The sequence below is a fragment of the Microtus pennsylvanicus genome, chromosome 9, assembly GCF_037038515.1.
Source record: "Microtus pennsylvanicus isolate mMicPen1 chromosome 9, mMicPen1.hap1, whole genome shotgun sequence".
NCBI classification, from domain to species: Eukaryota; Metazoa; Chordata; class Mammalia; order Rodentia; family Cricetidae; genus Microtus; species Microtus pennsylvanicus.
In genome coordinates, this window is record NC_134587.1 from 57,726,364 (window position 1) to 57,846,609 (window position 120,246).

General features: G+C 44.6%; 3 protein-coding genes, 1 long non-coding RNA gene and 1 pseudogene across 8 annotated transcripts; 2 read left to right on the forward strand and 3 right to left on the reverse strand.

Moving 5' to 3' along the window:
• Positions 1 to 26,997: 26,997 nt before the first annotated feature.
• LOC142857602 (uncharacterized) lies at positions 26,998 to 28,871 on the reverse strand. The gene is made up of 3 exons (XR_012911838.1): positions 28,635 to 28,871; positions 27,514 to 27,644; positions 26,998 to 27,108 (listed from the first exon to the last, which is right to left on the reverse strand). It is a non-coding gene; the product is annotated as an uncharacterized LOC142857602 (long non-coding RNA).
• Positions 28,872 to 30,215: 1,344 nt separating this feature from the next.
• Positions 30,216 to 37,706, reverse strand: Lig4 (DNA ligase 4). Of its 3 annotated transcripts, none has more exons than XR_012911840.1 (3): positions 37,625 to 37,706; positions 32,340 to 35,159; positions 30,230 to 32,249 (listed from the first exon to the last, which is right to left on the reverse strand). XR_012911840.1 is itself a non-coding variant. In XM_075986128.1 (2 exons), the coding sequence occupies exon 2, from the start codon at positions 35,128 to 35,130 to the stop codon at positions 32,395 to 32,397; it is 2,736 nt and encodes a 911-aa protein (XP_075842243.1). In that variant the 5' UTR covers positions 35,131 to 35,159; positions 37,625 to 37,706; the 3' UTR covers positions 30,216 to 32,394. The 3 variants fall into 3 exon arrangements, 1 of the variants encoding a protein (XP_075842243.1); XR_012911839.1 differs by having other exon boundaries at positions 30,230 to 32,294; XM_075986128.1 differs by having other exon boundaries at positions 30,216 to 35,159.
• Positions 37,707 to 39,092: 1,386 nt separating this feature from the next.
• Abhd13 (abhydrolase domain containing 13) lies at positions 39,093 to 55,002 on the forward strand. 2 transcript variants are annotated; one of them, XM_075986129.1, is made up of 2 exons: positions 39,093 to 39,334; positions 49,767 to 55,002. In XM_075986129.1, the coding sequence occupies exon 2, from the start codon at positions 49,787 to 49,789 to the stop codon at positions 50,798 to 50,800; it is 1,014 nt and encodes a 337-aa protein (XP_075842244.1). In that variant the 5' UTR covers positions 39,093 to 39,334; positions 49,767 to 49,786; the 3' UTR covers positions 50,801 to 55,002. The 2 variants fall into 2 exon arrangements, with proteins under 2 accessions (XP_075842244.1, XP_075842245.1); XM_075986130.1 differs by lacking the exon at positions 39,093 to 39,334 and adding an exon at positions 46,188 to 48,898.
• LOC142858082 (U6 spliceosomal RNA) lies at positions 44,378 to 44,476 on the reverse strand (annotated as a pseudogene).
• A 10,625-nt stretch (positions 55,003 to 65,627) lies between the features above and the next one.
• Tnfsf13b (TNF superfamily member 13b) lies at positions 65,628 to 92,407 on the forward strand. Of its 2 annotated transcripts, XM_075986131.1 has the most exons (6): positions 65,628 to 66,117; positions 66,213 to 66,297; positions 77,597 to 77,653; positions 86,534 to 86,646; positions 86,731 to 86,881; positions 90,750 to 92,407. In XM_075986131.1, the coding sequence occupies exons 1-6, from the start codon at positions 65,806 to 65,808 to the stop codon at positions 90,860 to 90,862; spliced, it is 831 nt and encodes a 276-aa protein (XP_075842246.1). In that variant the 5' UTR covers positions 65,628 to 65,805; the 3' UTR covers positions 90,863 to 92,407. The 2 variants fall into 2 exon arrangements, with proteins under 2 accessions (XP_075842246.1, XP_075842247.1); XM_075986132.1 differs by lacking the exon at positions 77,597 to 77,653.
• Positions 92,408 to 120,246: the final 27,839 nt, after the last annotated feature.

A 120,246-nucleotide genomic window follows, 5' to 3' on the forward strand; every position in this document is an offset into this window, starting at 1 on the left:
ATTACAGCGCTGTCCTTGTCACCCACATTCTGACTCCCGGAGCCCTGGACAATGGAGGAACAGTGAAGTGTCAACAGAGAGAATGAGTTGGTACACGATACTACGGATATCAGTTTTCTGTGCCAAAGGGAAGGGAGCCATTAAGAAGGAAATAAAATCCATGTAACAGCTGAAATGACACGTTTAGAAAGACTGTCTTGTTCTCAAAGCACAACCGTTCTGTGAAGTTTGCCGGAGCATTTAAAAACGTTAAGGGGAGGGTGTACATGACAGCTGCCCGGAACCTTGGAACAAGACTCTATCCTAAATAAAGGACTCTAGAGGCACACTTGAAGGAAAGTTCTAGCAATGACTTCAGTCTTACTCTCATAAAGATAGTAAACGAGAGATCCCAGGCGAAGGCTCTACGAGTAAGGTGTCCCTGCAGCCACCGGCAGGGACAAGGGACTCTGCCCTGGAGCGAGGCGTCCCTGCAACACACAGAGCTCATGTGACTGAAGTCACTACTGCCTGGGGACCTTTATCAGAGCAGACCTGGAAAGGGAAGGGACGTCCTTAGGCAGAAGATCCGTCTTGAGTGGGACAGCCCAGGGAACCTGTAAAGTCACCCCTGCCAACAGCAGATGTTTGTAGGAAGCCTGACTAAGATTTACCAGATGCATAATCGTGCAATTCCTTTCTATGGATGGAAAATCTTAAGGCACAAAAACAGATAGAATGCACAGATATTTAAACGTGGCTGACTAAAAAAAACAAATCATCACTTCCATGGTCACCTGGCTTCTCGTTTATGACTGAAGTGAGCAATATAGACTCAAGCTGCTGCATAAATGTGGCAAGGAGGGGAAATAGAATGTGTGAAATGTATCATGTGCTTGTTATATGATGGTTAATGATATTAATTTTAAATTAACTATGCACGTTAAAATGCCCATGATAAGAATCTAAAATATAACAGAGAAAACATAACTTCCCTGAAAACATGAATTGTAAGGGAAAAAAGCAAATAATAAAAGTTCAGATAATTCAAAAGATAAAATGAGGTAAGGGGACGGGGGACAAAAAGCACAGGATGTGAAATGAAGTATTTGAAGGCTTCACACAAACCATTCTTTTGCAGTGGCGTGATGCACACTTTTAATCCCAGCACTCGGGAGGCAGAGGCAAGAGGATCTCTGTGAGTGCAAGGCCAGCTTGGTCTACAAGAGCTAGTTCCAGGACAGTCAGAGCTGTTTCACAGAGAAACCCTGTCTCAGAAAAACAAACAAACAAACAAAAAAACCATCTAATGTGGTCATTTCAGCAGACAGAACAGGAAATGGAAGCTGCTCATTCAGAGTTCAATGTTTTGAGTTGTCCTGGAGCCAGAAGGACACTCAGAGGTCGGCTGCCCGGGGACTGCCAGATGGTTCCTGCCCAGGTCGGGTGCCCACCTCACATTGCAGGAGATCTCCTACTGCACTAGTTTAATTACCACCCCCAACTAGCCCCAGATGCTAATTACAGTGTAAGTGCTTCTAAGTCGTATTCTTCTGAGAAATAAAAGACTCATCTAAGCTATGTAAAGACAATGTTTCCAGGGGACATAATCAAACTTTAGGTTCTGTGTGCATGAAAACAAAGCATAAACTTAAAAAATAATCCTTAGACTTCAGTTTACAGTAAACAAAAGTTTCTCATACAGCACTCACCTTTCTTGCATAAAAAGGACTGGGCATCTGAATGCATTGACAGCTTCAGAGAAGAGAGTTCCCTTTCTAAAGATTGGAGACGGTTACCTGAGGGATCCATTTGCAAATTGTCTCCACTTACTTTCCAAATTTCTCTGTGGATTCTCTCGGCTATTCCTGCATATCTGTGGGGACTGAGGCCCACCTATGACCTTGGGTAGGGGCAAAGCAAAGCTCCAGTAGAAGAATCCATGGCCCTAGGCTGCACTGCTCAAGCACAAACAAAGGAAGCAAATGTTACCCTGTCAACTGCAGCCACATGAGAGGTAAGTGTGATTCGGGGGAAAATGAAATTTTAAATTAAAATGTCAGCAGTAGAGAAACTTTTATGTGGTTTACAGTAAATGAGAAGATTCTGTTGGCAAGTAACTCTGGGGAAGAGGACAAATACAGATAGGAGGCTGAGAGATGGAAAGAGAACAAAATGGAAACGGAGAGATGGATAGATAGATGATAGGTAGATTATAGATAGATAGATAGATAGATAGATAGATAGATAGATAGATAGATGATAATAGATGGATAAACAGACAGATAATAGGGAGGTAGAGAGATAATGATAGTGATAGATATTTAGATAGATGACATAGATATATAGATGGATGGATGGATGGATGGGTAGATGATAGATAGATAGATAGATAGATAGATAGATAGATATTTAGATAGATGACATAGATATGTAGATGGATGGATGGGTAGATGATAGATAGATAGATAGATAGATAGATAGATAGATAGATAGATAGATAGATAGATAGATATTTAGATAGATGACATAGATATGTAGATGGATGGATGGATGGATGGATGGATGGATGGATGGATGGATGGATGAGTAGATGGATAGGTAGGTAGATGATAGGTAGATAGATAGATAGATAGATAGATAGATAGATAGATAGATAGATAGATCATATATGCTTCCAAGTATGTTTGGATGACCATAATTACCTACATATCCTTCTTTCTACTATTGAGTATCCTTTAAATGTATCTTTAGAGGTCAGGTTATCTTAACAGGGAAATTAGCTTACAATGCTGATGCATTGTACATATTCAAGAAAATATTTCTTAAGCCTGAGTTACCTTAAAGCAAGCAGCACTAAGGTGAGCTTTGTTGTAACGTAATTCTAGGGTCAAGAGAGACTGAAATCTGATTCTGTTTGGATACAGGAGGTGAGGCAAAGAGGAAGGCGATTTAGATGGAGGAGTCATGAGCAGCATCTCAAGGAGAATCTTCCTTCAATGCTGCGTTTCATGGCCTGAAGTAAGGATGAGAAGCCTTGAGGGGCAGGACAGTTGGCAGCTTTCATGACAAATGCAAATGTATCATATTGCAGATTATAGGTAACACTCACTACCCATTTTCATATCTAATATAGAGAATTTAATAAAGCATGTAACTGGTAATTCAGGGTCCTAGGTACTTGAACCTTATATAAAAATATCACTTACAAGTATGTATAGGCTCACAAGAAAAAGATAGGCCATAAAGTCCAACAAACATGACCAACAGCACAAGGGAAAGTCCAAGAGGCAACAGTCCTATACAAAGACCTACAGGGAGCCAAGCAAAGCTGGGAGCAGGAGAGCGGCCCTCCCCAGGGAGCAGTAGAGGCTGTCCTCCCCAGGGAGCAGGAGAGGCTGTCCTCCCCAGGGAGCAGGAGAGGTGGTCCTCCCCAGAGAGTAGCGTACCCATTAGTTGTCCAGTGATTTGCCAACTTTTACAAATGAAATTTAGTTGAGAGTCAATCGTCTCTCAGACATAGCATGAACTTTTTCAAGTCTGGATTTCCTCTTGACTTAATTAGAGCAAACTTTCAACAGCTACTAACTTGCTCCCTGCACAGTTTAACATCCGTGGTGGCTGGATGTGTCCCACCACAGGCTCACCCCAGGTTAACTGACAGTGCATCCTTACATAAGGGGCTTAAACAACACGGTATAAATTTTAAATAAAGTCATCTTAGTTTCCATGACAGGGATGCTGTCAAGGTCCTTTGCTTCCATGACTTCACATAGTTTATAAAGAAATAATAAAAACATAAGTAAGTATTCAGATTTTATTTCTTCTACTTAGAACTATAAAATTGGGAATATCGGCAGAAGAAACTAAGTATGTAATTGAAATTTAAAACTCTTTCCGGTATGTTCTGATCTTCTAAGAAACCATAACCTGTAAAAATAAATAATAAAGCTAATATTCAGCTATCAAGTCTACACGGATGCAGGTGAAAAGCAGAAAAGCTAAAAACGCTGTCTGCTTCTCCAGACCCTTGTTTCAGCTGTTCGTTTGTCCAGTCTGCTGCCTGGATGCTGGCAGAAGAAAACGCCCTTGCCCTGTTGCCCTCCTGCCTGGGCAGCCCCCGTGCTAATGAGCAGATTCAAAGGGAATGCAAGACGGAGCCACAGAAACAGAAAGGCAGAAAGCGAACTACCTCGGTAGCTTGCCTCCTGGCAGAGCAACCCAGCTGTCCTTCTAAAATAACAAGGTAGAATATATTAATCATTGTACATTTATGCTATTTCCCAAAAGATCAATGTTTGTCAGCATGATGCTCATTCTGTGTAAGAAGAAAATGGTAGGGACAGCATCCTTTCAATTAAAAGCAAGTAAAAATGCTAATGGTCCATGCCTAGAGCCCCACTGGTGGGCCAGGGCCAGAACAGCATGCCTGTGTTCCTTCTGACCGTGGAAAATCTCTTTTGGACCCTAGGAAAAATTTTTAATTGCATGCAAAGATTGTAGACCAGTCACTGTATCATGTAGGGAGGGAAAAAAAGAGTCTATCTTTTTAAGAACACCGGGTTACCTGCGTTAAAATGTGGGGTTAGCACTGGCTTACAAAGGCATGAGTTGGGATCCAACCACAGATTGCTGAGTTTTGAAGGAAACTGACTCACGGACTAGTACCATCTACCCATCCTAACACTGAGCCTGACTGTGAGAACACAGCTCCGTCCATAAGGGTGGGGATTTCCTAATAGATTCAGCGCAGGCTAGGGTGCTAGCTCTGCGTTTAGACGTAAGTGGGATGGATGTAGGGGCAGATGTACTCATGCACAATCAATGGGTGAAGTGTCTATCAAGAGGTGTGCTGTTGTGAATCCTATCATTTTTCTCAAGATGAAGATGTAAGAGAGTCCCATGCATCCTTGGAGAACCTTCCAATGCATACAGTCACCAGCATGGCTCGTCTGACACCATGCCCAGCACCCTTCACCATATGTATAGAAGGTGAAGAGGCTCCACCTCTGCCATGTGTATACAGGGTAAAGAGAGGCTCCACCTCCACCATGTTTATATGAGGGGAAGAGTGGTTCCACCTCTGCCATGTTTATACAAGGTGAAGAGAGGTTCCACCTCTGCCATGTTTATACAAGGGGAAGAGAGGTTCCACCTCTGCCATGTTTATACAAGGGGAAGAGAGGCTCCACCTCTGCCATGTTTATACAAGGGGAAGAGAGGCTCCACCTTCGCCATATTTATACAAGGTGAAGAGGCTCCACCTCTGCCATGTTTATACAAGGGGAAGAGAGGTTCCACCTCTGCCATGTTTATACAAGGGGAAGAGAGGCTCCACCTTCGCCATATTTATACAAGGTGAAGAGGCTCCACTTCAGGCGGGATCCAGTAAGGGACAGAGCCGAGAGTGTGGCTTTGCTATTCTGTAACAAAAATTACCATAAATGATTCTATAAGTCAAGGGGACAGGTACTGGGTGAGAGCCAGATTTTGAGACGTGAGCCATAGGTAAAGAATGCATCCAATTCCATCCAAACCTGGGCACAGCCTACTGCCTAAATTCTTGTAAAATATCTGAACAAAAGGAAATGATCTAGAACCTTCATTTTAAAAGTGGGGAAGATGTGGTGTGATAAAATCTCAGCACACGCAGGAAGAGGCTTATGACAGCTAATAGCTCAAGGGAATGGTGTATTAGGACAGAGAAGTCGTGGCAGACACTGCATTTTGAGTCAGGAGGCAGAGAGCTGTGAATGCTGATCCTCAGCTTGGTTTCAGTCCAAGACCCTCGCCCTGGGAAAGGCAATATCTATAGTTAATGTAGGGCTTCGCTTCTCAATTAACCCAACCTGTACCGTCCATCACAGGTCACCAGATTGGCAGAGGGCTGCCCTCCTGGGTGGGTCTCTATCCTGCTGAGCTGACGACTATCAAGCTTGGCACTGGAGAACTAAGGAGACAAGAGTGCTTCCTCCTCCTAGTCTGTGCCCAGCTCACTGCAGAGCCATTGTTCTTTGACTATAACCTCAGCCGCTGGATTTGTCTGCACATCCCACTGCTCAGTGAGATCTAGAGAATGTATGTTTCTGTGCCAGAAAGTGGGAGAGAAGTACAGGTACAGCCTTTAAGAAATCATCCCATCCTCAGTGAGGTTTGACTCCTCCTCGATCCTTAAATTAGACAGAAAATCCATACCAGTTCTGCTCCTGGGGTTCTGACTCTTCTTGTCTTCTGTGAGAAGAGGTTTGGGGTCACCACTCATGATCAGATTTGGGGACAACTGAGGTTCTCCCACACAGATTGACTCCAGCCTCTCAACCATTTAAGTGATGTTTATGATTCCATTAGCCACAGACAGAGAGAGAAGAGTAAAATTGAGTCTGGGGAAGGGGGCGTGGATATTCTTTCATTCATTAATAAAATATGGAATGACCCCTCGTTTCATGGTCATGAGGAAGGTCTTTCTGATACTAGAGCGATGAGAGTTCTATATTCAAATCCTACTGACACGCCATTACATAGTAAATACGAAACACAGAAAACATACTCTGATGTTGTCTAGAAGGGTCTTCTGAGATTAAAAATAAAAAGGTCCAACCCAATTTCTCCTCCCATAGTCCCACAGTGAGTTTTTAAGCAAATTTCCAGTTGCTGCCATTACTCTTTAGAATGTGCTGACTGCAGAGATGTCTAGCGTATACACATGTTACTCAGTGACCTCCCAAGCAAATTTAGGCTTTTATTTTAAAATCCTTTAAATAGGCCAGACATGGTCTTGTTCAACTCTAATTTCAGCCCTGGGGAGGCAGATGGATCTCTGAGTTTGAGGCCAGCCTGTTCTACAGAGCAAGGACCAGGATAGCCAAGGCTACACAGAGAAACCCTATCTTGAAAAACCAAAAATAAATAAAGGAATAAATAAATAAAAATACAATAAAAATCCCTTCAATCTGTCTATCCTATAAAAGTGAAATATTTAAAATTTTCCAAATTAATCTTAACATTTACTATTTACTTTTTCAAATGTAAATTTTGCAATGTCTTTATTTGTTTATATGGACTCTCTTCCCAGCTGATAAGGGCTCTGTGAGAAAATATCTCTCTCTCTCTCTCTCTCTCTCTCTCTCTCTCTCTCTCTCTCTCTCTCTCTGTTTGTGTGTGTGTGTATGTGTCTGTCTCTGTTTCTCTGTATGTGTCTGTCTCTCTCTCTGTATGTCTGTCCTCTGTCTCTCTGTCTCTGTGTGTGTCTGTCTGTCTCTGTTTCTCTCTCTCTCTCTCCTCTGTCTCTGTGTGTGTCTGTCTCTGTTTCTCTGTGTGTGTCTCTCTCTGTGTCTGTCCTCTGTCTCTCTGTGTGTCTGTCTGTCTGTCTGCCCATCTGTCTCTGTCTCTCTCACTCTCACTTGCTCGCTCACCTGCTCTCTCCCTTCCACACCCCACCATTCAGCCACGGCTCTTCCTTCTCCGGGCACAGGCTCTCTCCATAGCAGTGTCTTTGCATGCACCGCTGGCATCTGTCACAAATGCGCCTTCATTTTCTGTGATACCAGGACAGTCCCTATTCACTGTTTAATACCTTCCCCACCGATCTGTTCTGTCCCCAAATGGCTGCAACGGCTGTCTACTAAAGCCCTGACCCATGTACAGTGATAGACATTGTCCCCCGTTGTCTGTCTAACCTAACTAGGCCATGAGGCTTCAAAGCCAAGGTGAATTCTTCGTTTTTGTATTCACAGTGACTTAGGTTGAGCCAAGTGGATGGAAAACCGTCAGGGATTTTCTGAACTTCAGAGAACCGTTGTAGGTATCTCCCAGCAGCAGGAGACATTAAAGCAGGAAGTGACTCAAAAATCCATCAGAAGTTTTCGTAATAAAATTGTACAGTCATTCTAACCTGACCTTGAAAAAATACCTAGTGGGAGAAGTTTATGCAATAGTACAAACTGTTCTCTCATGAGTTTAGATGAGAACATGCATGGAAGATGGAAGAATAACAAAAACAGAGACAGGAGAGGACCCCAGAGTAAGGTGACTCATTGCGGGACACCAAACTGTTCACATCGTCTCTCTGTGAGGAAGCAGGACAGGAAGTGACACCATCTTGTCCACCATGGCATCCGTCACTACCCAAGGAAGAGCACTGAATGGAGCATCAGTCAGATAACAAGAGCAACCGCTTTTCATGGCTGTTGGTGGTCTTCAGTAGAGGTTGAGCTCCAGCTGGCATGGAGAAAGAGGTCAATAAAAGATAGTAACACTGTTGATAGCCAAGTGGCTGATGGGTTCTAGAGTACACTGGCCACCATCTGGGATCACCAAGGAAGGGAGTGTGAAGGAGTGCTTGCCCCAGTCAGGTGACCCTGGGCATGTCTATGAGGGGTCATCATGATTGCCTTGATTGGTCAGAAGGGCTCATCCTCAGTATGAGCAGCAGCATTTCATAGGCTAGGCCCTCAACTTTGCAAGTGGAGTAATCTAGTTGAGCAGCAGGCCAACGAGCAAGAACACACTCATCCTCTCTGCCTTCTCCAGAACGATAGAGTGTAACCTGAAATTGGCATCCAAACAAACCCTCTCCTCCCCTGAGCTCTTCTGAACAGGACGTTTGACCACAACATCCATGAAACCGGCACATAAAGCCCCAGCAAAACGGAAGTGGGAACCCTTCTCTAGCCTGGCATGAAAATGTAGCCAGAGTCCGGGGAGCTCAGTTAATAACCTGAAGCTTGCTGAGGGAGGCAGTGAGGACAGGCAGTCATGAGCCGGCTGTAGATACATAGAAGTGGAAGACAAGAGGAGAAGTCACCACTGAAACTAGAAGACAAGCAGGCTTGACTCTGTCACTAAGGGCTTAGAGGAAGCTAGGACATGATCAGAAGAGGTCACCATCATGTCAGCATGGCTACTATGTTGTCATTGACCCTAATCATCATCAGCGAGAGAAACGAGTGCCAGTGTATCATCTGAAACAAAATACGGATGGGGAACTTTCACAAGGCCCCCACCCAGGTGAAGAGCTGCAAACAGTCAACAGCCATGAGGGAAGGAGAAGCGGTTTTCTCCAGGGACGACACCCTTTCCCCAACAGGTTAGCCCATTCCAGTGGTCAGCCCTCAACACATGCACATATGAGCAACACTAAATGGACTCAGCAGGGTGTGTGCATGTGCGCCTATGTGTGTGTGTGTGTGCATGCGTGTGCGTGTGTGTGTGCATGCATGTGTGTGTGCGTGTGTGTGTGTGTGTGTGTGTGAGCAGGCGCATGTGTGAGTGTAAAGCAATATAAATTAAAGAAGAGGTCATGAATCTGAGAAGGGGGTCAGGGAGGGAGACACAGGAAGTATTAGAGGAAAGGGTAGAAGTGAACTTCTCAAAAAATTAAAACTTTTAATTAAAAAAACATACATTTTTAAAAATGTTTAAATCATCTGGTCTGTGCCCTGAGGGGGAAAAGTCTCAACCTGCTTAATATCATCAATTCTTTAGTTATCTGCAGCTCAGTCTTGCTCAATTTGCACTGACTTCTGCTTCCTGAAACTCAGCCCATGGCTGAGAAGCAGAGAACTGGGAGGTAGCTGGAATCCGGAAGCCGCCTTGTCTGCTGGCTTACCCTGCTGAGAGACTTCTGTGCCCTCTGCCCCAGGCTCTTCCAGCTTTTCTTTCACGGGCTTTCTCATCTTGCATCCCAGGGTCCACAGTGACATTATTTCCTCTCTCTCTTGTTCTCTAACGAGGACGAGGGCTATTACAGTTTTCTGTTCCTTCTATCTGGTATCAGCAGGCTGATGACTAAGGACCAACAATGACTGGGCTAAAAATAACTCTCTTCCTCCAAACCACCTTTACCATAGAATTCCCCGAGAACACAACTGAACTCTGCCATCCTCTCATCTAGGTCACAGATATCACCAGATATTCTTAACAGCTGAAACACTTGTACTTCCAAACAATCCCAAGTCATTCTGAGATGAGCGTGAAAACATTAGAGCCCCGGAAACAGGAAATCAGTCAAAACTTGCTCCTTACGGTCTTTGCCCATAGAGTTCTAGCCACATCTCTTCAGCAAGGCAGAGACACAGACACAAGGACCCCTGGACTTGAGGAAACTCCAACCAAGGCTGGAAACAGATGCTAAAATGAAAGCCTTAATTGGTAATTACGGAATCGGCTACTGTTACTAGTGTGACATGCACTGCTCGGTGAATTTTAAGAATAAAATGTATAGCTCTTTGGAAGAGGAGGAAAAATCATGCTTTATGTTCATATAACCCATAATTCTTATCTATGCTTAGCCACGTGGCATGGTAACTTTTCTAAGGGCAGCATTCTCGGTATCTGTTTTGCAGCTATGTCTCTGTCTTTCCTCTTCCCAGAATTGTCCTAGTCTGGTCACCCTGCCTATATGTCTTGCCTGGATACTGGCTAATCAATATTTTATTAAACCAATATGAGTGACAAATCTTTACGTGTACCCAATCATTATCCCACAGCATGATTGTGGGGGTTGTGGACCCCCAGACCCTGAATTTCCTGTAAACAACTTGTTATGTTTGCAGCTGCTCTGAGCAAAACAATTTGTTTTCCTGTGTTTGCAGCTGCTCTGAGCACGAGACCCTCAGGAGTTCCTGATGGCAGGGGAGTGGTTTCCGGTGGGTTTGACTGGGGCGTGATGTCAGTTAAGGATCCCTATATAAGCTGCCCTGAAACACAATAAAGGGGGCATTCTTGGAGAATTCAAGGATGACCCATGTCCCCCATGTCTCTGTCTCTGTGTGTGTCATCTCCAGGCCCTTGTCTGAGACTCACGAACTGTCACGTAGTACAGGTGTGTACCGTACAGTAGCGTGTAGCCAAGAGCATGAAGAGCAGACGTGGTATTGTGCTTTACACATGAGCGTATGGAAGACACTTCATACCCAAATCATAACATTTACTAAATATGAAAATAACAAAACTACTAGATAACATGGTAATCAGAAAAATCTGTCACAGTGCCAATTAGGGTTGCAACAAACATGATGGCCTTTTACTGACATCTGTGCATTGGGCCATGATCATCACCACCTCTGCTCACCATGACCTGTGACAGAGTCAGGTTGTGAGAAATCAGAATTTATGAACTGTGGGTAGGCTGTGCATTTTGTCCTTTGATTTTAATTTTGTGTTGGACAGCATCTTGCCTGGTTCCAGTGGACAGTGGACACTTAATATATTAACAGACCTGACATGAGTAATGAGCTGTGTTATAATAGGGTGAAACTATATGAATGATTAAAGCTTCAGCCAAAGTCTATAATAGAGAACAAGGCTTAATTCAACTTAGAAAGGGCACAGAGTCCTTGCTAACGACAAGCTTGAAGGCTTGCTAATACTCTAGGAAAAAGTGTGGTCATGAACACTTGTCTACTTTGCCTCCCAGTATAGGGCTGTGTCCCCTGGGCCTTAACATGTTGGTTTGTGAAATTCAAATCTCTTATTTTGTGTTTGTTTATCAGATGCTCATTAGTACTCATAGCCACAAACTCCTAGTTTAGGATACGCAACAGTAGGGGGCAGCATTCCGTCTCTAAGGCCATAGAATCTCAGGGAGAATGAGCATGTCTGAAACAGATGATGTCCGCACAGGAAGGATGATGGCCGAGGTGAGGACCGACACTTGAGCTCCATTAGAGAGCAGTTATCTAATGGTTGGGGAGAATGTCTCCTAAAAATAAATGTCTAACACAATGATCATTACGAGAGAGGTCCTAAGACCATAAAACGTCATCCATGTGGGAAATGGGTTTGAGTAAGGTCACTGAAGCAGAGCCCTGCGTGTCAACACATTATCCTTGTGCTATCTGCAACTTGACACAAAAGGATGATCTCCACTCCTATGAGTGAATAAAATATGATTTATAGACCTTAAAATCCACTTATAGAAACTCTATGAGGATGGAGTTCCATCCAGATCACAGAGACAGATTCTTGACAGCCCAGGGGATGTCTTCCCCTCTGACCTCTCAGGGCACAATTTCTTCCCATCGTCTTCTCCGAGGACATGCTTCTCTTAGAGCTGACAAGAAGAAGCCCCTCACTCAAACCCACCCATCAGTCAGATCTCAGGGCACACTGCTCATGTCAAAGGAAAACCAGAGGCTTAAGAATATAATATCCCCACCCACCCTGGGACATCGATCCTGGGACAGGTGGAGGGGCTGGCCCTAAGGTCATGGAGGCAGGAAGACTGTCCATGTCCCTCATCAGCTGCAGTGCTCAGGAAAGTGGCTCCCACACCTCACCTGGGAAACACAGTAGAGTTAGCCCTGATGGTTGGAACTGGAGACTGTTTTTTTTTATTTTTTTTTTTTATTTTTTTTTTTTTTTGGTTTTTCGAGACAGGGTTTCTCTGTGGCTTTGGAGCCTGTCCTGGAACTAGCTCTTGTAGACCAGGCTGGTCTCGAACTCACAGAGATCCGCCTGCCTCTGCCTCCCTAGTGCTGGGATTAAAGGCGTGCGCCACCACCGCCCGGCTGTTTTTTGTGTTTTATGGCTGCCCTGACCCAAATAATTACACAGACACTATATTAATCCCTACATTGTTTAGCTGATGGCTTAGGTGTATTTCTAGCTAGCTCTTACATCTTAAATTACTAACCCATTTTTATTAATCTATGTATCACCATGAGACCATGGCCTACTGGTAAGGTTCCAGCATCTATCTCTTTTGGCAACTACATGGCGTCTCCCTGATTCCACCTACTTTCTCTATATATCTCTACTTGGATTCACCTCTTGGATGCACTCTGCTAAGCCATTGGCCAAAACAGCTCTATTCATCAACCAATAAAAGCGACACATATACAGAAGGACATCCCACATCAGATGGTGTGGGTGGGGGGAGAGTTGACACTGAAGGCATCAAAGCAGGAGAACTGGCCCTGCCCCTCGCTCGTCGCTGCAAGGGATGAATCAGCTGGTGCGGTGCTGAGAGCCTACCTTGGTGGTGCGCAGGCAGGCTGACCAACCCTGCAGGTGCCCAGGTTCAGAACCATGGTTATGACTTGGCCCTCCCCAACATCTGTGATCTGCTGAAGCACATGAACGACCTGACCCGCAGACCCAAAGCCGCAGGATCTCCATGACGCAGGGAAACCACGAGATATCCAGAATGAATCCTGATGAAAACCCAGCATCAATAGTGTAATAGAAACCAGAGGCCTCAAACCAGACCAGTGACTCTTTGCAATGAACACTTGTAAGAAAAGACACGTGGACAAAAGGGTTTAGTGTGTGACTCACTGTGTCACACTGCAGCTTCCATGGTGAGACTTTTAATTATTTCCCTTTCTTTTGTTCCCTTAAGTTTTGTTTTATTTGGGTGCATTGCAAGGGTCAGAAGGTAGATATGAAGGGACAGAGAGATGAATGGGTCGAGATGCATGATGTGAAAGACACACAATAAATAAAGAGTAAAAAAGAAAGGAATTTGTCTTAAACTGTAATCACTTTGATTTCCCATGAACAGGGAGGTCTCCTGCGTGTCCTGTCCTCAGGCATCATCTTACTAGAAACTCTGTGCTTTCAGGAGAATCTCTTATGGGACAATAGCCTTATAGACGTTCATAACACAATTAGGGCCTAATTTCTACTTTGAAATAGCAGACATTCTCAAATATCTGGAGTTTAGGGATATTTGCTTAGGATAGTGCGTTGTTTTGAAGTATTATGACAATTTATCATGATTTTCTCTGACTTGTCTGTATGTGGCCTTGAGCTAGGTGCCCTGTATCTGAGCCCATTGCCTGAGTTCTCTAACAGCCCCACAGTCAGGACCCTGGTTAAAAAGTATCAACATAAAAGAATCTGAATGTATCTAGTTGAGACAGAACTCATTGAGGACACACAGAACCAACACACACATAAATAAACTGACCTAACCAAACCATTAGAATTTAAACTGACATTTTATGTAATCCTCCAGGATAAATAGTGGAACTAAATGTTTCTGAGAATAAACAACTTGGGGGTAACAGAAAAGACAGACATCTCAAGAACTACTCCTCCTCTCTTACTTCAGCGTTTGAGAAAGCCAACCCCATAAACACATATTCCCAAAGGAATGATGGTGGCAAAGTCCACAAGACAGAACTTCACTCTCTTTTTAGATAGCCTACGATCAAATTATTCTGATTCAAATGAAACTTCGCTAGATGTGATTATAGTTTATGAAGGTTTAACTTTCAAATAGAAGGGTTACCTTAGAGAGAGGCAATGAAGAGAATCCTGTGGAATCCAAAGACCTTGATGAGTATACATACCTACAGTGCTGCTGTGTGGGTCTGGGGTGCAGGGGAGAGGAAGAGGGGGAGGCGTGTGTGTGTTTGTTTCCTCTGGGGGTGGCCGTATGTTCAGGAGAGGAATCTCTCAGAAGTGTGATGTTGTTCTTACTGTCCTTATCACAGGACCCTCCTATCAACACAGGTTATGACTCTTTATTACGCGGCAATATTTTCTGAAACCCATCGCGGCCAAATGGTATATCAACAGAGAGATGGGCTCTCAGTAACGAAAGGCTCACAGAAGAACCATCAGAAGGGCTCACAGTAATAAAAAAGTGAGAAGCATAGGCCTGGGCCTCTGTGATGCGCTGTCTCCCCAATAGAAAGCTATTTCCCCCCTTTAATAGACATGCCTGCTATCGTCATGCGAAAGATGGAGGGAGGGCCGCTCACTCACATCGGAGAGTAACCAGCTGTCTGTTGGTGTGGGGGGGGGGGGGGTCTGAAATTCTTGCCTTTGTGGGATTTCGTGCTGCCCCCTGGTGGAGAGAGACAGCCATGCGTGTCTGCTGCCGGAGATGATAAGCATTAAAACCTTCTCACAAAATAAAGCAAGCCGCTGTGTCGGTGGCAGAACTGGGCTCACAGAATGGGCGCCGCTGGGTGTCTTTATTAATAACTACATAAAACATGAAATCCTTGCTGTAGCTGCAACCTAGTGATTGCAGTCTGTGGTTCTTCCCACGGTTTTGGCGACCCGCAGTGAACCACAATCTAAGAATTTGTTAAATGTCAGGTATATAAGGACATTCCGAGTACCGTGATGAAATGCTGTACTCCTATACTGGGCTCCTGACTCAGCTCGCGGGCCATCGCACACTCGGGCACTGTATCCAGGCTGTGTGTTGCCGTCTTCCCATCCGTCGTTCGCTCAGCAGCCATCTTGAGAATCAGAGCAACCGTCACAGGTTGCACTGTGTTTGCGTCCCAAGCATCTTTATTCTACTCAACAGCGGTCTCAAAGTACAGGGAGCAGGACCCCAGAGATTTCCCAGTGCATCACGACAGCGTCCATTTTTGCTATATTATTTTGTGTAGGCTTTACTGATCTAAACATGGCTGTGCCTGCCATCAGGAAACGGAGGGGGGGCAAGCGCTGGTGTCGCTTCAGTTCATTACCTATAGTCCGCAAGAGCGGTAGAACGAAACGTAATATAGATGCACGTGACATTGGGAAACAGAATTTTCCTTTATATTAGAAAAAAGTTAAATGGTTGATATCGTGAAATAGCTTAAAACTTTAAACGTATGAAATAGCAAAACAAAGATTGAAAAGCCAGTAATCTCCTCCCAGAACACTAAGGGAAAATACCAACTATATTTTTAGATTTTTATCAGCTTTTTTTGTCAGAATATTGGATTCTATAGTGAGAACTATATTTTTTTGATATATTCTATTTCTGAGTTTAGATCCCAAGCCAAGGACAAATTTATATGAAATCCCAGAATATGATATGGCATAATTTCATAAATAAAGTTTAGAAAAAAATAACACTTCAGGATTACAAATTACTCACCCCAAATAGAACCTGAGCACACATGGGATCCATGAAGACAGGAGATCTAAGGACACGAGATCGAGGTGCCCGTTTTCAGGGGTGACAGAAGCCCTGCAGTGGGAGCTGCTGAGAGATACATAGTGGTGACAAGCCCACGTCCTAGAATAACCCCTGGATCCGTGACCACTCTGTCTAGACGGAACATCAATGAGGGCCAAGATGCCCAGGGAAGAAAATGGTTCCCTGCCTAGTTTACTGTGGAAGAGCACATTTCTGCCTCCCAACATCCTTCACAACCCTGCGCTGTGATCACTGGACACCACGCTGGCCGTGGGCTGGGTGCTGAGGGGCAAACTGACAATGAGATGCCTTGACTTTCCTAGACCCAGTCTTCATGAATATCTTCCCCAAATTCTGACGAACACACACACTCTCACACAGAAACACGGAGGGACACACACACAGAGGAACACACACACAGACACACACCCATATACACAGACAAATACACACACACACAGAGACACACACACACAGAGACACACACACACAGAGAGAGACACACACACAGAGGAACACACACACAGAGACACACACACACAGAGACACACACACAGAGAGACACACACACACAGAGGAACACACACAGACACACACCCATATACACAGACAAATACACACACACAGAGAGACACACACACAGAGAGACACACACACAGAGAGGCAGGCATGTACAAACATGCCAAGCCCTTCTGGATCCCTTTATTGGGCCTCTAAGGATAAATTATCTGTACCCTTTTCACAACCAAGAAAACTGTAATACTAAACTCCAGGTGGTAAATATTGAACGAATTATTGAAAATCTTTAGTCTGTTCAAAGAGACCCATGTCACCACTGACATGCACTGCCTGGTAGTCATAAAATCTATCCATTTGGTGGAAGGGTTGAGGATGAAATATTCAAGAACAATGTTCAGATTTATGTTTTATATATTGCTGGACAGTCTAGCCAGTCCAGGTCTAATCGAGAAGTTTCTTTGTAGACTATAATCATTGCAGAATACTACTTTGACAGCACCTGGTTTGTAAAGGAACCCCTCAGATTTACAGACATGATACCACATTTGTTTCCAGACTTAAGAAGATAGTTAATCAGTCAAAATTAACATAGCTATCTGACAAGTCTTAAATCCAAACAGAAATATTTCAGCTTCATCTTAGGACGTGAGGCGAGTAGATGGGTTGCTACCATAATGAGTGGAAAAAAAGGAGAAGATTACAGTGAATTTTCCAGGGAGTGTCTTGCAGAACTGCTAAGAGCCTATGAAGTCTGGCCATGAGTCTGAGACAGGCCGCCATGGCGGCTGTGGGAACAAAGCATATGAAAGAGCAATAGAGCATGGCCCCATGTAACAGCAGGGAACACGGAACATAAGGGGCCCACCAGTCCCTGCACTAAGGGGCTGGAAGTCTGACAGCTCACACCAGTGGCCTATGCTTCTCCCAGCGGTGGGCAACCTCCTGTGGGACAGAGTCACAACAGGAGCAAGCTTCCTCTTTGTCAGTGCTTTTAAGCATAGCCAGTTGGAATGAATGCTCAGAGCGTGGGAGGTGAAAGTGTCACCTGTAGGTGTTAGTGCCATCAAGTTGACAGGATCTGGAATCACCAGGAAACAACACCCTGTGCATGCCTGTGAAGGAACGTCTCCACGAGGCTGACTGGGGTGGGAAGAACCACTCTAAGTGCTGTGGTACCGTTCCCCGGGCTCAGCTGATCTCAGCACTGGCTGCATCCCTGTCTGCCTCCAGCTGGCAGGTGCCATGTGTCTGACCATGACAGGCAGAAGCTCAATGGGGAACCAGAGTAAACTTCCCTTGTTTACATTGATCTTACCAGTACCTTTGTCATGGGAACAGGAAAAGCAATCAATACAGAATGTGTGCATAAAATAATAGAGATCTGGGTGTGACTTCGCTTTTGGAACTCACTGATCTCCGTCCATGTTTCTGCTGTGCCACTCACGATAGCCAAGATATGGAACCTGCCTAGACATCCCTCCTCACATGGCTGGAGAAGCAAATTCTCGAATATAGATAGATACTATGGAATTTTATTCAACATACAGAAAGTGAAATCAAGACAAGTACAAGAAAATGAATGGTAAGAAAGACTATTACATCCAGCAAATATGTCAGGTTCAGAAAGACAAATATTGCATCTTTCTCTTGTAAGCAAAATATGAATTGGGGTATATGTTCATGTGAGATATATATGTGTGTGTGTGTTGGTATACATATATATGTGGAATATATATATATATATATATATATATATATATATATATATACACACACACACACATAAAAGCAGAAATGAGAACATTGGAGGGAAAGATAGGGATCAGCAATTAATGGGAGAGCTGTGGACAACATATAAATATGAAAAATATAATGACATGCAGGTGGGAAAACTTCCCAAAGAAACCCATTTCTCTGTAAGTTGCACACAAAGAATGGTAGAGGAGACACCCACGCTCAGTAGCACTCCTTTCTTCTAGACCCTCATGGTGCTTTCTCAGACACAGAACACTGCTATTCTCATAGTCCTGGGTTTCTGTGGAGCCTTCTCACCCTCTCTGTTCTCACCATTCTACAAAACTGCAGGTCAACAGAACGGAAGCAGAGCTCAGCCACTCGACACCCCGCATCCCCCACCGAGGAGTATGGCTGATGAGTAAGAGTCTAGGCTTCAAGTCCAGTCAGCGTGAGTTGCTTACCTAGAACTTGTGACCCTCAGTCTCCTTAGCCATGAGCATTGTTAGAAGGTGTGCAGACATGAAGACTCCACACATGTGGCTCTGCCTGACTCTACCTCCAGAGATTCAGATTTCCTGATTGCTGAGTTCACTTCCTAGAGGAAGAGGAAGCAGAGTATGGTGCTGGGGCTTCACAGCTCACAGAGAGGAAGAGATTGCATAACGCCAAAAGAGACAGCCAGAACGGGATTGAAGGAAGGGAGCCGACTCAAAGAAGTTAAGGATCCTTCCCACCTACACCATGTGTCTCCTGAACCCCAGGACTATCGGAGTGAGGGGAGCCTTGAACAAAAAGAGAAAACTAAAGACAAGTGACCCACAATGTGTCTCCTGAACCCCAGGACTATCAGAGTGAGGGAAGCCTTGAACAAAAAGAGAAGACTAAGGACAAGTGACCCACAATGCCTTTCATTATGATTCCAGTCACCTCTACTAGACATAAATTCTAACAGTTACAGAAACTCACATTTTCCCAATTAGAATGGGGATGGATGTAAGACCTGGCAGAACATTCTTCTTCTAGATCACAGGAGAAAGAAGGAGTCCAGTGTTCTGGGGGTTAAAAGGAAAGAGAGACAGACAAGCAATCTTACCCTCCATTGTGTGGCTTCTGCTGTGGGATAACGCTCTTGTACACTGTCAAAAATGTCATGTGCATTTTTCACTTATATTGGTTTAATAAAGCACTGACTGGCAGTAGCCAGGCAGATAGTACAGGTGGGGGTAACCAGACTAGGAGAATTCTGGGAAGAGGAAAGGCAGAGAGTCAGTTGCCACCCAGACACAGAGGAAGCAAGATGAAAATGCCTTACTGAGAAAAGGTACTAAGCCACATGTCTAAACATAGATAAGAATTATGGGTCAATTTAAGTTGTAAGAGGTAGCTAGTAATAAGCCTGAACAATAGACCAAACAGTTATAATTAATATAAGCCTCTGTGGGTTTGTTTGGGACTGAATGGCTGCAGGACCAGGCAGGGCAGAAGTTTTTATCTACAGGCTTTTCTTTGGGAGATCTGAACAAATGTCTCCTGACCCCAGATAAGGTATTAAAACACAGCAAGGAAACAATCCCATCCAAACTGAGCCTGGACAACCAATAAACTTATTGGGTTACTTACAGCATTGGGAGTGAATTGTGTCCACATGGCCCATCCCCACCTGGCACAAAGCAATGACTCGTGATCCACAGTTTCTTAGCCACCCTGTGGACAGCCCCACCAGTCTCTTCTTGCTCTGGGAAGAGTTCATTCATGAGTCTTGTAATTTTTTCTTGAGTTTTATGAGCCTCCTCTCTTTCCCTCCATGGGAAAATGTTTCATTCTGGTGAAAATGGCTCTATTATGCCCACCCCTTTTTCACAGAGGGTGATGTATAACAGCTGGTACTCATACAAAGACATCTTCTTATACCTTAGGAAGCCCAGGACTCTACTTGGAATTTCCATGCAAATGGTAGCACAGGTTTGCCCAAAATGGGTCCTCCTGGCTCTGGAGTTTGCTTTCACCTACGCCATCGAGCAGTGGTTTCTGCTCATTTTCAGAATGGCAGCCTGATTCACCCCTAATGTCCTCTCAGCAATCTGTTGTGAACATAAACACCACTGACAGTTTACCAGCCCCTACTGGGTCATTTGGGGACAGCAAAGGTGACGCCTAGGTCTCAGGGTCCACTGTATAAAAGCCTGTTTGCCTGTATCTGGCCCCATCCAAATCCGGAGTCATGCCTGCTCAGGTACAGTTACTTACCATGAAGACAGGAGTGGGAGGCGGCAGGCAGACAGGGCCTGAAGCTCCCGGCAATGAACACAGCAGTTCACAGAAGCATAGGGAAGCATAGCACGACTAAATTCAATGTTTTCAGCATAACGAAATCACCTTTAATATATCAAATGCATGAACAAAACTACATAGACATAAAACCTTAAGATCCGACCGTGACCCTCCTAAGACGGTACAGTAAGTGAACAGAGCAAGACTCTGCATTGAATATCAGTCTCAGTATGAGGGCACTTACAGGGCTGACAGACCAGTGATCCTGGGGTATCTGGAACAGACAGTACCCCAAATTACAGCTGAAACACTGAAGGCAGGTGAAGCTCCCCGCCTCACTCAATGTGCGTGTATTTAGTGCCACGGAACAACAGAACCTAATGTTATAAGCCAAACGATCGCATTCATCAGGAAAAAGACACAAATACCAAACAGGATTTCTTACAATAAACTTGATTTGTTTCTGTCAGACGCTGTGTCCTTGTACTTGCTTTTCTATTTTTACAACGTAATTTGGGAAGACATCTAAGAAAATGCCAAATGTCTCTTCGTTCTGGCTCGCTAATAGTGGTAATCAGTGTTCTCAAAAGCGCAGATTCATCGCCATGGCTGCTTCCAGGTTGAAAACTGCTGAGTCACGTTGTGGGGGGTGGCTCCTGATAGTGCCTGTCTGGAGAGACTCCTGCCTGACCTTCCTCCCAGTGCCCCGGGCTGCTCCTGCCACAGAAGCAGAGGGCCAAAGAGGGCCGTGCACCTGGGCCCCAGTCTTGCTGCACCACAGCTATGGGTGCATTTTGTTCTAATGAAATGGAACTTCATGCATCTGCCTTCCCTGCCTTAAAGGCAAAATGGGGGTCAAATCTCTCCGAGGAAAACAACTTTAAAATTCAAAGCAAGGAAGCATATGCCAGCACACTTGGCATGGAGTTCTCTCGAGGCCTCCCTGTCTTTATGGTCCGACAAACGGCACATTTCTGATCATAAAGGTCTTTTGTTGTAATGCCTGACTGTGGCCTGTGTGGCCCTGAGATAGGGGTAGAGGGTGCTGCTGAGCTGTCTCTCAGGGCGCCAGGGGCTTGTGATCTTTATAACACCGTGATGTCTGAGCTCCCAAGGGATGTGGAACCCAGCCTTTTGCAAGCAGACTGTAGACAAGAAATGCTTTTTGTGTGACCCCATCAAGTTTGTGTCTTCATAAAGGAATAGAGAGTAAGCCTAATAAATAATAACATAGAAATAGGCCAATATACAGAATACCTTCCACTATAATAGTGCAATATTAGAGTGAAATGCAATGTTCTATTAACTTCTATATGAAAATTAGAGACATGAATCAAAGAAAAATAGCATTGCCTGTGGTCAAGTTCTAACCATGATGTTAACAGTCATAAAGCTGGAAAAAAATATTTTTGAAATTCAATTTTTATATAAACATGTTGTTTTCTTTGCTGCACTTTCCTCCCCTTTTAACCCCTAAAATCTCTAAATGTTTCCATTTCAAACTCTCTCTAGGATCACACCCAGAGCTGACATTACAAACACTGCCTTACACGCAGCTGACTCCACAATTCTTTCTGACCTCTTTTTAGGATCTCACTAAGCATCTGTGCCTTAATATACGTGAGGCAAAATGTCAGACCTGGTGAAATGTGCTGGATGTGAATGTTGTATGTCTGACAATGTTAAGAAATTACATTAAACTTCTTAGTGAAGATGACAGTGTTTGGGTCATCGCAAAAAGGATTTTTTTTAACAATAGAAAAAAACAGAAATATGAGCTCTGAGATATGGGATTTGCATCACTAACCTGGTGGTGCCACTGTGGAGCTGGACAGGGAGGGTCAGAATGAAGAAGATGTGAGGACAGAGGCCGCCGTGAGCTGATAGATACGGCCACTGGCTGTTGCCTGTGGAGTTCCTAACTCTCACTGAGGACACTTCATGAAGAAGCCCTCCACTTCCCACCTGGAAGCAGGCCATGCCCTGGTGCTGCACAGCTCTCTGATGACCTGTGCCCTGCAACTCCTATATCTCGCTTGTCTGCTGGACCTCTGGCTGGAGTGACCCAGGCATGCCAGTGAGTCAGTACCAGGACTGGGGCGCTGGGCCTTGGGAAACTGCCAGGAGCAGGATTGGGGAAGAGACCCAGCAGCTCTGGGAGACCCACGGGGCAATTGTTATTGGTTGTTTTTCACTCTTTGAGCTCTTTACACATTTGGGGGCCCCCACCCAGCTCCCAAATAAATCCACATGAAGTCTTATTATTACTTATAAATGTCTGGTCTTTGCTTGGCTTGTTTCTAGCCAGCTTTTCTTAACTTAAATTACCCCACCTCCCCTTTGACGCTGGGCTCTTTCCCTTTCTTACGCCTGTAGTCTTCCTTTCACTCTTACTCCATGGCTGACTGTGTAGCTGGGTGGCTGGCCCCTTCTCTTCTTGTTCCTTGATCTCTCCTGCTTCTTTCTCTTTTTATGATCTGTCTGCCAGACCTGCCTATCCTTTCTTCTGCCTTGCTATTGGCCGGTCAACTCTTTATTAGACCAATCAATAAGGTGTTTTAAGCAGGCAACGTAACACAGCTTCACAGAGTTAAACAGATGCAACATAAAAGAATGCAGCACATCTTTGCATCATTAAACAAATGTTCCACAGCATAAGCAGATGTAACGCACCTTCAATTAATAGTAATAGTCTAGAGCAGCCAATCGGCATTTGCCTCTTGCTTTCCATCTTGCTCTGATTAGAACGAGAAACTGATCAGCTCTACGTTTTACAAAACAAACCCCACAATACGGTGTGTGAGCAGCAGTCAGGGGCCAAGGGTGGGACAGGTGTTGTTAAATAATTAAATATCTGGGGTCCCCCCGCCCGGCAGCAAATTCCGGCGGGTCCCGGCGGTGGCGGCGGTGGCGGTGGCGGTGGCGGCAGGTCAGACATATAAACACAGGAAATAGCTATATAAGAATTTATTAACAAGGAGAGAAAGAAATAAAGGGAAAGAGAGAGAGAGAGAGGGAGAGAGAGAGAGAGAGAGAGAGAGAGAAGGGGGAGAGAGAGAGAGAGAGGAGAGAGAGAGGCAAAAGCCCCGTGTGAGAGGAAAAGCAGAAAGAGAGCGATGTCAGGGCGGGGTCAGGAGTTAAAAGGAGTGGGCGTGGCTAGGGCAGGGACCAAAGGAACAACATTCCCACATCTTGCTTTTAATAAAAAGCAAATTAGACACTCCAGTTTGAAGGAATTGGGGCGGCGAATTGGGGCAGCTTCCGGCTGATTGTGGGCGTCGTCTTTGGGGGGGCGCGAGAGAAGGCTGGGTGCTGGGAACATCCTGGCATAGCTGGTCTCTTTGCTTTTGACCGATGTCTGTGGCATGGAACTGGTATCTCTTATCCTGTTTAAGGTATTGGCAGAACAAAGTTAAATTAAGGGGAAAAAATTTTTAGGACCAGGGGATTGAGGGGGTATCTGACCTGTTTAAGATGGATTCTTTAATTCGGCTCCCTGGAACTCACGAGAACTCCTTGGATTTGTGAAAACAGAAGTTTTAGACACATAATGACTGTAGCATAAGAGATAAATTTGGTTTGAAATTTGTTTGGTGAGGTCACTTTGCAAAACCTCTCAGCTGTCAAACTGTCAGAGATCTTTGAGAAGGATAAGATTTTACTTGAGTTACTGATTAGAAAATAACAGAGAACTTACTTGGTTGGCACCCAGAGCTACTCTTTTTGGGTCCTCCATGGTCGCTGAAGGTTGCACTTGAACTTTGTTGTTTAGCACAGGGCCTGCCAGGCTCCAGAATATCCTGTGGGCTAAGAAATCTGTAGGAAGACAGGCCTACCTTGACCTGAGCAGCTAGGCTGTCGATTCCAGTGATTCCGTCCACGTCTAGAGGTCTTTACTTCAGATGAAAGGCAGGTTTGCCCAATGGTCAGCGCTCTGCAGTTGAAGGATGTTGTTCTGCGCATGTCTGTCTTTTGTCTTCTTTGGAGGGAGCAGAGAGCTGCTGCTAGGAGCCAACCTGTCTCTTTTTTATTGTTGTGAAAAGTTTTTTAAAAATTAAATACTTAAATATTACATCCCCCAGATCTCTGAGCAGTTGAGGGCTGTTTATCAGGTATAACTATAGTATAGAATTCGTTTGGAAAGTTGGGTCTGAGCTTGACCGCACTGGCTCTCAACAGGTAAGATTTACATTTGTAAAAAGGCAGATAGAGGGAAAAAACTGCTTGTAATTAGTGGCAGAACTGACAATGGTAGAGAACAGCTTAAGAGACTTAAAGGTACATAGTAGTTTAAAATATATGTATTATTATGTATAGAAAGAGTGTACGGGAATTGGGCAAGTGGACAACTCTGATGGGCCCTATCAGAGACATGCCATTGCTCAAAACACATGTAACAGAGTTAACAGGAGGATTTTAGTGAAAACCGGGTGAGAAGGCAGGGTAAGACTGGCACCAATTGTTGTTAAATAATTAAATATCTGGGGTTTCCCGCCCGGCAGCAAATTCCGGCGGGTCCCGGCGGTGGCGGCGGTGGCGGTGGCGGTGGCGGTGGCAGCAGGTCAGACATATAAACACAGGAAATAGCTATATAAGAATTTATTAACAAGGAGAGAAAGAAATAAAGGGAAAGAGAGAGAGAGAGAGGGAGGAGAGAGAGAGAGAGAGAGAGAGAGAGAGAGAGAGAGAGAGAGAGGAGAGAGGGAGGCAAAAGCCCCGTGTGAGAGGAAAAGCAGAAAGAGAGCGATGTCAGGGCGGGGTCAGGAGTTAAAAGGAGTGGGCGTGGCTAGGGCAGGGACCAAAGGAACAACAACAGGGACACCAGGGAAAGAGTTCCTCGATAGTTCAGTATCTTTACTGTAGTGCGCCACCACCTCAGCTATCAGTGCACAGAGCCTGCTCACACAGACGACAGCCGTTCGGTGACCACAGTTGTACCAATGACACAGTTTTCGGTGACATCACTAAACTAAGTAATCTAGTTAGCTCGTTCTCCTTAAGATGCCATCACGCTGACAATCCTCTAAAATACGGGCGGTGTGGCACATACCCCTGCTGAACAGCCTGGTGGGGTACAACAGGAATGTGGCCTTCTACAAAATACCTGGGCTTCTCCAAAGCACTGTCTCTGCTGCCATTCTCCTGCTGGGTGAAACCGGCTTCCCCTGAGCCCATCAGTACACTCACTGTACTGACAGTACACAAGGCTGAGGAGCCAAGTGAGAGTTCATGGGGAGGTGCCATTTAAGCGCTTCTTAGGAGTAGGTTAGAAATCCTAGGTCCCTGTGGTCTGAGCCATCTCATCTAGGCCAGGGTTACTCGTTACTGTCAGCCTCGGCTGAGACCCCAGGTGATGTCAGTGAGCATGGCTGGCCCAGCACACAGGGAGGAACAGGGTGGAGCTTGCTCAGGAGAGCAGACCCTGTTTCTCTTTGGTTGTAAAATAATGGCTTCCGGGTTAGTAAAGCCTTGCAGTGCCTTGGGAAGGGGGCTAAGAGGTCACCTGCTGAGATTCCTACTCTCTACAAAGAGAAAGGAAGAGAGCCACGTTAGCAAAAGTTCCACCCATACAGCGGGTTCTTATTTCTTCACAGCCAATCTTTTAAGGTAAACCCAAGATGAAGCAGAGGCCAAGCACAAACTGTCTGTTCTGCCTCTAGCACTGACTTCTCATTCCCAGCACCCCTCCTAGGCCTCCACTCTCTCCCTACTACAAGCTCACTGAGTTGGCTGAGACCATGGACTAACGGAACTGGGCAGGTCAGTGTGTGCATCTCAGTACCCCCAGGCTTTTCCAGACGCGAATTCCCCAAGGCCTCAGATTTCCTCGCTGAGACACAGTGGTGGCATCTATTTCAAAATTCTGTCAATAACAGCACAGCAGAGCTTGGTGTCTCCCCACAGCGGTGCTCTGCAGGTGTGAGATGTGTTTCCACTGAAGACCAGAGAAGAGCTACATTCCACATTCAACTATAAGCGAGGCTGTAAGGGAACGTGACGCCAGAAGGAAAGAGGCATGTGGATTAAAAGGCAGCTTAGATGGTATGCCTAGGCTTCGGTCCCCAAAACGAATCACAAGGAGACAGCAAAGCTGCTGTCTGGAACCTGAGGTAGCAGGGAGAACACTGTTCTCATCAAGACAGCCAGAGTGGGGAGGTTTGCCCCGCCCCGTTGGGGTTCACATCTGTTACATAGCATCCTGAGATGGTCTGTGCATCCCCTTCTCACGGGCAGTGTTTGGTGCCTGCTCCCCTCTCATAGTTTTGGCAGAGACCCGCCTGCCCACAGTAAACTGCCCTCACCAGAGTCTGTGCAAGAGACTGCACCATTTCCAGAACTATCCAAGAGGATGCCCACCACTGCTGAAGTGTTGGGAAAGAAAAGTGAAACCAGCACAGGCACGAGGAGACAGCTAATCCTTCACCACAAAGGGGAAGCAGCGGCCCACTGTGAGGAGAGCCACCCTTGGAGGCTGGGCGCTTGGGGAAGCAGCCGCCCACTGTGAGGAGAGCCACCCTTGGAGGCTGGGCGCTTGGGGAAGCAGCGGCCCACTGCGAGGAGAGCCACCCTTGGAGGCTGGGCGCTTGGGGAAGCAGCGGCCCACTGTGAGGAGAGCCACCCTTGGAGGCTGGGCGCTTGGGGAAGCAGCTCACTGCCTTGCCTGAGGAGTTTCTCTTTGGCGTGGATAAATCCCATTTCACTGGTCTCCATGTCATCATTCAGCACTGAAACAAAACCGGTTTAATAATTGTCATAAGCAATATTTGCATTGAATCTTTATTCTATTTACCCCAATTTTAAAAGGTATGTTTCCAAAGAACCAGTAAAATTGATTTATAGATTTTACTTGTCTAATTAGCCTGTGATTTCAGCGCATGCATGGCACATATCCAAGATGGAACGCACACTTTCCTCTTGTGGTATATTTGTGGTTCAAAACAGTCTGTCTATGCAACAACTAAAGTTATTCCAACAAAGTTTATTAATCCTGGACAAGGAAGAGGGGGCTGAGTGCTGACAATGCTCTCTCAAGATTTAACCACAGACCATATAGTGCCGAAGAAAAAGAGACAGACAGCTATAATGTGAAGACTGCCTGCCCACATTTACCGTGCAAAACCCACACCTACCTTGTCCCTCCAATGCGTCCTGCTCTGGCGAGCCACCAGGGCCTGGTTATACCATGGCGGCTGCATGTATCCTCCTTTCTACCCAGCTCCTAGGGTGCTGAGACTCGGCCACACAGGTCATGATGCCCACTCTAGAACATTAAAGACGAAGATAACCTGTGCCTTTGAGTTACTAGGGTCGGTGGTCACTGATTTAATCTTAAAGGTACAGTAAGTTACTATTCGTTTAAAAAAAAAAGCATCATTTTCAGAAACCCATTCTACACCTCTTCCTAAGAATAGTTTTTTGACAGCCTACAGAATGGAAAAAGACCTTCACCAACCTCACATCCGACAGAGGTCTGATCTCCAAAATACACAAAGAACTCAAGAAATTGGTCATCAAAAGAACAAATAACCCAATTTAAAAAATGGAGTACAGACCTAAATAGAGAACTCTCAACAGAAGAATCTAAAATGGCTGAAAGACACTTAAGGAAATGCTTCTTTCTGTTTACAGGGAATTTCCTTTCGAAGAGCGGCGCTGCCTGGGGAGATCATGAACACCGCAACATCCCATTCTCACAGCATTTGGGAAGGTGAATTTGATTAAAATCTACGTGTCGTCTCCACCTCTCCCGTCAGGCATTTGATGGTAAGTGAAACTAGCAATTGCCCATGCTGTGATCTCATTTGTACTGATTGACAGAGTCAGGTAAGACTGAAACACATTGTCCGGTCCAGGGAATCTTGAGTCTGGCAGCTGTCAGGACCAAGGCCGGCATCCGTGCTTGGCTCTGAATGCATTGTCTGCAAAGGTGTTTGGCTGATTCCCTCTGATGAACGATACAATAGAGGTCATGCCGCTAAATTTCTCTGGTGACAAGAACTTAAACTGACTTCACATCAGGGTTTCCCACATTGAAGTGACTTCTTGAATGAATAAATTCATGTAAGTGGAGACAAGGACACCATAGGTAACATCTGTCTTAGGCCCTGTGGAGTAGAGGTATCCTATGTACCTATGTGTTCTGGCTACACGGGGCAGAGAACAGGGACACTGAGGACACAACAGTGCTCTGTAGTGCCCCATCTCACTGTTCATGCAGACCAACGCCTGTGTTAGACACAGCAGAACTCACCTTTTAATTTATATTGAGAGCTGGAGGCGGATAGTGGGGTATTCAGTCCTGTTTGGTGTCCCTACAGCGATACAAAGGAGAAAGCTTGTGCAGGCGGTGTCTTGGGAGCTAGGGCTGCTTTCGTATCACCTGGAGTCCTGCCATATGCAAGGCTGCCTTTGGCGGCTGCTGAAACAAGGCAGTGGAGGTTTGTTAACTTTTAGATATTTATCTTTTCTTTTAAAAGGAACAGTAAGTTTGAAGAGTCTATCAGCCAGTAACTTCTAGAGCAGCAGAACTGAAGGACGAACACGGTAAAGGGGATTTATGGGGTTGACTTATCTGGTATGGTCTGGGGAGCCCAACAATGGTTCTTTATTCTCCAAGACTGAATACCAGGTAGCTGCTGTCGAGACGTGGGGTCTCCGAGGCCTCAGGATGGCACAGGAGGCCGGGAGTGCTCACAGAGCCACTGGTCCTCAGGCTGCCTTGGAGGGATGAGGAAGCAGGTTCTGGTGTCAGGAAAGATGGAGGAGGTGGTGATGGTGGTGGTGGTGATGGTGGTGGTGGTGGTGGTGGTGGTGGTGATGGTGGTGATGGTGGTGGTGGTGGTGATGGTGGTGGTGGTGATGGTGGTGGTGATGGTGGTGGTGGTGGTGGTGGTGGTGGTGGTGGTGGTGATGGTGGTGGTGATGGTGGTGATGGTGGTGGTGATGGTGGTGGTGGTGATGGTGGTGGTGGTGGTGGTGGTGGTGGTGGTGATGGTGGTGGTGGTGATGGTGGTGGTGGTGATGGTGGTGGTGGTGATGGTGATGGTGGTGGTGGTGATGGTGGTGGTGATGGTGGTGGTGGAGGTGGTGATGGTGGTGGTGATGGTGATGGTGGTGGTGATGGTGGTGGTGGTGGTGGTGATGGTGGTGGTGGTGGTGATGGTGGTGGTGGTGGTGGTGATGGTGGTGGTGGTGATGGTGGGCAGCAGCCATCAAGTACTTCACAAAGAAGCGAAGGAAAGAAGGCACAGAGCAAGCACTTTCCCCTCAGAGCCCCTCATAGCAGGGGTTGCCATATCCAGGATGGATCTTCTGACTTCTAATTAACGAATCAAGGAGATCTCTCACAGGCATGCCCAGAAGCTAGGCTAATCTACACAGCCCCTGTCAGGGTTTCCTAGAAGTGTGCCTCAAGATGATTCTAGATCCTGCCAAGTTGGCTATCTATGAGCCATCACAGGAGGCCTGTCAGACTTCACACTGAGGGGTTGTATGACAAACTGGAGCTGTTGTGATACTTAAAGTCAGGGTACAGAGTACCCCAAGTCAATAAAATCAGAGTAGGCCTGGCTGGGAGCAACCAAGCAGCAAACACTGAGACTTGGTCAAGAGGAACCAAAGAAAGCATTTCACTAAGGGTTTTTCAACACTCTGCAAGTCAACTGACAAAAAAAAGTGTGACTAGAGCCAGTTCTAGGACTCAGGGGACCAGTTAGTGTGACAGGGAGCTAGCTCTAGGACTCAGGGCAGTTAGAGTGACGCAGACCCAGCTCTACGACTCAGGGCACCAGTTAGGATTCTCCAAGGAACAGAACAGACAAGAAAACACCATGTATTGAAAAGAGATTTACTGGACATTTTTCAGGTGGGCAAACGATGGCCACCTCGTATAGGAGGCTGCGAATCTAGAAGTCACTTGATCCGTGAAGCTGGATGTCTCGGCAGTCCCTGTTTGGCCCTGGGGACCTGGAGGATTCCTGAATGCTGGTCTTCAGCCTCCGTGAGGATCCTGAAGAAGCAGGTTCCAACACAGGCAAGGACCAGATGAGCTTATCAGCCACAGTGAGGGAAGAGCTGTCTCCACCTTCCATGTCCTTTCATCTGACTGCCACTAGGTGTCACCCACACTCAGGGGGAGTCTTCCTGTTTTGAAAACCCTTCACACCCCTCACAGGAGTGCCCAGCAGCCTGTGTTTTAGTTGCTTCCTGAGGTAGTCAAACTGACAACCAAGCTTAGAGCTATCACACAAGCACGCCAACCTCGTAACAGATCCACTGCACCGCTTGACGGGAAAAGGAAAGGTGGATGGAATATGAGGAGCTAACTCAACGCTGGCTCAGGTTAAGAAGGTCCATGCGATGTGTCCAGGGCAGTGCTAGCCTGCAGTGAGGCGGTGAGGCAACTTTTATGGCCTGTAAATATTCTCACAACTTACTGAGGAAATAATAAGCGTAGTAAGTTTCAGCATTGCTACCTGAACAGTGGCTTCATGGCTCCCTTACCATGGACACCATAAACAAACGTTACCTTTGGTAGGAAAATTATAAACTTTTAACTATACTTGCCCTTTGGAATATGCCTCTATAAACACGAAGAAGTACACTATTAAATTGTCAAAGTTCATTTGGTATGTGAAACCCAATGATTCCAGAAGGAACACGACGAAGCTAGTCTGAAAGTATACAGACAGAGCAATGGCTCATGTCTGTAATTTCAATACTTGGGAGCTTACAGTCACATGACTGTAAGTGCAAGGTCACCTAACACCCATCTCACACAAAGACACAAAGTATAATAGAACTATAAAATCTGAATAAAAGAACTATGACGAATTACTTTAAAATAAATGAACATTAATTATTTTGGTATTACATTAAATATTTAATAATTTTATTTAAATTACAAAAGCCACAAACTTTTATTCAATTGCTTCAAAAAGAAGTCTAATTGCTTCAGATAACTGATACCCATTGCCTCAGGTCCCACACTTCTCCATTTCAGGGCTGCCATGGAGGTACATTTCTGAGTACAGATATAATGCACAAGATTGTGACTTCAATTAACTATAAAAGCCACCTCTAAAAGTCAAAGCTTTCTCTACTGACGTCACAGCTTGCTCTGTGTATGGGCAGCTCGTCAGAGGGTCACCAACAGGAGACAAGCTCTGTGAACTCTGTTAATGCTGGAGGGTACATTCATGAAAAGCCTTTCTCTATGAAACATGTCCCACTTCAGAAAGATTAAACCTAAGATAAAACTGCAAAGGTTTTTATTTTGTAATCAAGTCAATTAACTTTCATGTCCGGTGTTTAGGTGATTCTTTTAATTTCTCCCACATTATCAAAAAATCTTATTAATTCATTTGACCATAACCATAAAAAACTGTTTATTAAAATAGTTCATGATTCCAGGAGGCATTTGAGCTCTTGAATAAAAAGACTTACTTTTATAAGTCTAACTGTAGTAACTCTGATTTTTTGAATAGTTCTTTTACTAGCTAAAAACAATTGCAATTTTTAACTCGGGAAAATTCTGTTTAGAAAGCCAAAAGCTGTGATGGTTCTAAAAGCTCCCAAATATACTTTACTGATACTGAATCAGAATTCTAGTCTCTGCAAGGATGCTGCACAAGCGCCTCTTGAAACTGTCGTTGTGCGTCATGGTTATCAGCCAAGTTAGAAACTTTGTTTTTAGCGTTGGCTCTTTTCTTTCGTCGTTTCTACCTAAAAATTACTGTCTCTAGAGCAAATATGAATGCAACCAATGTTCTCCCTGGAGAGCTAGCTCTAGAGCAACTAATGATACAGCCCATGGGGAGAGCTAGCTCTAGAGCAAATACAGACGCAGCCAATGTTCTCCCTGGAGCTAGCTCTAGAGCAAATACAGACGCAGCCAATGTTCTCCCTGGAGCTAGCTCTAGAGCAAATGCTGATGCAGCCCATGCTCTCCCTGGACAGCTAGCTCTAGAGCAAATGCTGATGCAGCCCATGCTCTCCCTGGAGAGCTAGCTCTAGAGCAAATACCGACTTTCATCCTGAAGCTCACACTTGCCTACTGAATCGGTCACCCAATGTTCTTGCAGGATTTTAAACTTTTTCTTAAGAGTCCTCCTGAAAGCTTTGAAGTCTGCAACTCGGCTCGGATCTTCCCCAACGATCACATGAGACACCCCCTCAGATAAGCAGGACACTACCCTGGCTCCATGAAACCGCAGCTCGAGCGCTGTCACACCTAATCTCGTTGCTTCGATTTTGGAGCTCAAGTCGTTGACAACAGCATACAAGTCCAGATACACGGTGCAATGCCGAAACATACTGAGAGGAGAGTGATCCCAGGAATAGCGGTATTCTAGGTCGGCGATCACGGGGGCCATTTCTTCAGGAGTCTGCCGCTCCCTGGGTTTAATTCCTGAAAACACTTCTTTCAGTTGATCCAAATCTGTATCAACAAAATAGCTATCGCCATAGCAATCATATTCGCAGGCAAAGTGCTGCTTTGTTGACGGGCACATGTGAACCATGAAGCGAGGTTGCCACGGCACACACGTTTTTGTTTTAAAACACTCCAGCAGCCACTCGGGCTTGACAACATCGTGTTCGTCAGAGGAGATAATGTTCCTCACTCTGATGTTCCTGCACCCTGCGATCACACAGTATGTTTCTGGGCCTGGATTCTGCACAACGCAGCCACCAAGTTCTGCAATTCTGTTCTCCAGCTCAGGCTTGGGATAACCCTCCACCCCAGTCATAACGCAAAACTCAACGTCCTCAAATACGTTAGAAACCTTACTTACGTTAGAGAGGTTAGGTGCTTTCAAGTGTTCGATAATTCCGATGGTTTTCTTCATTTTGGAGACGGGTTTCCGCCTCTTTTCTCTAGGTTCGTCATCGTCGCCGACAAGAAGGTGCTTTGTGGCAAGCTTCCCGGATGCTCTCCCCCTCAGTTCTTCCAGGTCACCCAGGGTCATACACTCATGCCACTCCTTGTCATCTCTGATCTTCTCGATGCGTGGGAAGCGCAGTGTGGTCCCAGTCTTGTACATGTCACTGGGGACGATCTCTGCCGCCTTGATCTGGACAATCACGGAGTGATGGGGCTCGATGTACACTTCCGGCTTCTCGGTGCCGCATAAAATGCTACTCGGTGGAGATTTCTTATGGTAAGGCTTCCAATGTTTGGCCAATTTCAGGCCAAGGTCATAGAGCTCCTTCATGGTGTATCCTGACCCAACACGGCACAGAGTATGGAACACAGATGGCCTCTCACCGTGAGGCGGCGCCTCTGCCACCGCACACAAAAAGTGAGACATCATGCCGCCTCGAGAACCTTTACCCCAGTAGCCCCCCACAATTAAGAGATCTAATTCATCCATTAATCCAGTGACATACTCTGGTTTAATTTTTAGCCACCCTTCACCTCTTTTGTCTGGCTTGTAAATTGACAGAGGGTGTTTAACCATGATGCCCTCCTCTCTGTTATCAATGGCTTCATTTAAGGCATCCACCACCTCATTCTTCGTGTGAGCTAGCTTTTTCTGCACGATCTCTATTCGACCCTGGATGGGTGTCAAAGTATTGCTAAGGATCTCATATCTCTTCCTCAGGGTCTCACGCCCTAGCTTCTTATTATTAACCATCAACACGTCGAAGACACAGTAACATGTCTGCAGGTCGGAATCCTCCACCATCCTTTTGATGTCAAACTTGACCCCCTTCTGCATGAACGTCTGTGTGGTTGGGTTGTAGGCCATCATCTCGCCGTCGAGGATGCACTCTTGCACATCTGTCCGGAAGGCATTGTGGATGAAGGGGGTGAGGGAGCCTTCCTGGGGGGATGCGCCAAACTGATCGGTGTAGTTATAGCCGTTTCTGGAGAAGTACTGATACACTTCCCCATCTTTGTGCATCTGCATGCGTTCGCCGTCCAGCTTGGTCTCAATGTAGAAACTCTGCTGCTTCATGTCCTTTTCCACGCGCTCCACATCGGCTACGGCGGCTAGCATCGGCTTAAAGGCAGAAAAGAGGCTGATAGAGATATCACTGAGCCCTATGGAGGGGTCATGGAGTTGCTGGCAGACCTTCTGCAGATCCGTAGTGACGTTGTGCAACTCAACTGCGTCGTTATGAAAAACGTTAAGTATCGTTTGCTGACTGACACCAAGCTTTAAGTCTTTAATGATCATGCGGATCAGCCACTTTTGCTCCAGGGCTGAACTCTGTGATATCAACTGGAGAAGGCTCTTCTTTACTAGGTCTTTTCTTTTGCCAGAATTGTTGCTGGCGACTAAGTCCAAGAGTTCATTCACCTGCTGTATGGTTAAGCTTCCTTTCTGTAAGCACCGCGGCTTCAACACGAAGTACGCAATCATCGCAAAGTCCCCAGCATCCGTGCGAGCGCCACTCGGTGTTCGATAATTGAGGAGCTTCAGGGCGTCCTTGCCTTCCCTTGGTAAGTTCAGTAACTCGATGTAAAGCTTGGCAAGCATGGTTTCTTTGATACCATAAGCCATCCTCTCTCTCTCTAACTGAGGAAGAATAAGTCTCATGGCTGGGTAAAAGGAGTCCAGAACGTCCTTCTTGTTCTTATGAAGGGCATCGTGAAATTTCCTCCAAGAATCTAAAAATTCCTTGAAGTGCCTGATCTTCTCTGCACGGTCTTTACTTTTATGTATCCGCTCCAATGTGGAACATAAATCTGCAAAGGGGACATGAGCTGCGACGGTTTGTGAAGACTGTGAAGTAGCCATAGAAGGGGCAGCAAGTCCTTTGATTTGAACTGATAAAGCAAAGAGAGAGTAACTTTAAGTGGCAGTTGCAATCTATAACTATTTAAAACATTGAGCTTAGAGGGGCGATTTGGATCCCAATACCTATTCATAGTTGTCAAGGAAAGCAGGTCAATGCAGTAAATGACGAACCCACACGCAGCGGCGTTTCCTGCTGCCCTGACCGGCATTTCCCATCCGGTCTCAACAGCTTCAAAGTCCTGTAACTGAGCCCCATTTATCTTACATGTTAACATCACTGGCATTCTATCGCCTAAGTATTTAGCACAGAACACAAGAATACTCTTTCTAATAATGAAAAGTCGAGTGAGATGAGGTAAACTTTATTTCCCAGTCTCTGAGGAAAGTCTGTTATGCTTCGTTTTTCTTGGACAATCATACAGCACTCAAAACAAACGACATGCTGCCAGTGCCTTTAAGGAATCACTTGCTTGTTGAACAGGAACCTGATTTCTCAGGCATTCTGAAATCCAAATCATTGCTGACAAGACAAACCAACGTCTGCATCCATCTTCATTCCTTCACTGACGGCTAAGACAGCTCCTCTGCCACTCAAAACCAGCTGGAGTCCTGTCGCCATAACAGCCTCATTTTCACCTGTTTCTATCACAGTTACACAAATATCAATTCATTATTATAGCTCTTTTTGATTCTATCTTTGCGCTTGCTATTTCCCAAATGTTTGGTGATTACATACAAGCCAGACATTATGCTATGGCCAATATAATTCTGCTTTGCGGTAGCATATGTTCTATACGGAATAAAGAGTACAATAAGAGAAAGCTGTTAACACATTAAATGCTTAACAAAAAGAAAATTAAAACCCTAACAATCACCGCCCTTTCACCAAAGACATCTAAAATCAAGGAAGTAACTGAGTAGGGTCTAGAATGATTCCTAATATGGTTATACACATATGGAATTTGTCTGACATTTTAAATATCCCTGAAAGTTCTCTAGGGATCTATGTCAGTCACTTTAACATACTTTTTTAGTTTTAGCTTTGGGGCCTGTCCTGGAACTCACTCTTGTAGACCAGGCTGGCCTCAAACTCACAAAGATCCGCCTGCCTCTGCCTCCCGAGTGCTGGGATTAAAGGAGAGAGCCACCACTGCCCGGCTTTAACACGGTTTATATTGCATAACAGTCTAGCAAGTTTTCTAAAAGTGATTTCAAGCAAAAGGTAAGTTCCAGGTATCAAATCATGCCTCATCACGTGACTTCAGACAACAGCATCTGGGTGGGCAATGGTGATTATGAAAGATCCCACCCTCCACTTCTCCGCCCCACAAAGAAAAGCCTTGCACCAAGTGCTAATTTGTGCTATCCATGAGTATATTGCAGATTTGCTTGCTGAACTAATTACTAAATGCTTACAAGCGATTTGTGGGAAAGCACAAAGGACGGGGGCTGGGCTGGTTAAACACCAACACCAGCACAACTGGCTGCGGTTCTGCCCGCACCGGCAATAAGTCACAGCCAGTACTTGTGGCCCATGGGGGACAGCAACAAACCTCCCTTCTCGGTCTTATTTTTCACAGAGAAAACCCAGTTACCCGGTCGGTGAGATCAAGAGAAGCCCACCTGGGGCTGTAGCTCCTGACGTTTCTAACTGCATTTTCGTTGACTGCATCCCCTGCTGCAGCTGGCTCGCATAACTGACTGCACCACCTGCTTCTGTCAAAGGAGAACACGATGGTGCACAATCCCAGACGCCATTCTAACTCTAACTTCTACCCAACTCACATAAAACGAAGCATATTAAGAAATTCGTTCTGAATGCTCAAGTATAGGCACATTGTCTATAGGTCTATCTGCAGAATGCATGTGGTCTCTAACGTTTCCTCAACAAACCGGAGCAAGCGATTCAGGTGAGTTTATACTCACGGTGTGCTGCAGGAAACGGTGAATACACGCGCATCTTAAAATAACTATACTCACAGATAACAGGTTGCAAATTGCTCTAAGAACACACAACTTTTGCTCAATACAACTGCAAGGGAAGTTATATATCTGAATCTCTGCTTTTACCCCATCTCCAATTTTATTTTACTCTTTTTTTTTTTGCATTCTGAGGTTTGAGATAATGCTTTCCATTTGCAATAAGAAAAAAATTATGATCGTTGTAGATAGGCTTCAGGCGCTTAAGTTCAAACGCACTCTTACACTTTCTAACACTCGATAAAATCGACTACCACAAGCTCTCGAAGGCGCTCAAGCCGGTGCCGGAAAAATCAGAAAGACTGACACTTGTTACTTCAACGTCTGCTAACCTAAGCAACATGAGCGGCTGGGGTGGGAAGGGGGAGCTGTGTGCAGAGGATCACCGCCACTGTCAGAAGGGATGTAAGCAATTGGAACGAACATGATGCCATCCCTCGGTGGCTGCCAAGTGCAGGAAGGATGCCAGCCTCACCAGGACCTCGCCCGCCCACCCTCTCCCAGCCAGCCATACCTCCAGCCTCGCAGTACGCCAAGCTTCGCTCCGACCGGAAGCGGCTCTCACAGCAAGCCGGTTCTGCGTTTCCGCCAGCTGCTTGCCGCGCAGACGCAGTGGGGGCAGAGCGCCTGTCACTGCTTAAGGCCCAGGGTGAGTGGGATGCGCAGGCGCCTTGATGAGCAGGCCGGCGGGCGCGGCGACTCAGAGCGCCTGCGCACAAGGCCTCCCCGGTCTCGGGCAGTAACCGAGCAAGTTCCTTTCCACGCCGCTGAGTGTCGACGTTGAGCCGAACTTGAGCAAGGGGGTTGCTGCCCGGACGTGCTCGGTTTGCAGCCTTCTAGGGGACGAGCGCATCCTCCCTCCCAAAGTGTCCAGGGCTGCGGAAAACGACTTTTGCAAAATTATCTCAGGTTCTGTTTGTAGCGTTTTCACTTTACAGAAACGACGACATACAACTGATATTCATAATTCATGGCACAGAAATATACCTTCACGGACCACAGGCTTCCCAAATGTGGTCGGTGACTGGAAATAAAGTTAACCGATAGTTTTGTTGAACTCCCACTTCACTCAATAACTACTAGATTCTCAAAATAGACGGGAATATAGACTCAGTGCCCTACATCCAAGGAACTCTGGCCTTCCACTGGAAATGTGGCTGTGACCTGCCCTATTCCTCCAATCAGAATTCAGAAATTACGGGCAAAAGGTGAGAACGTCTGGGATCATTGCCTTTGAAAGTTGAAGCTTTGCTGCACGGGTGAGACGCTAGAGGATTTAGGGGCTTTAGGGGTGGTCTAAGTGCAGAAACTGAATTAGACACCAACAACAGTTCAGGGCTAGTCCTGAGGTTCCTTGTGGTCAGTTATTTTCTGCTTAGTTCGCCCTCATGTCCCGCCTGTTCCCGATGATGTAAAGCCACAGGTAGGAGGCCCCACTTGCTGGTCCGGGGAGACAGCTCTTGTGCCTGATTCAACCGCTCCTGGGCTCCGACGTCAGACACAGGCAGAACTTGGCACGAGAAAAACTGGAAATCGACTCAAAGCCCTGGCAGTGATGTACTGTTTTAGCCACACGGTTCATGGAGAAAATCAAATTTGTTTTCTTTTGTTTTCACTCATAGAATAAAAAAAAAGAAATAAAAAAAAGGACAGGAGCGCTCCTGGGTATGGTGGAAAAGTAAGTGTATTGCAGATAAAAGGGAGGGCAAAACCAGAGGCAGAGATGTCTGGGAGAGTTCGGAGAGACTGTAAGAGTAAGACGTCATCTGTCTTGACAGGTCCGCTTCAGTGACGGTAAAAAAATAAATAAAATAGAATAAACAAAAAAACAGGGCAGAGTTTGGCCTCGGGAATTCGAGTCCTGGCTTCCTGCAGTGGGTGCAGACGGCGCGAACTGCAAACTCCTAGCAGTTATCTTGCCCCCGGCGGGCCACCGTAGCGCGAGGGCGGAGCCTGGCGCCCTGCGCATGCCCAGAAGGGAAGCCCGGCTTCCGACTCCGGGGAGGAAGCCGGAGAGCAGGTTATGTGGGGGCCGGCGGGGGCATTTGCCAGCGACACCGCGCGCGAGCCGGAAGTGCGGGAGCCCCGGGCTAGACGGTGGCGACGACGGCCCCTCGGCGGGAGGAGGACGATGAGGAGCGGCGGGGGAGGCGCGGGGCCTCGCTGCTGCGCGGAGCCGGGTTCCGAGCCCGCGGCCGACTGCGCAGTCCGCCCGCGAGCCTGAGTGAGTGCGGCGGGGACGGGCGGGCGGGCGGAATGTCGGGCGGCCTCCCCGACCTTCGCACCCCGGCGCCTCGGAGCCCGAGTCCTTGTCGCCCTCGGTCCCCTCCCCTCCTCCCGGAGCAGTGGGTCCCCAAAGCCCCGGCTTGGGATTCTCTGTAACAGGTGCAGACCTGCGAACCCCGCGGCTGCAAGCCACGGGGCCTTCAGATCAAGAGTTTCCGTACGCTTGAAGTCACTTGGCCAAGGCTACCGTCTATGTGAAGCCAGAAGGCGTCAGGGAGTGTGCTTGGCTGAGCTGTCAACCTTAAATTGACCCCCTTCATCTGTTTTGCACTTTTTACTAGGCAGAGTGGCCCACTGGCTTTAAGTTTGACGTTTGGTTTTGTGGGGGTTTTGTTTGTTTGTCGATCCACCTTGTCTTCTGACTTGAGTTAGTACGTACGTGTGTGTGTGTGTGTGTGTGTGTGTTTAGGCGTGTTCTTTTCTAAAGCACTGTTCTATCTTTCTGAGAATTAGTGACGGTCCCTGTAGAGTTAATGCCGTAACTGTACTGCCTGCGACATCACCCAGCTGAGCTGTGATTGAGTTGGACTTACTCATTGCACACCTTGGGTCTTGCTGTGCATTGAAAGTGTACAGTGGAGTAGCATAAGGTCACTGCCATCCAGGAACTCGCAGCCTGGGTCAGCAGGCCCGTCACCACATAGGTAAATACCGGCACCTAAGTTGGCACGAACTACAGCGTGGAACTGGTGGCAGGAGAGGAAGGTCCAAGGGAAGGGTTCCGGAGGCTCTGTAGTCTGAGCTGGGTTCCCACAGAAAAATGAAGCCTTACCCCAATAACTTTTCCACATGCAAATGTCGTTAACTACCCGTGAGTCATTGCTGTGATTTAGCTGGGATTCGACCTTCTTGCTGAGACTTCCTTGGCTGTGGCGTGTAATAAAACGCTGGAGGGGCAGCGCTTATCGCCGCATCTTAGTCATGTTTCGAGTAAATGCTTCACCCGGCCCTTGTATATTAAGAAATAGTCAAAAAGACCAAGCAAGTTGATGACAGGCTGCGCCTACATGTAGTGCTTGGCTTGCTGCCTTTCCCCAGAGCACTGGTGGCAGCTTATCTTCTGAATGGTTTCCTGTCAGACTCTGCTGGACCAACTGCGGTACATAGTGCAGAACCCAGGCGCTTCTGGGCTGTCGGGCTCTGCTACCTCCGGAGAATTGTTTATGTTCTCTGGGTGGCTCATCTGTGAGCTCCTGATACCTTTCTAATGGCTGTTGCTCTGCCTCAGGAAAACCTCAGGTCCTTAAACACCCACTTTCAAATAGAATAGAACTAGGCCAAGCCCTGGTTCTTGTAATTACGATGTTTGGTGAGTGGCAGAGCTTCCAAACACCTTATTACATTTTATGCCACTGAGTCTCATAAGTCTTAGATCCCAAAGCAGTGCATCCTGCTAAGTTTGCTTGCCAGGGGTGCAGGTTTTCCACAGTTTGGAGTGACCCTGGGAGCCTAGAGCCTAGGTACTCTTATGAAGTCTGCTTCATATAAGAAAATAAATGTCAGCTTAATACCTAAAATTTGGCCTGTTTACAATAGCTTACCATTCAACAGTGTAGCGTCAGTGTTTACATTTTAGACTTGAGAGTTTCTTTTTGTCGTTTACCATTTTCTTACTTGCAGATAAAATCTCAGAACAAATTGTTACTGGCTTTCATCGTGACAGTAATGTATCATCCAAGTTTTTTCTATGATTGCTTTTGCTCATCCTTGGGGTTTTTGAGGGGAGAAGCACAGAGATGGTCCTAAATTCCTAGCTGGTGTGATTTGGAGGCGTCTGCTTCAGGTTTGAATGCTCCCGGTACCCGACAGTCCCTCCAGTGTCTCTGAAGGCAGATCTGCTCATCTGTCCCCTAGGACTGTTAGAACACACTTTCTCATTATTGATGGCATGTGGGCAACCATCAGGGCCACAGCTAGCTCGTGCCACGGTGTCTTCAGCACACTGACAGTAGTGATTTGTGTTTGCGCGTCAGCTGTGAGGCTGGCACAGTGTCAGAACTTCCTGGCACTCACCAGCAGACGAGAAATGTTGATACGAGAATGGAGTTCTGTGTTCCTTGAAAGGTGGCTGGGATCTGTGAATTCCCCCGGAGTACTAATGAACATCTTGAGGTTTTTCGCTGGTGACACAGTTATCAGCAGGGACCTATGCTCACCGCTCTTGACGGTTTACAGCCAGCTAAACATTGTGATTCACAGAGGTTTTCAAAGATCTCTTGATGTCGGTAGCATCAGTTAACAAATACAAACTACGCTCTTTTCTACTTAAAAATAATTAAAGTGGAGAAACATTGTATCTGTGAGGCAGTTTTGACCTTTATTATAAAATATACTTGTCTATGGTAAAGAAATAGATTTGACCAGTTTACTGTCTAATTTATTACCATACCTACAACTAAAACACTTCTATTCCTATAGCTGCATTTCAATTACTCTTACACTTGTTACTCTTTAGGTGTGATGTTACTGGGTAAAGAACTATTGCTTGAAGGATTTAAATAGTATGCTGCTCTTAGTTCCAGGACTCATGGGGAGGCCATAGAGTTACTTGTCTTAAAGAGTGGCACTCAGACCTTGGCTTCAGGACCGTGTTATTTTTTAACACACATGCACTCTCGTGTTTGTATGTGTGTGTACACATTGAGTTTGTACATGTACACCTGAGGCAGTGCCCTCATAGTTCAGAGGAGAGTGTTGGATCTCCTGGAGCTGTGGAGAGGTGTCCAGGTGTCAAGAGCTGAACTCAGGTTCTCTGTAAGAGTAGTGTTTCCTCTTAACCACAGAACCACCTCTCCAACCTTCAGGACCTCTTTATGTTTTGAGTAATTATTGAGGACTCAAGAGAAATTTGGGTTGTATAGTATTTTATTGTGTAAGAAATTAAAAGTGAGAGTTTGTGAATTAATAATAAATCCATGACAAAATAGCAAGCGACATTTCTTGTAAACCTCCTGTACTTACAGAAATAGGGCTATGGTACTGTTTAACATTTTCAGCTTCACTTTAGTCTCTGCTTAGTGAGGCTTCTGCACCCGAGCTCCTGCAGGTACAGCATGCAGAAGTCGACCTGCATCCGAGCTCCTGCAGGTATAGCATGCAGAAGTCGATCTGCATCTGAGCTCCTGCAGATGCAGCATGCAGAAGTCGACCTGCACCCGAGCTCCTGCAGGTACAGCATACAGAAATCGACCTGCACCCGAGCTCCTGCAGGTACAGCATGCAGAAGTCGACCTGCACCCGAGCTCCTGCAGGTACAGCATGCAGAAGTCGACCTGCACCCGAGCTCCTGCAGGTACAGCATGCAGAAGTCGACCTGCACCCGAGCTCCTGCAGGTACAGCATGCAGAAGTCGACCTGCATCCAAGCTCCTGCAGGTACAGCATGCAGAAGTCGACCTGCATCCAAGCTCCTGCAGGTACAGCATGCAGAAGTCGACCTGCACCCGAGCTCCTGCAGGTACAGCATGCAGAAGTCGACCCACACACAGTTGTGGCTGTAGGTGGAGGAACACAGTGTTCGCTGCTGCTGCTGCTGCTGCTGCTGCTGCACATTTAGGGGCAATTTACTTAAAGGTCACTTACACTGTGGTATTGGGAACCTGTGAAGGAAGTCTTGATGCTCAGGCAGTGAGATCCAGGCCCACTGGATCTGTCTTAGGTCTGAAATGAGTGTGTCACGTTACTCTCCTGTCAACCTAAACTCCTGCATAGTGTCTGGCCACTTAGAGTGTGTTCACTGAATTCAGCATTTCCTGCAGATGGTAACACATGTAATCACTTGCCAGAAATCACACTTGCTGGTACCACTACCACGAAGAGTATTAGAAATTTTGTTGTAATAATAGGGGCGGCGGGCCGCTTCCTGCCACCCAGCCGCCCGCACGGCTAGCTTTACCCAAAATAATTACACGAAAACTGTATTCTTTTAAACACTGCCTGGCCCATTAGTTTCAGCCTCTTAACCCATTTCTAATAATCTACGTAGCGCCACGAGGTACACTTACCAGGAAAGATCTTAACCTGCATCTGTCTGGAGCGGGAGAACCATGGCGACTCCCTGACTCAGCTTCTTTCTCCCAGCCTTCTGTTCTGTTTACTCCACCCACCTAAGGGTTGGCCTATCAAATGGGCCTAGGCAGTTTCTTTATTAATTAACCAATGAAAGCAACAGATTAGAAAGATATCACTTCCACATCATTTCCCCTTTTTCTGTTTAAACAAAAAAGAAGGCTTTCATTTTAACATAGTAAAATTACATATAGCAAAACAGTTATCAAGAAAGAATTACAGTTACAATATTTATATCTATTTTATCTTTTATCATAACTAAGGAAAACTATAACTATCCATTCTTCAACTCCATCAAAGACTCCAGAAGGATATAATACTATCTAAGTAAGCAAGAAATAAGAAAACTCTAGAAATGACAGAGACATCTCGCTGCCTGAACAGTCACTCAAAGTTCTTTTGTACCGTTGGGGCATCCATCTTCAGCCTTCAGGCCCATAGTATCCAGAGACATTTTCATCAAGCAGGAAATTTCAAAGATAGTTTAGTCATTTTCTGCTGTGTCCTGCAGAATGTCTCGCAGACTCTTTCATGAGTCAGGAACCCCGAAAGACCATCTCACCTTTAGGCAAGTTCAGCAGTCCTCTCTCTGCGGGTTCTTTGTGTCCAGTTTTTGCATCAGTCCAGGCAAGAGCAGTTTCTTGCCCAAATGACTATCAAACTCCATAACGAGCCTCTTCAATGCCCATCTTCCTCTTGAAGTAGACTGGTGCTGCCAGTAGCAGACGTGTCTCATTGTCATGAAAAGTCCTAAGTTATTAAAACATTTAAAATGCCATATTCTGCAGTCTTTGAAAGATATGAAGAATGACTATCTAACTGAAATATATCTCTATATATCTAGAAAATCTAACTAACATGACTACAAGCTTTACTATCATCGATGATTATCCATTAGCAACCTATATTTCCTAAAAAATATGGAACGCTTCACGAATTTGTGTGTCATCCTTGCGCAGGGGCCATGCTAATCTTCTCTGTATCGTTCCAATTTTAGTATGGTGCATGTGGCGGACTTCTTGACCGGTGACGGAAGAACGACCACCACACCAGGATTCCACTCAGATCACGCTTTACTGGAGTGCCCTTGATTGATGGGGAGCAGGAAAGAAGGGGGCAGGAAAACGAGGGACAGGGAGCGAAGGGGCAGGGAGCACAGGGGAGAGGCAGCAGGAAGCGAAGGGAAGGGGGTGCACTTAGGCAGTCCCTTAAATAGGGAATTGGCACACGGGTCACCCTGTGATTGGCTGCCACCAACAGCTGACACCAGACCGCATCGGGATAGGCTCAAGAATCTACATCCACCGCACATGCGGGGAGCGCAGCTCTCAAAGCCATAGCCAAATATGGAGTTGTTTGTAACAAACAAGACAGGATGTCGGCGCCATCTTGTAATGGCGATCCTGTCCGGCTCACTACAGGTGCAGCCATGGAAATGCAGCCTTTAAAGAGTGAAGAGGGAGGAGATGGCGATGAAAAAGACAAAAAGAAAGCAAATTTGCCAAAAAAAAAGAAAAGTCCGTTTTACAGGGGAAACTTAGGAAACTGGCTGTTGAGATTGGCAAAGCAGGTCTGCTGATGTCTGCCATCACAGTTATCATCCTAGTATTATATTTTGTGATCGATACCTTCTGGGTCCAGAAGAGACCGTGGCTTGCTGAGTGCACACCAATCTACATACAGTACTTTGTGAAGTTCTTCATTATTGGAGTTACCGTTCTAGTAGTTGCTGTGCCCGAAGGCCTTCCACTGGCAGTCACAATCTCACTGGCTTATTCAGTCAAGAAAATGATGAAGGATAATAACCTAGTGAGGCACCTGGATGCTTGTGAAACCATAGGGAACGCGACAATTATTTGTTCAGATAAAACGGGGACGCAGCCCACCGCTCTTATTACAACAAAATTTGAGCTTCATTCATTTTCCCCCAAAAAGGCCTTGTAAACACATATGTCTGCATAAATGTAATACTGACCATGGTTTGTCAGTTGCCTATTAAAGCAAAACTGTCACTGTGAGATGGCAGCTAGTGTAACCTGCACTTCATGTGTGTCCATGCTTAGCACAAGAGCTTCATGTGCACTTCTGATACCATGCATCCCATGCAAGCCTTAAAGGGGTTAGCATACAGACAACAGTTTTTACTGCGGCTTCATTGCTGTCACATGACTCCTGCCTTTCCCCTTCTCCCTGAGCTCACGGTTGGGGATGGGAGGAAAGTCTTGCCTGTTAGCTCTGTACTTGCACAGGCATGAGTCTCAGCCATCATTGCATCCACACAGCAGATGTCAAACACTGGAAAGGTAGGCAGCACCGTGGTGTTGCTATGAAGACGGTGCTGATTTTGTGGGCCCTGCACAGGCTCTGGAGCAGCTCCAGAAGTCGGACATCTTTCCCGAACTTGGGGCATAAAACCATCCCTCTCAGCTGGAGCCTCAGCTTACAGCTCCTAGCTGCTCTAATTTCCTCTCTGCTGTCCTTGCCAAGTATCTATTTAGATTACTTTGAATCCTTTGTGTTTCCATGAATAATTGTGCTAAGTGATTAAAAATAAGTGGCACCGACAGCTGCTTAATGGAAAGGAAAGAATCCTAGCTCTGCAAATGTGCTCCGTCCTGCTCTTAAAAGATGCTCGAGTTTTCCCCTTTGTGATGACAGCCGTGAAGGTTGATGCCTGCTTTAGTCTCTCTGTAACTGCATGAACGTGAGTGAGGCAGGTACAGTCATGAGTGTGTCTGCCACGTGAGCAGCTCAGAGGCTGTTTAAGAGGACTCAGCAGATCACGGGCCACACAACATGAAAACTGGCATATTGATCGTATTCAAAAGTACAGAATTTAAGCAGCAGGGGTCAGAGTGGCATCTTTGTCTGTGACTTGCCCTCGAGCGATAAGTGGTATCGCATAGTGTCCTAACTAGTAGGCCATGATTCCTGCAGCTCCATGTCTTCTGAGGGTTTCTGGGGACAGCCACATCTGGACTGTCGCAGCAGTGAGCAGACATTGGACAGAGCCTGCTGAGGAGTCCATTGGAGAGGAGAGGGTCTGATGGTGATGGGAGTTGTTGGCAGTGGTTGCCACCGTCAGGTGGAGATGGTGGCCAGTGAGCTTTTCCTCATGTCTTTCTAGGAGTTTCCTGGCAGTGGGTGAGCCCAGAGTGATAACATGGTAAGGACAGGATTGAGAATCATGATGTCAGGTATTCTCCTTGACACAGGCTAAAACCACACAGCAATGATGTGGAAGATTGGTGTGGAAGAGGTTAATGCTTAGTGAATCTACGTTCTTTATAAGCTAGTCTGCTTCTTACTGCACAACCCATCTATTGGGAAAAGTATCAGCTTTGAGTAAACCCATTACTTCTGATTGTGATGCTAAGATGTCAGTATAAAATGCATTCTGGCATGCAAAATCATTTGACAAATATTTATTCTTTTCTGGTGATAACTCATAAATATTTTGCCATTGGTACATACTTTGAGGTACAGTTGATTACCTGAGCCATGGTACATGACCAGGTCGTGGAGTGAGCTGGACATTTCAGACTCGGAAGACCTAAGTATTGCACAAGGCACCAGCCAAGCTCTGTACTATTCATGGCGACTTCTCGAGAGCCATGTTGGCATCAAGTATATCTTTCCCGTTGGTAGCTCAGGTACAGTGGGAAGACAGCACAAGAGGGGGAGTAGGTCCCACACAGTGCAGCTGTTCCCTGCTTCTCACAACCCTGTCTTGTTAACAGTCCATGGGCGTAGACTCCAACACCCAGCAGAGGACACGCTGTTCCATATGGCATCCAGCTCAGAGGCGCCCTTGCTGAAACTTGCCTGTAGCCCTTCACTGTTCTCAGCCATGATGGAGCTCGCCAACAGCTCACAGTGCTGCACAGAAGCTCAGCTGTCCAGGGAAATAGGCCTGAAGCCTAAATGCTGGTTACTTTTATATATGCCAAAGGAGGAGCTCTTATGAACCCTTTATCTGATTAGCAGACTAGAACCAGAGCCCTTATCGGTGCTGCCCCTAGCTCTGTGCGGCTGACTCCTTTTCTTTGTCAGAATGTCTGGCCTGCATGTAGTTGATAGTGCATCTCGGTGGATAGCTCAGGGTGAGTGGTTTGCTGACTGTTCGACTGAATTAGCAGACTCAAGGTCCTTGAAATTACGTTCGCATGTTGCCATTCCCCTTAGAGTATCCTTGAGGTGGATGGTGGAATGAGGCAGACGGACTGGGTTATGTGGTTTCATTCTGAACCATAGTCTGTCAGTACGAAGGAAACATACATGTTTATTAATCTATTCTAAAAACTCAGGTTCAATTGGTATTCTTCAAAATGAGCTCATAATTATTCCTGCATTGTCATGGGATCACCCATTGTAAATTATGTTTATCATTGTTGTCAAAATTTTATTATCCTTTAAGGTGACTTTGAGGAGCTTTTTTTTTTTTTGAAACTCCAAAGTATATTACTTATTGCCAATCAGTTACACATTCAGACAAATGGCGTAAGTACCCTCTGCTCAGAATATCCTGTTTTAGCAAGCTGATCATTTTCTTAGACACTTCGGTTCTGAGTGCATAGCTTTGAGGGATACGGTACTTAGACAAGAAAAGGGACTGGGGCTGTAGTAATGAGGACTGTAGCTGTAGAGCAGTCTGGGCAGACCTAAATGTGGGTTTGAATTCAGAATGTGCTTCCTCTGTGTGTGTTGGGCTTTCTAGTTCCCCTTATACTTTCTCTTTTTTCTTTTATTTGAAAACTAAGTTACTTTGTCGCTACTTACCCAATTACAGGCACACTTTCCATAGTCACAGGTTTCTAGCGGGGTTTCAGCTTGCTTTTTCCTGTTTTAGAGTGGAGTTAGATGATAGATTGGGAGCTGTGGAACCGAGGCGTAAGGGCAGTGGGGTTTCCGTGTGATTTTGTCTAGCGAGTCACTAAAATGAGCCTTGAGTTCCTTATTGTTGGCCGCTCATCATTGACAGCTCTGTCAGATAACTAAGTGGGCTATGAAAAGAGCAATAAGGATTTTGACTTGCTTCTTAAATGAAATCTTAAATGTTATCTTACCATATTTTGCAATACTCCAATGTGTATGCAGGCTCAATATGTGTGTATTATTCCAAACCTTTTAAATCTGTTTTTGGGTCATAATTAAAGTCATTGTCATTGTTCCTGTTACTTTGCAGAGCTGGGGATGAAATCCCAGGCTTGACATGTGCTAGCAGATGTTCTCTCATTGACCTATATATGCTGCCTTCACGGCCTTTTGTATTTTATATCAAGTTGGAGCCACTTTCTTTCAGTTTTCCTTAATCCAATTCAAAAATACGTCCAAGCTTTACATGGGAAGCTGCATGCCATGCGCCATCAAGGTCTGTGGCCCCAAGGGATAACGCAGCCCTGTGTGGACTATTGACAGGCGACAGGGAGCATGCGGTAAGCAAGCAGCGACTGCAGTGCTCTGTTGAGTGTGCCTTGACTGCATCCTGTAGTTCTGTTTTAGCCACATTTAATACCTGCAGTGCTTGGGTATTTTTTTCTTTAAGTTGTGTTTTTATTTGACCTTCAGTGTTTCTTTTCCTAAAACAAAGCTTGCTAAATGGATGGCATTGTTTACTTCAGAAATTAAAGATAAAAGGGTTATGCTATTATTTATGTTCAACATGATTGCTTTGAATAAAAATCCAAGCAAGAAGACCGGGGGGGGGGGGGGGGCGGGTATGGTTTCAATTGCCTGTCATGCTGGAGCCCCTGGTTTAGCTTCCAGCACCATATAAAACTGAACATAATGGTGTAATGCTGTAATCCTAACACTGGAGATGCGGAGGCAGGAGCATCAGAAGTTGTTCAAAGTTGTCTGTATATAGAATTGACTGTATATAGACTCTTTAAAGAAAAAAAGCTGAGTGTAGCAACAAAGGAAGCAATAGTAAAAACTCCTTTATGAGTAACAGACTCTCAACCAGTGTATAAGGGTTGACAGAAGTGAGGGAGAGAGGGGCTTTAAGAAGTGTGCTGCCTCATGAGCTATTGTAGAGCGAGAACAGCAGCCACATCCAAGTCTCCATGGGAATGGTCTTAATTTTTTTTTTTAAATTAAATCATTGAAAACACATGACTGGTAGCTGGAAGCAGAGAAGCGCCTTTTCACGGTGTGACTGTGTTCTGTGACTGCGGGTTGGGAAGACGGTATGGAGCTAGGAAGGAATTGTGAGGACGTAGTCCTAGAGTATTGAGTACTTTTCATGAAGTACCTCTGAAGTCAAGATGCTGCTGAGTCACTGGTTCTCTCTGTGTCTCCTAGGATACCTACGTGGAGCTACCATGGAAAAATCCTGGATGCTGTGGAACTTTATTGAAAGATGGCTACTAGCCTTGGCATCCTGGTCTTGGGCTCTCTGCCGCATCTCGCTTTTGCCTTTGATAGTGACTTTTCATCTGTACGGAGGCATTGTCCTACTTGTGCTGATATTCGTGTCCATCGCAGGCATCCTGTATAAATTCCAGGATGTCTTGCTCTACTTTCCAGAACAGCCGTCCTCCTCCCGCCTCTATGTTCCCATGCCCACGGGGATTCCACATGAGAATATTTTCATCAGAACCAAAGATGGAGTGCGCCTGAATCTGATCTTGGTGAGATACACGGGAGACAATTCCCCCTACTCCCCAACTATAATTTATTTTCACGGGAATGCGGGCAACATAGGCCACAGATTACCAAACGCACTGCTTATGCTGGTGAACCTCAAAGTGAATCTCGTGCTGGTCGACTATCGGGGGTATGGGAAGAGCGAAGGAGAAGCCAGCGAAGAAGGACTGTACTTGGATTCTGAAGCTGTGCTAGACTATGTGATGACTAGACCTGACCTCGATAAAACAAAGGTTTTCCTTTTTGGCCGCTCCCTGGGAGGAGCGGTGGCCATTCACTTGGCTTCTGAGAATTCTCACAGGATTTCAGCCATCATGGTGGAGAACACATTCCTGAGCATCCCACACATGGCCAGCACACTATTTTCCTTCTTCCCAATGCGGTATCTTCCTCTATGGTGCTATAAAAATAAGTTTCTGTCCTACAGGAAGATCTCCCAGTGCAGGATGCCTTCTCTCTTCATCTCTGGCCTCTCTGACCAGTTGATTCCACCCGTGATGATGAAGCAGCTGTACGAGCTGTCCCCATCCCGGACTAAGAGACTAGCCATTTTCCCAGACGGGACGCACAATGACACATGGCAGTGCCAAGGCTACTTCACTGCGCTCGAACAGTTCATCAAGGAAGTGATCAAGAGCCACTCTCCCGAGGAGATGACGAAAACATCATCCAACGTCACCATCATCTAATGCCACCTCTCGATGGGTGCCCTGGGTTTCGGCTTGTGTAGAATGACGTCCTCTCTGGGTGTGTGCTCACGGGGTCTGCACAGTGGCTGAGCGTTGACAGGCCTCAGCACTCCGTCCCGATGATCCTATAACTCTCCATATTTTCAGAACTGGTCTTCTTGAGATTCTTACTTAGTCCCACCAGAACTTCTAGCCTGGTTAACACCCTTGTCTTTAGTTTAAGATGCCGGTGTGCTAGAGCTCATCCAAAAGTTTCCTGTTGGTTAAGTGGTAAAATCTATGTTGTAATCAGATGGAGACGCAAACAAGAAACCTTCAGGTGTCATTCCTTTAGTAAATATTGGGACAATCACGGTAAGCAAGCCTAGTGCTACTGCGTTGTCACCTTAAACATTAAGATGAAGTGCATGGTGGTGTTTTATTCTTGACTTATGCAATGCGATATTTTTAATGTAAATAACTCTGGTCACATGCCAATGTATATGGTTTCCTGGGTTATATCTATTTTTATGTAAACTCTATTTTGTTTGTGGTGAGGAATGAGTGTGAGGCCTGTGAGCAGATTCTATGCTCTGCTGCTGAGATCCGGCTTTTTCCTAATAATAAACAGGACCATTTTCCAATGTAGATGTACTGTGTTTCTGTTAGGTACTGTCTGCATCATGGCTCGTGGGCTAGGAAGTTAGCATTTTACTGTAGCTTTCTTTGCACATTGAACTTTGTAACACTCGTGATTTTAGTTAAACAGAATTTTAGCCTCTGCCAGTTTATGAATCTCCAGCTAAAACAGTAACAGCCGCAGCAAGGGCTAGAACTAGCCGATAGTTGAGGTAGACTGTCTCAACCAATGTGTGCTGATGTGCCTGACCTGACAGAGACGAGCATCATTTATTGTACTTTCTGCAAGTCAATTACATCATGAAAGAAAACCACAAAAGCAAATAACCAAGTATGACTTAGTATCTCAGTCTGTGTAACGGGGCTCCATACAAAGTGACAGTCTAGGCAGTCTCAGTTTCCCCAGCTGGGTCTGAAGGGCCCCAAAGCTTTGGCCAGCCTGTCACACAGGTAGTGTTGAGGAGTTGTGGGCAGGAGGTTGTGCTTGACCAAGTAGCAAGCCTCTGAGGACTGCAAACATGCGCTAGCATGCAGCCATGGGGTGGGGCCTGCCGAGTCCTTCCCCACAGTCCTCACCAGATAGACACGCTTGAGCCCTGCACAGTAGGTCAGCTCCTACACGACTGCAGATCACTTAGCTATAGTTATTGACCTTCCACAAGCAGCTAGAGCAGAGTAATAATCAGTCAATAATCTTGACCTTAATTTAAAACTTTCCATGAACATAGGGCTAGAAATACTTTTGCCAAGTAGCATTCTTAGCCTTCATTTTATGCCAATGTTTAGAAAATAATAATGTATAACAAGTATAATTTCTAAAGAATAATGATTTTCTATAAATTATTAATTGTAAAGAGTCTTGTTTTTTAAAGAGTTGGTACTCATCATGGAGGGTGTATTTTGTATGTGTAAATTCACTACACAATTAAAGGCTGCTTTTCATCCTGTCGGTCTTTGCTATGTAGAACGACTGTCCCGAATGCTCATCTACTGGAAGGACCAAAAGAGTAACAGGCAGAATGTAGTTTCTGCAGAAACCAGCTCTCATGCACACTTGGTCACTTCTGACTCTTACAGAGTGCTGCATCTGTAGTCACTTGGTCTGGAGGGGTGAGTGACCAGCCAGCTTGGGTTGTACATGTTCTCCTGATGAAATAGGACAGCAACCCCTTCCGCTTCCCGTTCCCCTTCCCCTTCCCGGCTGTTTTCCCTGCTGCTCCTTCTGTTCAGATTTGCAGGCTGGGACCTGAGGGGTGGAAGATCATTCTACCGCATCTACCGCCTTTGCTCTACTTGAGGAACCGTCTCTTAGGCAGCAAAGACGGCTGTGTTTAGAGTTGTAGGGCATCACCTGTTACCAGCTTTGTGTTTGATGCAGTTCCTTTGATGAGTAGGGATAGAAAACAAACCCATACATTCAGGGGCTGTGACACCCTTGATGCAGTTCCTTTGATGAGTAGGGATAGAAAACAACCCCATACATTCAGGGGCCGTGACACCCTTGATGCAGTTCCTTTGATGAGTAGGGATAGAAAACAAACCCATGCATTCAGGGGCCGTGACACCCTTGATGCAGTTCCTTTGATGAGTAGGGATAGAAAACAAACCCATACATTCAGGGGCTGTGACACCCTTGATGCAGTTCCTTTGATGAGTAGGGATAGAAAACAAACCCATACATTCAGGGGCCGTGACACCCCAGCATCAGTTCTAAAACTTTCTCACTTGGCCTCAGTGAACCATGACTACACCTGAGTCAGTCATCTCTGGGGGGGTGGTCATGGTCTTTCTGTCGATTTCTAGCATTGTTCAATAGCAGTGAGAGAAGTGGATAAAGAATCTTAAATTATTCAGCTACTATGAATTTATAAACACTAAAATTATCCTAAACACGACAAATCGGTTTACTTGGAAAAACTAAAATTCCTTGTTTTAAAGAATAATAGAGAAAACCAGATTTTTTTTTTTAAAAGAGGATCCTACAGAGAATACTGCAGGCTAAGGGAAGAAAGTATTTGTTACAGACAAAAGGGTGTCAGTAGACTAGAAACCACTTGACAGCAGTTGGTGACTCTGCTCTTACACAAAGAGGCAGGGATACTTAATTGCAGAGATGAATAGCAGAGAACTGTAGAATGCCATTTTCAGTCAAAGTCCTAATACAACATGGCCCTGTGCCTGATGAAACTAAGTGTTTCACAACATTTATTTGACCATGGTGACACCCATTAAATGCTGCAATAAAATGGGTTGATCACACAACAGCTTAAATCACAGGTGGGCTGCAGACACTTGAAATGAGACAGGTGAAGGCGTGTGTGTAGCTGAGGGTTCCTGCTGCTTGGCTTGGGTGGGAATAGGTCTGGTAGAGATGATTAAATAGTATGTAAACTATCGTGGAAGCTGCTCTTAGTAGTGGTTTGTGTTAACGTGTCTTCCCTCCTTAGGATCAGGAGTTAGTAAGGTGATCCATTGAAAGAAGTCACCTTTTCATCTAGGCCAGTGGTTCTCAACCATGGGTCACAACCCCTTTGGATCGAATGATGCTTTCACAGGGGTCTCCTAAAACCATCAGAAGACACTGATAATTACATTAGGATTCATAACAGTAGCAAATTACAGTTACGAAGTAACCACGAAAATAATGTTGTGGTTGAGGATCACCACAACATGAGGGACTGTGTTAAAGGGTCACAGCATTAGGAAGGTTGAAAACCACGTATCGAGGCTGTCATTGCCATACTTGAGTCCTTTGGTCATCCCCTGAGCCTTTTTCCCATCGTGTTTGATAATTACATATTTTTTAAAAACTGAAAGGAAAAGAATTGGTCTTAAGTACCTCCTTTGGATAGTTGACGTGAGCTTCGGTATCTTCATGTGACTCAGGTAGAGTTGGAGTTGACAGTTGGAGCACTTGTTCAGCTTGCTGGGTAGGAAATGCAAGGCTCTTGGTGTTCTCACTGCACATGCACCTCCTCTCCCCAATCAGAAGCACTGCTCGCTCGCGTGGCAGAGCCCGTCAGTCATCCTATGCCAGTCAGCGTTGGCCAAGGGCACAGATATACCTCCATTTATATTTTGTATTAAAAAGTATAGATTAAAGACAGGACTGTATAACCCATACTTTTTGACATAAAGTGCAATATATACATATATCACGGGTGTGTGCAGCATAATTTATAACCGTTTCTGTCAGTACAGCATATGCTGAAGTGTCAGCTTCCATAGCGAGGTGCATTCAGTATGAAGTAACTTAGTCCAGTTTCATAATCTGAGCCATAATTTTGTTATTGCCATATTTCCTTTGAAAAAGTAATAAAGTTTTATAGCTCATATTTGAATGTCCTCATACCTCTGCACTAACCATGGCAAGGAAAGTGAGTTTTATTTTTTAATTTGGTTTTGTTTTTTTGTTTTTACATTTAAGGTATACTTTTTATTTTTCTGTACTGACATGCAATAAATTGATACATGAACAATTTGATTAATGTTAGATAGTTTGTATTCAGTCTTTTTAAAAATTCTATTCATGTATTGTAGAACATTAAGGTAACTAATTGTTCAATAAACCTGTTTGACTGAAAGCAATGAATCTTACTCTAATGGTGTGGAAGAACATGCTTGCATTTCCTTCTCCCAAGAACATGACAGTCATCCTGTGTGCATTTAATTTCCGCTGATGTCAGCAATATTTCCTACATATGAACTACTGTGAGTGCCTAAGCCCCAGACATCTCTTCATTTCATGGATGCTGTCAACTGTTTGCCATTGTCTCCTTATCTTCAGATTTCATAAAGCACCTTTCTAAGAAGTCTTCTTGGTTTCTTTTCCCCCATTTGTGTTTACGTATGACCCCAGCTGATTAAAGTGGTCTTATAGTTGGTCTTTATGGGTCTGTAACTTCCTTTCCCTAAAAAGACACTCTGTATTGAGTAGTGCCCACCCAAGGAGGATGATGGAGTTGCGGGGCTTGCCTTAAAGCATCCTGAAGAAGCCTCCCGGCCAGTCACTATTGCAGACTGACTGCTGTGAGAAGATGTGCTGGGAAGCAGGCACTCCGGTGCTGTCCAAGATCCCCAGCCTGGATTCGAACTGGAGACGACTTCAGCTCTTCCTTAACTTCCCGCAACGTTCTAGAAAGTAATGAAGTTTGACCTGATAGAACTGATTTACTGAGGGATGGGCATGGAGGAGGTGGTGTTTGGGTACTTAGAAGCAGGGCCTGGGGGTTAATGGGTTTGTCACACTAAGTCACCAAGTCTCCATCTCAGAATTCTGTAACAGGTGAGTAATGTGGCCGAAAGATGCCCCTCCTCCATCTCTCAGTCTGAGTCTAGAAGACATGTTTTAATTTTACTCAATGAAAGAGCTTGAAAAATCATGTCCATCTTGGAATAGATTAGAATTGCTGCAATTGGAATCCGAAGTAGACTCACTGGGGATCACTCCCAAAGAATTGCCAAGAATTGGAACTTAGAAGTGTATGACAAACTGTATGTACCTGTAAATAGTTACGTGGTTGTGGTCTTGCAGAGGCTCAGCACACTTGCTTAACCGCCTGCTCTCCTAAGCAAGCCTCTCAGCTGGAGGACTGGCTGGGGGTGCTAAGGTAGGTCCTAGTAACTGGAAAGCCACTTGCTGCTCCCTGCTCTTCACAGTGCTGCCGTTCCTGTGCTGAAATCATGACAGTCGACAACATTTATTGAGACCTTATGATCAGTATTTCTCTCCATTTTTGTCATTTATAAAAAGATTTGTCTTTATTTTACATGTTTGGGTATTTTACCTGCAAGTGTCTGTGGGACCTTGTGTGTGTAGTGTCTTCAGAGGCCAGAAGAGGGCATCTGATCCCTTGGAACTAGAGTTACAGATGTTTGTGAGCTTCCATGTGGATGCTGGGAGCCAAATCTGGGTCCTCCAGATGAGCCACAAGTGTCCCTACCCGTGTTTTGTCATTCTTATAACTGAAGGGTCTACCAATCCTATCCTAACCTTGAAGGTTGCCCCCATCCCCCACAGTGGGAGTTGGGTAGCTGCCTATCAGGTTTCTATTGCATACTCCTGTTTTCCTTTCCTCCTGCAACAGCAAGGCCTGACGGAATTGTTTTCTGTTGCATGGCATTTAATGGGGTCCGAGACACCTTGTCCTCATGAGTTACTAAACCTGCCCCCAGGGAAGGAAGCACAGAGAAGCAGTTACTATAAAAATGGGTTTCATAGGGGTTGAACCTAGAACCACAACTAACAGATCTAGAACTTAAATACATGTCTTAAATTAGAAATGCTGGGAATAACTTGTGGTTAAATTTTCAGGAGATCCTGAGATCCAGCACAAGGCTGAGGAGAGGAAAAGACAAAAGTGGAGTGTCAAGGAAAAAGCAGAGTTTGAGGAATGGACACTGGTCAGTGCGTGTCAATAAGGCGAGTGGCAGAATCACAAAGGAGGGTGCACTTGGGAAGATTGTAGAAGGAAAAGCTGGTGGGCTGGACTATAATACTGATCAACAGACCAGAAGTGGCCCACCAGGATAAGATGATAGAAAACTTTTTCTTTTTTGGAGGGATTGGCAGGGGCGAGGTGGTAGTCCCATCTTTGATCCCCCCCCCCCACACACACACACACTGTCTCTTAAAATTATCACCATTAGTCTTAAAACACAAGTAAATGTCACTGGCATTTTCCTGAGGTAATAGCATTAAAAATGAGAAGAACAAGCAGCAGACTACACCAGAAAGTACGGGGACAGGGCTTTGCAATCTCCACAGACAGGACTGTCGCACTCTGCATGTTGGGTTTTCCTGTGTATTGACAACTCAGTTTCCAGAGGGTGCTGTTGGGGAGGGGCTTTAGGAGGTAGTTAGTCATGGAGGAGGGCCACAGCCAGCTTGGCATGCAAGGAAAGAGAACTGGCTAGCCTGCTGTCTGCCTTCTGAAAACTTGAAAAGGGTGGCCAGCTGTCTCCAAGCTCTACAGAGCACCCTTGTAGTAGATGAGCTGCTGATGCCTTGGTCTCGGCTTTCCAGGCTTCCAGAATGGTGAGAAATAGAATGTTCTTTCCTCAGCCTCCAGGTTTGTGGGATTCTACTCCTGCAGCCTGAATGGAGTAAGTAAACAACTGGAATTCCTGAGCTGACCTAGGGATGAGAACTGACTTCCCAGTGAAGTCTCTGTCTGTGTCAACCCTATCATGACTTAACATGTGGATAGCCTGTGACTTAGTCACTAGCATCTTGAGTTACAGACATCAACTGTATATATTTGGTTCAGAAAAACCTATAAAGTTTATGAATTAGAAAACAATTCTCTTTCCTCAAATATGTAACTAGGTTTCCATAAACAATGAATGAAAAGCCCCTCATATGTGGGCAGTGCCCCCACTGCGTGAATCAGCCATAGGAGATGTGAATACGTGTATCTCCCAGTCACATTCTCTCCAGGGGCAAAGTTCTCCAACTCAAAGTGGTCTTTGAGTCACCATCTTGTGTCCAAGCTCATGAATGCTATAGTATGCAGGTCAGAGCTAATCAGGGTATTAGAGTTAAGATGATCATAAAGATCACAGCCTAGTGTAAATGATAATTATTCTCATTAAAGCAGAGTCATTCAAATAAACATGCTTTTAAATAGGAATCACTAGTGCTGGTTTACATAACGATTTTACTAGAATACAAGATGAGCAGTAGCTACTGTGCTCCATACTATGAATGGAAAAGCCTAAATGAGATTCAGACTTCCTAGGCCAACTTACCCATGTGCGTAAATTGCATGTATTATGTGTTTTGTCTTCTAAGGGAAGTAGATAAAGCCATTTCTGTTGTGATAGCATCATTTTTCCCTTCTTAGTATGATTATTATTGTATCTTCAAACTTGAGAAAATAGGTCACTGGGCAACTTAGTGTGTCTTGTCCTGTGACAGAGACTGAAAGGGGAGACTGGAAACCTACCAGGTACTCTTGAGAACCCATCTACCAGGTTCATTAGAAGCCCATGTTAGCAAACAAAGTATGTTCTACTGAAAGGCAAACGAGAGCCAGGAAGTAAGATGTTGAATGTGAGGCTGTCATGTGGAGCTTTGTGGATTTCCCTTCCTGCTTGAGCCTTAGGTCTTCTGGCTGTGTGGGGAGTCCATAGGTCCTGTCTCCTTACACTTCTTATTCTCTACAACACTTATTACTGTGTCCTCCCTCCCTCCCTCCCTCCTTTCCTTTTTCCCTTCCTTCTTTTTTATTGGGGGGTAAAGGGTGGGGGGAAGCATGAACTTAGAGAAAAGCAGCATGTGTTAATTTTTATGTCCTTGACAAAGTGGAGAGAAACCATTTTAGGAGTAAACAGTTTCCTTTGGCTTATGTTTGAGAGGTCTCTGCCCATGGTTACTCACCTTACAGCCCTGGCAAACAGCTTTAAAGTGTTCTGGGACAAGAATGACCCTAAACGCACGTGCCTCTACTAGGTCTTGCCCCCTGATAGCCATTTCACCTCTGAGGTGAGTGAATCACCCATTTGTTAGGTCTTCGCCCTCAGTCTATCACCTCTCAACAGTCCCAACAAGCCTTCCACAGATGGTCCTTCTGCAACACACTGCAAACCACAACAAACAATAAAAGTAACTTCTCCTAAATCATGTCTAAGCTGTGAAGCTAGTGTTCAGTCACCTGTGAGCGGTGCATATCTACCAAACATCCTCTCAATACAGCCTTTTTCCTAAACACTCGATGCAGCCTTGTTCCCTGTCCTGTGGGAAGTCCAAGGAACCCCCACCTCCATCCAGGTCTAGCAAGTTGAGCATCCAAACTGCCTAGGCTCCCACAAAGCCAGTGCGTGCAGTAGGATCAGAAACCCATTGCCATTGTTCTTGAGTTCTCAGTAGATCTCATTGTCCGCTATGTTCAGAGAGTCTGGTTTTATCCCAGGCTTTTGCAGACCCAGGCCAGCTGGCCTTGGTGAGTTCCCAGTAGAACATCCCCATTGTCTCAGTGTGTGGGTGCACCCCTTGCGGTCCTAAGTTCCTTGCTTGTGCTCTCTCTCCTTCTGCTCCTGATTTGGACCTTGAGATTGATGTCTGGTGCTAAATTAAAAAAAGAAAAGAAAAGAAAAGAAATACAAAAATGCATAGTTGCCAATGAATCTCTCCCAAGTCTCCTCTGTTATCTGAGTAATATCTTTTACAGAAGAGGAATTTACAGTACATTTAATTGATGATCCTTGGTTTTTTTTAGTTAGGTGAATAATGACTCTAAAACTAGAAGTTTCCAATCCTGGCAATCCTCACAGTATCTGACTTGTGAGGACAGGTCATGACAGGTGAGATTAAAAAGTGTGACTTGGGAGGATTGTTCTGGGCTGTCTGCATAAACCCTGATTCCGAAGGTGCTCCAAAAGAAGAGAGAGACTTAGCATACCAGCAAAGTAGGATAGTGTCAGGTGGGGATGGAGATGAGAGCTAATGACCAGACCACAAGCCAAGACAGCCAAGTGGCAGCAGCCACTGGAAGCCAGACGCAAGGGGCAGACTCAGCATGGGCTGTGGTCCCACTGATACCTAACCAAGGTCACAGAGATGGAATTCTGTTACTCTCCAGCAGAGAACCTCATTTGGTTCAAGGAAGGAGGGGATTACTCCCTGGAATTCTTACATTTGCAAGTGTAATTGTGGTATTGGACCATAGAGGAAAGTTTAGAGTCCTACTATAGAAAGCTGGGATTTTTTTTGATGAGACTTGGTAGAAACGTCTTCATGAGGGTGCTTCTGATGGAATCAGAAGGAATTGGGTGTCTTCGAGAAAGCCTGCTTCAGATTACCCATATGGAGAGAGCTAGGCCTCTGGTGATCACAGTGACAGTGTGTTGTTGTATGGAGGTCGCTTGTTCGTTTCCTGGCTGCTCAGCCCCAAAATAACCACACAGAAACTGTATCAATTCAGTTAAATCAGTGCTTGGCCTATTAGCTATAGCTTATTATTGGCTATCTCTTACATCTTAATTTAACCTATCTCTATAAATTTGTGTATTGCACATATCTGTGGTCTACCAGCAAAGTTTCGGCATGTCTGTCTCTAGTGGTGGCTCCATGGCTTCTGATTCTGCCTTCTTTCTCCCAGCCTACGTACATTTATCCAATACTGTAACCCATTTAGAGGTCTTTTTTCATCTGAATCTGTCTTTATTGTGTATCTGAAATTATTTCCTGATCAGAAGACCTTCTTAAAATGCTAAGCACTTCTTAAGAACCTAAGCGACAGTATTGCTAGGGCAAACACTTCCCTGCCTACTTGCTCTGCCAAGTCCAACATGGCAGACATGTCCTTTCACTGCCTCTGAGACTGCCAGGTGGGAGCCATCCTCACCACCTCAACTCTGATAACCAGTTGGCCCATGTTGCCACCAAGTAACTTGCAACACACTGCCCACAAACCCCATTTAAAGGCTCAGCCTCCTGAAAGAGCCAGAGTTTGCCCTGTGCTGGTAGCATGGCTCAGAAAGCTGCCATTTCAAAACTGCTGCTTTGTTTCTACTACCACTGAATCAGGAAAATTCTTAAAGGAGCCATGGTGTTAAGCCATGCTTAACTCTGCTTTTTGTTTGTTTGTTTTTATCTTTTTGTGCCTAGAATTCCTTTCCAGACTCTACAGCAGGGGCATGAGGCCGCTGGTCACACTGCAGTGCAGTCAGGAGGCAAAGGGAGGCTACAGCTGGTCACACTGCAGTGCGGTCAGAGGCAGAGGGAGGCTGCAGCTGGTCACACTGCAGTGCGGTCAGAGGCAGAGGGAGGCAGATGCACTACAGCAGGGGCAGGAGGCAGCTGGTCACACTGCAGTGCGGTCAGAGGCAGAGGGAGGCTACAGCTGGTCACACTGCAGTGCAGTCAGAGGCAGAGGGAGGCAGATGCACCACAGCAGGGGCAGGAGGCAGCTGGTCACACTGCAGTGCGGTCAGAGGCAGAGGGAGGCTGCAGCTGGTCACACTGCAGTGCGGTCAGAGGCAGAGGGAGGCAGATGCACTACAGCAGGGGCAGGAGGCAGCTGGTCACACTGCAGTGCGGTCAGAGGCAGAGAGGCCAATACTGATGCTCCTCTAGTCCAGGACCTCAGCCCCTAGGGTGGTGTCCTCTGTCCCCAGCTGCCCCCTCTGGACATCCTCTTATGACACACCATGAAATGGGCCTATTGATTTTAAGCTGACAACTGAATATATTCATAACTGTCAAAAACATAGGCTGTAAAATACAAGAATGATTTCATAAGTACATTTCTTACTCAATCTTTATATTTGTTGCCAAATAAAGGGATGAGCACATAACTTTTTAAGAAAATGTCAATATTTACACTGCTTCGGCTGAAATGTCTAGCATCTGTTTTCAGTATTGCTGAGCAAACCTCCTGTGGATTTGTGCAGAAATCAGATTCTGCAGCCCATAAACACCTACACGGTGAATAACACCATGGATAGTTTCCTGTAAACAAACAAAACCCAGTCTTTTCTCCTCAAATAGAAAACCACAAAAATGGCAGGGATTGGTTAATGAGTCGGATAGAAATTCTAGTGTGGAAATATCTGACATAAACATGCAGCGCAGTCTGAAGCACACGGAGAAGGAGGAACGTGAATTGAGATTCAGAGCTGTTGGCATCTAAGCAGAATGGAAGTGCCCGGGAAAAAAGTGGGAATGAAAATATATCCAAAGAAGAAGCAATGGCTGAAAACTTCAAACAATTGATGACAAATACCAATATCCATATTTAAGATGAAAGAACTCCAGACAGGGTGAACACACAGTGACCAGCACATAGAAACTTTTAGTAGAAACCTTGAAAGGAGAAGTTAGGAGAGCTTCAGAAGAAACCAGCCAGTATGTCAAGGGATCTCCAGTGAGACAGAGAGCACACTGATCATCGGGAACCCTGGAGCACAGGAGGGGAGGGACTGCAGGCTCACATGCTGGAGACAGCTGCCATTGGGGGCGTGTATAATTGGGGAAACTCAGAAATGAAAAGGGAGAGCCAGGAATGTTGCTATTGGACCCACTTCTCAGGAAATACAGGATGTTGTTTGCATTGGAAGTAAGGTACAATGATTCAAATCAGATTGATGCATGCATGAACACAGAGCATTTGTATTGAGAACCGTAGTTAGTAAAATGTATCGGCCATCTCCTGTCTTCACTTAAATCACACAGAAAGGCACTGAAGAGAACATCATAATGGGAGTAGCACACATTTATGCAGAGTAGTAGACAGTCAGACACAGAGAACATGGGTGTGAGCTAACCTGCACTGGAATTATGAGATCACAGAAAATAGTTACTTTGTCCTTGGAAGCAAAACAAGACAACGGATGTGAAATGGTGAGATTAATACTACAAAGCACTTCTTTTCTCACCGTCAGAACACGTCTCTATACGTCGTCTTCTGCCAGGGTCACACCTGTCCAAAGCAAGCTTTTGGGGGACACAGTCAGGTTCCAGTAGATAATGACAGCGTCTGCAGCCTTTCTTTATGTTGTTACAACAGAATTCCAAGGCTATACAGTTTGACAGCTTGTGAAGGAATGAAGTCTACTTTGCCTCAACACAGCAATTAAAAGAGGCATACTGACTCACTGCATTAAAGCAAGACCTAACTATTCAGAGACATGCCTTATATGAGAGACACACAGAAACTGTCTAAGGATAGACGATACCCTGTCGAGCGAACAGATACACTAGCGCTGTGAGTTAGTCAGGACATAAGAATGCCGTACTTATTTAGTAAAGTTCTGACTAAATCATCATCCGACCACTTCCTCTGCAGGAAACAGACCTTTGAGTTACACAGAGAGAACTTTGTCTTGTTCATCTCTTAAGAAATTCATAAATGTAGCAGTCTTTACAGCTGTCTTTGTGTGAACTCTGTGGAGGTGGTACAAACAGTAGGGCCTGCTCTCCAGATGCTCCCTGGTAACCTGTGTTAGAAGAAGCAGCAGCCACTGAAGCAGGGTGGCACCGCTCCATGAGCCAACATTGGGTGCTTATTCTAAAATGACCTGGACTCAGATTGGCCTGGGCTCTGTCTTGAGAGCTTGGCTATGACGTTCTTTGCCCAATAGAGCAGAGAAGGCAAAGGATGTCTTTTAGCCCAGCGAGAGAATCTTCTCTGGATGGTTCTGCAGAAGGACATGGAGAAAGGGGCCTTCTCTGGCTCTCGCACTCCTCCACACCCTTTAATTTCTGTATGCAGTTAGGTAATGCTAGCACATGATTGAGATACGTGCTTGATTTTGAAACAGTGTTTTACTATGAAGCCAAGGCTAATCTTGAACCCACAATCCTCCTGTCTTCCTATCGTGCGATGGGATTACAATCCTATCACTAAGTCTCAAGATTGAATCGTAATCTCTTGCAGTGTGGAGGTCTCTAGAAAAGTCACACTTTATACCGGGGTCATTAGCCATAATGCTTTGCTCAGTGACATAGAACATGGTAACACAAGCATTATTTGATGTCAGAACTGAAAACAGTTCACACCCATACTCAATATTCTACTTCAGCCTGGGAGATTAGAGAAGAGCTCATTTGGGAGTAACAAGGGCAGCAACTGGTGTAAGGTTCTTTAGAACTTGCAGAAGTGAACGGAAGAAAAGAACCCACCCACAATGAGAAAGACCCATAGCATCTCTTGGGAGTGAGACAGGACATGACTACTCAATGGGGAAGTGGGGAAGATGCATCTCTTGGTGGGGAAGCCACCTGCAGATATTATTCCTACAAAAACACCAGTTTCAGAACTGACTATAAATTTTGTAAACAGAGACTGCTCATTCATTTCCCAGCCACCCTGACCCAAATAATCACACAGAAGCTATATTAATTATAGCATGATTAGGCTGATGTCTCAGGCATATTTCTAGCTTGCTCTTATATCTTACATTAACCAACCCATTTCTATTATTTTATATTTTTCCATGAGGCTCATGGTTTGTTACCTCTTGCTTCTTGGGCAGCCACATGGCATCTCTTTGACTCTGCCTACTCTCTCTATCTCTCTATCTATCTATCTATCTATCTATCTATCTATCTATCTATCTATCTATCTATCTCTATCTCTGTTCAGATTTCCTGCCTGGCTATATTCTGCCCTGCCATAGGCTGAAGCAGCTTCATTATTAACCAATGGTAATAAAGCATATTCAGGACATACAGAGGGAAACCCTACATCATCTGTGCTTTAAATGAATGTGATCACTTTCTACCCTCCACCCTTTAGCTGCCCCAGGGATCCACACTGTCCTCACTCTGTCTCATGGGAAGAAGCTGGCCCACACAAAGTTCTGTGACTGACATGGGGAAGGCAGGCCTGGTGCCTGGGAAGCCACCTCTGGAGTGTGCATCTGTGCTTTTCTGTGTTTGGGACTTCCTTCTTAAGGTTCCCAGGAAAGGGAGCATGAGACTCAGTGGTCAGGTTAAGGTGAATGTTGGTGACTGTGTGGTTAAGTAAGTGCCCAGTGGTCTATGCTGCAGGATGAACTGACATTGAGGTATTGGGTCCTCAACCAACCAACCCAGACCAGTGACTGCATGTCACCAAGTCCAGCCGTGGAACCAGGACATTCTGTGTCCACACTTGCAGAACTAGTACCACCAGTGTGGAGATTGCGCATCAGCTCCTAGGCACTGTTTATGGGGGAAACTGAGGCTAGTGGCTCTCAAACACTGAGCCTCAGAAGGCAAAAGGGGGAGCCATGCTTCCCTGTAATCCACCCCGCATTTAAAGAGCCCCCAGTGTGGCCTTAAATAGATCACTCGCAGGCTCTTTATTGCACTGTCAAAATGAGAGCGGAGAAGTTGGAGCGGAGCTCAGAGTGCTCTACGGCACTTCATTTCCTCTCCCACTGGGGAGCTGTTAACTTCGTTGTCCTGCAGCCAAGTGCAGTTTTCTGCTCAAGCACTGAGCTTATCTGACTTGCACATTAATTATTTTTTATTACACCAGTGGGCCTTTGGTGTCCTTTTCCCCTTCCCTAGAACCATGCAGCCCAAGCAGACAGAGTTCTCAAGAATATGCAGAAGGGAAAGCACCTTCAATAGCCTCTTGTTAAAAGTTCTGTCTGGAGTGAGCCAGTCTGAACCCCAAGTTCCCCCCACCCAGCCATGTCAGAGGCCCCACATCACCCGCAGCAGGAGGTGGCATGAAAAATCTTACAAAAACTGAAAGTGAAATCAGGAAGGCCGATTGAGCAATCCATGGAAGGACAGAGCCAGAGAACCTACTTCAGGATAGCAAAAGATGGAGAACAGAGAAAGTCAGGAGAGCGCTCCTAGGGGAGCCTCCACAGACACAGATGACAGGAAATGACCCACCCCTGTGGTCTCTTACTCCAAAGGCACAGACCTTCAACGTGCTCGTCGTGGAATGGATGAGTCTGCAGAGACCCAGCCACCGCGCCCTTCGTTTTGCCCTGAGAAAGGAGAAGAAATGAAAGTAGGGGGTGTTTCCATCACTCCGCAGAAGGAGTGCGCCTGGGTTAGGATCTGCAGGGATGGAAGGCTGCTGACTGCAACTCTCCTGCTGGCCCTGTTGTCCAGCAGCCTCACGGTGATGTCCTTGTACCGGTTTGCTGCCCTGCAAGCTGACCTGATGAGCCTGCGCGCGGAACTGCAGCGCTACCGGGCTGCAGCAGCACCGGCCGCCCCAGGGGCTCCAGGGGCCCCCGCAGGAGCCAAAGTGAGTTCACTCCTCCTCTGCTGGGCAGGGAGCCCCAGGCGCGCTGCTGCTCTCCCCTGCACGTCCAATAACCTGGTGGGTGTCTCTCTTCTTAGCTCCTGGCACCGGCAGCTGCGCGAGCCCACAACTCCAGCTTCGGCCACAGGAACAGACGCGCTTTCGAGAATCCGGAGGAAACAGGTATGGCTGGGGTGTAGCAATTAGGAGCTGGGGCTGCGCACACCTGCAGCCGCTGCATGAAGTGCCTGCCTGGTCCTCCAATGAGCAGGGTGTGAGGAAAGCAGGACGTTTGTGCCCTGTGGGAGATGATGGACAAGGGTGCACTGTTAGATACTGTGCTCAGCAGCAGCGGAAGAGCTCTTCCTGTCCCTGCAGAGTGACGTGTACACCTGCATCCCAGTCAAGAAGCCTTTCCCAAGGGAGTGCACAACACGGAGACAGCAAAGACTCTAGCGCACACCCTTCTGTAGGCAGTATAATTTCCGTGCAATCACTCCCTAGTGACTTCAGTGATTCTCCGGCCACTCCCTAGCATTTCGAGTTGGGAGTTTAATAAAAAGATCTATTCTCATTGCTTCAGGAGGGAAACAGCAGCAATCCGTGTTCGTTAACAGCACACTTTAACACACCCTTGCTGTTAACACCTTTTATTCAGATGAAAACATTTTACCTGATAGCCGGAGTTAAACATTACAAAAGTCATATAAACAACAAAAATTATTGAACTGCTAAGTACTATGCCAAAGAGTATGCGAATATTACATTACATTCGAAAATCTTCCACAAATTTGAATTTTACTGTATGTAGCACGAGCTACCTCATTTTTTGCTGAAACAATCACAACATATATACTGCACTTGTGTATAATAGTAACACATATGCCATGGCAGGTTTAAGTTCAGTACATAGACTACAAGGCATGGAATAAGAGCAGGTAATTACAGAGCATGTGATAGGGTCCCATATATCACGTCTCATATATCATACATGATATTGCATATCATGTGTGCAATAATCTCACATCATCAGCAGTACTTGTACTATGGTGAAGCAGAAGCAGGACGTACACTCTGCTGTATTTTGTTTAATTTAGATGTTCTCACCAATTTTAATTATTACTATGATACTTGATGCATAATTTTTGTGTATCTCTTGTTTCTGTTGAATCATACATCCATCGTTCAGGGTACTCTGAAGTCTTCGGGACGCAGGTTTCCGCACATCGTCATCTTTACACCTTCATCTTGATATTTTTATGGCTTCAAATAGCTTCTCACATTTATTTGGATACAGACCCTGTTTACTAATTACAAATATTTTCCATGTTTTTGTTTTATCTTCTTTATTTTTAGTTTTATATTTGCTAATTTTTATTAATTGGTTATCCTAATTTTTATACAATTTTGGCATTGATGTAAAAATATTTATGGAATCTTATGTTTCCTTCAAATCTGTACAGAAATGTTGCATATATATCAAAAAGATTTTCGTTTCCTCTGGTTTATCAGGTTAAAGTACATTTGCCCAGGCTCCATCAGTAGCCAGTGGTTTTTGTCAGGATTCCAGGTCCTTTGCAGTTAACACATCAATCCTTTGACTTCTGTTGTGTAAATTCCTCTCCTGTTGCTATCACTTCCTCCTCTCTTCATTTCCCCTCCAGACTCTTGTCACAAGCAAACGTTTGTAACCATCCTCATTTTAATGGACGTCAGTGTGTATTCAGGTCAGGATGCCACAGTGGTCTCGCTGCCATCCTTTCTGGCTTCTAAAGACTGGTTTTGAAAACAAACCACAACTTCACTATTCTAAAGAGGACATAGACTCATCTCAAGAGCTTTAAAGGATAAAATAATAGCAGAGAATTGTGATACATGTTTTCAATCCCAACACTTGGGAATAAAGGCAGGCAGATATTTGTGAGTTCAAGACCAGCCTGATCTATTTAGAGAGTTCCAGAGAAACAAGGGATAAAAAGGAAAAAGAGAAAAAGAGAGAGAGAGAGACTAGGGTTCTGTAATGCTGTATTTTTTTAAATCCTCCTGTTTGCACATTTTACAGATGTGTGATTTTATGCATCCAAATATTTCAGATTGATACAATTGGGGGGGAATTAATTAAAATTTGTACAATTGAGAGAATAATATATTGTCAATGTATTTTATAAACACACATGTACATAAATCTATCATATTTTGTTCACATGTATTTTTCTTACATTCATAAATCCAAGGTTGTATATATGAGTCTCAGGAGGGAAATGCCAGTGTTCCCTGACAACAAAAGTATGAACTGTGTTTTGTACTATCCTTTTGAAGAGGGAAACTTGTTTTGTTATCAGTTACCAGATGGTTGCCCACACATACATGAAGGCTATCTGAAACACAAGGGTTTTCAACTGGTATTTAGTAGAGTTCCTGTCTTTTTTTTTTAATTGAGAAAATTGTATGCATTTTTATAAATTTTTGTTACACATTCTTGTTCTGATTTGTTTTCTGTAGGGCTTATTAACCTTGGGGAGCTCCTTTTGCTTTCAGAGTGTCCATCAAGGCTCTTACATGTGAACTGCTGTGCCTGTCTCTGAGCCTCTGGTATCTGCAGCCTGATCTCCCAACAGAGAAGGGAACGACAGTCAGATTGCCAACCCTCCAAGTCCTCCGGGGGCAAATATTACATTGACTTAAACTTAAAATTTAGTGTCTTGGGATGAATTTTGTTTTTAATCAGTTATTTTGAATCTCAATTTACATTTTATTAATCTTAATGTATTTTATAAGGTCATTTTTTATTAAAGTATAACAAACAGAAATGTGGGGAAATCCAGGATTAAAAAATTGCCAAATATTTTATCATAGACGACAGTTCGCTTTTAATCCCTTAAATGTGTTTGGAAAGACTCTGAATTTTAGAAAAAAATCTAAGGCAATATGATTGGAAAACGTTACATAATCCGTTTCCTTACTCATGTTCCACAGTGGTCTGGGCTTTGAGCCCTCACGGTCTTTGATTTCTATCCATTCCACAATCCAAACAAAATCATCTTTAGCTCCTAAGGAAGGTGAATTCTTTCAAACAGCTTGCTGCCAAACAAAACACTTGGTGAGCAGAGCTTGTGCCATGGGGCTGACCTCCTAGCTACTCTGGAGCCAAGGAAAGAGGATCAGAAATTCCAGGCTGTCTTGGGCTGCCCAGTGAGTTCTGTCCCGGCACTCAGCAGCGTAGTGAACCTGAGGGGGTGGCGGTTCCTTGACACAGCACAGCACTCCAGGTTTAATTCCCTGTGGGGAGATTATCTGTTTTAGATTCTAGAAAGACAAAATTCTTTCCAAGTTACTGCGTTGATTATTGTGTGGGTAACACTTATCAAACCTGCTTCAGTGGCAGAGGCAAAGCAGTGGTGGAAACAAGAACATCTCAGAGACATAAGCCAGGGTGCACGCACCTCAAGGCTCGAAAGATCAGGAGTGCAAACACTGCAGCGGCTCAGCATTCACAACCACGTCTCCAAATAATTACTGGGCAACTTGGGCCAATCTGCTTTGTTTTGTTTTCTAATTATTTTTATACGGATTTCTCAGTTTCGAATTGGTTCTGAATTATATAGGTTTATTCAGAGCCTTGGGGATACCTCTAAGCAGCTCCACTATGTGGCACCAGACCCCAAGAAGAAACCCAGGCTAATACTCCTCTGGGAATTCACCAGAAGTGACTTGGGAGTTCAGGGTCCATCCAGCACGCTGCCCTGCATTTGACAACCCTAAAATTTAGAAATTTGAGAACAGCACAAACGTAACACCCAATATTGTAACGTGACAGTTTCCTTGGATAAAGGGTTCATATTAAAAATAAGACATGCTGAAACTCTTTTTGAGTGGCCTTTCTTGATCTCCATAATCCCATCCAGTGAAGGAAAGTTGTACTATCTGCTACATTGGAAATGTCCGGTGTTGGCTGATCTTTTCTGGTGTAGCTGTGACCTGCAGGCTGCACCATGTCTGTGAAGGAATGCAGTGTAGAACCTCCACCAGTTAGGTGAACTTGAGCCTCCTACCCGGCAAGGGCGGGCTCCTTCCTAGAAGAGCTGGCTGCTGCTAGGTGATCTTTGACCCATTCTTCTCTTAATTTTTTTTCTTCCTCTCCTCTGCTTCATGGCTAAGACTCCCCTTACCTCCCTCCCACCCTGTGAGAGGGTGTTGCAAGAGCTGGAATCTGTTCAATTTCCAAAACTCTCTTTAAAATTAAGATTACAGATCTGATAACCAAATCTCTGAACCCTGTTCTGATTGAACCCAAAGTTTTGGGAAATAAGAGCCAAGAAGCCAGGGCAGTCAGCTCAGCCAAATGCAGCATTGCGTGTGTTCTCCAGAGTCATTCATGGTGGTGAAATATACAGAGAAAATGAATGACTCATACATGTAATCTGTTGTTATAATACTGGAAATGGTCAGTATGTTGAAAACTAGATAAGAGAACTTTCTGAGTATCAGATCCATGCAGGAGGCTGGAGGAAGGCTTCCTACCTCCCTTGAACATTCAATATCTCCTCAGGGTTTTAGCTTTTGTAATTTTCAGGTGTGAATAATTGCTTTCAAATTTCAACAGTTGCTTTCATAATTTCAAATGGTATGTTGTTTGTATTAATAACTGTAAGCTGACATGGAGGTTAGTTGTGGCAGTCAGATTGACATGACTGGAGTCACGTGAGGAGAGAGACTTTGAGGAACGGGCCAAGGCGGGCTGGCCTGTGGGATGGCCTCTGTGTGGGACTGTCCTGGGAGGGGGTCTCGTTCGTCCATTTATGTAGGAGATCCAGACTACTCTGAGTGGCACCATAGCTGGCCGGGGGGGGGGCGCTCTGAACTGGGGAGAATGAAGAAAGCTGGCACCACAAGCAGACATGTGTGTTGTGTCGCCCCAGAAAACATTTTGCCATGCAACACTGTGTGGGTTCCTTCCTCTCTCCAAGTAACCCCCCATTTCCTTTTGTGTTCTGTGTGTTTGTGTGACTGTGTGTTATATGTCATATGTGTGTGTTGTACACATCATGCCATATGTGTTATGTGTCATATGTGTTATATACCATGTGTGTTATATGTCATACGTGTTATATGTCGTATGCGTTATATGTCATGTGTGTCATACGCCATGTGTGGCACATATCATGTGTGTCATATATCGTATGTGCTATATGTCATATGTGTCATATGTCATGTGTGTTGTTATATGTCATGTGTGTTATGTGTCGTGTGTGTTGTACACATCATGCCATATGTGTTATATGTCATGTGCGTTATATGTCATGCGTTATATGCCATGTGCGTTATATGTCATGCGTTATATGCCATGTGTTACATGTCATGTGTGCTATATGTCATGTGTGTTATATGTCATATATGTCATATATCATGTGTGTCATATATCATGTGTGTTATGCATCGTGTGTGCTATATGTCGTATCTGTCATATGTCATGTGTGTGATTATTTGTCATGTGTGCCATGTGTCGTGTGTGTTGTGCGCATCATGCCATATGTGTTATATGTCATATGTGTTATGCGTCTATGTGTCATATGTCATGTGTGTTATTATTTGTCATCTGTGCCATGTGTCATGTGTGTTGTGCGCATCATGCCATATGTGCTATATGTCATATGTGTTATGTGTCATGTGTGTCATATGGCATATGTGCCATATGTCATGCGTGTCATGTGTCATGTGTGTCGCGTGTCATGTGTCATGTGTGTTATGTGTGGTATATGTCATGTGTGTTGCGTGTCATGTGCGTTATGTGTCATGTGTGTTACGTGTCATGCGTGTCATATGACATGTGTGTCATGTGTGTCGCATGTCATGTGTGTTGCGTGTCATGCGTGTTGCGTGTCATGTGTGTCGTGTGTTATGTGTTTTATGTGTCATGTGTGTGACATGTCATGTGTGTTACGTGTCGTGTGTGTTACGTGTCGTGTGTGTTGTATGTCATGTGTGTTGTATGTCGTGTGTGTTGTGTGTCATGTGTGTGTGTTGTGCACATCATGCCACATGTAAAAAAGTAGATTCCAAATCTGTGAGCAAACAGGCACACTTGTCGTCCTGATTCTGTCATACTTCATTCATTTTCCTGAAAGTGACACGATTTGCTTTATGCCTGAAGAAAACTTCATTGTATATACTTACCACATCTTTAATGTTCATTTTTGGATGAACAGGAAGGCTGAATTCTACAGCTTAGCTGTGTAATAAACACAAATATGTGCACTTCTGTGCAGTCTGCTGCACTAGATTTCTTTGTGAATATTCCCAGGAGAGATAACACATTTTAGAAGAGTCGAATAAAGCCAAGATCGGCTGGAGGAACTGAACAGTTACCACAAAGTCTAAAATAATAAGTTAGCAATCACATAAGTGAGCTCCTTACATTTACTACAAACCACCTGCAAGTTTCAAAATTATTTGGTTTTGATAACACTACAAGATCAGTGATAGAAGGAGTGTCTGAATTCGCTATCTACTGGTTGTACGTTCAGCTTTTCAGTTATAGAAGCTGTGTGATCTCCACAACTGACAGTGTGCTATGATTCTACCACGTGATGTCTGTCTCCTTGGCAATAACGAAAACAACAAGACCAGTTAGTTATTTGAGGAATCAGTAATTATTTTCAAATACAGACTTTTACTTCATAAGCAGGAATAGACAGCTTCTGCAATTATCCCAACCATGGCCAAGAATAGTTCAGTGGGGATTGAGGATTATATAGGCTTGGAAAATGTACTCAACAGTCTAACTTAAGGGAACTAAGTGAAATAGGATGCAGAAAAATGTCCTGAGTTGTTCGTGATTATAGGCAGGAAGAAGTGCCGAGTTATGTGGGTGTTCATCTGTCACCGTGTTCTTTTTCCCCCTTCAAGTCTGAGTTTCCTCTGTGCTTCCTGTGATTGCCAAAGTATTGTCATGACACACTGGAAAATTTACGTTGCAGGACAAAAGCTCCACGTGTGACATTTTTCACGTGAACCAGCCATAACCATCCACAATGACATTACTTACTTTGCTCATATTAGACTTAGCGTTGTTAAAGTAACCGACAGCCAAGCAGACTCAGCTCCAAGGGGTTTGATTCCGACACAGAAAACAGCAGCAGGCGTTAGTGACTTCCTTCATTTTTCAAATCATGAGTTTCAAATTCTCTCAACTAAAAAGCGTGTAGATGTTATATTGCCAATGGGAGGTTTTATCCATAGAGACAGGCTCTCCCTATGAGGCCTGTTTCAGAGTCCTGACTTGAAGAGTGTCAGCTCTCCTTGCACCGATACTAAGTGGGGGCAGTTGTGTTCATGCTTCGGGAATTTTGTTTGTAAACTATTTTCTTCACTAGTGCGCTTTGTCTTTTAGAAATATAATGAGTAAGTACTCTTGAGATCTAAATTGTAATCTGAGGGTCAGTTATCCTGGTTTTGTATATAGTTATGACATAATTTCCAGAAGTAGACCATGGGAAATATCTTCTTGTGGCTCAGAGAGACTTTACTGAGTAGCACCAGGTTAGCTGAGAAGGAAACCAGGTTAAGCTTCTTATTTAATTTCGGTTGTATGGGAGGAGAAGGTATTTGTTAAATCCAGGAAGTGCTGAGACCATGAAGAACATAGTACAACACTGTGGATGACTTTCACTTGTCACCAGAATCTGTTTCCTTCACTAGACGTGTGTCTTTAAAATGCTGTGGCTCGGTATCTACACTGCTGGGAAACACTACAGTCACCTGAGTTTGGTTCACTGTGCAGCAAAGCTTTTGCTGTCCAACTATAGATATTATAAAATAAGAGCTGTATTGGATGACTCTCATAAAAGAATTGGGAAAGTGTAATGATAGATTTCAAATCTCTTACAAGAAAACAAATGTATTCAAAGGGCCCGAAGACTTTCTCTAGACGAAGCACCGTTGACAAATCCACACGCTTGGGTGGATGCAGCTGAGGAGCTGTTACTGAATTGCTAGCTTGGGAGCCGATTTTCTTCTCCAGGGAGCAGTTCTTGAAATAAATTTTTTACTAAAGGGGTTAGATTTCTCATGCTACCCGATAAAGTTTTTTCAATGTGTAGGCTATAGCTGAGTCGTATCTAGGTTTGGCTAGAATTAAATGATGATCTTTTCCTCCCAGGTTGGTGGTAGGTTTCAACAGATATGCTAGGCAGGACACAAACACTAGAGACAGCCAGGGAAGAGGGATTGCAGTAGGAAGTTGATGCATCCGGCCTTCCTTAGCTTCAGTAATTAGGTCATGCTCTACCAGTGGCTTTCTAGCATGTTCCGGGTTGTCTGAGTGGATTCTGCTAAGATCACAGTGCTCATGCTGCAGACAGTGTTGCTCTGCGGATGCTCTATGCAGGGTAGAAATGTAAAGATTTCATCAGCATTGCTTCGTTCAGGTGTCTTGCGCGCGCACACACACACACACACACACACACACACACACACACACACACTCAGCACTACCACAACAACGGAAAGCTTAGAAATTCGGCAATTTGCCTTTGTTTTTGTTTAACACCCTCCTTTCCAGTGTGAGGCAAGAATGAGAGCCATGTACGCTCCCTTGGCACAAGCGCTGCCCCTGTAACCTGTGGTATCCCCTTATGAACAGCAACCACCTAAGAACAACCTGTGGGAAAATTAACAACAAATTCAAATGTTTTGTGCAACTTGCCTGAATTCTCTGTAGTTCGGGCTCCAGGGCTGTAGACACAGTTCTTCCTTTCTTCCCAGCTGCCCTTATTCATAGCTACTCAGTCTGCTGCCGAGTGTCTCCACGTTTTCAGCTGTGCACTGGAGCCTTCCAGCACAGGCCTGGTTACCTTCATCTCCAGGAGAGGAAAAAGACCGAAACAAACAATTCTCTGCAGCAATTATAGTGTGTGGATGCTACTCCCTAAGCCCCAGTGCCTTCCAGTGGCTTTGCTATCCCTGGGGCAATCAGAGTGGTCCAAGAACAGAAATAGAGGCTAGAGCTGGGAAGTGCTGACCTTTAATCTGCACTAGGAAGCAGAGGCAGGAGGATCTCTGAGTTCGAGGCCAGCCTGGTCTGCAGAGGGAGTTTTAGGACAGCTGGTGCTACACAGAGAAACCCTGTGTTGAAACACACACACACACACGCTTTGTAGTTATAAGGAAATTGTATTTTAATGTTGTATTTTCACTTTTAAATACCAAAGGAAGATTTCTTAATATTCTTTTCTATATGATTGCCCTTTAACAATTTGTGCTTGACGGCCCAAGATTAGTTCATTATTACTTTTATCAAGTTTCAAATGTAAGAACATTTTTGATTCAACACTGAGAGGTGGCAACCATTCCCTAACCATGACCAGTTCCTAACACAACCAGCACATTCATCAAGAAGACGGGGGCATCGAGTACTGTTTCCATCAAACTAAAGCCCTCCTCTACAGCAGAATTCTAAACTACACTTTCCTTATGCTCAGATGTATACAGGGGAGTTTTATTCAGCCACGAAGAGCAAAATAGTGTCATATGCAAGAGGCAGAAATAAAGATCGATCACCGTGCTGAGAAAACCAAGCCAGGCCCCCGCAGAGATGAATGCCATATTTTCTTTTGTGTGTGGAACATACAGTGTTAATGCACACACACACACACACACACACACACACACGCCAGCATATGTGTATAAGCAGAATGGGGGCTAATTGGGAAGAGGAGATGGGCTCACAGGAGGGCATAGGAGAGGGTGACGAGGGCTGAATATTGTCAGAGTACATCATACACTGAATAAACATTACTTTATGGAAGTCAGTGTACAATGTATATATCTGAATAAGAAGTTTTATTATTAGCTTTATTTGAGAGGGTAGGTCTCACTATGCAGCCTGGACATACATGGGATGCATAGAAATCACGCAGCTTCTGTCTCCCAATACTTTTTTTTTAATGCATGCTTAGCTTTAGGACTTGCACTTGCACAGGACTTTATTGTGTCTCACTGTTCTCCTTACACATCAAGAGAAAGGCCCTGCTTCTGTTTTGGGCCATTTCCGTTATTTAGCGGTGTTATTTGCTCCTTGGACATGCGTGGTTGGACCTGATGATTCCAGGGGATCTCACGGACTGTGTGTGCAGCCTTACAAAACTCTTATTTTGTATTTTAAGGTGTTTTTTCCCCTTCTATCCAAAATATTCTGCCAAAAACTTGACTTTGGCTATAGAATTAGACAAACTCTAAACTCTGGTCCCATCCCCGGCATCCCTGAGGCTCTGAACCAGCTGCCAGCACTCTCTAATGCTAGCCTCCCAGTACAACAAGGCTTGGGATGGCATTTACTACTTCAATCACTCAGTAAACTCTGACAGTTATTTCTCTTTCAGTCAGGGCAAAAGTAGTATTTCTGGGAGCAGTTCTCCATTTAATGTTAGAATCTTTAATGAGAATTATCTTAGAAATCCTCATAAATCTAACTTTTCAAGTATACAAAGTGTACGAAAAACAAAGAACCCGAACAGGTCTGCACTAGGTCCTCAGCGTCACAGCACCCAGGTTGGTGTTTTAGGGATTTCTGAGTGTGCGAGCAAGGGGGTCTGTGATTCTTATGCCTTTTCTTGGCCTCTTTTCCTTTTGTTGTTTTGTCTTGTCTAACTTAAATTAGATAGCTTTTGTTTTATCATATTATATTTTATTTTGTTATACTTTTTAAAAAAGAATGAATGAATGAATGAATGAATACATAGCCACAAAGGCAAAAAAAAATAACAATGAACTGTCACTTATCCCTGCTGGGTGAGGGAAGATCTGTTTTCTTCAACCAAGTGACACGGGATTTATCAACCACTGGGGCAGACCTCATGTTCAGGAGTGGTTGCCAACAGATAATGGTCTCCACAGGTTTTTGTTTTTGTGTGTGTGTGTGTGTGTGTTCTTTTATTTGGTTAAAGTTGGTGTGTTTTTTGTTTGTTTTGTAGTTGTTGTTCTTTGGGTGTTGTTTTAGTTTGTTTTCTTCATTTTTGAGGGCTCTTCTTGTATTAAGTTTATGTGTGTGTTGTTTTGTTTTTTTTGAGAAAGAAATTAAAGTTTGGTGGGTAGGAAGGGGAAGAAGATCTGGAAGGAATTGGGAAAGGAGAAGATGACCAAAATATATTTAAATTTAGAAGTTGTTTGAAATATTAAAATATAATAAAAAGAAAACACAAAAATGAATAAATCTGCCTTAGAAATATTCCAAAGGAGCTCAGATGGGAGGGTACAGACGGCTGTTCACTGCATTCCTAAAACACGGAAGGATCACCTCGGGTGTCAATAACTCTGGGTGTTTAGATTCCGGCAAGTGGGCAGATTTCACCAAGACTCTTAAGGGTGCCATTCCATAAGCTGAGAGAAACGTAGTGCTTCTGGGGAGGCAGGCTGAGCATCCCCATCTCCTTTGTGGCCTTGCTGTTTCTGCCAATGACTAAAACCTTGTGTTTTTGCTTTTCAGTCACTCAAGACTGTCTGCAACTGATTGCAGACAGTGCCACGCCGACCATACGAAAAGGTAATGACCGGCCTGCTCTGTGTCTGCTTAGGATTCAGTCCAGTGTGGCTTACGCTTGTAAGGTTCAAGTCTAACGTAGTGTTTCAACTGCAGCTGCCGTCAGCCACCCTCCAGGCTTCCTATAACATGAGCCTTTTCGAAGTGATTAGGGAATAAACACACGGACTAGTGTAATAACACAGTGAGTGGAGAAAATTGAGTTTTGCTTTTATTGTCCGGGGCAGTGTTGTCTTGTGCAGAGACACATGACTGTCTTCGTGTGTCTGTCTGTGATCCTTGGCTGGGGATTTCCTTAGGAGATGGAAACGAGGCTACCATGTCCTAAAAGCTCTAGTTTTATCCATTTTCCATGTCCACCAAGTACTTGATGATGGATTATTTACTCTTAAGAGTGGCATGCTTTCAATTTGATTTTTGCTTCCTTGAAGTTTTGCTAGTTTTAATTTTAGAAAAAAAAAACCCAGTATTTTCTCTAATAGTGGTCAGACACAAGAATCCACTTTTCAGCCCATTTCCCAAATGGCTCCACCCACGATTTTGACCCAGAGGAAAGTCTTGACACAAGGGCTCTGTTGATAAACCCCTTGGAAGCAGCTTGCTGCTCCTTCCAGTATTTTGCAGACTCTTTATCACATTGCTGCTCCAGCAAAATCTTTCAGTCCCATTTTTCACAGAGTCATGTGACCAGGCCACTCTTGCGTGCAGCAGCAGCCTGAAAAGTAAAATCTTTGGGGAACATTGATATGTCACGGCTTTTGAGCATGCAAAATAATCGGTGAGCAAAAACGTTCAAGAAAGGAATGATCCATCTGGTCTGTATGTCTTATCTTCAGTTAACCTTTCGTCAGGGCACGAAGAGACGAGTTCCCTCCATAGTGACTTTGACACACGTGTGTCCTGTGTGTCATTGTCCTTTGCCATCACCCCTTTATTCCTCCCTTATCCCCCACTTGCTTGATCTCCCTCCTCCCTTCAGTTTTCTTGCCACCTATGTCTCTACTTGTCTTCCTCTCCCTTCCTATAGCCCTCCTCCTCACTTGGAGTCTCATACATTTGACACACATGCATACACACATGCATGTGAACACATGCACACACACCTATGCACACGTGACTGCATATACATGCCACACACGCACGCCAGAATCATGCATCTTTTGCCTTTCTGGGTCTGTGTTTTACTTAAGGCAGTGACCTCTGGTTCCATCCATTTTCCTGTGAATGTAAAAATTTCATTTAACTTACTGCTGAAGAAAAATTCCATTACATGTACCACGCCGTCCACTCATCTGCTGATCGAGTTGTTCATTCTGCATGTACTGACTAAGAACATACAATGACTGGACCTCTGAGGATACCAGAATGTCTGTATTGAAGAAAACACGCATGCGTTTAATTTTGATGATGTTTGACTACTAATGGGGAGAAAAGAAAAAAAGAGGGAAACCCCATAAATCAATAGGTAAGGAATGTTAGTGGGTGGCTGGGAGGCAGGGCATGGGGATTTCTGAGTCCTGGGCCACAGTTGGAGTTTGAGACCACATTTGGTGACCAGGATGGAGAAACAAACCAGGGCCAATGAGTACAGGTTGACCTTTGTGGTGAGTCTCGGTGCTGTTTGGCATTTATACTTTTCTACATAATTTTAATGGTGTTAAATGCCAAACAAATACCAGACCATCTGAAAGTTATCATTGTTTATAGCTTTCTGTTTCATGTTTGCAGAGCTCAGAAATTAGCAACTGACTCCCGAAGAGTAGAACTCAAGCCAGAACAGCCTCAGAACTGAAGCCGTTAAAACAGTGCTTGGGAAAGAATTGCTGCTCACATTTGTCAAAGGGGGAATAACCCAAATCCACATACAACATTGTATTTTCTGTGCCTTTATGCTATAGACACAGGGATGCAGGCCTGGGCCACTGTCAGAACTTCGTGGCCTTTTGCCTGCATTGGCTGGTCTTGGCAGGCCATCCGAGAACAGAAACAAATACATGAGAAGGGTATCTAAGTGTGGCGTGCACTGGCATCTTAGTGAGGAGGCCGGCAGACCCACGTGAGAGGAAAGGGCATCCCACAAGCCACTGCTCCTTGCAAGGGGCAAGCGAGTCTTTTCCAAACAGATAACATATTTTTATCTCATTGCTTAGTGTATCACTGGGGTCTTAGGTGAAGTCTCGTTCATGCTGGAGAGTCCAGAGAGATGGATGATTTTCATCCGATTTGCTCACCTTCTGCTATGACTATGATCTGCTCATCCAAAGCCGCTCAAAAGGAATTCACATTTATTCTTATTCCATGATTGAGTGACGATGGACCAGAAGCCCAGATTCAGGTTTCCCTGAGGAATGCTCAGATATAGAAAGCTTTATGACATTTCTATAGCTACAGAGCAGAGGAAAGCCACAAGTCAAAGCATTTTTCAAATGCAGCAATGCAAGGGTCAGGTAGGCGGTGGCGAAGACGGGAGAGTTACCTGTTGACATTGACTTTTGGGTTGATGTAAAGTCATATTTTAACACGTTCTACAGGTTTTTCCTGATAACCACAGGATATGGTTTAAACACAGACATGGGGGATGAATGAGTAGAAGGGGGCTAACCAAAATGTGATTTATTTGTTGTTGTTGCTTTCCTATGAAAGGCCTCATTTTAGTACTGACTTACATCTCCTTTAAGAGTTCTGATCTTAGGCATCACTCCAAATTCTTATTGAATTTTTGGTTATCTTTTTAAAAAATATCTATTCAAAATTCTTGAATCTCTACACTTTTTAATTGAAATTGTTTTTCTTTTTATCCTGTTGAGATATGAAATTGTATTGTAGATGACAAACCCTTTAAAAAGTGCTTGATTTGCAAATATTTTCCCCTACTTTGAAGATTATCTGTTTTTTATTCTTTTATTTTATTGAGACAGTGCCTAGTCATGAAGCTTGAGATAGCTCCTGAGTGCTGGAATTATAGCCATTGGGTTATTACATTGGTCAGAAATATTAAATCGATAAAATCCAATTTCTTTATTGGTTTCTCTTTTGTTTCTCATGCTTTGGACATTACTGTTGCTGAATATGTCAACAAACTCAGCAGTACGGTTGACTCCCTTGCTTCTTCCTCATGACCGTACATGTTCACATGCAGGTCACTTGTTTCTACTCTGAAGCCACTGGATCATTTTTGTCAGTCTTGCCTATGTTCTGGACAGTGGCACAACATCACCCATAATATTTAGATATTCAGTTATTCTAGCATCACTTGTTGAGAGGGCTGCATAGGCGTGGACCCTTGGAGAGCTCCAGTTGGGACTATAATTGTGGCTTTATTTCTGTACTCAATATTCTGTTGAGTTATAAGCCTACATTTGTGACAGAACATGACAGTATTTTGCCTACTGTTGCTTCTTGTTAAATTCTGAAGTTTCGAGAGTTAGCTCTTCGACATGGCGTGTCCTTTTAAAGACTGTTGCAGAGACTCAAGTGGTGTAGGAGTTCCTTCTGTTTGTGTTGCTTTCATTGGTTAATAAAGAAACTTCTTTGGCCTAGTTGATAGAGCTAAACTTAGGTAGGTGGGGAAGACAAAACTAAATGCTTAAAGAAAAAAAGACTGAGTAAAAAACAAAGACACCATGGAGCTGCCAAAGAAAGACATGCCAAATCTTTCTTGGTAAGCCACTACCATGTGACAATATGCAGATTAATAAAGCAAATGGGCCAAGCAGTGTTTTAATTAATGCAGTTTCGGTGTGCTTATTTTGGTTCTGGGCAGCTGGGATGAACAAGCAGCCCTTGCCCTACAACACTCAAGTATCTTTGTCAATAATAAATGAACTTCAGGTGGACTTTTCCAGTTAGAGAAAGAGCCACTGCGTTGGTCAAGAAGCTGTGCTGACTGTCTGGACAGCATCACTTAATAATGCCATGTTAGTGACACTAAAGGGTTATCCTCCATGGATGTGCGGCATCTCCTCATTTATTATGTCTCCTGTGGTTAGCAATATTTTATAACTTCTATCACACATGTTAATATATTGAGTGAATTTATTCTTAGGCATTTTATTTATTTGAATTCAGTGTTAGTTCAGGTAGATATAGTAAATAACCGTAGACTGGATTGTTTACACAACAGTTTGTTTTCTTACAACACTGGGGGCTAGAAAAGTCTAAAGCCAGTTGCCAGGAGATCTGTTAAACATACAATTGTTCTCTGTGGTGTCTGTCTTTTCTTTATTTTCTTTTTTCTAATTCTTCTCTCATACAATATATCCCAACTGAAGTTTCCCCTCCCTCCAATTCTCCCATCTCCCCACTTCCCCCCTCCCTAGATTCATTCCTCCTCCATTTCCCATTAATTGTGACCTTGCACGATGGTAGGAGAGTCAAGAGTAACTCACACCAGGATCAATGGTGAGGATTGAACCTTTGTGGTATAATAACCCATGGAAGCTCTGCCTCCCTCCCAACATCACTGAGATGTAGGACATAGCATATGGGTTTGGGGAAGACATGAACTCAGTGGATAACAAATGATTGTAAAGATGGAATTGTATTATTCAAGTCTACATTTTTCCCTCTTGGAGAAAGAGACTCTATGGAGCAACTAAGTTAAATTCATTAGTTAGTTCTGGTGGGTTTGATATCAGTTCCCTAGATCCCTGTTTTGTGTGAATATAAATGGTTCTACTTTACTTCTTCCAACTGGATGCCTTTTCTTCTGCTCACTTTGTCTCCTAGCTGTTTGATCTAGAATTCCAGAGCAGTTCTGGGCAGCAGTAATAAGAGTCCTGCCCCTGATCTTAGCATCATGCCCAGGAGTGCTGGACTTACACTCATGATTAGTGTGTGGTGTGGAGTTCCTGTGGTTTCTGGCTTCGGTACCAGGTTGATTCCACATCATGAGTTAGTGACTATTCTGTCTTTTTTTTTTTTTTTAGAAGAATTTGAGGAAGTCTTTGGAAGTTTGTTTATATGTCACCATCCCGGTTTCCTTCGGTTGCATAAACATGTCCAATAGTTCAGTGTCTGGCCTTTTCCAGGGAGGGTTTTTGTTAAAGTTTTTCTCTCTTGTGGTTGGTTCATGATTTCCTTATATATTTGTGTGCCTTTTGACATATTCTTGAAAATTAGACAGTTTGGAAATCATAATATGTTGATTCTGAAAATGACATACCCCACCCACCGCAGACTCTTCTGTGGTTTATTGTGACATTGTCAGCATAAGTGTTTATTCAGTTGCTTTTCATCCATCCACCCATCCATCCATCTACCCATCCATCCATCTTACCACCCATCTATCCATCCATCCGTCCATATATACATACATACATACATCTTCCCACCCATTTATCCAACCATCTACTCACCCATCCATCCACAGCCACCCATCCATCCACAGCCACCCATCCATACACCCATCCACACACTCATTTATCCACCCATCTACCCACCCATCCATCATCCATCCATGCATCCATCTATCCATCCATCCATCCATCCATCCATCCACCCATCCACCCACCCATCTATCCATCCATCCACCCATCTATCCATCCATCCACCCACACACCCACCCATCTATCCATCCATCCACCCACCCATCTATCCATCCATCCATCCATCCATCCATCCATCCATCCATCCATCTATCATCCATCTATCTATCTTTACATCTATACACACACCACATTGATGAAGTCTGTCCTGCTGTCTCTGCAGTCAATCTGACAAATACTTTCCATCATCCTAGTCTTCATAGTTATTTGTCATAAACACTAGAAACCTGAAGTAAAATGCAGCTGTTCCCCCTGACCTTTACAACTGGGCTTTATGCTTGAGCATTCTCCTCACACTAATTATCTGACCTCTACTGTCATCTCCTGCTGGCACAGAGCCCAAAGGTCAGCTGTTGGGGGGTGATTAGCTTTAATTGTCAACTAGAAACACCCAGAAGTACTTGGGAAGAGCGTATCAGTGAGGGATTGTCTACATGATGTGGAAAGACGCAGCTCCATGCAAGCAGCATCATTCCCTGAACTGAATAAGAATGAAGAAATTTAAACATTCCGTTGAGGATGCAAAAACCATGCATTCATTTATTGTTCCCTTCTCTTGCTGTGTACATGATGTGACCGGTCTCAAGGTTACGCCATTGTGACGTTGCTACAGTGATGGGTTGTAACCTGGAATTTTAAATAATTCGTGAAAGTAACCCACTTCTACATAATCAGTTTTTGTATTCTGTAGCAACAATTTTTGTTTGTTTGTTTGAGACAGGGTCTCTCTATGTAACCCTGACTGTCCTGGAACATGCTACAATAGACCAGGCTGTCCTTGAACTCTCAGTCTGGGGACTAAGAGATGTACGCCCTATGCCCATCTGTATATTAATTCTTCCTTAGGTTCCTCAGCACGGAGTGTTTAAGAACACTTTGGATACATCATGTCATTTTAAGAAAATGAAAACTGACTCATTACAGAATTTTCACTGGGATTATGTTGCACGTGAACAGTAAAGTGGACTGGCCTATAGCACGGTTAATAAAAGCCTAGAGACAGATATTGGAGTTCAACCTGAAGGGCAGAAAAGCAAAACAGTCAGCCACTGGCTCTCACCTCCACCTCAGTCAGAAATGGTGATCCTGCTTCCAGGAATCTCAGAATGAGACTCTGTGTGAGCCGTCTCCTCCCATCTCGTATGCCTCTCTAGGGCTGGGATTAAAGGCGTGCACCACCACCACCTGGTTTCTATGGAGAACTAGTGTGGTTACTGGGATTGAAGGTGTGTGCCACCACTGCCTGGTCTGTAAGGCTGATCAGTGTGGCTGCCTTACTCTATGAACTTTCAGGCAAGCTTTATTTATTAAAATACAAATGAGATATCACGGCACTTGCCTTTACTATTTACAATGGATAGGACCTCTGTTTCTTGAATCTGTTATCTTCATTAGCATGGAGGGATTTCCCTTTAAGAAAATTCTTGAAATTCTCTCTTGAGAAGAAAGTGTGGTGATCAGTCCTCTGGGGCACACTGCTCTTGGGAGCAACAGAAGAAACCCCAGTGAGTGAGTGCACCCAGACAGGCTGAATTCAAAGAGGACCCAGGATGATTCTGTACCTATCTGCTCACCTACAGCACCCTCACCTCCCTGCCCACATCCCCAGCCGCCCCAGCATCTTTTCCCCACCCCATCTGTCTATAGTGATGCTGGCTTGAGGAGCTGACTTAGCGCCTGTTAATCATATTCACGATGACCTGAATTCACAAGGGCATCTGCCTTGTTTTAGTACTGATGTTTTGGTTTTTTTTAACTTCTTTAGAATTTTCAGAAAATATGTAATTCTTTTTAGTCTTTTTTTCCTGGTAAGAGCCTTATTTTAATTGCGAATATAAATTCGTACAGCCATTGTAGAAAAAAAATTTGGAGGCCCCCAAAAAATTAAAAGTAGGACTACAGTATGATTTAGCAGTCAATCCCACTTACGGGTTTATAGATAAAGAAAACTAAATCAATATGCTAAAGAGACACCTGTTCTCCCAAGTTCATGGCAGCTCCTATCACAGCAGCCAAGAAAGCAACTTGACGTCCATCAGCAGACGGATGGGTGATGGTGATGTGGGCTGTGAGGCAATGGATACCATGTGGCTGTAGAAAAGAAGGGTACCCTGTCCTTTGTCACAGTGTGGCTGAACCTGGGAGACAGACACAGGGATATAAATGTGAATACAGTGTTTCTTTGGGACTCATTTGATTGGCCTTTGACTCCCCCACCCCACTGGTTTTTTTTTTTTTTTTTTTTTTTTGGCTGACAGGGGTGAGGTTTTAAGACTGACTCACTACTATTTCCCACTGTGCAAGAATGTTCTGGCATGTTTAGGCTCACAGCACGGCATTGCTTACTGTTCTGTCCTCACTATGCCGTCCCCCTGATTCTGCCCATTGCTTCCCTTCATTTAATTTCGATCTCTTCTCCTTATCTGGCGTGGAGGTCCAGCCTAATGCCTCTGTCTGCCTGCTGCAGCTGTGCACACTCCTGCATGAGTAAGCTTTTCCTCGGAAATGGTGCTGGTGCTCCCTCCCTGGGTGTGAGGTCTAGGAAGCACCCTGCTCCATTCTGGCCCAGTGGCTTGGTTTGCTTGCTGACTGCTCTGTCTAACTTTCCTGTCTACCTTCAGGACAGCTGCGAGCACACCATCTTCCTGTCACTCTGGATAGGATTAAGGAAATGTCCCTGGACTGAACAGAACTCCCTCCAGCGTGTTTGTTGGACTCTGGGAACCTTCCCAGAATGGGGTACATCTCAGTGGATGTCTGCCTTTCCTAGTTATGTTCTACCGCCAGGTCAGGGGTAGAGTTACTTCCTCCAGACACATTTTGTTACATTTTTTTTTACTGCTTGGAAGATGGAAGAGGACGCTCCTCTCCGTGTGCTGTGCAGAGGACCGTCCATTCTCTCCTCCTGGCCTCCCCACCCAAACTGGCCTTTATAAGGAAATAGCCAGTATACAAAACAAGGAATGAAAGGCCAGACATTCCTGTGGAGTGAGGTCTGTTAGGCACCTGCATCCAAGGTTGCCCATGCTAAAATATGTGGTGGCAGATAGCCCAAGGAAGAAGAGTTTTTCTTCTTCCATTTATATTTTTTAAGAATAGATGGTGTGCTGTTTCAAATTTGGTGCAAGGAAAAAGGGAAAACTGCTTTTCTTGGTTTGCTTTCTTTTTGTTTTTGGTTTTTTTGAGACAGGTTTTCTCTGTAGCTTTGGAGTCTGTCCTGGAATCCAGTCTGTAGACCAGGCTGGCTTTGAACTCACAGAGAGTGCTGGGGTGAAAGGCATGCACCACCCCCGCGCGGCTCAGCTTGCTTTCTTACGGGGAACTCTCTCTACTGCAGGATCTTACACATTTGTTCCATGGCTTCTCAGCTTTAAAAGAGGAAGCGCACTGGAGGAGAGAGAGAACAAGATCGTGGTGAAGCAAACGGGTTACTTCTTCATCTACAGCCAGGTAGGGCCAATCCTTCCCTCAGCCTCCCTGGTCTGGCGTTTTCACAGGCTTGCACATCTGATGACGTCCTGGCTTGTTTCTCAGGTTCTATACACAGATACCATCTTTGCCATGGGGCATCTCATCCAGAGGAAAAAAGTGCATGTCTTTGGGGATGAGCTGAGCCTGGTGACCCTGTTCCGATGTATTCAGAATATGCCAAGAACACTACCCAACAATTCCTGCTACTCAGCTGGTAGGTAGCTGTCCTAAGACTTGCTTAGCAGAACAAGGTAGACGGTGATAGGGGTATCTGGTTCCCAAATAGTGGTGCTTTGTGATCTTAATGGAAAGACCTTCTGTTGTAGACTGTGGTGTTTATTTTGCGATAGTCTGTGTTAACTGAGAAAATATCATTATGGTCAAACCATTTTATAAAAATTAAGAAGGAATTAGGGCTGAAGAGAGAACTCAGCAGAGAAGAGCATTTACTACTTTTCCAGAGGACCCAGGCTCGATTCTCAGCACCCATATGGCAGCTCACAACTGCCTGGAATTCCCATTCCTAGGGGTCCTGACACCCTCTTCTGGTCTCCTTGGGCATTGTCCATGCATAGTACACATATATTCACACAGGAAAAATACCAATACACATGAAAAGTAATTAAATGAAATAAATGTGTTTTAAAGAATTAAGAAGGAATGTCACAGAGTTTTACATTCAAGCAATTCTTATTTTTCTTCTCTTGTGTGAGAATTTGTGCCTGTCTGTAATGATTTTAGTCCTTTTTTTTTTTATCACTGTTGCAATTCCTTAACCACCTTCCCCTTTGGTGCCCCTTCTTCTAAACAAGCCCTCTCTGGCTTTCCTGTCTCCTTCTGGGTTAGCCCATTGAGATTAATTAATCACAGTTGCATCATGAGTGTGGGAGGGAGGTCAGGATTCTGGGCAGCTTTGTAGTAGTTACACCACTGAAGAAAATGACGCCCCTTCTCTAGAAGCTGTAGATAGTCTCTCAGGGAGAGGTGTGGCTTCATGTCAGCAAAGGCTGGTTGTTCCCCTGCTGCCCAGACCTGAAATAATCACACAGAAACTATATTAATTAAAACACTGCTTGGCTTCTTATTAACTAACTCTTCTATCTTAAATTAACCTATTCCTATTATTTTTTATTTTACCATGAGACTCATGATTTACCTGTAAAGTTCCAGGGTGTTTGTCTCTGTTGGCAGCTACATGGCGTCTCCCGGACTCCACCTACTCCCTCTCTCTCTACATCTCTATTCAGATTTTCTGCCTGACTTCACTCTTTTAAGCTATTGGCCAAAAGCAGCTTCTTTATTAACCAATGGCAATAAAACATATTCACAGCATACAGAGGGGAACCCCCCATCAGCTTCATGAGCCCCTCCCTAGTCCATGAAGCAAAGCTGAGGGTTCCAGTCTTATTCTGGTCCTGTGCAGGCCACCACAGCTGCAGAGGGACGATTCTAAGGTGGCTTTTCTTCCATTGTGTATAAGACCAGCAACAGAAACAATGTCCACGCACTGTCAGAGATAAAGACCTGAGACACCTCTGGGTTTCCTTTTCCTGCTCAGGTCTCTGGCTGCTTCACCACCTGTCAGTCAGGCTTCCTAACCCTTGTAACCTTCTCATCAGGGAAAATCCGATCCGCAGGAGTAGCACAGCTGCTCCTAAGTGCCCCAGCCTCCAGCTACAGCAAGGTCTGGCCCCACAGTGTAGCATGTGGAGGAAATAATGACTCTGGTCAGTCCTGAGTGCAAGGAAGGGCGCATTGCAGAATGGCTGGCTTCATTCTCATGGTTAAACAGGTGGCCTTGGGTGCATGGCTAGTTGTGAAGACAAAATCGCAGCAGCAGCCTTGCCTTGAGCTCAGGGAAACACGGGGGCAAGTAGGAAGGTAGACTATCAGTTCCAGCCTGTTCACACTGGAATTGCCAGCATTTTCTTCATTTCATTTCAAATTCATTGACGCTGGTTTTAGAAAACTGTTTTCCTCTTATGCGCGTGCATTTCTCTCTACTCGTCTTGACAAATCTATTCAGAACCCAAAGAATGTCTTTAGTCTCAGATGGTTACAAGCAAACAGCCACGTGAAACCCAGGATTGTGAAATGCCTGTAAAGTATTTCAAAGGCCTTTACAAACAAACGTCCAATAAATCAGCTGGAAGCAGAAGAGAACACAGCTCCGTCCCAGAGGCCGTGCCATACCAGATCTGCAGCCTCCAGTGATGTCAGTGGTCAGGAGGAAGTCTGTCGTGTTGGAAGTCCCTCATTTTCATAGGCGTCTGTGACCACCGCTGACCAGCATTTTGATATTACAAAAATACTTATGAATAAAAAAGCCTCTTTACTCTGTTGTTCCTACTTGCTATAAAATGTCTCGGTTAACACTTCCGAAACATTCCAAATCTTCCCGTGGGTGGATTCCGATGAACTCCCCAGGCTCCTTACTTTTTAAAGGGTAACTCTTTTGATCTTGAAGACACGTATCAGGGTCAGCAGGTGAGCGCTGTGCATGAGAACCAACTCCAAGAAGTTTCAGGCTTGTTACTTTAATGCTGAGTTTGTCATATGACCCCACATGAACCTGCCCAACCTCAGGTGGTGAGCTTGAGACACCCAGCATGGCATCGAGGAACCTTGTATATACGAGGATGAGTAATTGATATGTTGATAAGTTGAATAGGCTTCTTGTAGGGAAGAATGCCACAGCTGATTTTACAGCCCAGAAGAACTAAGGTAGCGGATAACTCAGGGTTGGGATTTGGGATAGGAACCTATAGCCCATGTACACCCATTTCTAGAGCTGGCAGTGTTTGCCGTAGCCCTGGCCACAGTAGTACATCATGCCCAGTATCCAGGGCAGCCAAAGATTGCCACACACATGCTCTGATCTCTTTTCACACCTTGTACACTCATAAGGTAACTAATCTGTTCATGCTTTGCCAGTTTTGAAACACATAAACACCGTGCGCAGCATGTCTGTGGAGCCCTGTTGGTCTGTGTTGGTTACTTGATAGACAGATTGAGGTTCCTGTGCAGGATTTCACACTTCCAAGCCACAGAATACATTGTTATAAACTAGGCACAGAATACATTGTTATAAACTAGGCACAGAATACATTGTTATAAACTAGTCACAGAATACATTGTTATAAACTAGGCACAAACAGGCATCTCTATCATCAAGGAGTTTATTATTTTCTTTTGATCATAAAGATAACCATGGTCATTTAAGGAAATCCAAAGTATAGATGGTGGGAAGGAACTGTCAAACCAGAAACCTGGGTTCAGAGAAAAACTATTAAACAGTATAGATTGAAATTAAATAAGGGTTTTACTTTCTAGCTATTTGTTTATTTTTGGCCTTTTGAGACAGAGTCTCACTCTGTGACCTGGGCTGAATTTTAACTCAGTGTGTAGCAGGTTTAAATTTATAATCACTAGTGAGATGGCTCAGTCCCTTGCCATGCAAGCATGGCAATCTGAGTTTGATCCCAGAACCTGTGAAAAGGTGGAAAGGGAGAAACCAGCTCCACAAAATTGCCCTCTGACCTTCACATGCGTGCTGTGACCTGTGTCCATACAATACATGCATTCTTACTAGATAATAACTAATAAAATTAATAAAAAGGGGCTCCCATAATGTTAGGCTTCTTTCGAGCTACAAAAGGGTGTAGTTAGGACTGTCTGTCTGTCTATCTATCATCTATTTATCTATCTATTTATATCACACACATAATTTCATATTTTTAATATTATTAAAAGTTTCCTTTAGTAGCGAAATTAAGCCACTGCCACCCATTACGATATGATTGTCTCTCCAAGAACAAGGTTTGACCTGTGTGACCTTGACATTTGCCACCAGAATCCCTCTCTGTGCACAGTGGACACACGTCTGCTGGAATCTGTTGTTTCTTCTCCTAATTTCCTCATTTTACTTAATTTAAAAGCTAACAGAATTATGAGCAATCCATATGAGAGGTCCACTGTGGGGGAAGCATGAATGCTCACGTTGACGCTATACGATAGCTTCCTGTAATGTGCCCTGTTAAGTGGCGACCACTGAGAACTCTTGTCAACTCCCTCTCTCCTAGGCATAGCGAGATTGGAAGAAGGGGATGAGATTCAGCTCGCAATACCTCGAGAGAACGCGCAGATCTCCAGAGACGGAGATGGTACCTTCTTTGGGGCCCTAAAACTGCTGTGACCCCAACTTCCTGGACTGCCACCCCTTCCCTCCTTTCTCCTGGACCTCCACAAGAAAAATGAACAGCTGGAAATATCAAAAGACGGGGAAGTCACTGCCCAAACTTTCCTTGGGAGCCGTTTAGTTTGCTTCACTGAAACTGGTCCAAAACAGGAGATCTAATGGACAACCACGACCAAAACTTATCATGTGGGTTACGAGAAATGCAGCCCGTAGTCCGGTAGTCATAAAGACAGGACCCAGAAGGCTGCGTTCTGCAGTCTGTGTCAACATGGCCAATGCCCTTGCTTCTCATCTTGGTTCAGAAAGCAGGAAGATTTCCTCAGGAGAGGACTTTCGGACTCCACAGTGAGAAGAGGGTTCATTCATATCTGTAGTCACTGAAACATTCCTGCAAAGTCTCAGGATTTACCTTTCTTTTCACATTAAATAGACTCTTCTTTTTTCTAGTTAATACTAGGGAAATTTTTTGCTTGTTTGTTTGTTTTTTAAATCTAGGTGTCTTGAACTAGTCATAGACAAAAATACTTAGAGGTTCAACTTTGGACATTTTAAAATAAACTTAATTTAAAATGTTTAAACTTCAAATAATTGAAAAAAAAACTTCAAATAATTGGATAGAAAGCGCTGACTATTGAGGTTTTCCTGGTTTAGGTCAAGTGTGCTATTGTTTCCCAAACCTTATCGACGTCTTTTTCACGGGAGGAAGGCATCCTCTCATTTCGGATCACATGTGTATTTTGTAATAACGCTCAGTTGCTTTGTAAAACGTTATCGCAGACACCATCTGATGAGCACACAGAACCCATAATGCAAACCTGTGCTCACTCTCAGCAAACCCCACGTCGAGGACACCTAATGCCTAATGCGAAACTGCAGTCATGACCACCAAACCCTCACATCCAGGCCACATCTGTAGCAGAGAAATGAAGGCACTGTGCCCGTGTCCAGTCTCATTGCATGCTGCCGCCGCTGCTACTGCTGCAGTTCTTGCGATGCAGCCCTGCAGGAAGATCTGCCTTATTTGCTTTATAATCATTGAGGTTTAAGGAGAGTTCATAGCATCTGGCTTCATACAAGACACATACATGCTCCCATGATAACTGTGCCTCAGGGGGGTTCCTCACAGAGAATTGCACTTCACAGAGCTGCACATACGTCTCTCGTGGTGTCTGCTTCCTGTGTGTTAGGTCTTGTGTGTCATTAGTTGCTCCCACTGGATGCTTCGCTTCACTAAAGAGGAAATGGAAGAAGAGACATCTATTTCCCCATCGACCTTAAAATAGTGTAAAGATGACCTTGACACAACACAGGAAACAATTCGAATCTGTATCACAAATCTAATGTTGCTTAACTCTCTGTTTTCTGTATCTTTTGTTTTGGGGGTTCAAGTGAGATGAACTTGGAAGTTTATTTTGTTTTATAAAACAGTAATTAGAAAGCAGAAGTGGTGGGTGGGAAGGGCATTGACTCAGAGGAATGGCTAGCGATTTCCATGGCGTTGCTGCTTAGGTTGATTGCCAAATAAAACCACTGTGCCTTCTGCCCCATCGCCTGCGTGATTTGTCTGCCGACTCCCACCCTTGAGATGTCTCTGTTCAGCTGTAACCTTGAAAAATGAGGTGAGACTCACTCCTGGCCTCGCTGTAAATAACATGTCAGGGCAGTAATGATCAAGTCTGGACATTTCACACCTCTCTAGGGGATCTTCTTATGTCTACATATTATCACTATTTTTAGAGAATAAACCTCAACAAAAATGCAGGGTTTGAATGGGGGTGTTTTAGGGAAACTCCCAGGCCATTCAGAAGAGGACCCATTTTTAGCTTTCTCTAAAGTGACTCTCAAGCTGATTTCCATAGTTTCCAGTCGAGTTTCCATCCCCAGTGCTGAGTTTCCATTTTTCCACATCCCCGCCAGCACTTGTTACCCGGCTTTTTTGACCAGGGTGAAATGGGGTCTCATTGTGAATTTTATTTGAGTTCTCTGGTGGCCAGTGATGTTGAATATTGTTTCATATGTTTGTTGGCTATGACTGCTTCATCACTGAGACCCTCCTGGTCATTTCATTAGCACATTTATTCATTTCATTGTTTGGTTTATTAGCATGTATCCATCGGTCTTGTTTGAATTCTTATATTGTATCCTGACTCTGGAGTCTTTAATTATGAGGGATCTAGATACCTGAGTTCCTATATATTCTACAGAACAAACCTCTGTCGGGTATATAGCTAGAAAAATTTTTCCTATTCTGTAGACTGTTTATTCGCTAGAAATGTTGTTTTCATTACCACAAAGAAGTCTTTTAATTTCATAAAGTCTGAGTTTTCAACTGATGTGTTCTTTCCCCAGACACTGGACTCATGTCAGGTGCTTGCCTTTAGGTGTTTCCACCAATTTTCCTCATTAGCTTGCACTTCAGGTTTCAACATAATAAAGGCAGTATATAACCAACCTACAGGTAACAACATAATAAAGGCAGTATATAACCAACCTACAGGTAACAACATAATAAAGGCAGTATATAACAAACCTACAGGTAACAACATAATAAAGGCAGTATATAACAAACCTACAGGCAACAACATAATAAAGGCAGTATATAACAAACCTACAGGTAACAACATAATAAAGGCAGTATATAACCAACCTACAGGTAACAACATAATAAAGGCAGTATATAACCAACCTACAGGTAACAACATAATAAAGGCAGTATATAACCAACCTACAGGTAACAACATAATAAAGGCAGTATATAACCAACCTACAGGTAACAACATAATAAAGGCAGTATATAACCACCCTACAGGTAACAACATAATAAAGGCAGTATATAACAAACCTACAGGTAACAACATAATAAAGGCAGTATATAACAAACCTACAGGTAACAACATAATAAAGGCAGTATATAACAAACCTACAGGTAACAACATAATAAAGGCAGTATATAACAAACCTACAGGCAACAACATAATAAAGGCAGTATATAACCAACCTACAGGTAACAGCATAATAAAGGCAGTATATAACAAACCTACAGGTAACAACATAATAAAGGCAGTATATAACCAACCTACAGGTAACAACATAATAAAGGCAGTATATAACAAACCTACAGGTAACAACATAATAAAGGCAGTATATAACCACCCTACAGGTAACAACATAATAAAGGCAGTATATAACAAACCTACAGGTAACAACATAATAAAGGCAGTATATAACCACCCTACAGGTAACAACATAATAAAGGCAGTATATAACCACCCTACAGGTAACAACATAATAAAGGCAGTATATAACCAACCTACAGGTAACAACATAATAAAGGCAGTATATAACAAACCTACAGGTAACAACATAATAAAGGCAGTATATAACAAACCTACAGGTAACAACATAATAAAGGCAGTATATAACAAACCTACAGGTAACAACATAATAAAGGCAGTATATAACCACCCTACAGGTAACAACATAATAAAGGCAGTATATAACCAACCTACAGGTAACAACATAATAAAAGCAGTATATAACAAACCTACAGGTAACAACATAATAAAGGCAGTATATAACCAACCTACAGGTAACAACATAATAAAGGCAGTATATAACAAACCTACAGGTAACAACATAATAAAGGCAGTATATAACAAACCTACAGGTAACAACATAATAAAGGCAGTATATAACAAACCTACAGGCAACAACATAATAAAGGCAGTATATAACCAACCTACAGGTAACAACATAATAAAGGCAGTATATAACAAACCTACAGGCAACAACATAATAAAGGCAGTATATAACCAACCTACAGGTAACAACATAATAAAGGCAGTATATAACAAACCTACAGGTAACAACATAATAAAGGCAGTATATAACCAACCTACAGGTAACAACATAATAAAGGCAGTATATAACCAACCTACAGGTAACAACATAATAAAGGCAGTATATAACAAACCTACAGGTAACAACATAATAAAGGCAGTATATAACAAACCTACAGGCAACAACATAATAAAGGCAGTATATAACAAACCTACAGGTAACAACATAATAAAGGCAGTATATAACAAACCTACAGGCAACAACATAATAAAGGCAGTATATAACCAACCTACAGGCAACAACATAATAAAGGCAGTATATAACAAACCTACAGGTAACAACATAATAAAGGCAGTATATAACAAACCTACAGGTAACAACATAATAAAGGCAGTATATAACCAACCTACAGGTAACAACATAATAAAGGCAGTATATAACAAACCTACAGGTAACAACATAATAAAGGCAGTATATAACCAACCTACAGGTAACATCATAATAAAGGCAGTATATAACAAACCTACAGGTAACATCGGGTTAAATGGGAAGAAAACATAAAACAAAACCAACTAAAACATTTCCACAAAAATCAGAGCAAAGAAAAGTGTGCCCACTTTCTCCACACCTATTTAATATCGTATTTGAACAACTAACCAGGAGGTGAAGAAGAGTGAACTGGCTGGTTTTACGTTAGCAAAACATTTGAAAGCAAAATTTGAAGAGGTTTTATGGTTTGGATGTAAGATATTCCCACCCAGCCTCCTGTGCCAAACACTTGGTTCTCAGCTGGTCATGCAATTTGGGGGAGTTGCATGGCAGGAAGTAGGTCACTGGGGTTGGTCCTATGCCAATTCTGGCCTGAACCTCTTCTTTGCTCAGAATTGAGGCTCTGTAGCTACACACTCTAGCTTCCATGAATTCGTCCATACCTCTGTGATGAACTGTACTCTTTCAGACATGGGCCCAAATGTGTCCTTTCTTCCTCTCCTGTTTTTTCAGTCAAGAATTCAGGTATCAGAAAAGTAAGCCATCTAAAGGTGAGTGTTCTCTTTAGGCACCTTGGGTAAGAAAGGGGTGGGGGAAGGGAGGGATTAATGAGGGAAAGAATGGGGAGAGGTGAAGCAACCTCCGGGTTCCAAACAGGTACCTCCATCTTCACAGAAGACTCACCTGAGGTGAGTCTAATAGATCACCTTATAATGGGTCAGATGTGGCAAGGAATCCAGCGTGGAGGTCAAAGGTTGCTTGGCATTTAATTTAATAAAGATAAAAACAACCAGGATTTTGGCACCAAGTAACAGTAACAGGAAAACAACAGATGGGAGATGGATGAGAAAAAGCCATGCAGGCAAAGGGTCTGGTGACTAGGGACCGCCCATATTGGCCACCCTGTAGTGTGGGACCAGGACATGAAAGGTGGACAGGCCTGCAATGCCTGAGCTCACTCCAAAATGACCCTCCGCAGTGTTTTCCCCAGATAAGAGGAATCCCCCAAGTCTTCCCGCGAACTCTCTCTAGGGAGGGAGTGTGTATTGGAGGGAGTGTGTATTGGGGCCCAGATCACCAATGGAGGAGCGGACACCCTCCGTGTGAACAGCACAGTTGGGAGGGTGGGAAAGAACGCCCCTCTGCATTAGCTTCTCATTTCCAATAAGTTATTGCACAATATGTTCAGTGGGACTCTTGGAAATTAAAGAGAAGTAGTTTATTTCTTCCCAAGCAGGACCCATGACATTAAAAGCGCTTCCAGACCCTTTTCCAAATGTCACAGCAAAAATAAACAAAGCATTTCTAAAACAATGTAGCATCAAGCAAGGAATTCCCTTGGTCAGTCACAGAAGGCTGCCATCAGGGATTGGAGCGGAGACCTGCAGAAGTCAATGTGTTCATGAAGAGTAATGAAATCCTTATTGCCTGGTGGCACCTTTGGGGTTTCATCTTACCTCATCCCAGGTGCTGCTGTGTCTTCATATGCTCCTTATAATTAATTATACAGTGTGAGTGTATGTGTGTGCACATGCGTGTACGTGTGTGCGTGTTTGTGCATACAGGGGAAGTCACAGACATCTGGCACTTAGGACAGGGCAAGATTTACGGAGAAATCGCAAAATGTGTAGCTCTTGTCTTGATGATTGACAAGCTGCACGTGGACCCCCAATTCCTTCTGAGAAGGTGTGTGGTCCAGCCAGAGGGACAGTGACTCTGGGCCAAAGCTGAGACAAGCAGCGTGAGAGGCAACAAAGCCATGATGGGGCTGCTGAGGGTCCAATCCAGGCTCTCCCTCGTGTTGACAGAGTGTTCTGCTGCTGAGCAGTCCCAGGCACAGATGCTAACCATACTGAAATGTGAGTTTGACACAGACGCTAAACATCTTGAAATCATGTAACAAATAGATGTTTGGGTTTTGTGTCCAAGGTTGAAGGTCAGCCCACTCTGTCCTATTTCTATTTCTGGTATTCCTTATCAAGAGGCAGCAGTAACTTTCCTTCATCCTCTGAAACCTGGAGGACACAGAGCTTCAAGCACTCAGACGTGTCTAAGAGATAACAGCATGATGGTGAAAGACATGGAAGCTGTCCAGGCACAGAGCAGAGGGTGCCTGGAAGCCAATGTGTGAAGAGAAACAAGGACGTTTGTAGCAACACTTGTGCTGGCTATTGCTTTTGTGGTGCTGTGGCAGGTTTGTTCTGGGGAGGCAGGCAGACGTGGTGGCGAGAACATGATGGGGTGTGTTCCTTCACAGTGTGTACAAGCAGAGACCTTAACCTGCTTCGGGCTTTTGGTTTCAGAGGGATTTATGTTGATTGTGGTGGGCAGGGCATGGTGGCTCCATTGTGTTGGTGCGTGGCTCAGCAGGAGCAGAGTACTGGTCTGCACCAGAAGAGACAAGAACTCTCAAAGGCTCTAGTGGCTACTTCTGCGGGTCCTAAAGGTGTCACCACTCAAAGGTTCTCGACCTTCAAAACGGCACTGGAAGCTGGGAATTGAACATTCAAAATAGGAGCTGCTAGAGGGCACCTTTCAGATTCAAATCATAATCTTCTGTCCCTTGTAGCTAAAGGCTCCTGGTTGTCTAACAGTGGGAAGTTCAACAAGTCCCAATTTGAGAGTCTTCATATTAACAACTCCGATTCCTTCAAATCTCCAAAGTTCAAAGTCATTTCTGAGTCTTAAGGCAATGTTTAAGGTGTGTAAAATAATCTTCCAGTCTAAAGTACTAACCTGATACCATTCTCAAAGGGTAGAATTGGAGGTAGCAGGACCAATATCAAATCTTGTAGCCCAGGCCGGGTGTCTGTGGTTCATGTTATCACACTGCGATCCCTAGTGGGCCTGAGTAGGCCTGCTTCTGTAGGGCGCTTGCTTCATTCAGCAAGCTCACTCAGCTCCCTTGGCCTAGCTCCACAAGGCATCTGCAGCTTTTCCTGGCAAATATTTCACTTCTGTAGCATCATGGGTCTACGTGGCAACCTAGATTGCGTGTGTGAAGCTTCACAAGTGTGCTGACCCCTGATAGAGGGATCTCACTTCTGCTGTACACTGTCTGGGATTGTGGCTTGTTTTCCTGACCTCTGTGATTCTGTGACTGTATTCAGCATGTCTGAAACGCCAGCACCACACAGAGAACATGCCAGCTTCAGCTGCCATCAAGAGATGTAGCCGGTCCCCTTGGACCGTGGCTGCGCTGGCCTCTGGGCGCTTGTCTGATTTCAGTTTAGTGGTGCGAATCTCTGTCAGTTAAGCCCTTTGATCTGCGCTTGCTCTGCCCACATTAGCTCATTCTCCTTGCCTTGCCAAACTGCACACTTTTCAGATCCTGTTCTGATCTTTGGTGCTGAATCTCAGTGTCCGTCTGGCTTAAAGCAACAAGAAGGAGCAATGCTGTAGCCTACATCCTATGCTGCATCAAAATTCCTATATAAAATTCTATATAAAATATATAAATCAATTTATTAATTTTGAGTTCATATTCACTCACCTTCATGGACACAGGGTTCTTTGCACAAATGTGGCATGGCATGGTCTATAGTCCAGTCTCCCAGAAGGTTCTGTTCCCACATTAGCCTCATGAGTGCTGTCCTTGTGGGTCCAGCTTTCTCCAGGCAGTCTGAGAGTTTGGCCTCCCAGCAGCATCCCCATTAATAAGTGGGGCCCAGTTTATCCCACAGCTCCAGTCTCTCCCAGGTTCCTCCTGAAAATTATTTCCAAAGTTCTAGCCATCTCATGGGCAGGCTTATTTTTGCAATATTGATATTAATTTTCTGTGCTAGTTAGCTGTCCCCATGGCTACTATACTAGTTAGCTGTCACCATGGTAACTATACTAGTTAGCTGTCCCCATGGTGACTGCACTAGTTAGCTGTCACCATGGCAACTATACTAGTTAGCTGTCCCCATGGTGACTGCACTAGTTACCTGTCACCATGGCGACTGTATTAGTTACCTGTCACCATGGCAACTAAATAAAGGACAGAAACTATTTGGAGTGGAATAGTTTATTTTGGCTCCTGGTGGAAGAGAGGCTTCAGTTCTTCATGCTAAAGGTGTGGCGGGGAGACCTGAGTGAGGGGGCAGGTGCTCACACAGCACAGGCCAGCAAACGGAAACCCTGCCTACACCCATGGCGTATGGCCTGTGAAGACCCGGCCCTAGTGACCTATTTCTGTCTCTCACCTCTTCAGAAAGGCCCCATGACCTTCAACAAAGTACCCCAAGCTATGGGCAGCATTCAAACCATGGCACTGTGATGTCCAAAAAAGAAAAAGGGAAGAAAAGAAGGAGCGGGAGGAGAGGAAGGCAAAGCATTTTCAGTATTTAAAGACTGAACTAAGATCAAATGTACAATTAACAGAGGACAGAATCTCCAAAATTTTTAAGAAAATTACTTGGGATGCTGTACTAGGCTTTCTCTTTTGGGCCACCAACCAGCTCTCAAAACATGACACGGAGACTTACTCGTTTTGAATGCTGGCCTTAGCTTAGATCTTTACTGGCTAGCTCTTATAACTTAAACTAACTCGTTTCTCTTTATCTACATTTTGCCCTGGGCTTTTACTCTTCTCTTTTTCCTCCTGTATAGCTCACTTCCACTGCTTCTCAGGTCTGTTGGCTGGCAGCTGCCTGGCTGCTGGCCCCTGGCCCAGGTGTCTCCCTCGTTCTCTCTTCCTCCTTCTCCTGTTCTTCTCCAGTCTAGATTTCTCCTACTTATTCTCTCTGCCTGCTCACCCTGCCTATCCTTTCTCTGTCTTGCTATTGACCATTCAGCTCTTTATTAGACCGATCAGATGCCTTAGGCAGGCAAGGTGAAACAAATGCAGCAATCTTTACATAATTAAACAAAGGCAGCAGAAACAAAAGTAACACACCCTCACATCATTAAACAAATGTAGTATAAACAAAAGTAACACACCTTTCCACAGTTAAAGTAATGTTCGGCAGCATAAACAAAAGTAACCCATCCTTACATCATTAAACACAGCATAAACAAAAGTAACACATCTTTACATCACTAAGCAAAGCATAAACAAATGTAACACACCCTTACATCATTAAACAAATGTAGTATAAACAAAAGTAACACACCTTTCCACAGTTAAGTAATGTCCTGCTGCATAAACAAATGCAACAGCTTTGCCAGGTTGAAATGCTATTTCACAAAGAACACAATGTAAATCCCATGACATTTTAATGCATTTTAATTTCATTTTAGTATATGTACTGTGCCGTGCTTGATGGTACATATTTGATTAAAATATTCAGAACTTGAGATCAGAGCACAGGACAGGGAGGGGTGTAGAGGAGGAGGATATCAGTGAGACTTCTAGCTCTCCTTAGGGTTTGCACCCTAACAGTTTTAAGGCATGCTGGTGGCTTGTTTTGTTGAGTGGGAGGGTCGGGCGATTATTTTTGTGACTGTGACACAGGTCCAGCGCCCTCTTCTTCACAGAAAGCTAAGAAAATCACCGGGATGGGCACAGTTTGCAATTTGCATGAAATGACTTTTAATTCCAGGGTTTGTCCTAATTTTTTTTCTAGACATGAAACTATATATCCATGTTACATTCACTTGGGGACAAAACCAAACAGGTAAAGCAGGTCCTTCCTTTGCCCTGTTGTACACACATGCAACCACTAGAGGGAAGCACCCGAACACCTAATGGAGCCATCTGAAGCATTAACTACAATTAAGCCAATAGTAGAAACGATAAGACTACAGGGAAGAACAATGAGGCACCAGCCAGACACCATGAGTGTTTCCTCAAAGTGTGTTCTTTGGGCCCCCAAGCCCCAGAGCTCCCACTTGTGCATCTTTTGGGGAAGTTCCACTGTGGCAAACCACTTATATCTCTGAAAACACTGTACAGCTCCAGTGGGAGGGGAGTGTAGCTGAGCTTACAGACAGGCAGACCGGCAAACAGGCAGACAGGCAGACAGACAGACAGATAAATAGATGGGTGATAGATAGATGACAGATATAGATTATAGATAGACAGGTAAATAAATAGAAGATAGATAGATAATAGACAGATGGAGAGTAGATGATAGACAGGTAGATACAAATAGATAGATGATAGATAGATGATAGACATATATGATAGCTAGATGATAGATATATGATAGAGATAGATGATAGATAGATGGATAGATAGATGATAATAGATAGATAGATAGATAGATAGATAGATAGATAGATAGATAGATGATAATAGATAGACAGACAGATAGAAGTCACTCCTGTGTTGAAGATTCTCTAAGGCCAAGAGGCTTATGTCATGAGCATTGACATTTAACAGTCTGTGGACCAGGGCAGAATTATCTCCGGCTATTTCATAACATGGAAAAATATTCATTTTCCACTCCTGTGTGTGACTTAACTTTCTGGGACTCTCAGCACCTTGAACATGCATTCATATGTACTCAGAGTATGGGGGTCCCCCAATAGACTACTAAGGCTATCATCAGAGAGCATCCGAAGCCTATGGCAGTTTTCCTTCTTTGCTGCAGCTCGCCCATCTGGGGTCCCCACCAACACACTTGGCAAATGCCTTGGTTTATAAACGCCTTGGTTTAGTAACTAATAGCATCTTATGTAACCACTTCCGCAGTGGGTCATGTCCGTAGGAGTGACCTGAATTAACATTTGCAGGCTGTGGCCATTCAGATTGCACTTCAGATTGCAGGGAAGACAGAACTGAATGCAGGGAGAAAGAAGGGTGGAGTCAGAGAGACACCATGGACCTGCTGCTGCCTGAGATAGACTTGCTGAATCTTTGCTGGTAGGCAATGACCTCGTAGTGATATACAGATTAATGGAGATGGGTTAAATTAAGATGTAAGAGTTAGCCAATAAAAAGTTAGAGCTAATGGGCCAAGCAGTGATTTAATGATTATTAAATTATTATTAGTGATTGTGTGATTATTTTGGTTCTGGGCAGCCAGGACAAACAAGCAGCCCCTCCTCCCAACACCCTGGTGGTCTGGTATGCAAGTCTTAGTTCGAGATTTCAGACCATGCAATGAAAAATTCTAAGGGAGAGGACAGTTTTCAAATGCATCTTATTTATTCTTGAGAACTTCATACCTGCAAATGGCAGCCTTTGATCATATGCACCTCGACTCCTCTTCCTAACTCCTCCCAGATATTCCTCGCCCTTCTCAAATTAGTGTCCGTTTAATTATTTTATTTAAGAAATAAATTTCATCTTATTTTTGATTGTTTTGTTTGTACGTATGTCTGTGAACCACATATGTGTCTGATGGCCATGGAAGCCAGAGGAGGATGTTGGATCCCCTGAAACTAGAGACTTAGACAATTGCGAGCCTCCATGCGGGTACTGAGAATCAGACCAGGGTCATCTGAAGATTTCCGGTCAGTGCCGACTTGATTTCTCCGTGGCCTGTGACCAGTGTGTGTAGTGTCTTCAGCACGGGGTCTTACCATCGGGTTAAGGAGGGCAGCTAAGAGCAGTGGTAACATGCATATTGTTTGGGCTTTTCTCTGGGACACTGCTGACCAATAACACAGGGGGAGGAATGCCACACCAGCACTGGGCCTTTTGTTTGGCAACATGTGGATTCTGGGAGGAGCATTGTCCCCTGTGTAGGGCAACTCCAGTTAAGCTCTTTTTATTACCTATACACACATATATGGAGTATATAATGATTATGTTGATGTAAATATGTACTATACAACAAATATGCATAATGGATATATAAATATGTATTTATATATAGCTTATGAAGTGGTCCATTTCCACCTGGCTTTTCAAAATCCTTCATGTTAGTTGTCCTTCATTCGGCTACAAAATGAGCTATAGAGAAAAGAAATAATTTTTTAATGTTTCCAACACAAGAAACAGCCAATATGGAGACACTGGAATTGTTATTTAAGCTGATTTGCTCTCTGTCTGTCTGTCTGACTCTCTCTCTCTCTCTCTGACTCTCTCTCTCTCTCTCTCTGACTCTCTCTCTCTCTCTCTCTCTCTCTCTGTCTCTACACACACACACACACACACACACACACACACACACACACGATTACATCTCAATTGGAAAGAGTGAGCTATAATATGACCAGATGGGTTTCTTGCTGTCCACCCACAGCCACCATCCACCTCCCTTTCCTGCCTTTGAGCGATCACCCCCATGAAGAGACAGCTTCTAGAGCCTTATTTCCTGCCTTCTGAGGGCGACAGTGTACTTTCCTTACATTGACGCCTGTCTACTTTGTTTTGTGTTATAAAAACACCACAAACCATAAACACATAACCAAAAGCAACTTGGGAGGAGAGGGTTTACTCGACTCCTGTGTCTGGACCATCGGCCACCGTGGAAAGAATCCAGGGCAGGAACGCAAGCAGGAATCTGGAGGCAGGAGTTGAAGCAGAAGGCACTTAGGATGCTGTAAATTTGTTTGTACCTCATGGTACAATAGAGTCCATGGCTCATGCTCAGTCCGCTTTTGTAAACAACACCCCAGGACCATCTGTCCAGGGTGACACTGGCCACGATGGGCTAAACCCTCACACACCAATAATTATTCAAGAAAATGAACCACAGACTGCTCACAAGCTGAATGACGGAGACGGGTTTTCAACTGGCGTTCTCTCTTTCTAGGTGACCCTAGCTTGTGTCAAACTGACAAAAGCTGACCACCACAGCCCCCAAGTCTCTCTGAAGCTCTCGAATGTGATGTCCATGCATGGCCAGAGTCTTGGCTTTGCATCCTAAACCAAACTGTCTCCATTCATGGTGGAGGGTGCATCTATTCTGCCTTTTTTTTTTCATTTCTAATTTGTTTTGGGGTTTAAAAATAATGAATAAAGCTTATAGACATTGAGCCTTAGAGGCAGCCACATTAAATTCATGGTTGAGATAGGCCAGCCAGGTGGGGCGTCACTGTGGCAGAAGGATTCAGCTTCGCTGGGAACTGACAGAGACCAGGGCTGTCTCAGTGACTCTTATTAGCATTTAGAACCATGTTAATGTTAATGACTGTTGTATTCACGTTGACCTTGGGGCTGAAACCCATCAGTCCTCTTCTCGAAGCATGAATGTACCCGACCCCAACCCTGTGAAAACCCAGGCCTGGGCTGTATTTCAGGAATCTTGCTCATCTCAAGACTTCAGCTGGGAAAAGCTTTCTGTAAATCTTCGCCCACACACTCCGCCTTGACCCACAAGCTGTAAGCTGGTAATTATAGAGTGTATGTATATGTAACATGGTTCTGGGGGCGGAAACGCTTCTATTTCGTTTTCATTGTCTATGACTGGATGCCAGCATTTCTGCTCACACAGGCACTCCCTGCCTTTGCCATGGAGATTCTGCGCATTTCTCCTTTTAGTATTGTTCAGCTCTCCTTTAGGAATACTTACAATCTGATGCATCTCACTGTGTGTCCTTGACAGATGAGGAGGTGAGGTTCTGGGACCCAGAGTCCGGGGAGCTGGCTGAGATTCCAGCTGTGTTCTTTTTTGGCATGTGTCTTACTCCGCTGGGCCTGCAGTTCTGATGTGTGGAGTTGGGATGCTAATGTAGAGCAGGGTTGGTGTGAGAAAGGGATCAGGGGAAAAAGTCGCTTCCGTTGTGTCTGTGGCGGCTGTGATAGTTGTTCATACCCCTGTGCTCACCTCTGCCAGCAGACTGGGGTCGATCAGTGCCAAAGCTAGTTCCAGCTCAGTCCCTTCGCTTTTGCCATTGCTTACTGCAGGCTTTGGCTCAGAGGAGCTGAGTCCATACTTCTTAGCTGAGAAGTTGCTAAATAAATAATCCAACACACGAACCCAAACAAGATAGCTGGGGTGGGACTGGGAGGTGGCTTGGATGACAAAGGGTTTTGTGCCTAAGAACAATGATTTGAGTTTGACACCTAGTACCCACATAAAAATGTAGGCATGACTGTTCCTGCTTGCAATCCTACACGGGGGCAGTGAAGTCAGGTCGATCCTGAGATGGCCGGCCAGCCAGCCCAAACCATCCAGCATGTTCTAGAACAGTGAGAGACCCCAGCTGGGAAACAAGGTAGACAGCTCCTGGGAGCAAACCAAGGTCGTCCTCTGGCCTCATGTGTCCACCCCACACACCTGCACACACATAGGGACACATACGCATAAGGGAACTGGGAAGTTTTGTACCCCTGCTTCGTTCCCCTGTTTTATTTGATGTCAGTTTCGTCATTAGAAAGAAGCTCGTTCCTTCGTACCATCTCAGCTCATAACTATGAGCATGGAGCAGAGCCTGAAAACAGCACGGTTTATGTGCTGAGCATCCTACCTGGTTATGTGCAATCCCAACTGTGTACCCGCGCCAGTCCAACATCACTTGCTGCCAGTCAGCTTACTAACAATGTCCATTAACTCACCATTCGGGTCACAGCAAATAACCATTAAGGTGATGTTTCTTCATGCCTTAGGTAGGGCGTGTGAAGGATTGTGACTTTTATTTCGATATATATTATTTATGTTCTAGTAACATACACATCTTCACTTAATAAGGACATTTTACTTCTTCCATTTCTGTTTTCGGATCCAAACATCACAGAACAAGGCTCCAATAAAGGAACGCTGAGTGCAGAGGATATCTGGGAAGGAGGGAAATTTGGTTTACCCAAGGCTAGCTCTGGGTGAGGGATTCCTTCCTTCGTGATGTCTTTGTTTCAATGGGGCAGAAAGGGAGGCTTTGTTCTGAGCCAGTTTCTTTGTGTTTATAGACACTCCATTTGCTAGTTAATATTTGAGCAAACTCTATTAGCTCAGGGAAGGACTGCTCCCATGTCAGCCCGTCCAGCAGCCCCTTACACTCCCGATCCAGCCAATTGCTGTCTTCTGCTCAGTCTCCAGACTGTTCCATCTATCGCTCACGACCACAGGTGATTGGATCAATAATGTTTAACAAAGTGTACACTTTGCCCCAGGGCAATTAAGTTAAAATAACACTCATTTATTCTTCTAAAGACAATTCTTTCGGTGCACCGCTAGGGTTTCTAACATCTTGTCTTTCATTAGTCTCACATCTTTATCAATTTCTTTAATGTATTTTTATAATTGCTTCAACTCTGTAATATACTGAAGTAGAAAAATTATTTCCACCTCCAAATAATACCCAGAGAACTACCCAGAGTATCACAATTACCAGTGTTTAGGGTCTCGAGTTTGTTCATATATTTATTTGTTGCTGCAAAGAAAAAAGAAGCCAAAATAAATGAATATAAGTTCACAAAATAAAGAGTGGGTAGGATTCTGTCCCCCAAATTCTTAGCAGCACTCAGATATTTTAACAAATTATCTAGGAAGTGCTAAGATCGAAAAAAAATCATTTGCTAAATATTCATTTCAATTATGTTTTCAGTGGAACGTCTTTTCACCCCAGTGTAGTGAGCTGAATTACTTCGGCTAAATTACTTTCAGCCTAATCAGATGCAATTCCTGAATACGGAGCCTCCTGTAACTACAAGCAATTAATTGAAGCAGTCTTGAAGGTTCTCCTTCATCAGAGGGATTGTCTTTAGGGATCAGTCATTTTTACAGAGCTTGTGGGAAACAGAGAATACAGAGCAGGGTCCAACTGTCAGTCATCCTGGCGTCTCCTCCCTCCTGGTGCCTGTCAATCTCGCTACTACTAAGTCATATTCCCAAGCCAACTAAGCCTTCTTAAACAGGCAATGAAAGGAGGAAATGCCAAGCATATGCTTGGTAGACATGAGAGAGAGAGAGAGAGAGAGAGAGAGAGAGAGAGAGAGAGAGAGAGAGAGAGAGAGGGAGAGAGAGAGAATTATTATGGGCCATAAATCTCATTTCCAGCATTAGGAACTTAGGAGAAAGCCACCTTTTCTCAGGAGAATGGGATGGAAAGGCTCAGTGAGAGAATACTTACTTTTTAAAGCTCTTTGTGAGCTGTGATGCTCTTTGAGAATGATCTCTCGTGGAATTCTGATATTACAGGGAACACTGTCCTTGTTAACCACAAACTCGGAGCTTCGCAGGATCCTATTTTCTCACCGTTAAAATGTTTGTGTGATTCTCAGATGCCTTACTTTTTTTCCAGGGAGTGATTAAGGCTATGAGAAAACTGAGTCTCATCCTGTTTCTTAAGGCTGAACACAAAAGACTACCCGGTTTCTTCCTGGTTGCCACTAGGTGGGGACAGTGGCAGCAGCTGCTCCCGCATGGTGCAGCTAAGAATAGAAAGCTCCCCACAGAAACAGGGAGGACCTCAATCTGGAATGCTGTTGTTCATTGTAAGCTGCCTCTTTGGAAGAGGAGTTGCTTTTCATTGCAGGGAACTCTTGCCTCCGTGTCACTTGTCCCGCTTTTGGACAGCCCGTTGTCAGGCTATGCCTTCTTCGCTCTATCGCGTTCCTTCGTCCAGAGGACAGCAGCGGTGACAGCCATGGTGAGGTGCTGAGTGAGGACAGAGCAGAAGACTTAGTGAGAGTGTGGGCAATCTTGGAGAACGATGAAAGGAAGACAGGAGAGTTGATGGTCAGAGCTCTCCAAAGACGCGGCTGGGCAGTAGATGCTGTGTGTCTATTGCTAGGAAGGGAAAGGACGGATGAAGCCTTGGAAGGCACTGAGGACCTGGCCCTTTTGATGAGAACGAGAGAAACAGAACCGGACACAAACTGACTCAACCTTGGAGGAAGTCAGGTCCCCTGGAACTGGAGTCACAAGCAGTTCTGAGCTGCCCGACCTGGTGCTGGAACCCAAACGTGGGTGCCCTGCCAGAGCAGCTAGGGCTCTGAACTGCTGAGCTATATCCTTCACCGCATCTACTTTGTTTGTCAACGGCAGCAGAAGTAAAAAGAGTTAACTGTGCGATTTGTGACGGGTCAAAGCCTGTGATTACTTTCAGGGGTTCTGGTTCCTTTATGGGTTCTGGTTTCCAAAATACTAACACTGATGATTTTTGACTATGAACTTTATAAAAAAAAGTCATTCTCAAATTTGTACACATTAGACATTGTGAAAATTTATAACTGCTTAAAAAAATCATGATTTCCACAAGAAAATTGTCTGAAGTGTGGTTATTTACAGCTGTTAAAGAACATTTGTTAGCCGGGCAGTGGTGGCGCACACCTTTAATCCCAGCACTCGGGAGGCAGTGGCAGGTGGATCTCTGTGAGTTTGAGAATGAGTACCAGGACAGGCTCCAAAGCTACACAGAAAAATCCTGTCTCGAAAAACAAATCGAAAACAAAAACAAAACAAACAAAAATTTGTTGTGCGGTGGACTTGGTGGGGGCTGTCTAATCTTTTCAGTTAAAAGACAGATTTAAGGCTGGAGCAATGGCTCAGTGGTTAAGAGCAGTGGCTGCTCTTGCCAGTATGAGGCTCCAGTTCCAAGTAGCACCCACACAACGGTTCCTAATTCTCTGTAACTACAGTTCCAGGGGATTCAAGTCTACTTTGTTTTTAAGCCTTCAGGTGCACCAGGTACATAATGGAACATACAAGCAAACATCACACTCAATCATATGAAACTGAATGAATCTTAAGGCATTTGTAGCTGACTGGATTGAAAGATTCAAGATTTAACTGCTTCAGGTGAGTTTGAGGATGTCCACAGTGCTCAGTTGAGAAGAGCGTGGCTTGCAGAGCCTCCTGGAGACCGATGAAGAAGCTGCAGCCTTGTGTTTGTGGATATACAATGAACACCATCTGACTTTGTTTGCTTTTGTTTTTTGAGATATGGTTTCTCTGCATAGCCCTGGCTGTCCTGGAACTTGCTCTGTAGACCAGGCTGACCTCGAACTCACAGAGATCCACCTGCCCCTGCCTCCTGGGATTAAAGGCGTGCGCCATCTACTTCCAACTTCTTTCTTGTGTGAACGGGGTCACAGGAGTCTAGAAACCACTCTCCCTGGCTGGTCAGCAGGGGTTTCCCCTGGACACACCCACTGAGAGAAGGTGGAAGCAAAGAGGGAGGATTAGCCCCATGCAGAGCAGGCCAGGGACTGCCCCCTTTATTGTGTCCAGGGGCAGCTTATAAGGGACAGCCACACCCCAGCCAAATGCACCAGAAACCATTCCCTTGTCATCAGGAATTCCTGAGGGTCTCGTGCTCAGAGCAGCTGTAGGCACTCAGATCAAGGGAAAACAAGTTGTTTACAAGAAATTCAGGATCTGCGGGCTCACAGCTCCCAACCGATAGAAGGAGGGAGCTTCAAACAAAGCGTGATGTAAGTCGGCCTGGAGGGGACAAGCGTGCTCTCAGCACGCTGTGTCTGTGCTGGCATGTTATGTTTAACCTTCATGCTGGCTGCAGCTGGAACAATCACGGGCTTTACTTTGAACAGGAACATAGACCGTGAAGTAGCTTGGATTTGTAAGACTACCCAGCCCTCCTAGCAGTGGGTGGTGTGTCAGGGGGTGTACAGGAGCCCTGGAGGGCAGGCAGAGCACACCAGGTCAGATCTGAGCCACTGGTTCAGAAGTAGCAGCCAACGGGGGCACGTAACCCATAGTGTGGATGCCGCTGATGGCTGACTATGAGACTGAGCTAGCCTTTCCGCTCCAGCTTATATGGAAAGCATAGATCGTGTTAGTGGGTGAGGTTTCTTTAGCTCAGGCAGCAGGGCATGCTCCCTCAACCACAGAAGGCCCTGTGCACCCACGAGGACCTAGGGAGGCAAGCAGGCATCATGCCCACTTGGGTCTTGTGTCTCTGCAACGTGTGTGCTTTCTTCCCTGGAAGCACAGTTGGAAACAAGCTGATTCCATATCTCAGTTGTCACTTCCGTCCCTCCAGAGCCCTGGCCGTCTCTGTGGCTGGTTCAGAAGGGCTCCTATCACCTCAAAGGCTGGCAAACATATCAGCCAGCATTACATGGCAGGCTTTCTCAGCAGTGGGGGTCACCATGCCCAGTTAACCCTTCAGCAGCAGCAGGTTGAGTGGGACAGATGGAGGAGAAGGAAGCAGGGTCTTTACGCCTTCCACTAAACTTGGCTGAGAAAGGAGGAAGAGAGGAGGCAGAGGCCATGAACTCCTGCCTCCCCGTCTGGTCGGCTGAGATGCTCATTGCAACCCCATGGATGGATGGCTCTTGATACTGCTCGCTGTGATGGATGAATGGCTCTTTATTTTAATGCTTTGCTCCTTAGCACACTGATTACTTGATTAAGTGTGAAATGTTAATAACCTTGACTGCATTTTGGTTTTTTAATTCATCCAATTACTTACTCCATATTCACCAGTAATCCTAACTGTACAGAGCATTACTGAAAATTGAATTAGGATTTGGTCTTACACAAAGTCGACATTTTTTGTTTGTTTGTTTGCTTTTGGTGCTTTAGAGACATGATGTGGGTGGCCCTGTCTTGTCTCACACTTGCTACCTCGCTACGTAGCCTATGTTGGCCTCCCACTCACTGTAATCCCCCTGCCTCAGCCTCCTAAGTGCTGGAATTACAGATGGACACCACTCTGCTTCGCTGAAATCAGTCTTCTTAAGTTAATAAGCCTCATTGTTTGTGTTCTTTCTAGTAATTATTTATTTGCTTAGTGTTAGGGAACAAGGCTGCTCACCCAACAGGGCACACATGTGGCTGTCAGTTTCCCACGTCTACCATGTCAGACCCTGGGGTAGAACTCAGACAGGGATCTCACGTGTTCTGTACTGTGGGCAGTTAACAGTGATGCTGCCCTGCTTTTTTTTTTCATTTAAAACTTTTTATTCACTTTTTCATTTTTTTTATTCATTTTATGTTCCAACCACAGTTCCCCCTCCTTCTCCTCCCCCGACTCTCCCCTACACCAACCCTCAGCCCACCCCCCCCATCTACTCCTCCCAAAGGGTAAGGCCTCCCATGGAACGTCAACAATGTCTGTCTCATCACATTGAGACAGGAACAAGCCCCTCCCCGCTGTTATCTAGGCTGAGCAAGGTATCCCTCCATAAGGAATATGGACCAAAAAGCCAACTCATGGGACGGATCCTGGCTCCACTGTCAGGGGCCCCTCAAACAAACCATTCGGGACCGCAGAGTCTCTGGACATACTCTCCCCAGGACCACCCTTGGGGAATATACTCAACTATAGCGGATCATGCCTGATCATTCTATCTCCTTGAATTTTTTTCGGCCAGGTTCTCAGGCTTCACTGTGAGTTGGAACCTTGAAAGTTTTGAGAAGTTGCCTGGGTGTTTCTTAGCATGGGCCTACAAGACTTGGATATTCTCATGAGAATAGCAGACCTGGATGAGGTACAGTTGCTATTCTGGCATTGCATCCCTGGTTCACAGGAACAGTATGACTTATGCTGACTGACGCTTCCTTTGAACACTGCAAAGTGCGTCATTGTGCCGCTGCTCAGGCCTGTGAAGACTCAGTGCACTTCTTGGAGGTAGGAAATTTTCTCAATTACTTGAAATTCTTCCATGTGGTATATTGATCTTTTCTCAAATATTTGATAATGTATTCAGATACTTAGAGCTTATGGATGCACACATATTTGGGTGATGTAAGATGCCCATCTGTATGCTATGAATATGTTTTATTGCCATTGGTTAATAAATAAGCTGCTTTGGCCTATGGCAGGGTAGAATATACCTAGGTGGGAAAGCCAAGCTGAATACAGGGAGAAAGAAGGCGGAGTTGAGGGAGCCACCAGCAGCCGCAGGAGAAGCAAGATGTGAGGTAACAAGCCATGGTAAATACAGAATAATAGAAATGGGTTAATTCAAGTTGTAAGAGCTAGTTAATAATAATCCTGGGTTAATAGGCCAAACAGTTTATAATTAATATAAGCCTCTGTGTGTTCATTCTGGGACTGGCAGGTGGGAGAGAAACATTCAGTTACATTTGGGTTACAACACTATATGTGTCTGCATGCTTGTGCCCACGTGCATTCACGTGTTGTGTGAAGTTGTATGTCCATATGTTTGGAGGCCAGGAATCAACCTTCTATGTTGTACGTCAAGAATATTATCCATCTAGTTTTTCCGAGACTGATTCCCATCATTGGCCTTATTTTGCCTAGATTGAATGGCCAATGATCACGAGGTATCCACCCATGCCCACCTCCACAGCACTGAGACTAAAGTGCATGTTACCATGTCTGGCGTTTTAACCTGGGTTCGGAGGACCAAGCTCAAGTGCCCATACTGTGGAGTAAGTGCTCCACTGAGCCATCCACCAAGCTCCTGGGAACTTTTGTTGTTGGAATTGTTACGCTGTTGGGCACTGGTAGCTCTTCTGATATGTCTACATTGAGGAAACGTTTTCTCAGTTTTTAACACTTTTTGTTTTGGATACACACACACACATTCTCTTATGTATGATGATTTACTGTATATGATGGATTACCCTTGGGTTCTCTAGTGTCCTTTCTTGCCTCTTATACTTGGATGTTGCCTCCAGCATTGTCTGTATCTGCCTGGTCTGGTCCCCGCCCCCCCAAACACACAGGTCCCACCTTACGAAGGGGCTGATGCATGGTTGGTATTCCCACATCTTAATATGAACTATTTAAAGCAATTCACATTTAATTTCTATCATTTAATATTTGTGCTTAAAATTCCACTTGTCAGGATGGTCTACTTGACTTTCTCATCTTTTTCCTTCTGTGCGTATTTTGTAGATCCTGGGGTTCTTCTGTCTTATTTTTTTAAAGGTGAATCTCACATGTATAGTGTAGTGTGCAGTTGTTTCTTACTTTGTGAGACAAGTTGAAAATATTGATTTGACTGATATGACTGATCTCAGCTCGGTCATATTATTGTTTTTGTATGTCCCACTATGAAGGACCATTGCAAGCACAATACGTACGTTGCTTTCTTTGTTCTTGGTGGTTTACGTGGTATTTAGAGGCTGTGTATAGCGATTCACATTTATATGGTTGCTAGTTCCTGGTTGCCACAACTATTTGCTTTTAATATTTTCCTATCCATATTCTAAAAAAATAAGCAAAACAGCTTTGCCATGTTCAAACAGCTACTACAATTTTTAAGCTTGTGTGGGAAATTAATTAATAAGGAAATTTAAGTGTATCTGACATTTCAAAGATTCAGTGACAAAGACAAGCCAAATTCATACCTCGATAGTTGGTTCTCTCAGTATGAATATGCAAATCTAATAAAATTAAAAGCAAACTTCCAAGAGAATTTATTTGGTTTGCAATGGGATGAATGGTTTTAAAATTTGTTTGAGATGTAAGCCTTGGGGAAAAACAAGGAAATTCTTTTAAAATCTATTTAGCAGATGTCAGCAAACACTCTAAAGCTGCTGGAGTCAGCTCAATGTGGGGTCAGCACAAAGATAGATAAATAGATGTGTTTAACCAAATAGTAAATCCAATGGCATTAATGACATAGAAGCCAGAAACATGCTTGAGTATCCCATGGGGTGGAATATTAAACACAAATGGTAGTGAATTCTTTGGGAAGGGGTTGGCTTCTCTAACTAACAGTGTTGGCCCTCTGCCTTTCCATCCAAGCAGAGACCCTAAGGTCTACGAAGGGAGCAGCTCCCAGCCTGGCTCCAAAGGTCTCTTTGCATGGGCAGACAAGGAATGATGATGTCCATGGGGAAGTTCTACTATATAGTGTGAAATTCTGTCTTTGTCATACAAAGCATAAATTTGGTCTTGGAAAATTGCTGTGTGGTAGTTTGAATGTAATCGATTGACCCCCGTAATATCATAGAGAGTGGTATTATTAAGATGTGTGGCTTTGTTAAAGTGGGTGTGGCCTTGTTGAAGGAAGCGTGTCACTGTGGTGGTGGGCTTTGATGGTTCATATGTTCAGGACACCGCTCAGTGTCTTTGCTGACTGCCTGTGACTGGTATATCAAGATGTAGCCAGCAGCATGTCTGTCTGCAGGCCTCCTTGCTCCCCACCATGTTGATAATGGACTGAATCTCTGAAACTGTAAATAAGACACTCCAATGAAATGTTCTTCCTTTATAAGAGTTGCCATGGTCATGATGTCTCTTTACAGCCATAGAAACCCTAAGACACGGAGGATGTTTTTCTTGTCCCATTAAACGGAAGAGCGATAACCATGGGTATGTTTTAGGGAAAAAAATTGAACAAATGTGAAGTATCTGTTGGAGAAAAGTAAGTGTTGAAGGCAGGGAGGCTGAGGCAGAGAGGGAAAGCTCAGGAGTCTTCAGACAGGAGAAGGGTCCCAGTCACTCGGCTTAATTCTCTCTTCACCCAGAGCCTTTCTTCTCCCTCTCCGTGCCTCGTCTTTATCCTGCTCGCTGCCCTGGTTCTTCCCCCTCTGGTGGCTCCCAGGGGATGCACAGCAGGTGTCAGTCGGGTGAAGTTTGGGGTTCAGACCCCATGAGCAGCTTTACAGAGGACGGGATGCTCATCGTGAAGACACCGTCAGCAGAAAGAGGCAGCAGCTGAAGGACTGCCTGTATCAGCTACCAGTGGTCTGAAGGTCAGCTGAGACACACAACACTGACTCATGGAAAGGCTGCCCTGAAAATCTCTGAAGGAAAAGACTGGCTTAGGTTTGAAGTCCTTTCAAACTGTGAAATACAGATGTATGGGTGGGTGGGAGTTCAGAGCAGAGAAATCTGAAAACCAGCGTTGACACACCTCCTTGAATTCCAACACACCTTCTGCTTCCTCTTAGGCTAGTTCTGTGGAGTTGGGGGCCACAGCTCTGAGGCCTTCTGTTGCTGATATCTCTACTGATGGTTGTGATAACACATGACATTCTTAGAGTTGTTTACTCAAGTGGTTTTTTTTTGGGGGGGGAGGCTGCTGAGACAGGGTCTCTCTGTGTAGCACTGACAACCCTGGGACTCACTTTGTAGACCATGCTGGCCTTGAATTCACAGAGATCCACTAGCCTCTGCCTCCTAAGTGCTGGGATTAAAGCCAGCCATACCTCGATGGCTATTCAAGTATTTTAAAAGTAGGGTTTGCTCTCCTTTTATGCGCAAATCATTGGTTTCAGATCACTCCTTATTTTGTTTATGAGGCTCTTGAACTTTCCATAGGATTAAGTAATGTTCTCAGACTCACATAGCTTGGAAGTAAAAAAAAAATCTGTAATTTTATTTTTTACAGATTTATTTTCATGTTGTGTGTTCTGCCTGCATATGGTGGTTTGAAAGAAAATAACCTCTAGAGGGAGTAGTGCCATTAGGAGATGTGACTTTGTTGGCATAGGTATGACCTGTTGAAGAGAGTGTGTCGCTGTGGGGGTGGGCTGTCAGGTCTCCTAAGCTTTAAGTGCTCTCGGTTTTACAGTCCACTTCCTGTTCCCGCACCATGTCTGCTGACACACCACCCTGTTCCCTGCCATGATGATAATGGAATGAACCTGTGGAAATGTAAGCCACTTGCGGTAGTTTGAGTGCCATTGTCCCCATAATCTCATAAGGAATGGCACTATTCAGTGTGGCTTTGTTGGAGTGGGTGTGGCCTTGTTGGAGGAAGTGTGTCTCTGTGGGGGCGGGCTTTGGGGTTTCCTATGTTCAGGATACTGCCAACTGTCTCTATCGACTTCCTGTTGCAAGCAAGATGTAGCATTCTCAGCTATTACTCCAGCACCATGTCTGCGTGCATGTCTCCATGCTCCCGGCCATGTGGATTATGGAATGAACCTCTGAAACCGTAAGTGAGCCACCCCAATTAAATGTATTCTTTATGAGTTGTCACGGTCATGGTGTCTCTTCACAGCAATAAAAATCCTAAGTAAGACACCTGCATGTATGTATATTAACTTACCTGGCACCCACAGAATTGTAGTTCTAGACAGTTGTGAGCTGCCATGTCAATGCTGGGAAACAAGCCTGGGTCCTCCGCAAGAGCAATCAGTGCTCTTACCTGCCGAGCAATCTCTCCAGCCCCCCAAGTTTGTAATTTTACTGAGGAGTTTGGTACTCCAAAGATGATCTACTCCTTACATCATAGATCACCCCCAAATAGCCCCAACTGACTAGTTTAAGCAAAGAAGTGGTATTTGGGAAAACTGCTTTTTATCTCGAATATACATTACCTTTATTCTATAGGCTTAATTTTTTTTTAAATTTATTTATTTATTAAAGATTTCTGTCTCTTCCCCGCCACCGCCTCCCATTTCCCTCCCCCTCCCCTAATTAAGTCCCCCCCCCAGCCCGAAAAGCAATCAGGGTTCCCTGTCCTGTGGGAAGTCCAAGGAACCCCCACCTCCATCCAGGTCTAGTAAGTTGAGCATCCAAACTGCCTAGGCTCCCACAAAGCCAGTGCGTGCAGTAGGATCAGAAACCCATTGCCATTGTTCTTGAGTTGTCAGTAGTCCTCATTGTCCGCTCTGTTCAGAGAGTCCGGTTTTATCCCAGGCTTTTCCAGACCCAGGCCAGCTGGTCTTGGTGAGTTCCCAGTAGAACATCCCCATTGTCTCAGTGTGTGGGTGCACCCCTTGCGGTCCTGAGTTCCTTGCTCGTGCTCTCTCTCCTTCTGCTCCTGATTTGGACCTTGAGATTTCAGTCCTGTGCTCCAAAGTGGGTCTCTGTCTCTGCCTCCTATAGGCTTAATTTAGCTGAAAGATTTAACCAAGGACTTTGATGTGAGCCTGACTCTGAAGACAGGCAAGTGTAGTTCTTCTCTGGCATTTTTCCTTATGCCCTGAGTGACCAGGCTTTGAATACAATAGTCACCAGATAGCCATCTAGCAGAAGCTGTTGGAGTATCTGAGCCTGGGGGACATATATAAAATGTCCCAGACATGAAGTCTGAGATAAGAACCAAGTGAGAGTCTCTATCACACACACGCCCTCAGGTCTAACGGTTTAGACTTCAACGTTTATGCGTCACATTTTAACTAAAATCTGAGAGGAGGACAATATTGGGACAAGGAAAATCTGACAGTGGGGCTGGCGTGTCAAGGTAAACACAGGGAGAGCGGTAAGCTCTTGGTTACATCCTCAGAGTTCGGCAAATTGATGCTATTTCTCTACAAGGTTCCGTAAAACCTGAATTCTGACTATAGTCACCAAGTCGGGTACCAAGAGGCGTGGGGTGTTTACCTGGAACAACAGGAGCTCCCAGAAAAGTTAAACCAATCAGAACATGAAAACAGACAAATGTTGGGATGGGAAAAACGAAAAGAGGTGAACTTTTTATGTTTCTGTTTGTCTTTCTCTTCCTCCTTTCCCCTTTCTCCATTCTCCTCTTTGAGTGTTTTTCTGGGTAGCCCAGAGTTACCTGGACTTGAAGATCATCCTTTTTCCACCTTCCCGTTGCTGCTGGCATCACAGGAATTTACGAGCATGCCTGGTTAAAACAAATCATTTGGATAAAACTGCTTTGGATATTAGTGTTTAATGTTGCCATTGTAATTCCTGCAGTGGCAGTGTTAAAAATAACCGTCAGCCACTTGGTTCTGTGTGAACCCCGAAGTCACTGTGGACTCCTAAGCAGTAGTAGCAAGGGAGGGCATGAGGATCAAGTTCATCCTTCTACATGCAGGTGCCCAGCTTTCGCTGCTGAAGGAACAGGCTGAGGCCTCAGCACATTCACTACTCCGCATCTATCTTCCCCGAGCCCAGTGACAGTCTCTGTGATTGGTTGCCCAGGGAAATTCTGCTGTTGTCTCCCTATAGATTTTGGCATGGTTCCGCCAGGCAGTAACATATGATCCCCTGTCACGGCTCTTCCTCGGCCCTTCCTCTTATCCTCGGGGGAGATAATTCTTTAAAAGCCCAGGTTTCTTTCTGCCAATTTTCAAGGGCTCCGGAGTTCTGGGACATTGTGCTTCTGGAATGCGTTAGGCTGAAGACAAAACTCAGAGTCTTTGCTGAGCGCATCTCTTTGTGCAGTAATTGTAACTGCATAGGGAATGCATTTAACCTTCTCACTGCTGAGTCCAGGAGGGCTCAGCTGAGCAGCACTTCCCACCCTCAGAATGATGAGGGCAAATCTTCCCAGGTCCCTGGTGTCAACGAAGGCAAACAGTGGGGAGTGACTGAGATATTCTGAAATTCAACATAGAAGAAAACAGCATAGTTTTAAAAAAAAATGTCCTGTCATTAGGAAAAGGGAATTGAAAAATCACTGAGGTGAATTCTATGCAGACAGAAAGACCGGGAGATGAACGTTGTGCCCGCACCATCAATACGGTATTGACAGAGAAGCTAGTGACACAGCCCTTGGGTGAAAAAACGTAAGCCAGGCGGACACTAGGCTGTGTACTGTTACTTTGTTATAATGGGCCTGCTGGGAAAAGGCATCAGCTTTCGTTAAGGATCTATTTTTATGTGTGTATGTGTCTATACGTGTGTTGGAATATGCAAGCCATGGTGCATGCGTGGAGGTCAGAGAAGACCATGTGGGAGTCAATTCTCTATTTCTACCATGTAGGTCTCAGGGATTTTACTCAGGGGGTCCCAGGAATTGAACTCCTGGAGTTCAATAACCTCCATTCTTTAAGCCCAGTTGAGGGTACAATGGTTTGCTTCTGAAAGCATCTGGTCCTCACCCTGTCAAGAAAAAAGAAGAGATAATTTTACCCATGTAAACATGTAAACTTTGGGAATTACATCTGATATTCAACAAACACATGAGAAAGAGAGAGAGAGATTTTAAAAGCTGCAGGTTTTTTTTTTCAGCTTTTGAAATCTGTTTTGGTATTTAGTTTTTAAAGTAAACATCATAATTAAACAATTTTTTTTGGAAATTTTGCAAAAATGAAACGGAAGCAGAATGTCCACTTCATCACTTCAAAAATTTCAATGGGGAAAGTGTCTAAACTCATAGGAGACATTCGTGGTGCCAGCTGTCTAACTTAGGCTGTAACACGTGGAATAGGAATGACACGGAGAAGGATGGAGCCTGTCTGAGCGTAAGCCACCCTGGGAAAGGAGCATCCATGCCGTGTCTGAGGGTGTCTCTCGGCTTTGAGACCTGGTCTCCCATAACACGATGCCTAGCCACTCCTACTTTGAAACACTTGTAATTTCCCCCCTGTTTGTTTTATATGTTGGATTTATTCCTATATAAAGAAGCTTTTACTGTATGATTGCTCTGGACACTGGGGATTTTGAGAAAAGCATGGCTTTGTGTCTTTCCCAATGTGTGGGCTCATGCATGTGTGTTTTTGGGGAAAGCGGGGATGGGGTGCGGTGGGTTCTGTGTCTGTCTTTCTAGCTCCCAATTCTCCATATAGCTTCTGCCGGTGTTTCAGATTTCTGATTCTTCACTGGTGAATCCTGAGTCTTCCCCATCTAACTTCTCACTTAGTTTTTGTCTTCACTGTTCCTTTCTTTTTTCCAGACAGACCAGGTTGCCACCTAAGTCTTGTTCTGCACACAAGGACGGATCCGATTGGTCCAGTTTCACACAGTTCATCAGCATGTTAGATTTCTAACCACAGCCATCCCATTCTTCCTGTTAGCAACAGTGATTTCAGGATCTTCTTTTGTCAGACAAGGCCACGGTCCTAGCTGTAGACACTTCTGAGATTTGAAGAAAGATGAGACCCAGTCCATCCCAGCTTTTAGTTTTTCAATATCTATCTTGGTATCAATCCTCCAAGGAGGGAACTTACTGATTGAGAAACCAAACCAAACCAAATGCACAGGATGGAAGAGCTGGGTCCTACCCACAGCGGGTCTGTGATGATATTGTCTCTAAAGGATTCTTTGACCTCTGCCTCCTCTATGGAGAGTGGAGCATCAAAAATAGCCCCCAGGACAGCTGGCTGGAGCTCCCAGAATCCACAGCTGTTCCAAGGCAAATGTGTGGTCCATGTCATCTGTGTTCTGCTTGTCAATCACTGACACAGCGTGGGGCTTCTTGTGCAGCTCTGAAATGCGCTCTAGGGTGGGTTCCATCAGGAGGCTGGGAACAGCTTGGAAGCTCCCATTGGTGATAAAACAACAGGAAGAGCAGAAACGTATCTGAGCAGGCGGTGGCCGGGGAGACCCCAAGGATGCCCAGCTTCCTTGCACAGGCTGGCAGAAACTGGCACAACAATCGGAAAAACTGAGCAGGAACCTTAACTGAATTCAGAAGCTGCATTTGGTCAGCACTAAAACACACAGCAAGCAGGATCTCACGGGATCTTTGTTGTCAGCAGTCTCAGTAAACACTGATTCCAACA

What these genes read in the sequence shown, in the direction of transcription:
- Lig4 (XM_075986128.1), bottom strand. Translation starts at nt 35,130, where the DNA reads ATGGCTACTTCACAGTCTTCACAAACCGTCGCAGCTCATGTCCCCTTT.
- Abhd13 (XM_075986129.1), top strand. Translation starts at nt 49,787, where the DNA reads ATGGAAAAATCCTGGATGCTGTGGAACTTTATTGAAAGATGGCTACTA.
- Tnfsf13b (XM_075986131.1), top strand. Translation starts at nt 65,806, where the DNA reads ATGGATGAGTCTGCAGAGACCCAGCCACCGCGCCCTTCGTTTTGCCCT. An exon ending in CACGCCGACCATACGAAAAG is followed by an intron (nt 77,654 to 86,533) that starts GTAATGACCGGC and finishes TCTCTACTGCAG; the next exon opens with GATCTTACACATTTGTTCCA. An exon ending in CAATTCCTGCTACTCAGCTG is followed by an intron (nt 86,882 to 90,749) that starts GTAGGTAGCTGT and finishes CCTCTCTCCTAG; the next exon opens with GCATAGCGAGATTGGAAGAA.